At 40.0% G+C, this 144,179-nt stretch overlaps 1 protein-coding gene and 1 long non-coding RNA gene across 6 annotated transcripts; one reads left to right on the forward strand and one right to left on the reverse strand.

Annotated features, from left to right (window-relative positions):
* Positions 1-5,514: 5,514 nt before the first annotated feature.
* Positions 5,515-94,228, reverse strand: FLRT2 (fibronectin leucine rich transmembrane protein 2). Of its 2 annotated transcripts, none has more exons than XM_070753888.1 (2): positions 93,605-94,228; positions 5,515-8,097 (listed from the first exon to the last, which is right to left on the reverse strand). In XM_070753888.1, exon 2 carries the CDS (start codon positions 7,706-7,708, stop codon positions 5,717-5,719), a length of 1,992 nt encoding a protein of 663 aa, XP_070609989.1. In that variant the 5' UTR covers positions 7,709-8,097; positions 93,605-94,228; the 3' UTR covers positions 5,515-5,716. The 2 variants fall into 2 exon arrangements, with proteins under 2 accessions (XP_070609989.1, XP_070609996.1); XM_070753895.1 differs by lacking the exon at positions 93,605-94,228 and adding an exon at positions 89,110-89,715.
* Positions 94,229-94,478: 250 nt separating this feature from the next.
* Positions 94,479-103,473, forward strand: LOC139168320 (uncharacterized). 4 transcript variants are annotated; one of them, XR_011559270.1, is made up of 4 exons: positions 94,479-95,229; positions 95,974-96,128; positions 97,498-97,682; positions 101,819-103,473. It is a non-coding gene; the product is annotated as an uncharacterized lncRNA (long non-coding RNA). The 4 variants fall into 4 exon arrangements; XR_011559268.1 differs by lacking the exon at positions 101,819-103,473 and having other exon boundaries at positions 95,974-96,267; positions 97,498-97,846; XR_011559267.1 differs by lacking the exon at positions 101,819-103,473 and having other exon boundaries at positions 97,498-97,846.
* The last annotated feature ends 40,706 nt before the right edge of the window (positions 103,474-144,179 follow it).

Consider the following 144,179-nt stretch of genomic DNA (forward strand, 5'->3'; position numbering starts at 1 on the left):
AATTTAAAGTTTCAAAATTTGAGAAACACTACTGTAAACTGTTCCAGTATACATAGAAACATAGAAGTCTGACGGCAGAAAAAGACCTCATGGTCCATCTAGTCTGCCCTTATACTATTTTCTGTATTTTATCTTAGGATGGATATATGTTTATCCCAGGCATGTTTAAATTCAGTTACTGTGGATTTATCTACCACGTCTGCTGGAAGTTTGTTCCAAGGATCTACTACTCTTTCAGTAAAATAATATTTTCTCATGTTGCTTTTGATCTTTCCCCCAACTAACTTCAGATTGTGTCCCCTTGTTCTTGTGTTCACTTTCCTATTAAAAACACTTCCCTCCTGAACCTTATTTAACCCTTTAATATATTTAAATGTTTCGATCATGTCCCCCCAAACCTGAGGCTCTTAATATCACCTGCAAAGCATGCGCTTCACTTCCTCTGAGACTTTTTTCATTGACCTTTAGTACTAAAATGAATTCTTTTCCTATCTGTAAAGCAGGAAAGCACCAGGAGGCATAGTATGCTGATGTTGGAGGTGGAACCAACAGCACAGTCCTACTTTTCTTCCTGATATTTTCTGGCTGCCCAGAATACTTCTAAAGATACCTTTTATGGTGGGATACTACAGTAGATAGCTGAAACTTAAAAAGTTATACACCATTGGATTCACAATTTTTTAAAGTTTGGGTGGCAACATGCCTTAAAGCAGAAGTCTTTAAACTTGGCAACTTTAAGTATTATGGACTTCAATTCCCAGAATTCTCCATCTTGCTGGATTAGTGGAACTTGCTATAAACTTTTGGTACATACAAAGTAGTTTAACTTTTAATGGTAGATGGGACTCTCTCAATGATTTTGGAATTACTTATAGAGGGTGAATGGATTGATTAATTAATGAAAGGACTTTTTCTTTTTTGCATTATCCCAACTCCCAGAATTAATACCTACTTTTCAGCATTGTTCCACAAATATTAACTATCGTATATATGGAAAAACAGCCAGCTACATTGTCAGCAGAATCAAGTTCCTACTCTCCAGATTTTGTATGCATGATATTTACCTTGTTTTGCCCATTAGAAGTATCACAAAATGTTTAATATAAAAAAATAACCTTCCTGCTCAGTTCTCTACATAAAAACATTTTAATTTGGGGAAATTCTATATTACCCTTGAAAAATAATGAAGACACAAAATCACTATTTAGTGATGGTTTAACAAATGCATATTCCACTTGCATATCAAAGTTTTGTGAGATGCATATATTTGTCTGCAATCATTAGAGCTTTATTCATATTTTTATAAGATCTGAGCAACTTTTATCCAGGTCAAACAAACTCATGGGAACTGGGAGAAATCTTTAATGTTATCATTAACTATCTAGTCTCTTATTCGCTTGTGAAATTTTTATGTTTCATGAAATTAGTAATCTATCATAAACTGATATACTTTATGAAAAATAGAGTTAATGCTATATTTGGACTCAAATTCTAATAGTCTACTGCTTTTAGAAAGAGTATGTTTTCCTTTCATATACCTGTTCTTTTACAGAAAAAAAATCTAAGTAGATTTTTGATATATATTTGAAATTGGGCCAAGTCATTCTCCACCATCAACATTTCTATAATTCTATGACATTGGGCAACAGTTTTTCATAATTGTCTTTTATGCCTATCCTAATGTCCCCTCCTGCTGAAAAAGATGCAGTCAATTCTTTTTGCTTTTTGACAACGAAGCACCCTTTTTTCTATATAGTCAACCAAACTACCTTGGAATAGGCTATCTTTGAAATGATCCAATTAGATCAGGACAGTTTGGGGACTGGACTCTCAAACTACACTAAGTGGTATTGACACTACTACCAAAAGCATCAGATGACAGCTTTCCACCAAATATTTCAAATCTTATTGCTTGTAAATTTTCTGCATAGAATAGCTGTCTTTAAACAAAATATTAAATGCCTAAAGACATTAGGTCTTGAACCTAACTGGAAGATAAAACAGTAAATGCATCCAAGACAATTTTAAAAAATAATGGATAAAGTTAACCCTGGCAAGTTTAAACTGTTGTTTAAACTCTCCTTGATTAGGTTTATACAATATTTGATTAATCTAAAATAGGTAGATTGAAACTTGATTTCCATTTATAAAGTTGTAGGAAACTCAACTTTTGACTTAACATGTCTTAAGTTTTAGCCATCTTATTGTTTTGCTTGCAAATGTTGTATAAACAGCAATTGTCCTTTGTAATCTGGGTGTAAAGCATATTATAAAAGCCTTGAGGTGTGTGTATTCTGTCAAATCACCTGGTATACCCAAATATGGAAGGGAGTTTACTGTTTCCTTTTGCTTTTCAGCCCTAGTCCAGGGGCCAGGCAGTCGGTCATTTTCACCTTATCATAGATAGATAGATAGATAGATAGATAGATAGATAGATAGATAGATAGATAGATAGATAGATAGATAGATAGATAGATGATAGATAGATGATAGATAGATGATAGATAGATAGATAGATAGATAGATAGATAGATAGATAGATAGATAGATAGATAATGCTTACATATATCTTCAATCATCCATTGTATTGTGAAAAGTAGGAATAGAAAGAGTTCAAAGGCAAGGAACCAACTGAAAATTGCTTATAGAAGCACTAATAATTTTGCAACTTGAAAAGTGGTTTGGTTAAGAACACATTTTAAAATGTTCATTTGGAATAAGTCATTGCTTTCATGACTGATATTCTGCCTAATGCTGCTTATGCTTTCCCAAGGAATGAAACCAATTCTGTTTCAAAGATGGGACAGAGAATTTCTTTTCCAGTCATTGGGTGAAAAATCATAGTACTCCTTACAAGTCAGCAATCAGGAATGCAAAGGAAAAGGTAAAATCCTGACAAAGAGTACTAGAATGAAACAGGTTCAATCCTGATGGAATTGATGAACATTATATTTACTTTCTTTTCTTCATGTAAATGACTGCCATATATATTGCAACACAGATACAAGATCTACTATTTGGACTCTCCGTTTTATTATTGATAAGATAGTATGTGTGTGTGTGTTGCTTAGGTTAATGATATAGAAAAACATAACTAGAAACAACTAGATTAGACAAAAAAGCCTATTTAGTCTATCATAATTTTTTTCATCAAGTGCATGATTCTGATTAGGAGAAAGTAAGAATAACAGCTGTTACTCTCATCAACTGAAATTCAGAGGCATTCCTTCTGCTGGAAATAAGATTTAGCCTTACACTCTATAAAGGAATTCAGTTTGGAGGCCATCCCATTATCCAGCATGTGCAAATAATTAGTTTATTTTAACTACATGAAGTTATACTTGTTCCACTTAGATGGTATCCTGCTTGCAGGAAAGCCTTTTCTGTCTACATTTTTCATAGCTCTATGTGTTTCTTTTAAATGTTTAAACAGTATTTTCTGTCAACAAACAGCCAGTTCAGTCAAAAGGGAGGGTGGGGTGTAAAGCATAGTTTCCTAGCTAAAAATATACATTTCAAACCATATAGCAATCTTAGTTATCAACCTTCAGCAACTACACTGATACAGTACCAACACTGGTTGCCTAAAATACCAATGAAAATTCTTATGTTATTATTGAAGGATGATTGCAAAATGAACAAATCCCTTGGGAAATTATTGGACTCTGCTATCTTACAAAGTAGTGAATGTTGCTAAACATTAATATATCTGTCTCTGTGTGTTTGTGATTAATAACAAATTAGATAAACTGAAAAGGTATACAGATCATAATTCTTGTTTCCGGACCTTAAGTTCTCCTTTTTTCAAAGGTGATTTTTAGTTAGCCTTTAATTAAAGGATTTATTACTGAGATGACTAATTTTGTAGATACTTTCTGATTATTAGAAAATAGTTTTAAGCATCTGTTTCAAATCAATATAATTGTGGCAGACAAGATATAGTAGTTGTTGGTTTTAAAAATGAATGAGTTGATAATTGTGCTTTATTCTCAAGTATTCTGCATATGACTGCAGAGTAAATTTATTTAGATTAAAAAAATAGAGAAGAGTATAAGGGAAGGCCACACTAATTTATTGATTAAAATAAATAAAATTCAAATCAAATATGGGTGGTATAGTCTAGCCTTCTCCAACCTGGTACTATCTACATTTAGTAGACTACAGTTCTGTAATCTCAGTTAACATCTTATCCCTTGGCTAAGATCCCAGTCATGCCAGTATTTGAAGCCATCAATAGTCATGTCCTCAACTTCATGCAGAGACTACATATGGGGAGAGGGGAGCATTAACTAATCTACCATCAGTGAATCTTTGCCTAATACTAAGAACTGCATTAAGTTCTCCATGCATAACATATGATGTTCCATATGATGCCCTGGAGACTGTTCTTCTTCCATCACTTAAGGGGTAGGTATTCTTTTTAGTCATGTTCCCATATTAATAGAACTGTACAGCTTAGAATACCAGGAAGCCCTTTTGCAAAGGTACAAAACTGAACAAAATAATCTGGAAGGGAATCAGATAAAGTTGAGGACATTTCCTTAACTTGAAATAATGCAAGTTATGCATTTGGCAAAATCAGCTCAGCAAGTAATTGTAAATGGTTAATCAAGACTGCAAAGTCAATGGGGAAACCATATTTACTGAGTAATCATTGACTGATTTAATAACTGCAGTGATTCACTTAACCATGGTGGCAAGAAAGGTCGTAAAAGGGGCAAAATTCACTTAACAACTGACTCACTTAACAACAGAAATTTTGAGTTCAATTGAGTTGAGGACTACCTGTAGAATGAAAGTATCGATTGTATTCTGCCAAAGATCTGTTTGGATTGCTAATAGAATTTTGAAATTTATGATCTAATGTGATTTCACTGGCAATTCAAAAATGCATTTCTAGAAAAAAAAGTCTAGATGAAGTTTAATTTAAAAAAAAACCACATTCCCAATTTGCTGAGAATTTAATAACAAATGCTTTGATGCTCCATACAGCTTTTCTGAGAAGAAATGAACAAAGTGATATACCTTCTGAAAAAATAAAATAACAAAATGAAGGATACAGGTTTGTTAAGCCTGATACCCAGGGAGTTCCTAATTTTAGTCTAAAGGGAGCTAAAGGGACAGAGGCAGGCAAGGTGGCCAATCTAATTTTTACAAATGCTATTCCATTTTTTTAAAAGATCAGCAATGAAGATAAATTGTTTTCTTCTCATGTAATACTGCTTAGGCATTCCTAAAGTTTCCTCTTGTAATACAAACTTATCTTAAACTAATGGATATACAAGCCAAAATCCCCCAAACAGCTCCAAAATCAAATTATTGAATGTTTGAAGAATGAGGCATTATGTTTTGTATTTCCTTTGCCATGGCATTGGGTTCTTATTGTACAACCCTGTACAGTACTTCTTCAATATATATATATATATATATTTATTTATATATATATATTTATATACTTATATATATTTTAAAGATTTTAAAAAGCAAAAAGTTACAAAACTGTTTGCAATTAACTTGAAATAGAAAAGATAGCACTTTTTTTAAAATCCCATTATATAGTACACCATATAAATTACAGAGTATTCAAATGCGCAAATGCATTTGGGTAACATTTATCAAATGTAATTTTTGTTGATTTTTGTGTGAGTAGATTAATTTTGCTTTCTCCCTCTGGGTTCTTGCTTGTGGTAATATTGCCTCACCACATACCTCACTATCACGTATGACAGTGTTCCAGGTCTGAGACGCTGCTGTTGCAATATCGCATATTGTTGGGGATGTGGCAGTCTGTATAGTTAATGCCCCCATTTGGGGTATATATAGGCTGCAATCTGAAATCTCCTTTAAGGAGCTGATCATTATTTAAGGAGACTATCTGAAAGCTGGTTTCTGTCATCTCCAGGATGGAGTTGTCCTTCTTGGTTCCTGCCTCACAGTAGTCATCTTTCCGTCGCCCACGGTTGTATTTCCACTTCTGAGAGGTGGAGCGTCCTTTTTTGTGCATGTGCCAGCAAAAGATACTGAGAAGAACCACTAGCACAAATACAACAGCCCCCCCAATTAAGCCTGCTAACAGAAATGGAGAACCAAGGTTATGAGAAGTTGTCTGTTCATGGCTAGAAGCTGAGTTGCTTCCATTATTCAATAGGGAAGCCTTCGTTGTGCCTTCTGAGCACACAGTGTCCTCACCAATGCGGTAATTATTAAAATCATCCAAGGGAACCAAACAAATCCGATAGGTCGATTTGGGCTCTAAATTTGTCAAGCTGATGTTCTGCCTCTTATCAGTAACTATCCGTTCTTGAATAATGCCTCCTTCCAGACTATGACCCATTTTAACCCACGTAAGCTTGTAGGCCATCGCATTAAAAAGGGAATGCCAGCTCACTTGGATGCAAGTGCCATTTACAACGTAGATAAACAGCTGAAATCGTTCAATAGGGGAAAGGGTCATTTTTTCTTCATCATTCCTCTCAGGCACAATGGGGAGTGTGGTTATAGTAGGGGCAAGAAGAATGTTTGTTTGTTTATTACTTGGAGTTAAGGGTGATGAAGTAGGGGCCATCGTGGTTGGCAAAGTTGTTGTGGGAATATGGGTAACAAATGAGACATCTGGGGTAGTTGTGGGGCATGACAACATATTCATGTTGAGTTCCCTGACAGCCATACCTCGGACTTGTTCTGGTCCCTGACACATGAATCCTCGTACATTGATGGAGGAAGGAATTAATTTGAGCCATTCAGTAACCCATTTAATACTACAATCACATAGCCAGGGATTATTCCTTGCTGTCAATTGTTTCAGGCTCTGAAGATTGTCAAAAACACCTTTAGACAGCATCCGGAGTTGATTGTTGGAAATATCAAGTCGTTCCAGGCGATGAAGATTTGAAAAGGCTGAAAGTGGTATTTGTGATATCTGGTTGTCCTGTAAAGAAAGCCTAAGTAGATTTCTACCTGGAAGATCGGGAGGAGGGTATGTCAATGAATTCCTTATTATAGAGAATTCCTTAAGTTTGTATAAGTGGCTGAAGGTGCCATCTGCAATGCCTTTATTTGTAAGGAGATTACCATCCACTATGAGACGTTCCAAACTTGTGAGATTCTGAAAGGCCATGTCTGATATGATGGCAATTCGATTTTCATCTACTCGTAGTTCTTGTAAGTCCATTGGAAGGCCAACTGGTACACTGCTTAAGTGATTCTTGGATAAGAACAGAAGCTTGAGGCTAACAGCTTCACGGAATGCCCCATCTTCCACTCCAACAGTAGAGATAGAATTATCATCCAGATGAAGCTCTTCCAGTTTCAAGAGTTGTGCCAGAGCAGCCCGAGAAATGGTCTGGATGTTGTTTTCTTGCAGATGGAGAACCCTGACATTCTTGGGGAGATTCATAGGGAACTCATCTAGCTGGTTGCCATACAGGTAGACTGTGTGCACAGACTGGACATTATGAAGTTCTGCAGGAAATCCAGCATTATTAATTTGGTTATTGTGGAGGTAGAGTATGTTTACACCCTCCGGTATTCCAAGAGGCACTGAGGTCAAGCTTCGTTCATTACAGTAGACAAAGTTTCGGTCGCAGCGACATACACTTGGACAGGCCAACGCTTTGGAAAACTGCACATACAATCCCAGAAAAAAAACAAGCCAGGATTTCAAGAAAGCAAACCTGTCCATGGGCCACATTCTAGTCCACGGGCCCATGTCTAACTGAAGGAAGGAGGGAGAATTGAGCAAAAAGAAGAAATAAAACAAAGGTGTGTTTTGTCCTCTGTGCAGATGATTGTAATATTCCTAGAAACTAAATGCAAAATAACCCATGTACAATTGGACTGTACTCCAGTCTGCTTCTGAAAATCACTTGTTATTAGCCAGGTTTACACATTTTGATGCCTTCCTCCATGTATGCTAAATGGCAGAGTAACTATGTCCTATACAGAAGGCCAATCCTCAGTGAGTAGTTCCAAACGTCGATAGCAGACAGGGTGGTTGGATCAGCTTTTCTTTTCACTCTGGTATTAGTAGTGAAAGTGCACTCAGGTTCCTTCAGTCTAAAAGGCATTCATTTCAGCTTTCATCTGGGTTTGAGAAATCTGTTGAGAGAGAAGAAGGAAGAGGAAATAAAAAAGCTGCATTGTAAGTTGATAAACACCCTGTGAAGACAAATCCATTAAGGATGTGAATTGGTAACACAAATGAGCGAGACAACATTCATAAATAATTCAAATTAAATTGAAAAATCAGCTGGGAAAGGAGAATGATTAATGGGTTCATACAATGTGGACATGATTTCTACCAGGGTGCATGAGAAAATATTTGCTGCAAACTCCACATAAGCATTGGGGAGGGCATCCGACCAGTAAATGTTGGCTTCATTCAGTTGTCCCAACCCCATCTTGAAGCAATTGATTACAGAATCATAAAAAGAAAAACAAAGGTTATGTGAAGTTGAATGGAATGTAGGCAATTTCCTCCATTCATGACTTGGAGAGGTATAATTCAAGATATTAATATTATTCAGATAATTGTTGTCATTAAGACAATTGTTAAAATTTCAACACCCTCCTGAATTTCTCATGTCTGCGTTAGATTGTAGTCCTGTACATTGTCTCTTTACATCCATTTTATATAGAATCACTACATCAAAGGTCGTGTATCTTGAGATTCAGTCTTAAAGATATAAAGCTTCTTCATTGGATGAGTGGCAAAAGCGTCATTGCATCCTTTGAAACTATGGTAGTTTAAACTTTTATTAAAGAAGTAAAGATAACACCAGTAATTTTATATCACAAAAAAGCTTATGCTAGACTTCTTTGCAATAAAGTTTCTATGTGAATGCACAAAGCTAGAGGTCACAAAATTAAGGCACTGGGAATCAACATTACAATCTGCAGAGTTTGGGGAACATTTTCTTGCACTGTTAGGTTTTCCATTGCATGTCAAATATTCCTTAATTTTGCTTTCTCTTTCTGGATATATTCTTTATTTAAATTTTAAAGTGATTATTTTTTGCTTCCTCCAAACATGCTGATTGAAGATTTTCCCCCAAGATTATTTACCATTCAGTTATAACTAATAATTTCTATTCTTATATATATTTAATTGTTAATGTTGTAAATAATTTAATGATTAATTTATTTAAGTGAAATGTTGAGGAAACTGCTACACAAATTTAAGTCCCAGTTTCTTTCGTGTTTCATAAAGGCAATTAAAAACTGTCATAAACTATATTAGATAGGAAAAAAAATATCAGCATTATCTACCTATATCCCAAAGGTGCTTTTTTCAAGAGGCAACTGGAGTTTCCTCCTTTTCTTTGAAGACATTTTGCTTCTCATCCAAGAAGCTTCTTCAGAATAACTATGACCTGGATGGTTGAGAATTTCCATAGATATCTACCTATATATTTCTAGGTAGGCATGGTAGGAAAAGTACATGTACCAAAGAAAATCCTCTAGCCTGTATCTTTTTTTATTACAGCTGACAGTACTATATATATAACACTGCATTAATCTTATATAGATTAGAATATGTTACATATAGCAAATTATATGAAACTCTTTTAAACTCAAAGTTAAAACTGCTATGAAGACAATCTGGATACAAGAAAGAAAATCCACTCCTTTCTCCATTTTGCTATATTTGCACAAACCTAGCAGTCTGCCACTAGGAATAAGGTAATTTTGTTTCTGCCCCACATTGTGTACAATATAATGTAATGGTTGAAAAAGCTGATTTTCGCCATATGGTTTATGTAGTGATTTTTACCACATTTCAGGCAAACCTAACATTTTTGTTTGCTGGGTTGAGTGATGAAGAAAGAAGAGATATTTGTGTTGCTTTGAGGATCTAAATCAGGGGTAACAAACTCAAGGCCCGAGGGTCAGATTTGGCCCAAGGGTCAAATCTGGCCTCCATGGAAACAACAAAGGATTGGCTTGCAGTGTTTCTGCCAGTGAAAAAGGCCTCCCAGGCTCTGTTTTTTACTGCCCAAACTTTTGCAACCCTCTGCTAGTGAAAATTATCCCCAAGCAACATTATGCATATTCTGAGATCAGCAATATTCTGTCAGGAGTTTTCATTGGTAGAGGGTTGCAGGAGGCTGTGGCAGCAAGAAACAGAGCCCCGGGGAGCCTGTTTTCACTGGCAGAGTACTTAGGCTGCACCAAGCATCCCTGACACAAGTGAAATCAAAGTAGCCATGTATATCCTGGCCAGACCTACCTTCGTCCCCGCACACCAGGTCAAACACAACTCTGATGTGGCCCTCAATGAAATCGACACCCCTGATCTAGATCTATCAAATGAATATAATTCATGTAATGTTGTGACATATATGTGCCTACACATGAAGACACATAAATCGGTGAATACAGTGTTCGGAAACTTCAGATCGTGCAGAATGTGGCTGCGAGAGCTATCGTGGGGCTTCCTAGATTGTGCCCACATTTCTACAACACTCCATGGTTTCCGGTCACAATTCAAAGTGTTGGTAATGACCTTTAAAGCCCTTCATGGCATTGGACCAGAATACCTCTGGAACCACCTTCTACCACACGAATCCCAGCGGCCGATAAGGTCCCACAGAGTTGGTCTTCTCCGGGTCCCATCAACCAAACAGTGTCATTTGGCGGGCCCCAGGGGAAGAGCCTTCTCTGTGGTGGCCCTGGCCCTCTGTAATCAACCCCCCCCGGAGATTAGAACAGCCCCCACTCTCCTTGTCTTTCGCAAGTTACTCAAGATCCACCTATATCGTCAGGCATGGGGGAATTAAGACATCTCCCCCAGGCTTTCTTATATTTTATGTTTGGTATGTATGTGTTGTATGGTTTTTAAATTGTTGGGGCTTTTAATATAATTTTATTATTAGATTTGTTCCATTATTATACTGATTTTATTATTGTTGTGAGCCGCCCTGAGTCTTCGGAGAGGGGCGGCATACAAATCTAATAAATTGAATTGAATTGAATATGGACTAAGGAAATACATCAGATGCCCTCAATGCATTTCTGGTACACTGAAGCTCAATAAGAAAAAAAGTAGTGTCCTATATTTCAGTTTTCTCTCAAATGTCAGAAAGTGGGTAGGAAACAGTATGTTCACATACAAAACCCAGAGGAAGTGTTTCTCTTTTGTCTTCACATTTCAAAAAAATCTCACTGCGATCTGGAGTAGTTTAACCACGTGATCTTATGATATTAAAACTGACTTTATTGTATGATGCTAGGAGGCAGGACAATAAAAATGATTCACCTTCTCCTTGTTCATATCCCTCTTGACACTATTTTAATTACACCTGTCTTTCTGCCTCATTTACTAATGGAGTTCAGAATTAGAAATGGAACAAGCCAAAGCAGTAGGCATGAGATGGAAAAGGCAAATTGATGAATGAGAAAAGGGAGATGAGGGTTGAACACAGGGGAAATGTGCTAAGTGGAAGAAGGACTAATAACCAACACATTATAGCTTTACTGTGCATGTGTCCACTGTCAGCCTGATCAATGGCTGCATTGTTTCCATCTGCAATTTCCTTTGTCAACCGAGCATTCCTCAGGACAAAAGCTGCATCACCCACTACCTTTAGAAAGCAAGTCAGAGATATAATTCCACAGGAGAAAAAATAGTCATTCAATGCCAAGAGTAGAAAAGGTTAGCCAGTATAGAACAACAACAACAACAATAATAACAATAATGATGATGATGATGATGATGATGTTGATGATGATTATTATTATTAATTAGATTCCGTAGACTCGGAGCAGCTATAATAAGAATAAACCGCAAAATATAGCAGAGCTTCTTTGATTTCAGGCTAGCACAATATATGAATCCAGCCATTCTGAGTAGTAAATTCCCCAGTATAGGATTCAGTATTACATTTATATCTGGCCATTACACTTATTTAAAAGATATGGGTAAAACAAACCACGGCATTGCACAATATGTGAACTCAAACCTGTATCTTAAGCAAACAGCCAATATGGATATTTAGTATGGGAAAATCTCAATCAAAGAAAGGAAAGGTTCTATGTTAATTTTAACATTTTTCCTTTTAATTTTCTCTTTTCACCCACACCCCAGCAAAAAATGAAAATAAAAAATCAGTACATTGGAGAACAGATTCCAGCTCCTTCCAAATTTCATTGGTTCTCTCTCTCTTACTTATCCTGTCTCTCACTGTTTCCTTCTTTCATCAATAGTCGGATTATGCTGACCACTTGAGTTGGATCAGAGTTACAGTATTACTCGCAATTACCAGTTACTACAGTCTGCACTGTTAAAATCAGAATAGCTGACCCAGTTTCAGCTTATGGCAGCACTGGTTCCTGGATGAGCTGATCAAGTGCAAATGGAAATCGGTATAAGATGACTGAAAATGTATACGACATAAGCTCAAAAGATTGTTGAGAATTACCCTTTAGCAATATAATACATATTCTAAGATCAGCAGTATTCCGTCAGGAGTGCAGTGTTAAGCACTACAGTCTCATTCCCTGGAGCATAATTTCAGAGGTGAAACTAGAGGGGGATAGATCAGTAAGAGAAAACAGGAATCAAAATGAAGGGGAGGGGGGAGAGCATATTTTAAAGGCATTTGTTGCAGAAAACAAGATATATTTGTTCTTAAGGAACAATGTTCTCAGACACTAGGGATGTCTTTACGCTAGCCAAATGTATTTACCAGTTTTGTTCATTTTGGAAACAAAGAATCTTCAAGGATTTAGGACAGCAACGCTGGCAGCATAGCAAATGACCAAACTGTAGAGAAGAATTGCAATCTCTTTATCTTTCTCTACCCTACGTAGCTAATAGGAATGCCACTTAGGATTTACTAAGATACCACTCAAAACTAAGAAGTAGGTACAAACTGCTGATGGTTGCAGACATTATGGTGGAGTAAAGCTTTGAAGGGCTGCTTTGTTTTGAAAACAGAATGAAACACTTCCTTGAAGCTGCTTTGGAAAGCAATATACCCCCAACCCCTTATAGAAAGTCAAAGCCCTGCTTTGCTTTTGTTTTTCTTATTTTTGACATCTTCAATTGAAAGTCTCAATAGATTCTCCCCCCTGGAATCACCAGGGGTGGCTTTTCTTCAGTGTACTCACAACACCTTCTAGCTACTAAAAAGGCCAAAAGAAGCAGCAAGAAGAATGCAAAGTATTTTGAGATTAATTGAAACCTCCTCCCCCCCCCTTTTTTTTTTTTGCTTTATCAAGATGAAGCAGAGTTACAAAAAAAATGTAAATGTCTAACAGCAGTAGGTTTTTGGGTTACTTGCCTTTGCTTCCCCTCCTTCCCCACCTTGACCTTTCAGTGAGGGAGGGAGAGAGGGGAGGAAGGAAGGAAATATTTATTTGCTTCTCTATATTAGTGCAGCTTGCCCGAGAGAAAGAATTAATGATGTACACAGATGAGATAATTTTTTATGGGATGACTTTATTTAATGAATTAAAATGTCTCAAGTTGAGCTTGATTCTTGTCACAACTATGAAGTTGGATGGCAACAAAGCAGAAGTAATTGTTTTCCATGATGAAAATGTAGACGTGATTTGCTACTGCCTGTTTCAAATTTTCTTTTTCAGGGGTGGTGGTGGTGGATATAATGTTCCAATCTAGCCCAGGGATGTGAAACATAACAGCCCCAGGCCATTTCTGGCCCTGTGGGGCCATCCTGGAAAATGTAAGGGGCCATGCTGTGTCACTTTAGTTCAGTCTATTCAATGCAAAGAGAAAACATTGGGCCACCAAGGTTTTGGCTCAGTCTACCCAATGCAAACCCAGCAGTTTGGGGAGTGACGTCAAGCTGGCCACACCCACCCAGTCCGCCATGCCCAGTGAGTAGCATCAATTTGACCATGCCCACCTAGTTGGCCACACCTGGCTCTCCAAGGTTAACTACAGCCCTTGATATGGCCTTCAATGAAATTGAGTTGACACCCCTGGTCTGCCTAAAATACCACTTTTCCTGATAGTTTCCCATCCACATACAAAGCATGTGTGACCTTGCTTAGCTTTTAATGATTAGCCAAAATCTGTCTAGTTAGAATACATAAATTAGAAACATAGAAACATAGAAACATAGAAGTCTGACGGCAGAAAAAGACCTCATGGTCCATCTAGTCTGCCCTTATACTATTTTCTGTATTTTATCTTAGGATGGATATATGTTTATCCCAGGCATGTTTAAATTCAGTTACTGTGGATTTATCTACCACGTCTGCTGGAAGTTTGTTCCAAGGATCTACTACTCTTTCAGTAAAATAATATTTTCTCATGTTGCTTTTGATCTTTCCCCCAACTAACTTCAGATTGTGTCCCCTTGTTCTTGTGTTCACTTTCCTATTAAAAACACTTCCCTCCTGGACCTTATTTAACCCTTTAATATATTTAAATGTTTCGATCATGTCCCCCCTTTTCCTTCTGTCCTCCAGACTATACAGATTGAGTCCATTAAGTCTTTCCTGATACGTTTTATGCTTAAGACCTTCCACCATTCTTGTAGCCCGTCTTTGGACCCGTTCAATTTTGTCAATATCTTTTTGTAGGTGAGGTCTCCAGAACTGAACACCAGCATTCTATATAGCGGGATCATAATCTCCCTCTTCCTGCTTGTTATACCTCTAGCTATGCAGCCAAGCATCCTACTTGCTTTCCCTACCGCCTGACTGCACTGTTCACCCATTTTGAGACTGTCAGAAATCATTACCCCTAAATCCTTTTCTTTTGAAGTATTTGCCAACACTGAACTGCCAATACAATACTCAGATTGAGGATTCCTTTTCCCCAAGTGCATTATTTTACATTTGGAAACATTAAACTGCAGTTTCCATTGCTTAGACCATTTATCTAGTAAAGCTAAATCATTTACCATATTACAGACGCCTCCAGGAATATCAAATTGACAGAGAAAGAGGAGGGAGGAGGGAAGGGGAGGGAGGAAGAGAGAAAAAGATATGGAGAAATGTGTGTGTGTGTGTTTGGGTACATATTTGAATATATATGTACACAAATATATTTATGTGGAAAGATTTTTAGGCTTGGTTTCAATTGCAATCCCAGGTAGTCTTTTCTATGCAATTTTATTTATGTCAGACTGATTCTCCATTGTTGCTATAAAGCATTCACCTTGAATTTCAATTAGTCTTCCCCATGGTATGTACAGAGCTATTTTTTGGGGGTGAGGGATGAGCATTACCTAAGCAAGGTCAGCTGGTCACAAACTATGTCATTAAAAAGGAATGTATTGTGTTTCCATTTAAATAACTAATTTTATATTTGCAAGAATATATGTGAATTATAGAATATGGAAATCAATATATTTAGATAACCTTATCCTATTTTCTATCCTTGTGACGAAGCACAGGTAGTGAAGGTGAAAAGCAATCAGGTTATGGGTGGCTGATTCTTCTAAGTGGGCCATTTAAGGACCAAGCTGTTTTTGTCAGGGTTACGATTTAGAAGCTAAGCGTTTTTGTAAGGAATACTTTACTGGTTTTCTGAGATAAACAGGCAATATTGTACATTTTAAATAAGTAAAATAAATTAGGATAGATGGTACTTAGGGATATTTATAGAAACTTAAATCTACTTGTGCTTATATACCTATTCTCAAAGCAATCAAAAGTGTTATTAAGAACAGAAGAATCAACTGTCTTGGTTCTGGTGAAGAATGAGTTGGTGGCTCTGGGCTTCTCTAAAACAAGGAGAGTGTCGCTGTGCATTAAATTAGGCTTTTAGTTTGAAAAACAAAAAAGAAACAGTGCCTCTTTGTGTATTACACTCTTACAAGAAATGTCACTCTCACGGTTTCTTAACATGGATAGAGAAAGAAGGAAAGATAAGGCAAACTTTACATATTACTGCAGCCTAAAAGTAACTAACAATATTAATTGACACTCTGTTCAATGCTGTGATGATGAAACCTGAGAACCTGGGTGAATGTTTAACATTATAATAGTCAATAGCTTTAAGTATATTTTCTTATGCTTTCTTCATTCTCTCATAGTAGATCCTTGGAATAAACTTCCAGCAGCCCCGGTTGGTAAATCCACAGTAACTGAATTTAAACATGCCTGGGACAAACATATATCCATCCTAAGATAAAATACAGGAAATTGTATAATGGCAGACTAGATGGGTCATGAAGTCTTTTTCTGCCGTCAGTCTTTTATGTTTCTATGTTTCTATATACTCTTATCAATCAGAACGATTGTATAATTCTCTTTCTGTATGTGTCTATGTTTGTGTTAACCATTTTAAAGTCTGACCTTTGGTCATTTTCTTCCATTTTTGTACTCATTTTTTTTCTGGGAGGGAAGTGCTCTAGGTATATAATTATCTCATTATCTCTTTTAAATAAAACATGCTGCTAAAATGAAGAAAACTATTTTTTTAATGAATTCTCCCTTTCCATAGTTTAATAAGCATTTATTTCCTTGCCATGCACAATTTCCAAATTTTATAAATTACTTTAAAATTACTTTTAGTTTGTAGCTGAGAGACAGACACATCTTTAACCCAGAAGGTAGTTCTGATTTATGGCTGTTTCTACCATGAATCACAATAATCACTAGACCCCATTTACAATTTGAAACCTTAATTTAACTGCACACTTTTTCAGTGTTTATAACAACATCTGTTCAAAATAATTGATTCAAGTTGTCCTCTCTAGCAGAAAAAAAAATACCCACAATAAATCAAAGCAGTGAGACACACACCACACACAAATGCCACAGTTGCCTCGGGCTTGCCTTAGACTGTCTGTTGCAGGTAAGTAAATTTACATGATGCCATTGGGTGTATAAAATCATTGGTCCCCTTTCCTATCTCAGATCCCCATTTTAAAATAGGGAGAATGGAAACTATTTTAAGATTATTTTGAAGCATGTATTTGAACTCAGAATGTTTTTCCAGATATTCAAAGAACATAGAAAGATCAACATTATATCTGAAATCCCCACTTATTAGTGAGACAATCAGAACTGCAGATTTTTTGTTTAAAGAAAGCCCATGCATAAGCATAAAGAAATCTAGGAGAGAACTGCCTGATTCTAATCAGAATAAAAACTGTGAAAATTAAAACAACAAATGATATGCTGCATGAGAAAACTGCATAGCATTATATAAGGGGAAAACAAGGAGGAATTTTTAAAATATATTTTACTTAAGATCACCCATCTTAATCAAGGTAACTATTTGCATCAATAGTCATTGGTTTATGGAATTCATTGGTTTATAGAATTTACTTCCAGAAGAGGTCGTGACAGCTGTCAGCCTTGATAGCTTCAAGGCAGGATTAGACAGATTCATGGATGCCAAGTGTATCGGTGGTTATTGAAAGGGAGGTCCATGTGCCGCCTCTATGTTGGTTGAGGCAGGCAGGATTCCCTTGAGTACCATTTTTTGGGGGTCAAGGGAAAGGGAGGGTTTTGCCTTCTCTTTCTGCTCAAGATTATGTACAATTGGTGTGACACAGAATGCTGGACTTGATGGGCTTTGGCCTGATTCAGCATGGCTCTTCTTATGTTCTTTTGTTTTTAGTCTTATCAAGACTAACCAAACTATATCTATATGTATAACATACTGAATTTGATTTAACACTATTTCACATGATTTCATATCAAATAGTCGACATTTCTTAGATTTAATGGAGCGAAGTTCTTAAATTCCAATCTGAATTACTGGAGTTGAAAAAAACGTTTTGTAGTATGCAACCAAATTTTTGATATTCCCTTCTCTTGTAGCCTCCCTAATGGTCATTTTACTAATGTCCAATAATATTCAAACTAAGTGTTTTGGTAAAACTTTTCAATGGGTCTTTGCATTCCATGCCTGTTCTCTTGGATCTTTCAACCATTATGTCTTGCCTTGGATTGGTAACTCTAATTCTTATCATTTCTCCTCCTGGTATTTCCCTACTCACCCTTGCCCATTTTTATGGTGGGATGCCATTAAAGTGAAGAAAGGCTGAAATGTTTTTAATGCAGATCTGACACTGGGATCTATTATCTGAATTGTGCCCCAGTCTGACTGTTTTATCACCAGGAAAGAAGGAAGACCAGTATAGTCTAGAACAGTGTTTCCCAACCTTGGCTACTTGAAGCTATTTGGACTTCAACTTCCAGAATTCCCCAACCAGCGAACGCTGGCTGGGGAATTCTGGGAGTTGAAGTCCAGATACCTTCAAGTGGCCAAGGTTGGGAAACACTGGTCTAGAAGAACACAGTTATAAATTAAAATTTCACTAATCCCTTTCAAACAACTGTCTCCCAATGCAGAGTGATGATACAAAAAGGAAAAAAAATATCTTATGAAATTTGTTCCGGGTCTTTGAAGGAGAAATAGAATGCATGTGTGCTAAAAAATTATCTAAGGTAAACTATAACCGCCTTAATAGGACTCTTAATATTCTTCTCAAGAAACAAACTGCACATGAGTAGATAATGCTGTATTTATTATCTTAGGGAAGGTATATCATATAATTATTGTTAAATAAAAATGGATGAGGGAAAAAATTATTTTCCTTCTTGGCGCCTAAATGTTTTCCCATGTATTTCAACGATGAAGGTTTTGACCTATAGAGCTGTGGCAGGAGAAATGCTGTTCACAAGAAACGGAAACACTCTGCTTTCAGGTATCCCTCATTATTCATGAAATTAATTCTCCAAGTGCCAAATTTTCAGTAAGATATAAGTACCCAGTGCTCCTGGCCCTATTCCCTACCATATTTCTTATTTAATTTTCCTTGGCAAATACTTGCTTCAGGAATATAGCAGTACTAAACAGAGGAAGCAAACTACTGTGGCACTAAGGTCTTTTGAAAAGAAATTATTTAAATATTTAAATTTCACTTACTGTATTTTATGTGGTTAATTGTGATGCACATATGCAGAGCTGCATGGGAACAGAGAGAGGAGTGTCTCTGGAACTGTGACACTAAGAAAAGAGTGCCTATCTATAAAGCATTTAAACTTTCCAAAAGAAACTAAAGGCAATAGTGTTTCCTGAAACACTGTGATAAATATCTGTATATAATAGATTTAGCTAAATTCCCAACTGGAGGTTCTTCACTATCTGTGAGTACAAATCAAATGGTTGTCATCATATCTGGAGTAATAGTGTCAAGGCTACTCTGTTTTTATGGAATTTCCTTCTTCTCTTTGTTTATGCTGCAAGCTTCATTCTTGCAAATGTTAATACAAAGCAAATAAACCCACAATATCAATATATTGAGATAACCTCTCAAAATAAGTCCATCACAATTTTGTTTCTAACTAGCAGTAGAGGGAGCTCTTCCACAACTGCAAATGTCTCTTTTCTGCTCTTTCTCATACCCTGAAACCTTTAAGAATGTTTTTGATACAGTTGTAGCATTCCATGGGATATATAAGGTATATATATTATGCCTGTTAAAATAACTATTCCTTTTTTCTTGGCTGGAAAGCTAGGTCTCACTGTACAGGTAGATATTTATATATATGTGAATGATGAGGCAGCAGCCATCTCGATCACCGGAACATAGAAACTTTAATAAAACCACTTAGCTTTCGTTAGCGTGCTGCTAACTTCGTCAGAGTTTTAAAATGCCGTGGGAGACAAACATCTTTATAAAGCATTACTCAGTCTGCTCATTGCCCGCGTCACGGGGCCACACCCTTCCCTCCCCCCTGCGGTAAGCCTAATTGTGGGCTTAATCATGCTGGCTGAAGGGAGATCTACCTCTTTTGCTCGTGTTTGTTGCCTTTTTCCCTCCCCAAGGGAGGGGGTGGAATTGTGAGGCTTAATCCTGCTGGCTGTAGGGAGACCTGCCGCTTTTACTCGTGTCTGTTGCCTTTTTCCCTCCCCAAGGGAGGGGGTGGAGTTGTGAGGCAATGCTTCGGAGGTATTTGGTATTCCTTTCTTCCCCCCATTGTCGTTGTTACTTTTTATAATGGTACGTGTCTGCTCTTGCAATTTTTTTACCCATGTCCTCGTCCTAGGTCTACACTGTTCTAATCTATGTCTGCTGATCACCGGCTGCCAGCAGTTCAGCAGATCAAATCTCAGTATGCTCAAGGTTGACTCAGCCTTCTATCCTTCCAAGGTCGGTAAAATGAGGATCCAGATTGTTGGGGGCAATATGCTTACTCTCTGTAAACCGCTTAGAAAGGGCTGTAAAGCACTGTGAAGTGGTATATAAGTCAAAATGAAATGAATGAAAGAATTTATGAACTTCCGATAGGTCCATTGGACCATTTTTTTTCCATCCACAGGCTCCAGAAGGTGAAAAATGGCCCAATGGGCCTATCAGACATTCAGAGATTTCATTGAGGCCATATGCATGTGCAAGGGGGCAGAGCCAAGGGGTGTTGTGTGTGCATGCAGGGGGAGGGGATTTCATTATGGGTGTGTGCTATTGCGTGCATCCTTTTCACACCTGAGCAAAAAAAGGTTGGCCATCACTGGGCTATACATTTTCAAGAGCCAGTTTGGTGCAGTAGTTAAATGTAGGAGGTTAGTAACTAGGAGACCTGTTTCTGTTTCAATGAAAAAAAGCCAGATGGGTGACTTTGGGCCAGTCACTCAGAGACACTTAGGAAGCAAGCAGTGGCAAATCTTATTAAGAAAACTGGATGTTCTTCAAGACACTCTGCAGGAGTCAATACGGACTCAAACTCACAAAAAAAAAAATACAGTGGTACCTCTACCTAAGAATGCCTCTACTTACAAACCTTTCTAGATAAGAACTAGGTGTTCAAAAAAATTGCCTCTTTTCAAGAACCATTTTCCACTTACAAACCCGAGCCTCCAAAACTGTAACCGGGAAAGGCAGGGAGAAGCCTCGTGGGGTCTCTATAGGAATCTCCTGGGAGGAAACAGGGCCAGAAAAGGTGGGGAGAAGCCTCCATGGGCCCTCTCTAGGAATCTCCTGGAGGAAGCCTCCACCCTCCCTGTGGTTTCCCCAATTTGCTTTTACATTGATTCCTATGGGAAAAATTGCTTCTTATTACAAACTTTCTACTTAAGAACCTGGTCACAGAACGAATTAAGTTTGGAAGTAGAGGTATCACTGTACAATTAAATGTATTATAATAAAGTACTGTGAATCAGCCGTAATATCAAAAGTTTAGGATTGTATAATGTTATTGAAAATAAAGGGATAAAAGGATTAAGAAAGGGATGAAGAGATAAAGATAAAAGGTTAGGGAAAAATGAATTAATATTGGTATTGCAATTTAATGATACCAGTTTTATGAATGAAATAATAGTTAGGTTTTACTTATGCCCAGAGTAAATGAACAAACAAGTAAATTGCCTTATAAAAACTACACATTGCAATATTTTCACACAGTAAATATTTATCTTTAACATGTTAGCAAAATGAAAAGAAATTTGATTCAATTCATCTTCTGCAACCCAACAAGACAGACATACTTCAGAGGATAATAAGAACTGCAGAAAAAACAATTACTGCCAACCTGCCTTCCATTGAGGACCTGTATATTGCACAAGTCAAAAAGAGGGCGGGGAAATATTTACTGACCCCTCGCATCCTGGACACAAACTGTTTCAACTTCTACCCTCAAAACGTCACTGTAGTGCACTGCACACCAAGACAACTAGACACAAGAACAGTATTTTTCCAGGACACCATCACTCTGCTAAACAAATAATACCCTCACCACTGTCAAAATATTCACTGAGGCTGCATTACTTACAATATCTACAATAGACCTCTTCCCTTTTCTAAGAGGTATGTAAGGGGCTTGCATAAGTACACCTTTGTGCCTACCGTTCCTGTCCTAATGTCTTTTTTATCTTTTCTATCTCTACTTTATACTTATATTATGTTAAACATACTACAATACAATACTATATTTGTATGACAAATAAAATAAATAAATAAAAATAAATAAATAAACTATTACTATTGTCCCCATCACCCATCTCTCCCACTTACAACTGTATGACTGTAGCTTGTTGCTTGTATCCTTACGATTTATATTAGTATGGATTGTTTTCCTGATTGGCTTATTTATACCCTATGACAATCATTAAGTGTTTCTTCACTTCATGATTCTTGACAAATGTATCTTTTTTGTGTACACTGAGAGCATATGCACCAAAGACAAATTCCTTGTGTGTCCAATCACACTTGGCCAATAAAGAATGCTATTCTAGTCTGTTCTGTTATATTTTATTCTATTCTCATAATTGCAACAAAGTAATTTAAAATATGGAAAAGACAAGCATTCAAACCATCAGTCACAGAAAACTTGCTAGACAATTTAAAAATTGTGTTAATTGGCACTATTTCTTTTAAAAGTTTAATTAAATAATTTTAAAATGTAGGTTAATGGAATTTTCCTTTATGGACATACTAATAACCAAATCATCTTTTAATGTATATAATATAAGCTCTTTTTTGCACTGGATAACATATTTTTAAGACTATCCTACTAAAACTACAAAATTTAGCTTATATGCTTGAATCTGAAAAGAGATTTCAAGTGTACGGTCATTCTGTCGATCTGAAAATGTAATAACATATAAATATATTGAAAGTATATATTTTTATATACTGAAATATATAAAAGAAATATATATACTTTAAGAAAATTAGGATTTTGTACCCTTTGGACTATTTCCTAGAAAAACAACTTATCTTTTTTTTTCTCTTTGTGAATTAACTCATGTGCTTTGATTTTTGGCAAAATGTGGAAGTAATGTGTTGGATACAGGCCATCAAAGATTCTTTTCCAAAGTTAGTATTTTAGAGTACATTGAAAAGCAGATGCAGAACACACAATGCACAGGTACAATTTGTTCAGTTCCTCTAAATAAATGTACTTTGGTATCCTCCACTGACTTTCTGCTCATATTTTTTAGTGTCAGTCCTGAGTCAGTGACGATAAAGTGTTTGCCCATTGAGAAATGGAAAGATACAAAAAATTCTGAGCAATCTGTTCTGGCTAATTTTTCTCCATCACTATATTTTCAATCCAAAAGATCCAATTCAGGTCTAATTAAAGCAGGTTTCATATCAGGGGGGATACTAGAATAGGTCAGTTTGTACTTTAGTTCAGCTCCTTTCAGAGCCACAATGGTCAAAATAATTTCTGCCAAAATCTGATCAAAATAGGAAGTTTTACAAAGCAAGAGCTCCAAAGACACCTGATTTGCCACATAATTATGTTGCATGTCCCAAGGAAAGGGTTTTGGCATCATTTCCAACTAAAACCTGAAACTGTAACATGAAATTAAAATCCCTGCTCTACACGTGAACATGCTTTGAACAGTGAGGAACACATAATTCACTGCCCTTTACTGTGTGCATAATAGGGCAAAAAGATAGGAAGGCACTGATCAAAATGGTGGCATTAATAATGACATATAAATATGCATGATACCAGAAGAATTGAAAATGGTAATAACTTTTCAAGATCTTATAGAGTAGGGTATTGTTGCTGTTTTTTTTAAACTGCCTATTTCAAAGAAACTAGGTTTCTTTATCTTAAAAAAATGTCTGCTGCTTGGTAAGATAATGAGGCCAAATTCATTAAAATATATGTTCTTACCTTAATGCTTAGTTTTGTATGAGGCAAAGTGCATTTCTATTTAAAATAGGTGGAGAAAGAAACATCTTGCTGTGTTTTTGCAAGCAAATTGGCTTCTGCCTATAAATTATTCTACACAGTTTGCTTTTATCTAGGCAGCCTAGCAAAATGTTTAGAGATAATTTGAAAAAGCTGCTTTCTCTGGCCTGAGCAAGAGGTAGATCTTGACACTTCAATGCCACAATCCTGGTACTGCATTACTAATGGGGTGCACAGCACTATGAGAGGCAAAAAGATGAGTCTGTGTTCTCTTCTTTCTTGTCACCTTAATTAAGAAGAAAATTGGCAAGGGAGGCAGGTTCTCATGATGCTGTTGCTAATAGGAAGTAGATTCCATTATATTCTCTGGGACTTTCAATTCCCCTATCTTTGCACACTGAGTCTGAAGTGCATTGGGCATCCTGGCACATGAGCCCAAAGAAATTTATGCTGTTTTTCCAGAATTATTCAACAGCTGTGGAAGGCATCTGTGCAATCCCAAGGAAAAAAAGAAATCGCCTTGAAATTTTCCAGGCATGCATTATGTTCATGCTTTCCCCACCTTTTGGAGATCAAAGCACTGTACAGTGTTTTAAGAGCTTTTATGATTACACCAAATGTGATGCCTGTGGGACTGTTGCCTTCATGCTATGTGTGTGTGTGTGTGTGTGTGTGTGTGTGTGTCTGCCTACAGCTTGGTCTAAGTTGTCTGGAGGAAGAAATGCAAATACAGTGGTACCTCTGCTTACAAACTTAATTTGTTCCGTGACCAGGTTCTTAAGTAGAAAAGTTTGTAAGAAGAAGCAATTTTCCCCATAGGAATCAATGAAAAAAGAAATAATGTGTGCGATTGGGGAAACCACAGGGAGTGTGGAGGCCCTGTTTCCTCCCAGGAGATTCCTAGAGAGGCCCCACAGAGGCTTCTCTCCACCTTTCCAGGCCCTGTTTCCTCCCAGGAGATTCCTAGAGAGGCCCTACGGAAGCTTCTCCTTGCCTTTTCAGTTACAGTTTCGGAGGCTCAGGTTTGTAAGTGGAAAATTGTTCTTGAGAAGAGGCAAAATAATCTTGAACACCCGGTTCTTATTTAGAAAAGTTCATAAGTAGAAGCATTTGTAAGTAGATATACCACTGTATATTTATTTATTTGACATTTATTTATGCTAAGACAAGGTACATTATATATTAACAGAGTTGGAAGGGACTTTGCAGGTCATTTAGTTCAGTCCTTTGCCCAAGCAGGAGACTCTACACCTGCCTCTACCTAGGAAAGAACTCACAACCGCCTGATTGTGAGGCAAGAGCGCCACCTCTAGGCCACAGCAGCTGGGTACATGTGGTATTTTGAACACATGGAACAATGTTTAGCCATCACACAAGTGTTGCAACTAACATGGTGGAGTAACAGTGCAAAAATATGTTGTCTTTTGCAGGAAACCCAATAGGCATGAAAGATAGAATCCTCAGCCTTCAAGCTATCTATTGCTGTAGAATATGAATGGGAACCATGTTTTTGAAAGTTGTATCCATTTTCCCTTTATCTGGAAGCCTTCCAATTTGAGACATGACTGTGCACTGCTATTCCAAATGAAGAGAAATGTTTTCTGTTAATTTTATGAACTTCCTTGTGATTGAAAAGTCAAGACTTTCTCTTCTCAGATTTTTGGAGGTATCTTTAGCAATTCCAAAACTCTCATTCTGATGTCCCTTGTTTATGAAGCGTAAGAAGACTCATACAACATACAAAGTTTTATCATAGTCAGAGAACAAAACTTAGATTATATTAGTGTTGTTCCATATTGAGCTACTGTATAGAATCTGAACATCACTTGACCAAAAGTTGTTCCAGGGCAGGGCTTATTGTGAGCCGCCCCGAGTCTGCGGAGAGGGGCAGCATACAAATCTTCGCTGTTGTGGTAGCAGGGGCCCGCTGATGTCAAGCCCAGCAGCGCCGAGCAAAGCTGGTTGCCTGGGGAAGCAGCGCGTTTGAAAAGTGCACGTTTGAAAAGCGCGCTGCTTCCCTGGATATCCGGCTTTGCTGGCAGGCACAGGGCTTGATGTCAGCGGGCCCCTGATGCCCCAACAGCAATCTCCTGACTGCCGTGGTTCCCGCATCCCCAGCAAGGGACTGTTAACGGCACTGGAAGTCACCCGTGGGCCGGATAAATGGCCTCAGCGGGCCGCATCTGTCCCGCGGGCCATAGTTTGGAGACTGCTGCTGCAGAGGATGGTAGAGGATAGGAAGTCCTGAATGAACATTGTCCATAGGGCTGCAATGGGTTGGATATGACTTTGCAACTAACAACAACAAATTTACTACATTTTCTGTTATTCTGGTGTCCAGCAGATTGTCCTGTAATATAAAAACTAGATGATGATTACCATGAGCTAAGATCCAAAGAGGCTGGATAAATTCAGGAAAGGTTTACCATTATTAATTTTGAAGGCACATTGTTTTTTTGGATTGGAAGTGTGCTGTTCCCAACAAGTAGCTTCTGAGACCTTCTTAAAGTATTTGACAGACCATTGTGGGAAAGCAAAGTGCTGGAACAAGGTGATTTGTTCTTATTCTTATGCTCAAGTGTCGCTATTTCTCTTAAGAGTACGGAAACAGTGATTTTTCTCTGCACCCAGATTGCAAAAACAACAGTTAGAAATAAAGCCTTTCTTTCTTCAAGCTATTCTGAGAATGTATATCTGCTTTCAGGCCCACAAATCAGGAAGGGCAAAAGTGCCAAATTGGGTTTATTTTTTGGCTTAGTGCACTGTGAGTATCCATGCAGTATAATTTGTCAACAATGCTCAGTGTGTGGCTAGGGCACAGTCTCTCTTGATGAATAGATTTATGCATGCAATTTGTGTGTGTGTGTGTTTGTGTGTGACACTTGTTGCTTTATCTACCAGCATGTTGCAGCATCTAGCAGGTGAGTGGAAATAGCAAAAAGCTTTTCAACACTAAAAGATTCCTAACTGGGCTTCAGAGATAAAGCTTGCATATTCATTGCAATTTAGGATTATGTGTTTGGCACAATGAATCCAATCCATCTCTATCCGAGAAAATGTGACTTGTTATTTCCTCCCAGTGTCAGGGATGGAGCTATCTTCAGCCAATTTTATCTTTTGGGGGGAAAACTAAAATCACAAATGTCAGCCAATTCATTATCAATGGAAGTTGGTGCAGAATTACTGATCTATTTATTCAATATGAATTTTGCATATTTGATTAAAAAATAACAAAAAGGAAAAGAGCAGCAAATTCTTAGGCTTTTGCCACAGATTGTCCTTGGTCAGCTATTTCTGAGTTGAAATAGTTTTGAATTATTTATGTGTAGAGTTGAATCAAAATGAATGTTATTTCTTGCTTTTCTGCCTCCTTAGAGAAACTACCACATTGTCTGTTTGAAATGCAAGTTAATGCCAGCTCATATGTCTCCATAATTATTGCTAGCTCTTTCAACTAGATGGGAAAATTCTGCATCTTGTGTACAAGAACAGAGGGAAGAAAAGATCTATATAATGCATTTTGAATGTTTCACAAGATTCATATTGTTTGACACCTTCTGTAGCTGAGCAGAAAAATCTATTATCACCGATCATCAATTTTTAAATTGTTATTAGAGAGAATAGAATACAATACTATTACTGATAATAACATTCATCATTATCTAACCCTCTTGGTGTTCTCTTCTGCCTCCAATACTTTAAATTTCTGCCTCTTCTCTTGTCAGACATTGTCAGCTGATGCAGTTTTATTTTACTGATGTCAATAATCATTTCAGAAACTGAATTTCAATGTTTCAGGTTCGTGAACCATTAATATCAGATATATTTGCCCCCCTTTTGATGAAAATATTTTAATAAGTAATGACTAATATTGGGAGCTATATTCTTACAAAACCTGCAAGGCTAAATGCATACTGTAGTAAGTATTTGTACAACTGAATGCTACTTCATAATTATTCCCTATTCCTCTTATAGATGTTCCTGTCCATTGTATGTTGCTGATAGTGAGTCAGTGCTGTTGTGATATGAAAAGTTGAAGATTCTAGGTCTTTGCAAGTGCTTAAAAACCAGATCTGTTTTCTTCCTTTCTTAAGCCACAAGTGAAATGAATATGCCAGTAAATTCATCCTGTATTCGAATGCATTTTTTTTAATTGCACACACTGGCTGCCACTTCCTAGCTTGCATTTCACTCAGATCCTAGTGTCTGTTTTTTGCTTTGGAGAATACCTCAAATGCAATTTTGCTGACATGCAAAGGGTGTACTGACATGTTCTGTATTTGCTGAGATTATTTATTTGCTAATTTATTTATCAGTTCCAACACTGTCCAATTCCAGACAAACTGTGGTCAGCTCACAATATAATAAAACAAGGTTTTCAATAAATAATGAACAGGATAAGAGGTTGCATCAGACAACACAGAAATGCAATATATACTGTATACATAAAAACATAACAAACAAGGGTCCTCATTACCCTAGCCTAAGCCCTGGGAAAACAGCAAGGTCTTTAAAAGTTTCAGGATATCATCTAGGTGAAGCTGTATGGATTTCAGAGGAACTCATTCCAGAAGGCAGGTGACACAACAGACAATCTGCTGAAATGCCACCATAGTCTGTCTGTCTGTTTGTCTCATCACCACCACCCCACACCTCCTATGGCTTTTTCTGTGGAGGACATAACAGAAGCATTTTTATTTTATGAAGGAAGGTGGAATAACTTTTCATTCATGAAGCATAGGAACCTCTGATGGGAACAGTAAACTCTGTATTAAGCAAGCTTGATGCAGAGAAAGTGACAGCTATTTGGCTGGTGTTTGGGGTATTTAACTATTAGCTAGCAGAGACTGAATAAAAGATTAGTTGCAGTTTAAGACTAAGCTCCAGTCTCAGAAGTATATACAGTAATTAGTACTATGTCAAATGTGTTTCCAGTTTGCAAATGGGCACAACAGCATAGAGGAAATGTAAGTTGGCATTAAGGTTGCAGATAGCATCCAACTAAATCAGAGTCCTAGTCAAAGTACTCCTCAAAGTTACAATTTATTGCCGGAGCCATCCTGGCACCTACAGTGCAAAGCCTGAATCTATGTTTCCCACCCAGTTGAAAGTTCACATCCTTTGTCTCCCACCCACAAACTTGTCACATTGCCCATTCAGATTGTGTCAGCATGGCAAATCCTCCTTGCATTTCCACCCTGGTGGGTGGGCATAGGATGGCCTTGAACCACTTGAAAGAATGCTTTGTGGCTGCATCTGTTCCCTCTTGAAAATTACCCCTTCCAAGTTCCCATAAACATCAGGCCTTCTATAGATAACATGGCAAGACATTAATTTATCATCAACTTCTGCACTGGATTAACATTTGGTGTCAACAGGTGTTAGGAATGAAGAGAAAATGGAATGGCTAGTGGTTTGGCATTTTTCACTATTTGCCTATTTTACCTAAGCTATCACTTCTTCCTTCTCTTCTTCCTATTTGCAACTTGAATGAGGAAGAAGGGGAAGATACAGTAGCAGCAGCAGCCAGCAGCACCCAAAGGCAAAAATAATAATACATTTGAAAAAGAAAATGTTTTTTAAAAGTACCCATACTTCTGAAGTGCTAAATAAATATGACTGATGCTCTCCAGTAAAATGTTTACAGTAACAATATCCTTATTCATTGATCAGCAGAAATAAAACAAAATTAAGCACTTTAAAGACCACCTGTGGCCACGCAGAGCCATATTAAAGGAGTTGCCCTATATCAGCTCCAGTGAGCACGTGCATAGTACCCAGCTGATTTTTTGGCCTTGGTGAAGGCCTTTCCACCCTCCGGAGGCTTCATGGGAGCTTCCTTGAAACCCCAGAGTGTGAAAAACCGCCCAATGGGCAAACCGGAAGTTTGGAAAAACTGACTTCGGGTTTGTCTGTTTTTTGCACTTTGGAGGCTTCAGGAAAGCTTCCCGAACTCCTAGAATATGAAAAAGAGCCCAACAGGCAAACCAGAATTTTGGAAAAAAAAAATGGACTTCTGTTTTGCCCGTTGTGCTGTTTTTCACACTCCAGAGGCTTCAGGGAAGCTTCCTGAAGCCTCAGAGTGGGAATAAAAAAAAAAGCACAAAAAAAGCACAATAGAGTGCCTTCCGTCCCCTGTCCCATTGCTCTCCTATATCTCCTATACTTTTCTTCTATTCCTATATCTCTTCTTCTATTCTTTCATTGATATGTTCTGTTACTATACCTTCTTTTCTATTATTTCTTAGATATATTTTACTATGAGTATCTCCTCTATTAACCTTCATCATGTATTTTACTATGTGTATATAGATATATACCCACTAAAACCCTCATTGTGTATTGGACAAAACAAATAAACAAACAAACAAGCAAACTGGAAGTCCGTTTTTCCAAACTTCTGGTGTGCCCATTTGTTTACCATTCCAGGTTTCAGTGAGGCCTGTGCGCATGCGTGGGGATGGGGGTATTGTACACATGTGCAGGGAACAATGTGGGGGTGCACACGCATAAGGGGAGGGAGTGGGCAGATGTGCTAGCATATGCAAACACATCCTTTTGGCATGCGAGCCAAAAAAGGTTCCCCATCACTGAAATAGAGTATCCTTTGCTGACTCGCATTCAAATTAGTATTATTTTCTGCAGTTTATCTTCAGCATGCTCTTTTTTGCCAATCTTTGACCTCGATTGTTTAAAAGCCAAAATACTGTCTGTGAATATATATATATAAACCTGAATTAGCATAAGGTAGAGGAGAATGTATGTAGTTCAGGGTTGGACAGTGGAGTCTCTGGTGCTCTTTGATTAAATAACATCAATGTAAGGGAGGGTGAGATTTGATTCCAGTTTTCATACAAAAGCTTGCCCTGCCAAGTTTTGGAGGATGCAGTTTTATTTTTAGAAATTCCTTGATTGGGGTATCATTTTATGTTGGATTGTATGGTGTTAATCCCTGCTTTTCTGGGTGATATTTGCCTGCTGGAAAGGATATTCCCCAGTCTTTTTATTTTCTCAGGACAAACAATCGACTGATGTTACCCAGTTGGGTAATGGAACATCTGCAAGCATACAACCAAGTATCCTATTAGCATAAAAACCCTGCCACATCTCATTTTCAAATGGCCAGGCTTTAGAATATCATTATCAGACTTGCCTAAGTAAATAAAGTATCCATTTGCTTGGACAAGTTTGGGATTAGGACATGATAAACAGTCACCCATGTTGCCTACAGCATACTGTCTAACTAGCCAACTCTTATTGGGGAAACTCAGCCAATTTTCTAGTATGTTTACATTTGCACAATTAGCCAGATGGATAAGGAATTTCTCTTTGAAATGAACCAAAAGTGCCACCTTGTGTCATGTCTCCTGTTAGGGGACAGATGAATTTCTGAATTTCAGCCAGCTAATGGTTTGTAAGTAATCCTCAGGACCACATTTTCATACAGTTGGGTTTAATTGCTGCTGCAAAAGAGAGAGTGAAAGTAACACAGAGATAAGGTAGCATTTCCGCATGCTTCACAATGTATACACTGTTATTGCTATACAATTTACAGGAACTGCTGTTTGGCTAAATCTACTGTCATTCCAGGCAGAATTATATTGATTAGCCAGGCTGCTATTTTAAAAGAAAATTCAACTACGGTAATCAAAAATCTTGGACTCCAGAATGGAGTCCTTCCTCTTTGTCTCTTACTTTAAGGCATATGCTTTAGTTACACGAATTTCCCATCTCAGAATGGAAAGAACTGTCCCCTCTTGCTTTAATTTCATACACTTGTAGTCAGAGAAAATTCCAATCCTGTATGCTATACTGGTGACACATTTGGCTATTTTTGCCTAATGTATAAATGAGGCTTGGAGCATTTATCCAATGCCAATGTCATCCAGAGATCCTTCAAAGTGGGGGTAGCAGGGGAATTTCAAATGGAGAAATTAATGTACATATATATTTCAAATGAGTGCCTTCTTACTCTCTGATATCTCTGAAACTCAGATTTAACTTCCTATTTATTTTATAATGCAGATCCTTTTCATTGAGAATTATGCGGATATGTGAAAGCTTTGAGAGTCAATGATATTAAATGACTACTTAAAACCATGGGTTATCTCAGTGTTCAGCAAGCTGGTGCTCAGCCAACCTGTGACAGACCAAGCACAACTTCCTTAGGCTATATATTGTGAGTTATGTTCTGATGAGGCTCCATGCTGAGATCACAAAGGCAGACACTAAACCTCAAAGAATTGAAGCAGCAGCTTCTCGCCTACTTCTGCTCTGGGTGTGCAGTTGCCAGCAGAGCAAAGCTAGGGTAAAATAATTAACCCTCTTTTAAAGTGATATGATGTCTTCTTGCTCATTTCTTCAATATATATTAATTTCTCACTTCCAGTTAGCATAATGGATATGTTTAACAGGTTGTATATTAATTTACTGCCAACAGATCTAGGTGCTTCTCTATGCTTATGTGGCATGCTTCTGGCTCAGGAATTCTGGGAGTTGAAGTCATAAAGGGACCATAGTTCCCCACCTCTGGTATATAAAAACTATTTTTGGTTTGTTTTAAAAGTAGGTCAAGGATTCCCTTTCTTCCATGCTTCACCTAAAAGAAACAGGCACACCATGCTGGGCATGGCAGCATAAAAACCAGCCATGGAAATGATATACATTCATGTCATTTGCAGAAAGGAACCCCAGAGATATTTATATTTTAATTATGGTTGCCTACAACTGTATTATCTGTCAATGCTTCATTTCCACCTGTGACATAGAGCAGCTTTCCCCATCCTGATGTTCTCCAGATGTATTGGGACTGTGTGCAACTTGAGGATTATTGATAATGTGCCATCAAATCAGTGCTGACTCTTAGCAATAACACAGATTTTCTCCATGACAATTTGCCCCTATGGGAATTATTAAGAGTTGTAATTTAAATATATGTACAGAATTACTGTATACCTGGTTATGGGGGGCTCACCTATATATCTGTCTCAGAACATTCTTAAGCCTGTTACAATAAGGCTTTGTGTTAAAATCACTCGGCTCTGCATGCCTAAAAATCCACATTCTGGTCTGAGATGGTGATACATGGCTTATCTTGCCTACTAGGTTTCTTTTCTCCTTCCTTTATTTTTTTATGCCAATCTTATAGTAATTCAATGCAAGTGCAAAGCAGGGAATGGAAATCACAGTGGGGAATTGACTGTAATGAAAGCTCTTGCTGAAGTCCTTCTGTTTCCTGGAACAGCACAAATGGATGGTGTGATTTACAAGGTTATAATGAAACGAGAGTACCATTGCCCTGGATGCTGTACTATAGACATGCAGAGAAAGGCAACATTAGCAGTACAAATGATACGCTTGAAGGTAAAATCTCCTTCAAATTGAGTTTTCTCTTGGTGACTACATGGACTCATTGATGTGGGGTTTTTTTTTGGCAATGTAGCAGATGTGATTTGCCATTATATTCTCTTAAAATTCCATGAGACTCTCCCATGGAAGTAAAAACCAAGCCCAATTTTGCTTAGATTTGGAGTGCAGACAAGGTCAACTAAATCCTACCAACATAATGAATCACAAAACTCTTTTGTGTCTCACATTTTAAATTATTAATAATGGTTACTCTTATTACACTTTCTCCTTTCAAAGGGCAGATCACATAAAGACACTGCTTGACTGTCATCAGTCCATAGAGGAATATAAACATTAAGATGTTCTGGACCAGTTGCAAAAATAAGGTCACAGAAAACAGTCTTGCAAAATCAATCAGACATAGGATCAGAGCCATGGAGTAAAAAAAAGAGAAAGAAATGTAATTTTCAAATGATTTGCGATAAACAGTAATGTAAAAATATAGGAGTAATTTTTAAAAAGTGTAAGAATGCCTCATGCATACCAAACAGTGTATCTCATCTGAACATGATATGCTTTCACAACCCTGAATTATTAGCACCTATGTGTTGAGTATCTGCACAAGGAAAACATAGTCAAGAAGTTTTCCATCAATATCTTAAGTGTGTGCATCTTCAAAAAGGAAGCTTCAATGTGTATCATAAATTGATGACATTTTAACGTTCAGATTTTGAACAAGGATAAAGTGGCATAAATTAAGAGTAATGGTCAAGTTGTTCCTATTGCTCACAATCAATAATTATGTCTGATCCACTGCACTGAATCAGTTGCTTCTGTCTATTCCTGTCCTTTCTTCCTACTCCCCTCCTCCACGACCTGTTTTAAGTTCTTTTCTGACATAAATCTATTTTTAAATTTGGCTTTTGGAAACCCCATAAAATGCCATTTTCTCTGATGATATGCATACATTTGCTATGGTTTTTGCTAATGGTGAAAAGTATTTCTCAGAAAGGGATTCTAAAAGTTCAATAAGATACAGTTCAAAGGCAACTTTCTAGGAGTGTCTGAAATATGCATCTTCTACACTCCTTTAGGCAAATCTGTCTGAACAATAAAGATCAAAGAGATAGGAATGCCTCACAAGAAAAATTACATATAGTATCCAATAAACATCGCTATAGTTTCTTCAGAGGCAACTTGCAAGTTCTCCTGAAATACAAGCATTTATTGCAGGAATATAAGCATGAAAATGCAAAACAGATTTTTGAATCTTAGAAACCAGCATAAAGATAAAGATTGATAGCTGTAATCCTGAATATTTTTTTTTAAAAAAAATGAGTATAAATGGATTGGAGGCAGGCCGAGAAGATGCATAGTTACTGTACATACTTATCAATGCTTTATCATCTCAGAAAAGTTGATTTCAGATTTTATTCAAGATGAAATAACTAATTTCTGTTCATAAAGCAATAATAATCTATTTTTGTACAGAGTAACATAAAGAACAGACTGAAATACATTGCAGGGGCATACAATAATATCAGGGTAGTTCAGATTTTAATCACTTTACTGAAGCTACAGTTTCACTTGTTATCCCACAATCTGTTACCATCTAGATGAGCTGGATTATAATTTCCAGCCTTCCTATGTGAATTCAGTTATGACTGTATTAATGGGGTATTATCAGAGTTGAAATCTGAAAGATCTGAATGGCATAACAATAGGAAAAATATTATGATGATTTATCAAAGACATACATTTGTTTACTCCAACAGGAGACAAAAAATTTCACAAAGAAAAACATATGTTCATACAATTCTCCTTATTTCTAATTCTGAATGCCCGATATGTGGCAATTCCATCCTTTATTGTAAAGTTGAAGTATTGTTTTAGACTTATTAAGTATTCTTATTCCCAAGTCAGATGGTTCTGCTTATCTTTCATTTTGATTATTTACTTTTCTATTTCCTCAGAATATCATTTTAGTTATGCAAGTTTAATCGCAGGAAATAATTATTCCTTTGCTCTTATTCAACAACTTGCTGATTTGTGGTGATTCTTTGGTGGCCCTACTTACTGTAACTATTTGTATTGTTGCTGTAACTATTTGCACTGTTGCCATCATCACACTTAAGGCTTGAGTCTTTTGGACAATGGGGTAGTTTAGCTTTGGGAGAAGGGAATATTTAGCATCCATGGCAAGGCTGTCTGAAACATGATCAGAATCAACTGCATCAACAACGTCCCACAACTCAAAATTGGAAATAAACTTCTTGATAAATAAATCGTTTAGTCACCTGTACAAAATCAAGATATTGGATCTTATCCAAACTAACTGAAAATGTAAGAAAACGAAGATTGAAACCATCTCTTCTTCTGGATAAGACTCAGTTTGCATATTATGCATGTTCCTTACAAATGATAGATTCAGGAAAAAATATTTTTTAAAAAACCCATTTCAATTAAAAACAAGCAAATTGTTTTTAGATGTTAGAGGGATTTTTTTAAAGACTCAAATGATAAAACAAGATAATAGGTTCAGTCCCTTCTAATGGATAGTTTAGTATTTAATTTGCTGTTCAAAATGAACATTTAGCCCGAAGATTCAACTAGTGGAGCAATGCCCCATCACATAGTCTATAAAATCTAACAACTCTCATTTGATCTTGTTTGATGAAAGATAAAATATGACTACACAATAGAAAGAGCTTTCTTTCAAAAGGGATTGGCTGAAATCATGCCATAACATTATCCAGCCACTGTTTACAAAGTCAATAATTATATGGGTAAATATGATAACAGGTATAAATACATCTTTACTACTGATAATATGGCTCTTAAAGTCCCCTCTTTTTCCTTCTCCTAAGAAATAAATACCCTAACAGTCAAGGATGTCCTTGAAGGCAAAAATCCCACTTAACATAGGCAAACCACAGAATTGCTCAACATTGAATTCCCCACCTAAAACATACCGGCAATGTTGACTTGCTGTGCACACAGGAATTGCAAAATGTGTTTGAGATTAGAAGGTGCTGAAAAGATTCTTTTTGTTAATGGCCTGCAAAACCTTGGAGAGATAACCAATGATTCAGGATAATCCTAGCAATCATAAAATAAAGGGTTGTAAACTGAATAAACATTTAAAATAAACTACATTGTAATGGGTCCCCAGCAATTGGGTTCCAAACATGGCAACAGCACAATAACCTCTGAGTTTCTGATCATTTACTGGTGAAACTATAACAAAAACAAGCAGCCCAGACAGCCCCGATAAACAGCGGCTCTTTGATGGACTTTTTCTGATAATATTGACCTCCTCAGTGGTTATTTTCAATACATAATGCAATCCCAAAGCAGCATCTTTTGCCTATAATAAATTGGGCTTAGCGAAAACCACCATGCTGTCTTTGAATTGTGTTTCTCACAAATCAAAAGCTGCATCCCTTGCTGCAGAAGCCTGTTCATGATGTGTCATTTGGAAACAGAGGATTCCTTTGATTCATAATGGTTCAGGCCAGCGCTTCTAAAGTTTGTTGTTGTTGTTGTTTGTTTCCCTTGAACATTAAAGCAAATAACCTTAGCAGGGTCCCTTAGATTGCAAACTGTGCCTATGTTTTTGTTATTCTACTTATTTTGCTTTTCACAAAACCCAGCTATTTTTCCAAAATAATATCAAAAGTATTAGAAAACAGCCTCTTGTACCTTTCCATCTTTTCCTTCAAAGAGATGTTCTGATCAAAATGAATTTAAGGCAGAAAATTCCTTCCTGTCCAAGTTATTCGTAGTATTGCTGTCTAAGTTAACGATACTGTGTAATCATGGTACACCAAATATCTTTCCAAACAATTAGCAAAAATTATTAAAACAGGAAAAATTATCTCAGAAATGAAAGTAATACTGTACACAGTTAATGTTAAGAATATTCTTCACTGCTATTATGAGGATTTATAAAACCTGATAAAGTATAGTCCCTTCCATACAAACTCTCCACAACCCATCCCAATTCTATTCCTGTGGATCCATCAGATGAAAGAATCCTCAGCTATGGCCAATCATGTAGAAGTTGACACTATACAGTACCAAGTTAGAGAAATGCAACACTTTGATAATGCCCTTGCATTTCTAAGCAAAGTCATTATGGCAAATATGTCACAGCATTTGAAAAAAGAGAAAGCAATGGGTAATAATCATAGGCTGATGTCTTTTCTTCAGAACAAACTCTTAAGTTTCATCAGTATGAATGGGTACGTATATACAGTGGTACCTCTTCTTATGAACTTAATTCATTCCGTGACCAGGTTCGTAAGTAGAAAAGTTTGTAAGAAGAAGCAATTTTCCACATAGGAATCAATGTAAAAGCAAATAATGCCTGCAACCCCATCCCACAAGTTACCCCTTTTGCCTTGCGCTGCTGGGAATCCCCGCCTCCGGACTTCCATTACCAGCCGAAGCACCCGTTCTTGCATTGCTGGGATTTCCCTGAGCCTCCCCTCGCTGGGATTCAAAGCACCCTGGCAAAAATGAAGGGAATCCCAGAGAGGCGAGCCTCAGGGAAATCCCAGCAACACAAGAACGGGTGCATTGGTTGGCAACGGAAGTCCAGAGGCGCGGATTCCCAACGAGGGGAGGCTTAGGGGAATCCCAACTCTGCGACTGGCAATGGAAGTCCAGAGGCGGGGCATCCCAGCAGTGGCAGCTCGGTTTTGTAAGGTGAAAATAGTTTGGAAGAAGAGGGAAAAGTATCTTAAACACCGGGTTCGTATGTTGAAAAGTTCGTTAGTAGAAGCGTTCATAAGAAGAGGTACCACTGTATATATCACATATACAGTGTATATGTGATGCTCCTTCAATATACCAGGGTGATTTGACACACAACAAAACAAAACACACACACACACTTCTCCAAAGGACAAGGTCGCCTTTGCTATGGTGAAATGGCACTGGAGCTTTTTAAAAGGTCAGATTATTAACTCTGCCCTTTGGAAAATGAAATATTTTAAAGTCTTCCAGTGAATGCCAAAATTATCTTTACTGCCTTCTGAAAATCAGAAACAGAATGAGAAAAGTCATGGGTCTTCTAAAACTGCTTATTCTTCCTTTTAATTATTTTGTAAATCTGGAATTGATAATATAATTAAATCTTTAAAACACAGTTGATAGAAATAATAAAGAAAACCAGAACAATCTCGATAGTATTTAACATTAAAAGTTAGCTCTACAAAAAGCTCTGGGGGGAAAAATCAAACACAAGACAAAAGGCCAGTTGTGTCAAATCTTATGAGACAGAAACTCTTGTGCAAGCTGATTGTTTCAAGCCTTTTACACAATTCACTCCCAAAACAAATGTGTAGAGGACACTAATGTTAACAAAAACAGCTAAGAATGGAAAGAATGTTGACCCAACAATATCTTAAGAGCCTGTCATTTTGATCTGCCAGTCAATCCTGCTAATCCACAGTGGGGCATTCTAAGAAGCAAGATTTGGCACAGATTTTTCAAGTTTATTTTTGTCAAATGCCAATTAACACTTTACTAGAGAAAGAAGTCTATATTTTCATCTGAGAACATTTCCACTAGACAACCTCAGCCATGATAAAAGTATGTAGTAAAGGTGCCCCATATAACTTGCTTGTCATATTAAAACATCACATTGCAAAATACATGTCAAAAACATAATGTCGCTTTCTCTCTCTCCCCCCTCCCTCTCTCTCTCACACACATTTAGCCTAAAACTAGAGTTGTGATGGTTATCCAAAGGCCACAGTTTAATTGTACAGTTTTTATAATCAAATAAATTTCTGATTTCATGTTTAAGGTGACTTTTTAAAATTATTTCTATAGGTGATAAATTTCTTTCCCAAATAATTTACAAGCTTTAGAAGTGCTGTATCAACATACAGTACTTACATATTTTTAAAAAATTATTTCATATGCTGCCCATCTCACTGTTAGGTGACCCTGGGCAGCTCAGAGCATCATAAACAACAGTACAGACAATTAGAAGGTGAAAAATAATAGAACATTTGACATTAAAAATTAAAACATTAAAATTAATAGCAAAGTAATAAAAAGACCGAAAACAGAAATGGGATGAAGATGAAATCCTCATTATATCTATCTACTATCCATTTCCAGAAAGGGAGTTGAATTTACCTTCCTTCCTATCTTATGTCTGAACCAAATGTTCAATGGGGGCATCTATCTCTATTATTTTTCTGCTGTATCTAATTGCAAAACTATTCCCTGCATGGATGTCCTCTTCAAGTTTCCATGCCCTCAAATATATATTGGTTAAATGACTGTCATAGCTACATTATTTGCATTCTGGCATTGCCAGCTGTTACTATGCTGAGTGCATTCTTTTGTGACTACAGGAAGAAAATGTGAAGGATGAATGAAAACATTTAACTTCTCAACTGGATATGTGTCAGTGTTCTAATATGATAGGCATTTGTTTCTGCGCACTGGGCCAGCTTCTTTTCAGCTTCATGCTTTCCTAATTCATTCCACATCACTGTCTAGGAAAGAATGTTTAACTTGATAAAATTATGCACTGTCTTAACTTTAGAATATTAAAATGGGCAGGGAATAAATGGCTCACGTGTTTGGTAAAGTTTCATATTTCAGTGCACTGTTCATAATTTGTTTTCTAATAATCATTCAATCATTCTTGTAAACAATTCAATGTCTTCTGTGAGAAGAGTAACTGTGAAACTCATTAAAATTTAGCAGACAAAGAAGGAAAATGTGTCACAATCAACACTAAAGTCTAAAATATCATTGAATCTGGATGTAATTCTAAACTGAGAAGCAATAGAGATTTTTAAAAAAAATAAGAGGCAATTTGAAATCATTTATTTATTTGTTGCATTCACTTTATACATCACCTAATTGGAAGACTTAAAGTGACGTAGAGAAATTTAAAACTCCTACCCTCAAAACGTCGCTACAGAGCACTGCTCACCAAGACAACTAGACACAAGAACAGTTTTTTTCCGAACACCATCACTCTACTAAACAAATAATTCCCTCAACACTGTTAGACTTTCTACTAAATCTGAACTTCTATTCTACTAGTTTTTCTCATCATTCCTATCACCCATTTCCTCCCATGTTGACTGTATGACTGTAGCTTGTTGCTTATATCCTAAGATTTTTATTAATATTGCTTCTTCATTGCTTATTTGACCTCTATGACAATCATTAAGTGTCGTACCACATGATTCTTGACAAATGTATATTTTATTTTATGTACGCTGAGAGCATATGCACCAAGACAAATTCCTTGTGTGTCCAATCACACTTGGCCAATAAAATTCTATTGTATTCTATTCTAAAATGCATCATGTCCTTATTTGAAAAACCAAGACTGGGGAAAAAAAGGGTTAGAGACTTCAAAGGAATATGCTATTCTTGAGGGGAGAACTAGCAATATTTCTTCAATGACATATACCATGCACAAAGAACTTATTTTGGGATGGAGGCAACATTTTAAAGAGGTTATCTGACCTTTGCATATAGCAAACTGCATGTCTCTTGGTGTGATTTTGTGTCCTGATTCTGGGGGTGTGAGAGAAGTTAATGATTGAAGTGAATGTCATAATCTGTTTTGGCTCAGTCTACCAAAGGGTTACTAATGATGTCACTGGAAAAGGCAACCAGTTTTCGAAGACTGGAAAATTTGGGGAGAAGATGATTTCAATGCAAATGAGGTAAATGAGTTAAACCCAGTTGAAATTTATTCAATATAAATAATTTTGTTCCTATTCCCACAGTGGTAGAGGTGAGGGTGTCGGGACATGCCAGTAAAATAACAAACAAAACAAAAAACAGTATGAAGGAAAGAAAATAACACAGTTCTGATCTTGAACTGAACATTAGAAATGATGAATTCAAGTTACTATCATTCAGAAATCATCCCAGATTAGATGTTAGTGAAGCTGCATGAGAAAGCATTTTCACTTAGCCAAAGAATTATGTTTGCATTTCTCCTCAGTTTTCAAACTCATTCACAAGTTTTCCCACTACATATTTTTCCTACTATAATCAGAGCAAAATGTTTAAAATCACACAATAGTAAAAAAAAAATAAAATAAATGGGAAATGCCAATGTGATTGGGTGAATGTTCAGTAGAATAATATAAGGTATGAGCCGGGGTGGCGCAGCAGGTAGAGTGCTGTGAAAATATTTACTGACCCATCATATCCTGGACATAAATTCTTTCAACTCCTACCCTCAAAACGGACACTATAGGGCACTGCATACCAAGACAATTAGAAATAGGAACAGTTTTTCCCCGAATGCCATCACTTAGCTAAACAAATAATATCCTCACTACTGCCATACTATTCACTAAGGCTGCATTACTATTACTATTAGTCTTCTCATCGTTCCTATCACCCATCTTCTTCCACTTATGACTGTGTGCTAACTTGTTGCTTGTATCCTTATGATTTATATTTATATTGATTGTTTCCTGATTGCTTATTTGTACCCTATGACAATTATTAAGTGTTGTACCTCATGATTCTTGACAAATGTATCTTTTCTTTTATGTACACTGAGAACATATGCACTAAAGACAAATTTCTTGTGTGTCCAATCACACTTGGCCAATAAAAGAATTTTGTTCTGTTCGGTTATCTCTTGTCCTACCCCCAGATTGTTTTAAAAATAAGTCAACCTCCTCTCTATGGCAGCTCCTCAAATATTTGAAGATTGTATCAAGTCACCCCTAGTCCTACTCTTTGCTCAACTAGACAGACTTGAGTGTACCAAGGCAACAGGAGGCCAGACTATGAATAATGGATGGAAACTCACCAAGGAGAGATTCAACCTAGAAATAAGAATAAACTTTCTGACATTGAAAGCAATCAACCAGTGGAACAGCTTGCCTGGGGAGGCTATGAGAGCTCCACATTTGAGACTTTCAGGAGGAGATTGGACTGACATTTGTCTAAAATGACGTAGGAACTTCTGCTTGACCGGGGAGGGGGATTGGACTAGATGATCTACTAGGTCTCTTCCAACTCTAACAATCTAAATATTTATGACAGTTGCAGTGATTGAGGAATCATGTAGTCAGCTTTTGCAATCTTATGACAAGCAAAGTCTTTGGAGAAGCCAGAATCACTTAACTGTGTCACTAACATCTGCAGTGATTCACTTAACAAATGTGACCAGAAAGGACCTAAGATGGGGCAAAACTTATTTAACAAATTTCTCACTTAGCAACATAAATGCTGGACTCAATTGTGGTCATGAATCGAGAATTACCTGCATATGGATATGGATATGGATATGGATATACGTGTGTGTATACACGCACACAATTTTATCATTTTTATTTATTTATTTAAAAGATATATTTACAGTTGTCCATTTTAAATATCTCTGGGTAGCTGATATTTTGTCCCTAACAAACTACTTCTCAGAAAAAAAGATGCAATAAAATCATATTGCTAATGCGAATACCTGACAAGTAGAATATCCTTGAAAATAAGGACAAGAAAAATTGTCTCTGATTTCATTTCTAAAGAACCAGTTAATAACTAATATAACCTCTGCGAAAAAAAGACAATATTACTGCTAGCAGAACTGGGATTCAGCTCAGCAGTGATTGCTCTCAGTGCTTTACATTTCCTTTCTTTTACTAATATCTTTCCCTGCAATAAATGGACTGTTTAAAAAAAATGAATCCAATTCTGCAGTAAAGTCATTCTTTAACAGCCTGAGCAATTTAACATTCCCTTCTGACACCTTTGCCTTAATTCGGCTGTCATATTCCCTGGGTCAGTACAGCCTGGCCATTTGTAGTGAGACAGAAATTATGCAGCAAAGATGATTTGCAAGAAGATATAGCACCGCACAGCACCTTCATTTTTTATATTGGGGAGAAAAAACAACAACCTAGCCTACTTTTGATGGAAAGCTTGCATAACAGATGCAGGAAAAGGGCTGGTATAGTGAAGCGATTGGGCTAACATTTCAAGGGAGTTATGTAATGGGAATGTTTCCCTCCAGTGGATGTCTTCAAATACAAGGTGGATGGCTGGCTGTTGGTGATGCTAATTTGGGATTCCAGCACTGTGCATGGAGTCAGATTCATTCTCTCAATAGCCCCAAACAGTGGTGGGATTCAATTTTTTACTACCAATTCAGTGGGTGTGGGTTGGTGGGAATGATATGGTTTCGTGGGCATAGCTTGGTGGGTATGGCAGGGGAAGGATACTGTGCAATCTCTATTCCCAGCCCAATCCAGGAGAAATATACTGTAAAATCTCCTTTCCCACCCCATACACCAGGGAAAGGTTACTGCAAAATCCCCATTTCCTCCTGATAAGCTGGGACTCAGGAGGCAGAAAATAGATGGGGGCAGAGGCAATCAGAGGTGATATTTGCCAAACTACTCAAAATTTCCACTATCAGTTTCTCAAGAACTGATCAGAACTTACTGAAACCCACCTCTGCCTACCCAGCTCACTGATTTTGTTTTGTCAGTATTTTGCTAGCATTTATTTGCAATTCTTCAGGAAGTTGAATTGTAAGATCTTTTAGTGACACTGATTTCTTTGTGAATGAATGTGCACAGAAATACATCGTTGATTTCTGGTTCTTCTTCTGCCTTTCAGAAATCAGTACAGGTAGTCCTTGGCTAACAAACATTCGTTCAGTGACTGTCTAAAGTTATGAAAGAATAGAAGTTATGGCCATCGTAGTGCCCCGTAATCTGATAATCAAAATTTGGGTGCTTGGCAGTCTGCCCACTTTTGCAATTGCAGGGTGCCCCCCCAAAAAAATATTTCACACACACTAAAAAAAACCTCTTCCCTTTTGTCATTCTACAGTCCCTGCAGAGGCCTATACAAAGGATCAGCAATTGCCTTAGTGGGCATGCCTCAGCAATACAAAAGAAAGAAGAGGATGGTTAATGCGGGAAAGTGACAGAATGCAGGGTAACCTAAAAGATCAGAGATGGAGAGGAGCAGGGTGAATGAGGAAGGAGTTAAAGGAGAGCAAAATACAGCAGGATAGAAGAGTGAGATCCCCACCTAACAATGGCACTATTCTGGCCTAACAGGTAAACCAGAGCTAAGTGGTAAGCGGTCTGCTCACATGATTGTTTGTTTGTTTGTTTGTTTGTTTTTGTTTGTTTGTTTATTTATTTAGTCCAATACACAATGACGGTTTTAGTGGGTATATATCTATATACACATGATTCACTTAATGACTGCATCACTTAGCGATGGAAATTCTGATCTCAATTAGGCTCATTAAGACTACAGTTTGTGTCCATGAAAGTAGACATGAGGGCACACACATCCCCTCTGCAACCAATAGCCATATAATTTTAACATCATAAATTTACAGACTTTATGATCCTCTTTGAGGTAAGGATGGATGCTTGATTTTTATTTTTATTTAAAGGTCAGTTCATGTTCACTGCTCTTCCAACCAAGAAGCCTAGCTCCTTGATGATTATTTAGAATATGTTTCAGATTACTTCAGATTACCAGCAGAAAATATTCTTATAACAGTATAACCCTTTCTTTTCTTCACTATATTTCTTCACTACAATTCTTCACTATATTTCCCTCTTCAATTAAATGAGGAACAGTGTTCAATCAATATGGACGATGCAGTTTGAGATATCTGGAAAATTACTACATTGGACAAGCCACCTTACATATCATATTCTTGGAATATAAAACTCACCCCCCCCCCCCCAAGGAGGATGGAAATGTTGGTGCATCTTATACACTGAATACAGCCATTTTGGCTTCCCTGAAACCCTGCCCCCACATTCCATTTTTGTACAGAGGATCTGGGAAGCCTGCAGAGAGTTCCTGGTGCTGGGAGATGGCAAAAATGACCCAATCTTTGCAAAAAAATGAGCCATTTTTCTCCCATTTTTTTTTTTTTTTTTGCAAAAATGGGGTGGGGAAAGGGTCTGGGTGGCCTGCAGAGAGCTCCTGGAGACTGGGGGAAGGCAAAAATGCCTCCAAATGGGGGCATTTTTGCCATCCCCCAGCACCCAGGAGTTCTCTGCAGGCTACCCAGACCCTTTCCCCACCCCATTTTTGCAAAACAATGGGTGAAAAAACAGGCTGTTTTTCACAAACACGGGGCCATTTTTGCCTTCCCCCAGTAGTATTCATGAATGCTTAAGTGGGTACTATAAAGACTGCAGATATCATATTCTCAGATTTTTTTTTCCGGGTTATGAAAAGTCTTCCAATGCAGCAACTAAGCATTGGAGCATCCTGAAATCAAATGGCCCTTTCAATTCATGACTGAAATAGAAGTGATTTGGAGAATTATCTGACACCTGGACAATAAGGCAGTGAAGTCAAGTCCAAAAGGCATTTAAGATACCCAAGGAAATTACCATAATCTGTGTTAAATTTTCTATATGGAACAAGATAGCGAATACAATATTAGCCCTCTGACCAATTGTGCTAGTGTGTGTAGGGGGATGGGAACAGAAAACAACTTTCAAATGCTCCAGCTAGAAAGAAAATTAATGATTTTGCATGCAGCACCAAAATCACTTTGCATAGCTCAGTGATGGTGAACCATTTTTGGTTCACATGCCAAAAGGGTGTTTGTGTGGTTAAGAGGCAAACTGGAAGTTTGGAAAAGCAGACTTCCGGTTTTCCCCTTGTGTTATTTTTCGTCCTCCGGAGGCTTGAGGAAAGCTTCCTGAAGCCCTGTAGTGCAAAAAACAGTATGATGGGTAAATTGGAAGTCATTTCCGAATTTCCAGTTTGCCTGTTGGGCTGTTTTTTGCATTCCAGGGCTTCAGAGAAGCTTCCCTGAAGCCTCTAGAGGGTGAAATGGCCTTCCCCAAGGATAAAAAAATGGTTGGCTACTGCATGTGTGCAGCTGAAGCTAACATAGGGCAACTCCTCGCATGCCTTCCGATATGATTCCACCTGTCACCTATGGCACATGTGCCAAATGTTCGCCATCACAGGCATAGCTATTGGATCTCTAATCATCTTACCAAAACAATCAGCTTTTACTTTGTGTCTGGGCCACCTTCATTAACTGAAATACACATTTTGTATAAAAATGAGTTATCACCCATTCTCTCTTGCTTTATCAAAAACATGCGTATATACATAGTTCAATGTTATAATTCAAAATAGTTATCATTGTAGCCCTTTTAAATATTTAAAGCTATATAGGCACACAAATGAAGTAGGAAATTGATGAAAGTTTTTGATTTCACACATCAAGACATCAATGTTGAGTGTGGTCATCTACACAGTAGAAAAAAGGTCAGAATCAGCATCAGGATCATTTCACACACTTATAGAGCAGCAAACTCAGCACTGATACTAAGGGTCCTAAACTTGTCGTGGCCATGTCTATGTTTTGTCTCAACAACTGACTTCTCTAGTTTATAGTCATGAGGATTTCCTGGAAGTCTCCCCATCAAAGTACTAATCAACTATACTCGTCTTTTTAAAAAATAGTTAAATTCAGTAGGTGCTGCCACCTAGCTTTTCTAATTGGCTCAATATCCAGGCCTTTTTAATTTAAACCTTCTCTGATTGTTTTATTGGAGTATGTATAACTTTCTAAGAAAAAGTTTGAAGGATCGCAAGAGCTCAAGTTCTATCTTAGGAGGGTATGCATTATTAGCTAGAGTATAATCTGCCCCTAGGTTTAAACACAGCCTATAATTGCAGGGTAACTCTGGTAACTGCCAGCAGTTCGATCCTGAACAGCTCAAGCATGACTCAGCCTTCCATCCTTCTGAGGTCGGTAAATATGAGGACTGAATTTTTTGGGGGGGCAATATGCTGACTCTGTAAACTGCTTAGAGCAGGGGTAGGCAAAGTTGGCTCTTCTATGAAATGGGGACTTCAATTCCCAGAATTTCTGAGCTAGCAAGATTGGCTCAGGAATTCTGGGAATCGAAGTCCACAAGTCATAGAAGAGCCAACTTTGCCTACCCTTGGCTTAGAGGGTATTGTAAAGCAATTTGAAGTGGTATATAAGTCTAAGTGCTATTGATGAGTTTCAGCCTCACTAGCAGTCATTGCACACATCAAGAACAAACCAATCTCTGACATTACTTTTGCTGCTTTTAAAAAGGAGGAAACTTTGATGCAGTTTTATATTTGAGTATTGCCTTCCCTTAATGACAAAGTAATTTTGTTATGTGTGCTTCAGAGTCAATTTATGACACCTATTATCTCTCTGAATAATTCCCTATAGTTTTCTTGACAGGATATTTTGGAATGGCTTGCCATTGCCTCCTTCCTAGGACTGGGAGAAAGTGACTGGCCCAAGGTTAGACATTTGGCTTTGTGCCTAAAGCAGGACTAGAACTGATCTTGTGTTTTCTAATCTGATGCCTTAACCACTGCACCAAACTGACTCTCTTAATGATAGAACTCAAATATAAAACCATATCTGAACTTCCTGCTCTTCTAAGATTTTGAGCAGGGCAACAAGATAAATTGGCCTATTTCTTAACTTTTTGTTGTTGTTGTTGCAGTATCACATGTACAATCGGCTGTTGAAAGTGGGAAGTATAGTTGAAACTGTCGCTAAAGCAGCTAAATTTATTTTTTTTTGTCTGGCAGAATATACACTAATTGTTCAGCTGAAGCTAATTTATTATTATTATTATTATTATTATTATTATTATTATTATTATTATTATTATTTGGCTTCTAAAGTTCGGCAATTATTTTTCTAGGAACAAGGTCAAGTTTTTTTCTATACATATCACGTTGTATCAGCAGCAAAAGCTACTGGTTATCCTTTCAACATCCTTAGAATCAGATTACACGAAAATTTTATGTTGTGATGGGAATTTGCCAAGGAAGCAACTTTCAAAGGGGTTAAAGAAATAATATTAGCAACATAGACTGTTTATGACAGCAATTTTCAAATTCATGGTGCCTTCCAATGCCAGAAGCAATTGTATAGGGAGAGTGTTATTATAACAGCATGATTCTCTGTGAAAGCTTGTCACCTTCTGCTCTTGAGCTTGCTAATGCACAAAGGCAAGATGCCCAGTTTAGAAAAGGGATGTTTTTCAACAGTTACATGGTAGCTGCTAATTCAGATATTAATGCACAATAATTGTCTAAACTTGCTGCAACTAACACAGGAAGTGTTTACCTCTGAGGATACGAAATGTGAACTTTGAGCCTGAACACTTAAAACATTACTTATTTTTGAATAATTTTTGCCAAAATTCTATTTTGACATTTTTATGGAAAATGTCTAATCCTATAAGGATTAGCCAAGGCAGAGTAGTTCCTGCTTTTGTGTCTCAGAAAATTCCAAAAATCTTTATCAAGTTACCTACACAGGTGATTCTACTCCCCAAGGACAAAAGCAGGGGTGAGCTGCTGCCCGGACAGGATCCCCCTCCTGCAGGGGGGTAGCGAAAATGGAGGTCCAGCCCAGAGCACCCAATTTGCACTGAAAGGTGTTGAAAGAAAATGCAGGGTGTCCTGCATAAGCCACACCCACAATGTGGCTGATTATGTTGCTGACATACTTCCTGGCTCCAGTTTGAAATGAAGAAATGAAGCAGCAGACTCTATTGTTCTGTAGCCATTACGCTATACAAACTCAACCAGTCAACTTACTCACTCAGATAAGGGAAGGGCTGGCTGCTATATCCATCATCGTAGAAGGGGCGTATCAGGTAGGACCAACGTTTAACAATGTTAAAGGCTGATACCATCTTGCCTAACAGTTTAGCTAAATTCTTCAGTTTTATTAGCATGTTATAGGCTTGATGTCTGAATTGTTCAGTGGATGGTCTTTGACAGCTGAACGTGTAAAAACATAAGATAATGATTATCTTACTGCCAGAGGTCAAAAACACTTTTACTGCTAAGCAGGTTTTACCCCATAAATGTTTCCCGATGCATTAGCATGGGTGTATACCTATAGTAGCTTTGTGGTTTTACTGAGCTTTGATGCAGTTTCATTGGCTTTTCCTTTAATGAAATTCTTTGTTTTTATTTTGTTCACCACCCAAATGGCAGCCATATAAATTAGGTGAAAAATAATTAAAAATAAATGAAACTACCAAGATAGTAAGAAACTCAGAAACATGTCTACGTTGCATTGAGGTTATTTATGGAAGAACAAGATTCTGTCAAGGCTTTAAGTAAAGTTGCACCAAGGCTTTTCTTTTTAAAATTGATGACCTTTTTTGAGAGGCATAATGAATCAGAATCCAGTGGTTAAGAAGAGTTTTAAGACAAAACAAGTACTTTTTCCCCAGAAGGAAGCAGGCCAGTGGTAAAAGAAGCTAGACAACAATATGTGGTAAGTTAAATAAAGTACTCAACTGAAGTATTGTCAACTCACCCTTAAGGTAGCAGAAAACTAAAATAGCACCATTTAAGACCTGCTGTCTCTATTGCTGCTTTCTTTTTACTGTCTCAGTTCTCACTCAATTCCAATCACCTGGTTCCATCCAAAGTAATAGGTGACAAAGTCTCAGAGATTTTATACATGAGGTTGTTCATGAACAATGTTACAACACAGGTTAAAAAAATACTTGAATACTGTACCATTAACATTGACCTTTAAGCCTGATCTAGAGTCTGGGAACAAGAGGAAGACAATATCATGAGATGTAGTAGGGAAAAAAATGTTGCCAATATTCATTCAAACATCTGACTTAGTAGATGTTTAGTAGAACTGAAGCTTCTTTAAACAGGAAATATCTGATCCCTGTTCAAGATTCAACTGCAAATCATTTGAAAGACCATTAGAAAATTTTTAGTCATAATAAATGCTTCTTCATGAAGCCTTGGTCAAGCAATTCTCCACCTGTCAACTGACTTAAATGGCAACTTTTTTTTACACTTACATTCCTTTAAGATGAGATAATGCTTCTGTTTATTTTTTCAAAGAGGAGATTTTCTACTGTGGAAAGTCTAGTTTCCACATTTTTCAGAAGAAGATGGCTTATTGATGTCTCTTGTAGAACAGCAATTTTAAATCATTTTGGCCTCAAGACTCTTGGTTGGTTGGTGGGTTTATTTATTTATTTATTATATTTCTATGCCACCCTTCTCCACAGACTCAGGGAGGCTCACAACAGAGATAAATACAAAAAAATAGAATATATAATAAATCTAAATATGATCTAAAACCCCAGTTCATTTAGAAACAGTTATCCACATTCATCTCCTATACATTCTAATCATCGGCTGGAGCTACGTGTAACACTCAATAGCCCCAAGACTTCTGGCAAAAGTAAGTTTTCAGCACCTTGCCAGGTCGAGTGGGACTGGTACGAATCCCTGGAGGGAGTTGATTCCAAAGGGCCAAAGAATGTGGGTTATATCTATGAATATTTATTATATTAGAAATTAAAACGGAAAAAAACTAAAATATTTATTTCACATCACAGACCCAATGAAAGGGCATACCCAAGTCCCCTGACTTTGAGAAAGACTGTCTTAGGAAATTTCAATTTTCCCAGGTATATACTAATTCTGTTTAAAAGTATTTGATTTACAGAAATAACTTACAGCAATGTATGTATAATAAACAAAACAGCATAGAAACTACCAATCTCTCATACGGTAGTATCTGTCCAGCTGATATGGACTAATAAAGTTGGTGCATTCTGAGTCCCTTCTTAAACAGTGTCATTCTATCAGAGTCAGATGTGTGTCTTTGCTGTTCTGGTGCCTGTTCTCTTGAAATAAGTTTCCCTGAAATGCATATTGCTTTTACCCTAATAGCATTTCACAAAGCACTATATTCTTGGATGGTCTACCAGCCTTGGATAAGGATATGAGCATTGTTAGCTGGACTCATCATATATTCTTGTTCTTTCTCTCTCTCTTTCTTAGTCTTTAATTTTATAATAATTTTATTATATCAATTTTTTTGTTTGGTTTTACTGTACCCAAAGCCAGTTTGTAGTCGGGAAATGCTGATATTTTATTAATTTAATTTTAAAAGCATCTGTTTGCATTTTCTAATCATTGTCCATTGATATATTTTCTACTAAAATTCATAGGACTTTCAAGTCATCCTGTTTAAAATTGCAATTATTTTTTCTTCCATTTTTTGGTGCCGTAAATTCTAGCCCATTTTCTCTGCTGGATTCATGAATATATCTTGAATATGTGCTCAGGTCTAACTTGACAGCTGAGAAGGTGAAAGCAACTAGGATTCTTAATTGAATTCCAATCTTCCCAAAAGCCTTATGTCATCTTTAAATATAGAATGCTGGCCTCCAACCTATGTGATAGACTACTGAATGGGGGGGGGGGGAACAACCCCAAACCTCTAGTGTTATAGGAATATACAGAATAGAACCAAGGATGCCTAAAAATATAGACTACAGAAACTAAGATTACAGTGTATGAACAAGACCTCAAATAGAGAGCTCTGATAGTGTCAGATAACCATACAATATGTCTTCAGCTTTGCAACAAAAAACCTTGCCTATCCTAGAAATTCCTGTCATTTTTTAAAACAAGAATTGAGACCTACATGAAATTCCATAGAATGTCTCATAAAAGCAGTGCAAGAAACAATACTCTGATTTGGTCAGTATTGAACTACAGTATAGCACTATAGTTTACACCAATTGAGGTATCCTGATACTGTACTTTTAAAATTGGATACTATTTGGTTCTATGACTCCCTATGCAATCCTGATTTAAAGATACATGTTATCGATTGTGAAAATAATTGCAGAAGAATACTATGTTATTTTTCTGTTTAGCACTGTGAGTATTACCTTGGTAGACTGACACCAACTCATACTTATATTTTCCTGCTTCCCCCACCCCCACCCTGCAATTTCAAAAGATTTCACTTCTATCTGCATTTCAAACAAACCTGACAAACAGATTATTTATTCTCATGATTTGTTGAAAGAAGTGACCTTCAAAAAGATTAAATTTAAGAAAAGGCACTTAGAAATTGGGTGTAATTTTTATATTTAGTACAGTATAGCACAATTCAACTATGACATAATTGAAGATTAAAGTTTTAATTTTCTACATGTGGATAAATTAAGTGAAAGAGATAAAGGGAATAGATAAGCAAGCAAACATTGAATACCAGACCAAACTAAAGACCTATGTGTTTTAATATTCTGTTTGCTCTGAATTGGTTATGACTGGAGTGGCCAATAAACCTTGTAAAAGGACAAATAGGCGGATGAAAATCAAAACAACTGTCCAGCCACAATTGGACGTAGACATGGTAACATAATAATACATGCCCAGTAATGGATATTGAAATGTATATTGCCCCATATATCCGGACTGAAAAAAGGAAGATCCTTCCTGTCCAGATAAACTCCAAATGCACAATAGTTAAAATATAATTGCTGATAATAATAAAAAAATAAGGTTGAGTAAAATTTTAACAGCTGTTCTATTTAATGCTTTGAAGTTTGAGCATAATGACTCTCCAAACCTGTTTGGTGCAATGGCTAGCTGATGAGGCCAGAACAAGGCTGAAATAGATCTACCCTAGTTTTCAAATTCAGCAAAACATGTTACACATACAGAATATGGTGTGTTGGCTATGAATAAATTATTTAACTGTCTTGGAAATGGCCCTGGGTTGGCCCAAGAGGCAAAAGGAAGCATTAAGCTCCTCCCATAATTGGGTATACCAGGGTTATTCGACAGAAAAAACATATAACACTTCCCTGGTACAAATTGAAGGGATGAAATACTGTAGTCTAGAGTTAATTCTCTGCCTTACAAGGCAAAGGCTGCAAGTTCAAATCCCAGTGAGGGTATGGCTAGCTGATAAGGCCAGAACAAGGGTGAAATAGATCTATTCTAGTCTCCCTTAATTTTCAAATTCAGCAAAACATGTTACATAAGGGCAGAACAAAACTGATACTTTGATTCACATCACTTCTCAGACTACATCTTTTTGAGGATAGTGTAGTGTAGGGCAATATAGTATAGCCAGAATTTGAGGATATTGTAGTGTAGGATAGTATAATGCATACTGTATCTCAAAGAAGTGAATAGTGCTGCATCTGTAATATAAAGCAAAGATATTTTGTCTAATGGATAACGCCTGCAGCTCATTCCCATAACGCTGAACCAGTATATGTAAATCGTTTATAGGATTGCCAACATGATCACCAATATCTGATGATGGATATGGCACAAGAAGAAGAAGAGGGCAATCAGTAGCCTACAATACTGCATTATAATCACTCTGCACTACCACAGCCCTTAAAATAGATAAATAAGTAATGTAATAAGTGAAGTTGAAGTTATACAGTTTTCATGTCAGACACATGTATAGAAGAAACACGTGCTGCTTCATTTTTAATTCCATGCAGAAACCACTATCAAAAGTGTCAGGAGGTCAGAATTTTTAAAATAAGGATTTTAAAGAATCAGAAAGTAACTTATTCTATCTATTTTATAAATCACACAAAACTCACAACTGCCATTTTTAAAACTAGTTGTTTCAATTCAAAGCCATTTTTACTGAAGAAATATTGGCCTTAACCAACTATGTAAAGCTGATCAAGATGACATGTCAGGGAGAAAATAGAACTATATATGTGTTTAATTACAGGGATAGTCTACCCATGGCTTATGGGCCCCTCGGGCAACTACCTGTTAGCAGAGGTCAGGTTACCCATTTATAATAACAACAGTATTCAGAATTTTTTTCAGTTCTTCTTTAACTTAAGGGCAGGATGGGAAGAAAAGGACATTCATGGAATGCAAGTTGCTCCAAAATTCATCTTGACAACTCCGCTCCTTTATTTCCATCCTTTAAATACTAAACATTCAGACCAAACAACGATGATGACAATAATAAATAACAGCACACTTAGAGCCCTTTCTGCGGTATTTCTAGTGGTAGCACACATGGCTTTCTCCAGCTATTTCATCTATGATCGAACTCACAGATTCAGACATGTATGAGGAGACAGAAAACTAAAAAAAATACAGTGATACCTCGTCATACGAACCCAGGGTTTATGATTTGTTTGCCTTGTCTTAAGAACTATTTTCATTTTACGAGCCCAAGCCCGGGAGCATGGGCTCTCTTACTGCGCGTGCACTATTGTACTGCACGTATGCTCTCTGACTGCCGCAGGGATTTCCCTGCCTTGTGATGTCACCACCGGGATTTCCCATTTGATTACAGCCACTTTGCTGGGAGCACTTTCTCTGAGCGCTTCCGGAACGCCCGCCCCGCCCCTCTTGCAGCTCCTTTGCTGGGAGCACTTTTGTCCAGGGCTGTCAGCGAAGGGTCTGCAGGAGAGGCGGGGTGGGTGTTCCAGAAGCACTTGGACAAAGTGCTCCCAGTGAAGCGGCTACGAGAGCGCTTTTTCCGAGCGCTTTGGGAATGCCTGCCCCACCTCTCATGTCAGCAAGCCCCTTTGCTGACAGCCCTGGACAAAAGTGCTCTATATCAGCAATAAAATCTAAAATTCCCAACTTGCAAATGGGTGTAGTTGTGATTATATAAGTTGGAGAAAATTGCTTTAACCAAAGGGTGGGGGGCAAGCTTGAACAAAAAAACATGGAGTTCAAATTCAATTATTTTCTATCCATTCTGGCATAGCATGACAATGTAATTTATCCTTGAACATTACTTTTATTTCCAAGAGAGTCAATGCTGCTAAACAATTGTGGGATTCATCAAAATGAAAATCAAATTGAGCTGTAATTTGTTTCCAACTTCACTATGATTCCCACTATGATTCCTATCTATGCAACTTATTATTGAAGGAACCTATGAATGGTGCTAAGAGCAGTGTTTCTTTTGCTGAAAAGTCACTGTGTCTAAATACCACTCCTAATCCTATGATACCTAGAGGAACACACATTTGACAATAATATCCTGCTTGTCAGCATACGATACTTGGAGTACTCTACTTCTCTAGTTCTAGATATCTTAGCTTCTGGACTTTGAGGTTCTTTATTTAAAATGATGAGAACCAGTTTTGTGTAGTGATTAAGGCATCAGTCCAGAAACAAGAAGCCACATGGTCTCACCTTAGGAACAAGGCGAGCTGGATAACTTTGGACTAATCACTTTCTCTCAAACCATAGGACACTGACAATTGGAAACCAGTTCTGAAAAACCTTTCAAAGAAAACTGTAGGGACTTCTCTACATATCTGAGAATCTGACACAATTGAATGGAAGGGAGAAAAATTGCAATGATAGCTGTCTTGGGATTCACTTATATTCTTAATAAATGAATTTATATACTAGTGATTGGCTTCCACACAGGTTTTAGAAAAACAAAATCTCCAGCTTTAGGAAAAAACACTAATGGATTAACATGGGAACCTTCTCTCAAATTAATCACTGGTGGTGACATAAAAATCCTTAGCACAAAGGCAAGGGAGGATGGATGCCAAAGCATATGCATTGATACCTTGTCTTACGAACTTAATTGGTTCCAGGATGAGGTTCATAAGGTGAAAAGTTGGTAAGATGAAACGTTTCCCATAGGAATCAATGGAAAAGCGATTAAACCATGCAAGCCCAAAATTCACCCCTTTTGCCAGCCAAAGCACCCATTTTTGCACTGCTGGGATTCCCCTGAGGCTCCCCTCCATGGAAAACCCCACATTCTTGCCTCCTGAATTTTTGCAATGCTGCAGGGGAATCCCAGCAGCGCAACAGAAGGTCTGGAGGTGGGGTTTCCCAACGAGGGGAGCCTTTGCCTGGCAATGGAAGTCTGGGGCACCCCAGCAGTGGTGGCGGGTTCATAAGGTGAAAATAGTTCAGAACAAGAGGCCAAAAAATCTTAAACCCCGGGTTCATATCTTGAAAAGTTTGTATGATGTGGGGTTCATAAGACGACGTATTACTGTACTGCATATTTGGAGAGAAATTCAGCCTTTCTATCAGAAAAGCTGAATTTGTTCTCAGACTAACAGCCAATAGGAAGAACTTTCAAGGTCACATGAATAAAAACAACTAAAATCTAGCAAAAGAATCATAGCCTGGATTGAACTGTATATTAATTCCTGCTGTTACATTTCTTCTTTGTATTTGCAATGAAGAATTTATCTTCTTTTTCTATCCTCTTCCGCAACTCTATTTTTTTAAAGCTGATATAAATTTCCATAGAAGACAGAAATTGCCTTAAACATGGAATTTTTAAAAAGACTGTAAATAGAGGCCAACTATAGTTTGGCATTAGATTTGAAATTGCCCTTCACACCTTCTCTTTTAAATTAAATTCCTATTCCCACCAGAGTAATCAGAGGGAAATGAGCTGCAGCCTAGATGGTCATTTATTTTTATCTTTTACTTATTAAATTCCACTTGCTTTTTCTTCCAAACAGAGAATTATGTTCCACCTTTTATCTTCCAAAAATAAGATACACAATTTAAGAAAATGAGCAGCAATCCTCTCTTCTAAGACAATGAATTAATTTCTAAACTAATTTAGCACTTTTACAGTACAAGTAAAAAGCTGCAGCATAGAAGAGGAGGATTGATCATGCAATGTTATTCCCTTTGAATATTTAGCTTCAGGTGAACATTTTATATTGATAAAACAACTGAACAAGATGCAACATTAGCCCTGATTTGAAGGCCAAAATTCTTCTAATAAACATTTCATGAAATTATTTTATTTATGTCTTGATTAAATTGCAATAATCAATCCCTGAATTGCACAGTGCAATTCCAAAATGTCTGGAGCACTGCCTGAATACTATCCACATTGACAAAATCGCCATTCATCAATTGCAAAAGATACTTTTATTTTGGAACAGCTTCTATCCAGCAGTTACATTTAATATAATCAAACACCAATATCTGCCTATTCCATATTCTTAGGAAGATATGTGGATAAAAATGCCAAATTCAGTCTAAACATCTATCTAACTGTGCAACCATAATAATGAGAATAAATTGCACTATCCAACATTAACAGGTTTAAAATAAATAACTAAGCTACACCACTCTAAATTTAGCCAATGATCTGTAGCAGAAAGAGATGGGGATAAATTTTCCATTGTTATAGTACACTTTGGCTGCTAACTGATGTTATGAACTAGGGGCTTTCATTTCAGCCCTGAGTTCACGGGATCCCACGGAAGATGTTTCCAAATGTAAAATAATGCACTTGGGGAAAAGGAATCCTCAATCTGAGTATTGCATTGGCAGTTCTGTGTTAGCAAAAACTTCAGAAGAGAAGGATTTAGGGGTAGTGATTTTTGACAGTCTCAAAATGGGTGAGCAGTGTGGTCGGGCAGTAGGAAAAGCTAGTAGGATGCTTGGCTGCATAGCTAGAGGTATAACAAGCAGGAAGAGGGAGATTGTGATCCCCTTATATAGAGTGCTGGTGAGACCACATTTGGAATACTGTGTTCAGTTCTGGAGACCCCACCTACAAAAAGTTATTGACAAAATTGAACGGGTCCAAAGACGGGCTACAAGAATGGTGGAAGGTCTTAAGCATAAAATGTATCAGGAAAGACTTAATGAACTCAATCTGTATAGTCTGGAAGACAGAAGGAAAAGGGGGGACATGATCGAAACATTTAAATATGTTAAAGGGTTAAATAAGGTTCAGGAAGGAAGTGTTTTTAATAGGAAAGTGAACACAAGAACAAGGGGACACAATCTGAAGTTAGTTGGGGGAAAGATCAAAAGCAACGTGAGAAAATATTATTTCACTGAAAGAGTAGTAGATCCTTGGAACAAACTTCCAGCAGACATTGTTGGTAAATCCACAGTAACTGAATTTAAACATGCCTGGGATAAACATATATCCATTGTAAGATAAAATACAGGAAATAGTATAAGGGCAGACTAGATGGACCATGAGGTCTTTTTCTGCCGTCAGTCTTCTATGTTTCTATGTTTCTATGTTTCTAAGATACCTTCGAGGTGAGGGGGGGAAATAGCTGCATGAGCAAACACTATTCACAAGAGAGCCCAGAAGAATCTATTTTAATTCCTTCATTTCAACAGATGTCCTCAGTGACCCTTCCTCCAGCACTGGGTCCTGAAATCTCTCTGGATTTTAATTATACGGCAAGAATGATTCCCATCTGTGTCAAGCAGGCATTATCAGATAATGAACAAGGTGCTTAATCCACATCACTGCATAAAGAGTGTTTCAGTGTCTATATCAAGGGGAAATCAACAACCATTTTGTGCTAAGCTGGCAATTGCGTATGCATGCAACACATGGTACATGCAAAGTGAAGTGCGACCCGCACTCTTAAATTTACTGAAAAACCAATGTACTGTGAATTTAGTTTATAAAGAAAGAAAATATGCACATGGCATTAACTATAGTTGTTTAAATTCGCCAGATACAGTATATTCCCAGTGTTGTCTTTATTATTCCCCAGATTCTATAATTGGCAGACTGGCTTCAATATATTGTAATCAGATTTTATTTATTTATTTATTTATTTATTTATTTATTAATCAGATTTGTATGCCGCCCCTCTCCACAGCTAACAGCAATAATAATACAATGTAAACAAATCTAATATTTAAGTTAATTTAAAACCCCAATTTAGAAACCAATCATACATACTGATATACCATGCATAAATTTTATAAGCCTAGGGGGAGGGAAAGTCTCAATTCCCCCATGTCTGACGACAGAGGTGGGTTTTAAGGAGCTTACGAAAGGCAAGGAGGGTGGAGGCAACTCTGATATCTGGGGGGAGTTGGTTCCAAAGGGCCGGGGCCGCCACAGAGAAGGCTCTTCCCCTGGCTCCCACCAACTGACATTGTTTAGTTGATGGGACCCGGAGAAGGCCAACTCTGTGGGACCTAACTGGTCCCTGGGATTCGTGCGGCAGAAGGCGGTCCCGGAGATATTCTGATTCGGTGCCATGAAGGGCTTTATAGGTCATAACCAACACTTTGAATTGTGACCGGAAACTGATCGGCAACCAATGCAGACTGCGGAGTGTTGGTGTGACATGGGCATATTTAGGAAAACCCATGATAGCTCTCGCAGCTGCATTCTGCACGATCTGAAGTTTCCGAACACTTTTCAAAGGTAGCCCCATGTAGAGAGCATTACAGTAGTCGAGCCTCGAGTTGATGAGGGCATGAGTGACTGTGAGCAGTGACGCCCGGTCGAAATAGGGCCACAAATGAACGTGGTAGATGGCAGATTCTATGGATTCATCACCATTATTATTCCATAGAATGTGTGGTTAATGTGATAGGATTATAGAAATCCAGATTCAAGTACAGCTTCAGCTATAAAAATTAACTGGGTGGCTATGGGTGAGTTAGTAACTTTCAGACCAATCCACTCAGTGGAAATCAGGAGAAAAAAATCGAAAAGACATGCTATGCAGGGCATCTGAATATCCTAAAGACATAGTTTTTGTATAACCTAGTACATTGATAGCGAACCTATAGCATGGGTGCCACAGGTGGCAAATGGAGCCATATCACCTGGCACACAAGCTGTTGCCCCAGCTCAGCTCCAATGTGCATGTGTGTGTCAACCAGCTGATTTTTGGCTCACACAGAGGCTCTGGGAGGATGTTTTTAGCTTCCAGAGAGCCTCCAGAGGGATGGGGGAGGGCATTTTTACCCTTCCCCGGCTCCAGGGAAGCCTTTGGAGCTTGGAGAGGGTGAAAATGAGCCTACTGGACCCCTCAGAAGTTGGGAAATAACCATTTCCAGCCTCCAGGGGGTGGGGGAAGCTGTTTTTGCCCTCCTCAGACAATGAATTATGGATGTGGGTACTCATGCATGCGCGACAGCGTGCACACACATGCTTTTTTGGCACCCAAGGAAAAAAAGGTTTGCCATCACTGACCTAGTATGTTAAGTACTATTTCCTACTTAATTACTTTAATTTTATGTATTACAAGTAAAAATAACATATGAATAAATATTAGATAATTCTATAACATAAAAGATAGGTAGGTAGGTAGGTAGGTAGGTAGGTAGGAAGGAAGGAAGGAAGGAAGGAAGGAAGGAAGGAAGGAAGGAAGGAAGGTAGGAAGGAAGGAAAAGTCAAAATCAAGAAAATACAGGAGCAATATTAGATGTTACATTTGATTGAATAGTAATGGATGTTCAAAAATCCCAAGTATGAATGGTAGAACCTTGTTTTTTAGAAATAGAAATTTAAGTTCCAAACAACAACTAAGCAGTTAAAGAGCAACTGTACCCCAAAAGAGCATGAAAGCAAAATTGAAATTATTTAATGTTAGTGCAGCTCATTCAGCAGATTCTTTCTAAGATATATTGTTGGTCTACAGCTAGTATCTAGTATGTGTCTTTTTTTTTTTAAGGTACAAAAATAAAGACTTCCAAGTTAATACAAGGTCAGGTATGATTATTGAAACAAAGCCATTCTAAATTCATTCCACAAAATTATCTACTTCTTCGTTAGTTGTTAAAGAGGCAAGGCCAGAATTTTAATTTATCATTAGTAGATTAAGACACTGTGCGGTGGCAACGATGCTGCCAATATGAGGAATTCTAAAAATCCCTACAGAAAGTCCCTACAAAAACAGGAGGAGCTTTATCATATATGCAACCTTATACTTTACTTGGAACCAGAAACCCAGAACTATAACATCTTTGTCAGATGATTCTGCAAATTCTGATTGATAGTATAAATGATAGTATTATTTCTACAGTTGATTGGAGGCATAGTTAAACTATTGTCAAAACATTTATTTTAATATTCTTCCACATATAACTTTCTGTAATTTAAACTCACTAAATCTAATTCTAGCTTTCTGAAGGGGGAAAAAGTCATTGCCATTCTTTTGTGTGAAAGTCCTTGAGGGTGTCAACCTTAGCTTAATGCTGCATTCTTTCGCTTGGTTGTCAATAATTACGGGGTGGGTTAGAGATAAGGGGTGTGGGTGGGAAGCATACAGGAGGAGATATAGGTTTCATTTTCCTAGGTACCAGGAGGAGGCCGTTAGAGGAAAATTCCAGAAGAGTGACGTGAGGGCCAAGATGTCCCACCTGATGATTATGGACAATTTTTTAAAGGTACAAGGTCAGGTATGGTTAATACAAGGTCAGGTATGATTATTGAAACAAAGCCATTCTAAAGGGGGGGTTGAAAAAGGGGGTTGATATACGTCTGTATCACGCCATTTTCTCAGACTTTTCTTTCTATGCTTCTAGTTCTGATTTTGATAAATTCGCTTTAGAACTTTTATAAAAAGGACTCTGAGTTTTATTTGTCTGAATTCTGACTGGCAGCTTGACAGAGGGTTTGTCAGCAGAAATAACAGAAATAAGTATATGATTAAATGTTTTTACATTTTTAAAATCCCATCATTGTATATTCAGCTAAAATATTTCACATAGCTGTGCTAGGAAATGATTCTTGCTGAGTTCTCAGATACTGCTTCCAGCAGTTTCTATTAACGCCTGCCTGCCATACAGTTAGACCCTTCTTAAATATGAATTTAAGCTGTGCAACAGCTAATTACAATGGCTCTAGAAACAGGTACCATATTTTTCAGAATATAATACACACTTTTTTACCTCCCAAAAGAGGGTGAAAACTTGGGTGCATATTATACACTGAATGTAGCCCCACCCAGCCACCCTCAAAAAATAATTTACTTCCTTGTAGCAAACAGCAGCAGAACCTGATTAGCACAAGCCACTGATCTGCCTACCAACACTCAGCTGATTGATTGAAGTTGCCCCAAGCCCGGCTAAAATGAAAGTGAAACTAAAATGATCAAAACTGATCGGAGACAAATTGCTACAGTGAGTGGCAAAAGCTGAAACTGGCTGTTTGATTTTTGCTACAAGGTGGGTAAGTCAGTAACTACAAATGCCTATAGAATGTTCAAATGAGTAGACTTATTTTTAAAGACTGCTTTATTATTGTTTTAGGTAAAATTAATATACTTTAATAATGCACATTTCTCCAATTCTTTGCTATTTCTGTGGGTCAGTTTCACATGCACAGAATTACACAGCAAACAGTGTATATGTGCTGTTTGCTGTTTGACAAATTGCTAGGTGGTACAGGCTTTTTTCCCTTGTTTTCCGCCCCCCAAATTAAAGTGTGTCTTATACTCTGGTGCATCTTATACTCCAAAAAATATCGTAATTTGTATCTCATAATCCTAATTTGACAGAATGATATTGAAAGTGGCATCTTAAAATTTGCCACCCTGTCTATCAGCAAAGGATCTGGAGAAATATTTCATGGGGTGGTTTTCGCCCTTAATTTTTCTTCCCTTTCCCCTCTTTTTCTTTTTTTTTTTAGAATGTCGTTCTTGTAACAATCACAAGCCTCTAAAAACTGCTTTGGACCCTGCACAATGTCCTTGCTCCAGGGTCCTTTCAAGGTACTATGGGGGAAATGAAAGTTCCCACAAAATAGAAAAATGAAAAAATCAATTGCCACAAAATGTTCATGATAGAGTAGAAAGTAAAAAAGGAAGAGTTACTTCTTTACAAAGAAGAAGTACTTTCAGAAGATAACTGAGAAATGTGGATTTAGTTCTAGCTGTTCCTTTCCATTACTTCCAGCAAGATTCTTTCTACCATATCAAAAGTGTCTTAGTCATTCTGGTGTTATTCAGCAATCACAGCAGGAGAAGAGAAATGCCTTCCCAAGAGAAGCTAGAATATTAAAACCAGAGAGAACCTGACTGCTCTTCATTTTCCAAGCCATGGTGTGCTTCTTACAAGAGAAGACATTTAACTCACTAATCCCAAACAGTTAAAATTTAATGCAAAGTGGCATATGTCTACAGGAGTATCTGTAAAAGCCATTATACCTGCAATCTTCTGACTCACAGACAGATGAAAGCCTGATAAATTTTACAGAGCCTTGTTAAATGCCCATAATGATCATATGCATATGAGAAAGCAGTAAAAAAAAAAAGGTGGGATTTTTTTCAGTGTGATCAGGAGACAAAATTATTATATTAACAGGAGCTAAAATATACATTGGTTTCATTTTAGTGGATCAATCAGCTATAGGAAGCACCAGTTTATTTCACTGCAATGTGAATCTGCAGTTCTTGAGGCAAAAAGCATATTTTTTTCACACGTTATTCCTATCCTGAACATACCCAAACTTAGATTTGTTAAACTTTAAATGGCTGAATTTAAATGGCTTCAAATTAAGAACAGGAAAATATGAACACAACAGTGCAAGAGACTTTGAATTGCTATACTTTTCCATTTTTGTGTAAGATCTAGCTTCAATTGCGATAATGTGATATATGGATTATTATTTTTTTGAAGATTGTTTGAAATCTTTGATTAATTTAATATACAATAGCCAAGCTGAGAGTTGGAACTTTTTAAATCAAATGCATTTTGACCGTTTAAAAATTATTCCCAGATCAGCACTTTTCTTTTAAATGAATTTTTAACAGTTCATTTTGACCTAAGGAATCATTACTTTCAAACAAACCAATGCAGCTGCTGACATCCTATTCAAATTATTTATCCCAAATTATTTATCCCAACTTTTAATTGTTGTCCTAGCTGCGGCAATCACTCAAAAGGATTGAATTTTGAGATTGGAGTCATCTGGGAAGGAAAAACTAAAGCCAGGTGCTTGGCAGGTGAAGAAACGGAGTTGGGTGAGTGACATTGCCAAAAGAAAAGTTAAAAGAAATATTTTAATGTGAACAAAGGGACCAGAAATAAAGGAGTGGTTGCCTATCATGTGGATTCAAGGGAGTAACAAGATTTAAAATTGATATTACACATGAGAGGGATAAATTGATAATGGTGGTAGGCTCCGGGAGTTGAAACGCCAAAAGAGACGTCTAGAGAAGCGATGGAGGAAGAGTAGGTCCGAATCCGATTGAACACTTGTAAGAGCTTTTATTAAGACTTACAAAGTGGCGCTCAAGGTGGCAAGATGCGCGTACCATGCCGCCTTGATTGCATCAGCGGAATCCCGCCCGGCCGCTCTGTTTAGGGTGACCCGCTCCCTTCTTAACCAGGGGGGAGCTGGGGAGCCCTTGCAGAGCAGTGCCGAGGATTTTAACACATTTTTCGCTGATAAAGTCGCTCGGATCCGGGCTGATCTCGACTCCAATTGTAATACAGAGTCGACTGACAACGAGTCAGTTGAGGTGACTGGGGCACGTACTTGTCCACCTGTCTGGGAAGAGTTTGATCTGGTGACACCTGATGAAGTGGACAAGGCCATTGGAGCTGTGAGTTCCGCCACCTGTTTACTGGATCCGTGTCCCTCCTGGTTGGTTTCGGCCAGCAGGGAGGTGACACGGAGCTGGGCCCAGGAGATTACCAACGCTTCCTTGGGGAGGGGAGACTTTCCATCTCTCTATAAAGAAGCGCTTGTGCGCCCCCTCCTCAAGAAGCCCTCCCTGGACCCAGCCGTACTCAATAACTATCGTCCAGTCTCCAACCTTCCCTTTATGGGGAAGGTTGTCGAGAAGGTGGTGGCACTCCAGCTCCAGCGGTCCTTGGAAGAAGCCGATTATCTAGGTCCCCAGCAGTAAGGCTTCAGGCCCGGTTACAGCACTGAAACCGCTTTGGTCGCGTTGATGGATGATCTCTGGCAGGCCCGGGACAGGGGTTTATTCTCTGTCCTGGTGCTTCTTGACCTCTCAGCGGCTTTCGATACCATCGACCATGGTATCCTTCTGCACCGGCTGGAGGGGTTGGGAGTGGGAGGCACTGTTCTTCAGTGGTTCTCCTCCTACCTCTCTGGCCGGTCGCAGTCAGTGTTAGTGGGGGGTCAGAGGTCGGCTCCGAGGTTGCTCCCTTGTGGGGTACCTCAGGGGTCGGTCCTCTCTCCCCTGCTATTCAACATCTACATGAAACCGCTGGGTGAGATCATCCAAGGACATGGGGTGAGGTATCATCAATATGCCGATGATACCCAGCTTTACATCTCCACCCCATGCCCAGTCAACGAAGCAGTGGAAGTGATGTGCCAGTGCCTGGAGGCTGTTGGGGCCTGGATGGGTGTCAACAGACTCAAACTCAACCCGGATAAGACGGAGTGGCTGTGGGTTCTGCCTCCCAAGGACAATCCCATCTGTCCATCCATCACCCTGGGGGGGGGGGAAAGCGCACGTGTTTTAAAAGGTTGCAGCCGGCCTGGGGGGCTCGGGGGGAGCCCCCGAGCCCCCAAGGCCGGCTGTGACGTTTTAAAACACGCGCGCTGCTTCACAGCTGTCTGCTGAATCCGGAACGCTAACTTCCGCGTTCGGATTCAGCAGACAGCTGCGAAGCAGCGCGCGTGTTTTAAAAGGTTGCAGCCGGCCTGGGGGGCTCGGGGGGAAGCCCCCGAGCCCCCCAGGCCGGCTGTGACGTTCTAAAACACGCGCGCTGCTTCGCAGCTCTCTGCTGAATCCGGAACGCTAACTTCCGCGTTTGGATTCAGCAGACAGCTGCGAAGCAGAGCGCGTGTTTTAAAACGTCACAGCCGGCCTGGGGGGCTCAGGGGCTTCCCCCCGAGCCCCCCAGGCCGGCTGCAACCTTTTAAAACACGCGCGCTGCTTCGCAGCTGTCTGCTGAATCCGAACGCGGAAGTTAGCGTTCCGGATTCAGCAGAGAGCTGCGAAGCGGCGCGCGTGTTTTAAAAGGTTGCAGCCGGCCTGGGGGGCTCGGGGGCTTCCCCCCGAGCCCCCCAGGCCGGCTGCCACCTTTTAAAACACGCGCGCTGCTTCGCAGCTGTCTGCTGAATCTGAACGCGGAAGTTAGCGTTCCGGATTCAGCAGAGAGCTGCGAAGCGTCGCGCGTGTTTTAAAAGGTTGCAGCCAGCCTGGGGGGCTTGCCAGCACCCCCCCGAGCCCTCCAGGCCGGCTGCAACCTTTTAAAACACGCGGGATACGAGCGTCAAGGAGCTGTCTCCTGAAGCCGAAAGCGGAAGTTAGTGTTCGGCTTCAGAAGACAGCTCCTTGGCGCTCGTATCCCGAATGTGAGCTCGGGAGGCGAACAAAAATGTCGCTCCCCTCCCAGCTCTTATCTCGAGTAGCTCGTAAGTAGAGCTGCTCGTATGTCGAGGTTCCACTGTATTATGATTGTTTATGCTGAGACTTCAAGAATTAAATGACTTGGAATAACGTAGATAAAATAATGAAGACTAATATGAGAAGCATAATGATAGTTCAAGAAAATTATACAAATGAGTGTTGTTTCCTATGAGGCATTTGGTCATGACAAAACAGGGAGAAAAATGAATGACAAATAAGAAGAACAAGAAAGGTGAAGAAGCAATGTGGCTTAAAATTAAAAGGCAAGTGAAAGAATAACTATCTTGGTAAATTAAGCTAATAGCAGTCAATTTGGGGGAAAAACTTTTTGAAATTAATTGATAGAAATCCCAGAGGACAAAATTAGATGGGTTTTTTTCCCTTTCTTTTAGAAGCAATAGAATTTCAGTAAAATAAACCAGGAATAAAATATCATATATAAAAAGATTTTATGAATGGTTGATTAAAATGTATTATCTTGTATTATTGTAATATTGTAATATCTGAAGGTATATGGACATGTATGGATTGATGGAGAAAAAATAAATATAACGTTTTGCAAAAAAGTATAAAAATATAAAAGAGGTACAATATAGAAAGGAAATCTTGTATACAAATGTATACTTTATTAAAATCCAGTTACAATGCTGGAATTAATTAACAGTTGAATAGATGTTAAGAACATAAACAGAGGTTAAGATGAACTATACATTTTACTATCACTACAGTGGTACCTCGAGATACGAGTTTAATTCGTTCCGGACCTGGGCTCTTAAGTCGAGCAGCTCTTATCTCGAACGACTTTTCCCCATAGGAATTAATGTAAATAATTTTAATTGGTTCCAGCCCTCAAAAAACTCACAAAGTTAGTCTAAATTATGCAGAAAGACATGTTTTTAATGAAGAAATGTACATGTACATATAAATGAATAATGAAGTTTCTTTCACTTAACTTGTAAACTTTCTTAAACTTTTAAATTTACATATGTTCAACTTCTCTGCCACCCAATCCTGTAGGACAGAGGTCCCCAACCCTTTTTGCACCAGGGACCGGCTTTAAGCGATCAAGAGAGGAATGGGTGAATGAATGGACGGAGGATGGGAAGGAAGGAAGGAAAGAGGGAAGGGACAGAAACAGAGGAAGGAAGCAAGGAAACTTATGAAAGGGGAGAGTAAGAGAGGAATGAGTGAAGGGAGGGAGGGAGGGAAGAAGGTGGGAAGGAGAAAGAAAAGAAGAAATAGAGGAAGGGAAGGTAAAAGAGAGAAAGAAAAAGAGCAAGAAAGAAAGCTGCAAGCACCCCCCCGAGCCCCCCAGGCCGGCTGCAACCTTTTAAAACATGTGCGCCGCTTCGCAGCTGTCTCCTGAAGCCGAACGCGGAAGTTAGCGTTTGGCTTCAGGAGACAGCTCCTTGGCGCTTGTATCTCGAATTTGGGCTTGTAAGTAGAACAAAAATATCTCTCCCCTCCCAGCTCTTATCTCGAGTTGCTCTTAAGTAGAGCAGCTCTTATGTCGGGGTTCCACTGTATAACATCCACAATTTTACAATTATAGTCTAGATTTGCAATTTGCAGCTATCCAGTTCTGGAAGATTTCCTGGGTACTTTTGACATATTTCAATCATATCAGACAGTTAAAAGTTTCCAAGGCTGAAATAATTTAAAAGGAGTTTATGATATCACTCTTGAATTTTTGTGGTGTTTTTGTGTGTGTACGCCTTTTATTCATTGCTGATTCCTGATAACTGCCTGAAATAGTTTCTGCAGTTTTCTTGGCAAGATTTTTGGAAGTGGCTTGCCACTGCCTTTCTATTCCCAATGCTTAAAGAATATGATTGGTTCAAGGTCATTCAAGTTGGCTTTGTGCCTAAAACACAACCAGAACTCATAGAAACATAGAAACATAGAAGTCTGACGGCAGAAAAAGACCTCATGGTCCATCTAGTCTGCCCTTATACTATTTTCTGTATTTTATCTTAGGATGGATATATGTTTATCCCAGGCATGTTTAAATTCAGTTACTGTGGATTTATCTACCACATCTGCTGGAAGTTTGTTCCAAGGATCTACTACTCTTTCAGTAAAATAATATTTTCTCATGTTGCTTTTGATCTTTCCCCCAACTAACTTCAGATTGTGTCCCCTTGTTCTTGTGTTCACTTTCCTATTAAAAACACTTCCCTCCTGGACCTTATTTAACCCTTTAATATATTTAAATGTTTCGATCATGTCCCCCCTTTTCCTTCTGTCCTCCAGACTATACAGATTGAGTTCATTAAGTCTTTCCTGATACATTTTATGCTTAAGACCTTCCACCATTCTTGCAGCCCGTCTTTGGACCCGTTCAATTTTGTCAATATCTTTTTGTAGGTGAGGTCTCCAGAACTGAACACAGTATTCCAAATGTGGTCTCACCAGCATTCTATATAGTGGGATCATAATCTCCCTCTTCCTGCTTGTTATACCTCTAGCTATGCAGCCAAGCATCCTACTTGCTTTCCCTACCGCCTGACTGCACTGTTCACCCATTTTGAGACTGTCAGAAATCACTACCCCTAAATCCTTTTCTTTTGAAGTATTTGCCAACACTGAACTGCCAATACAATACTCAGATTGAGGATTCCTTTTCCCCAAGTGCATTATTTTACATTTGGAAACATTAAACTGCAGTTTCCATTGCTTAGACCATTTATCTAGCTCATACTGTGATTTAACCAGTAAATCAAACTGGCTTTGCAGAGGAAGTGGAGTAACAACGCGGACACAGAGCTGGATTTAAACTGGGTCATTTTTATTAATTAAATAAACTTATTTAATTCAAAACTAAAATGGGACCCGCAGAGGTCAACTAAGAACATTTGGGGCGGAAGTGACGTAACAAAAACTTCCTGGGCAACTCAGGGCATAGCTCCATGCTGATCCAGGTGAAGGAGACCACACCCTCACCTGGATCCCAGCCATGCAACACATGTGGGAGGTGTCGCCGTCCAATCCCTGAAAGGCAATTGAAATGGGCGAGACCCAGAGGCAACTTCTCCCCAATTGCTCAGGCCAGTTTAAAAGCCACCATGAGCCCTTGGAGAGAGTCTGCCAATCATCCCCAAGGATGCCCAATGGAGAACACGCAGTTGCTAGCACCTCCCAATTTCCGCCCCTAACCTGCCAAGGAGGGGGACCAGATCTCTATCTTGGCCCCCTGATTTCCCCCCCCCCCTACCTGGGCCAGCTCACGCAAGGACCTCTGCAGGTCCTGTAAAAAGATGCCGTTCCACTGTTCTGACAGGTGAACGCCGTTGGCACAATAAAGCCATGGCTGATCAATTGTAATATTGGGGTGGGAAATAACTACCCCACCCAACTCTCTAACCAACTTGCCAATGGCCTTATTGACCTTTCTCCTGACCTTGTGAATGGCCCTAGAAGAGATGGCATCCCTCCAGAGAATCCAGGGAAGGATTTCGGACCAGACCACTTGCGTGGCTGGCCAAGCTAGATGAAGAGCCTGCAGGTCCTGGTGGGCCTGACAAATCAATGCCAGCCCACCTAACTCACACAGGTCATTGCCCCCAAGGTGCAAGACCAACCACCTGTATGCAACTACATTGTAGTGCCCGCCCAGGAGCAATGGGAGGAGCTCCTCCCACCACAGGCCTCTTCGTCTGAGACAAGCGATGTTGATCCAATGGCCCAAAGATAGCTGGGTCCCCATAGAGGATCTTGCTGCAGAGTGGCCAGCCCAAAACATCATACTGCGGCTGCACAGCAATGCCGTCGGTTTCTCCCCATGAAGGCTATATAGAAGAGGGCAGAGAAATGTTAACCTGTGTGGAGTCCTGCTCATCAGAACCAGCAGGCCGAACATAAGTCAAATAGGCCGCGGACCTCCAGCAACCAATCTCCAGAATTCAAGAACCCGGGAAGCCAAAAACTGCTGCGCTAGTGGCAGCCCCTATACGGAATGAGTGCGTCCCATAACAGGCAGAGTCAAGGTCAATTGCAACTAACACCATCATAATTGCAACTAACATCATAATCAGCCAAAATTGATACCGAGTGAGTGGGGGGCTATCCTGATGGCTAAAAAGATACCCGTCCCATTCCTCGCAGATTACAAAATGAGGAAAGGGCGGCCATTGGACAGACAGATGTGTCAGCAGGAGCTGTTAAGACTATCCTAGATCCCTTACCTAACTGATCTGTTTTAGACTGCCTTACCAAAAGAAAGACACTGGTGCCTTCAAACCGAAGGTCTGAAAACTGTAAGGCACGAAGTGACCCGTCTCCACAGGAGGAGGCCAAAGCCTCACTGACCTGGAGTCCCAAATAACATCATATTAGCCACTGCCGGAAAAAGGCGGGCTTCATAGAGAGAGGCACACAGCCTACTCCACATACTGTTAATGTCAGAGAGCTGTTGTAAAGTCAGTGCCTGTCTGCAGTCTACAGAGGGCCCGGGTTGCTCCCTAACCCACCCTTTTAGCATTTTACGAATGCAGAAATCCCTGGAGGAATCATAAAATCCACGGGACTTGGAAAGAAATGCCAGGCCCGCAAGTCTAGTCCTAACAGTTTTGACCAATAGGCCGCGCTGCCTAAGCAGGATGCAGAACTCTATCAGGTGATTGACAGGGATGGGCCAGATGTGTAAATAGCCCTTAGATTGGCGAAATTCCCAAAACTCCTTACCTGAGTTTTTGTATGACCTCAGGGTACTGGGCACTAGCGAGAGGGCCATGGCCCTGCCTGCCTCGATCCTCCACTGCTCTGGAGCCCGCCCAGGCTCCATAGATGGCAAGATGGCAAGTCTTCTTCAGGTGCTGCGTGAGCCCACGGAGCCAGCGTCCGGAACCTAGACAACTGACCATGGGACAAGGCATCGGCCATCTCGTTTTTGAGCCCAGGAACATGGCGGGCCAAAAACAAGGCATTCAGGGACAAAGACCTGAGCACAAAATGGCAGACAAGTCACATAACCCTGTCATTCTCTGAAGACAGGGCATTCACAACATGGACAACAGCAAGGTTGTCACACCAAAATTGCACAGTCTTGTCCCGAAATTGTTCCCCCCAGAACTCTAAAGTCACTATTAGGGGGAAGAGTTCCAAAAATGTAAGATCCTTGACAATAGAAGAGGCCCTCCATTCCAGAGGCCACATAGAATAGCACCACTGGTCACCCAAAATAACTCTGAACCCGCGGGTCCCCACAGCGTCCGAACACAATTGCAACTCAGCTTCCAAAAGAAGCTCGTGCCTCCATTAAAGTGGGCTAAAAAGCCTTGCCATATGCTCAGGTAATTCCTGACCCCAGCACACAAGCACGTCCGATGGTGGGGCAAGCGAAGCCCCCTCATCGCTGTATACAAACGATGCGAAAAAACCTTGCCGGGGGCCACCACCCAGCAGGCAAAATTAAGTAACCCGGCCATCTCCTGAAGTTGGCGAAGCCGTAAAGTTGGTGACTTTACGGCTCGCTAGAACCAAACAATATGTGTGGATATTATGGTCTTTATAAATGTCTATCTTCATGGTAAACACAATTATTTTAAAGAAACACATCTCTTCAACAATATTGTTAAGAAACAAAATGTGCATGAATGCCAGAAGTCATAATAAGGTTTGGGTCTGCTACAATTATACTTGTTTCAGTTTAAACATAATATATCCATAAAGTTAGCATGCAACCACAAAAATGCATTGCTTAGAGTATGGATTACAATTGTGAGCAGAATCCGTTTTACCATGGTTTTTTACCATGATAGTGTATAATTGTTTTTTCCTGTGTATCAGAGAACTTGGCCAACCTTGGGTGCAGGAGTTATGGAAAAAGGTACAAAATAATATCTGAGATTCAATTCTGGAAACAAAACAACAGGAATCAGCTCAGTTTAGTTAAGTAATTTATAGAAAATGGGAATGAATTTTGGTCTCAATATTAAAATAGTGTTGATAAATGAGGGAATGTGTAAATCCTGTGTAAATTTGAAGAAAAAATAGAAACACACAGCACAAACAAAATCTTCAATTCACATTCAATGGTGTAGGAATTAAGAATACTGTAATCCTATTTCAATATCTACTTAATCATGTTCTTTGAGAATGCAATGAATTCTACATGTTGTTAGAATTATATATTGCCTAGAATATAACCAAGTCTGAAAATATTTATCTAAATTAGACTGAATTATTAGGCAATTCTTGCTTTCAGTTATTATAATAACAGCACAAAAGTGCTAATGAATTTATGGATACAAAAATGTATTTTCTATAATAGCACTGTGGGGGCGATCACTTTTTCATAACTTTCATTTACAAAACAGAAGGCATCGTTACAAATTATGAAGTGCTAAATTGATTATGACTGCACCCTGCCATCAAGGATTCTTAAGAAATCTCAATATTTTGTTCTCAAATTGCTGTAAAGAAATTACTCAGAAAATTACTAAAACAAATCCATCTCTGTAACAGCTACTATATTGTCATCTTCTATAGTGTTTATTTTTTCTTTTTCTTTACTTTTTATTAATAAAATTCATATCCCATCCAATTCCCAAAAGACTCTAAGCAACTAACAATGCAAAGATGAAATAACAAGAAAAAGGAACAACATTCCAAAACACACACACAGTAGATATAAGGATCATGTAATCAATCATGAAATGCTTTCTAAAACAGCCAAATTTAGGTCCTAGTTTTCCTGAATACAGCTACTATTAAACTGGACAGAGGTAGAACATTGGCTCTTATCAGCATCATAGGATGAAATTTGAAAGTTACCCTCTCCCTAGAGTATTTTTACCCTATCTTGCCTCCAGATGTTCATGGTGGCACAGATAGCACTCCTTTTTCCAACATTTTTTCTCCCAAACAACTATTTTCAGAAGTCAGGTGGAGAAAGAAAAACAGTGGTCCAGTGAACTTTCATGGCTGAAGTTTTTGCGGATTTTGTTGGATAGCAGTCCATTCTGCCTTCCTTTAGATGGCTTTGAAAGTTATCAATGTACGTACTAAATGGTCAAGTTCCATATGTTTTCCTTTAGAAGAGTAAAATATTGGCAAAGGCAAACAAAAGTGTAAATTTACAACCACTAAGTATGAATGTCATGTTTTATGGTTTTTGGAACGAAGTGCACTTAGTGTTTCAAAATTTCTTTGGCATCGCCACTGCCCCATCCTGTATTTATAAAATGTCTCATTGACTTGATCATTGCCATGAACTTTTGCACCCTTCTATATCAGGATACAGGATTACTTTTAAATATCAATGGTCTATTCATTTTCAATGTAAGTTACGTGTGGTTCTTGGCAGTACATTTGGTCTGCTTGCAAAACATGTTCATTTCCCTCACTCCTCAATTCAATTCAGGTGTTTCTGGACCAAATCAGGACCAAATTGATTTCTCTGATAACAGCAAGTTAAAATGATGGCTATTTGGGTGGTATCTGTCAAAAGAATGTTTTTGTATCAGGACTCTACAAAGCAGACTTAATTTTTAAAAAGCTTTTTAGTTACAACATCAGCTCACAAGAATAGCTGACAGGTAGCTTGTCAAATCAGTAGACCCGAAACAGCATGTGCTATACGCATGTAAGCATGCCTTTTCGTTAATGAAAATGCAAGTTGTTGCCCACCAATGTAGAGAAATGATGCAAAGATTAAAGAAATGCACTATAGCAAATTTAAAAATGGAATGTAAACAAAAACAAAAGTTTATATAAAAAACATCTTAAAAGAAGTTAGCAGTACTACAATTTATATGTGTGATAATTCATTCAATTTCTATAGCTGCCCATCTCGACCAATAGATCTGGATGGCTTACAGTTCAAAATATAAATACTACAATTAAAACAAGAAAGCAAGCAAGCAAAGAAAGATTTTAAAACAATAACACCTAGAATTAACTTACCAAGGAGATGAGCAGCATATAGATTAAATAAATTTATTACTTATTTAGATTAGATTAGATTTATTGGATTTATATGCCGCCCCGAGTTTGCGGAGAGGGGCGGCATATAAATCCAATAAATCTAACCTAAATAAGTAATAAAACACATCCAAGATAAATATACACAGCAGTCCAGATACTTGGTCAGTTAACATTGAAGGCAGAAAGCAGGGGCTTAATGCATTCAGTGCCCAGGCTCAAAACACAGCCCAGTTTTTAAAGCCTTATGAAAGGCCAATAGGCATTGGAATCATTCTAATTCCTGAAGGGAAGATATTTCACAGAGTAGGCGCTACTGCAGAAAAGACCTGTCTATTTGTCCCCACCAGTCAACATTCTTTGGGTGATAGAATCTGCCACATGTCCAGTCTGCTAAATAGAATTAGGCAGGTAGACTGCCTAAATCTAAGCTTATTCTTCAGCTAAACTGGTCCCAAACTATATTGTTTTAAAGGGGAAACTAGCACCTGGGATCACACCCAGAAACATACCGTTTACTGACATAGCTTACACAATACAGGTAGTCCTTAACTCAAAGTAGTTCATTTAGTTCAAAGTTACAATGGCACCAAAAAAAAACAACTTTGGAATTTTTCTCATTTACAAGCACTGAAGTGGTCACATGATCAAAATTCAGATCCTTGGCAAAATAAATCCAAATAAATCATATTTAAGACTGTTGCAGCTTTTGTAACCCTCTGACAAGCAAAGTCAATGGGGAAACCAGATTCACTTAACAACCATGTTATTAACTTAACAAATGCAATGATTCACTTAACAACGGTGGCAAAAAAAGTTGGGGAAAACACAATTAACAAACGTTTCACTTAACAACATAAATATTTGGCTTAATTGCGGTTGTAACTCGAGGACTACCTGCAGTGGCATTACGTGTACTTTACATCTGGCACCATTTTTTACCAACACAGCCGCATTCCACCCAAGTTGAAGTTTCCCAGTGCTCTTTAGGAACAACCCCTATGCAGAGTGTATTGCAGTAGTCTAAGCAAGAGGCTTCAATAATACTTTGCAGAAAAAGTTTAAACAATTATTTAATGTGAGTCACGTGGTATACTACTTTGAAAAGCATAGGAAGATTTAAAGATATATTTTGTTTGAAACCTGAGAAGAATAGCTAAAGAACTCTGCAAAATTGATCCAACTGATATGGATCTAAAAACTAGCCAAGAACTCTTACCATCACATCATAAATTTAAAATGTATGGTCAGTTCCTGGCCAAATAGGTCCTCCTTAGCGATTATAGTGCCCATCACATCTTAAGAGCTAATATTCTTGTTTGATGTTTAGTCCCTGACACAGCTTGTCATTTTAGCTGTTTCACAGAATTACTAATTTTGATTTCTCTCCATTTTAGGGCATGCAGTGAATATTTGGGGAGGATATAAGCAAATGATCAGAGTTTATAAAATGGTTTCAAGGGAAAAGGGATAGGTTTTTCTTAGCTTCTAGTTCCTTTCTTTGGAAACTTTGCCTTCAGTTTTGAACTTGGGAGAAGTTTAAAATTCGTGCTGTCATTTACATAATGACTTTGTTAGACAATTATTCAAAACCCTAATTTGGGCTGTCCCCTTTCATATTGCTAAAAGGTAGGAAGATTATGGTGTAGGGTACTCAAAGGGGGGGGGAGTAGACAAAAATGGAAATGAAAAATGGGTATACAAGTAGGAAAAAATGCTGTAACGAGAGGCAGATATATAAGGAAATGGCTACTCTTCCACCACAGTTCTGAAAGTCACTTACATTTATCCAAATTCAGCATTTTCTAAAGCAAGTTCTGTTGCTTTCAAAGGAATACAGTGATCCCCCGTTTATTGCGTCCCCAACCATTGCGAACAGGGTACTTCACGATTTTTCAACCCGGAAGTCAAAATACCATCTACGCATGCGTGCGTTTTTTCTATGGGCACGCATGCGTAGATGGCAACCGGGAGATCAGCTGCTGGGTGGCTTTCCTGGGTCTTCCCCCTCTTGCTGGCGTCAGCGAGGAGTTTCCCCACCGCCCACGCAAACTCCTCGCTGCCGCCCGCCCTTCGCCCGCCCACGCCGTTCATTCTCGCCGCTTTCGAGCTGAGTCCTGAAGCGAATTCGCTCCCGGACTCAGCTCGAAAGCGCCGAGAGACAGCGCCAAGGAACGGCCTGTCCACGCTGTCTCTCTAACGGGCCTGTCCACGCTGTCTCTCGGCGCTTTCGAGCTGAGTCCGGGAGCGAGTTCGCTCCCGGACTCAGCTCGAAAGCGGCGAGAGACAGTGCCAAGGAACGGGCCTGTCCACGCTGTCTCTCGGCGCTTTCGAGCTGAGTCCGGGAGCGAGTTCGCTCCCGGACTCAGCTCGAAAGCGGCGAGAGACAGCGCCAAGGAACGGGCCTGTCCACGCTGTCTCTCGGCGCTTTCGAGCTGAGTCCGGGAGCGAGTTCGCTCCCGGACTCAGCTCGAAAGCGGCGAGAGACAGCGCCAAGGAACGGGCCTGTCCACGCTGTCTCTCGGCGCTTTCGAGCTGAGTCCGGGAGCGAGTTCGCTCCCGGACTCAGCTCGAAAGCACCGAGAGACAGCGCCAAGGAACGGGCCTGTCCACGCTGTCTCTCGGCGCTTTCGAGCTGAGTCCGGGAGCGAGTTCGCTCCCGGACTCAGCTCGAAAGCGCCGAGAGACAGCGCCAAGGAACGGGCCTGTCCACGCTGTCTCTCGGCGCTTTCGAGCTGAGTCCGGGAGCGAGTTCGCTCCCGGACTCAGCTCAAAAGCGCCGAGAGACAGCGCCAAGGAACGGGCCTGTCCACGCTGTCTCTCGGCGCTTTCGAGCTGAGTCCGGGAGCGAGTTCGCTCCCGGACTCAGCTCGAAAGCGCCGAGAGACAGCGCCAAGGAACGGGCCTGTCCACGCTGTCTCTCGGCGCTTTCGAGCTGAGTCCGGGAGCGAGTTCGCTCCCGGACTCAGCTCGAAAGCGGCGAGAGACAGCGCCAAGGAACGGGCCTGTCCACGCTGTCTCTCGGCGCTTTCGAGCTGAGTCCGGGAGCGAGTTCGCTCCCGGACTCAGCTCGAAAGCGGCGAGAGACAGCGCCAAGGAACGGGCCTGTCCACGCTGTCTCTCGGCGCTTTCGAGCTGAGTCCGGGAGCGAGTTCGCTCCCGGACTCAGCTCGAAAGCACCGAGAGACAGCGCCAAGGAACGGGCCTGTCCACGCTGTCTCTCGGCGCTTTCGAGCTGAGTCCGGGAGTGAGTTCGCTCCCGGACTCAGCTCGAAAGCGGCGAGAGACAGCGCCAAGGAACGGGCCTGTCCACGCTGTCTCTCGGCGCTTTCGAGCTGAGTCCGGGAGCGAGTTCGCTCCCGGACTCAGCTCAAAAGCGACGAGAGACAGCGCCCCCCGGACCCCCAACCCGGGTTTGGGGGGCTGCTAGGAAGCCCCCCATGCCGGCGGCAAACAGCCGCGCCGCCCCAATCTTCGACTCCTCGCTAGCGCTGTGGGAATAAAAACACCATCTGCACATGCGCAGAAGGTGTTTTTACTTCCGCATCGCTACTTCGCGAAAACCCGCTCGTTGCGGGGGCTCCTGGAACAGAACCCTCGCAACGAGCGGGGGATCACTGTAATACATATTACTCCAAATATTTCACAGTATTTCAGTACTGCTTGTCTCAAGAGTTTTATAAAAATGGAGGCATACGGCAGAAAATTGCTATGAGTTTTTCCTTGCTTCTTCCATACCAAGTATGTGTAGGGTTAAACTCTTAGCCTTGTTATAAATTTGTTGTGTGATTTCTTGCAAGCTGCCGAGAACCCAGCAGGAGCCAAATCATCATAATCATCATCTATTTAAACTGAACACAGTATTTTTTTCAGTAGGGATTCAACCTCAGTGTAAATTCAGAAACCGCATATGGCAATGAAAATTCCTACTGCACATTCCATAGATCACAGTTGGGGACACAATTGTTAAATGTCTATACTGTCCTGCAGTCTAGAGTAAATCGGTGAACACTTGTCTATGTTTCTAAGGTAGTGTATGGAATAAATACATAAGCTTTTCCAGGCAAATATCCACACATGGCTTTTCTGTGTTAAAGATCATATTCCCCAAGATATGGGGTGGGCAGGAGAAATGAATGGGTGAGGCCAAGACAAAAAAGCGACTTTAATTTCATTAAGGAATTAAAATGTTATTTGCTAACCTGGAAGAGAATCTATCAAAGACTGTTTTTTTAATGGAATCTTGAGTGGTATTAGTTTTCTTTCCTTAGCTCAGTTAAGCTAATATCTTCTCATAATGCCAAACTTATCATTATTTTTACTTGTAGACTGCCTAGAATCACTTAGTGAGATAGGCAGTGTATACATTTGACAAATAGTGGTGCAGTTATACAAATGTTTAACACATCTGCAGTAATGGGCTGCTGCCCCCACAGGGGGGGGGGAACACAGGGGGGATAGTATGTTTATGCACTATATTTATTGAATACTTAATAGGGGTTTTTTTGTCCTTCCTTCTCTAATACCTTAGTATGATCCTTCATTACTTTAAAAATAGGAAATAATTAAATAGTAAGTTTTTACCCATAAACACTGTAATCATTTTAATCATTATCTAGAACTGAACTTTTATAGCAATAATTGAGCTACTTGCCTAATCTGTTACCATACTGAACCCTTGTGGGTTCAGAACAAAACTTAAAATGTTACTGTGCTCCTTAACAAATAATGTTGTCTATCATTTGTCTTTTTTTAGCTATTCAAATAATGTGACTTAATCAACTGAAAAAGAGTTCAAGCACCTCTTTAAAACTTATTTTGGTTGGTAAACCACTCCCAACCAGTCGCATGACATTTAAACCACCACGGACATATGATTGTCAAGCCACTCCCACCTGGTCACATGACCAGCAAGCCACTCTTACCTGGTCACATGACCAACAAGCCACACCTACACAATAAGCCATGCCCACCATGGTAATAAATTTTTTGCAGCCATTCACTGCACATCTGGCAAATGCCAGGTTGAAGACAACTACCTTACTGCATCATAGCTTAAGAAATCTAATGTTATTGGCTGAGTGGCTGGATGGACAAAGTAAAACAAAAGATTCCCCCACAAACATTAAAAGTATGGAAAATATTATGAAGATTATGAACTATGACATATGCCAGAGTTCAGATTTGGCAATAATTTTATGAATGCGTATTGTTCATCTATTTGCCTTTTTCCTGATGCTTGGATAGGATGAGGACTGAAACATCTCCCTAAACTATCATTCTGCAACTTGTAAAATACAATATGATTGTTTATGAGATATTGCTGGCTAGAAGGAAACATTAAAGAACTGAGCATCATAATTAGAAATCCACTGTATATCATCAAATACAGATTTCATAAAGATCTCATCAAAGGAAACACTAAAGAACTGAGTGTCGTACAGTGATGAGAAACCCACTGCATTTGATCCAATAAAGATTTCATCAAAGTCACTGAGCGATGAGTGGTTGTGAATCCTGATGTCATCATGGCAAAACTGATTTATACACGTACAAACATTGATTAGTTCAAAACAAATCAATGGCAAAAAAACCTATGTCAAATATTTTGAACAAATATCCTTTTTTATCTTTTGGCTGATTGCTGAGAATTTTAAATTGTAGCCCTTTGTACTTCAAGTCCAATCCACTACATTTAGTGAAATCATTTCTTTATTTGCAGATCTAGAATTACATCCTGTAGAATTGTGCTAGGGATTAAAAAAAAAACCTGTAAGAAAACAAAGTCAGGATAAATCAACAACCCCCCCCCCCCCCCGGCATCCTCCCCACCCCTCTTGCCAGGGGGCTGCAGGCAATAAAAAGTTTTTTAGACTTTTTTAAATGTATTATTGTTATTTTAGATTCCAACTATTAGATTTGTTATTATATATTGTTTTTATCATTGCTGTAAGCTGCCCCGAGCAGTGTTCCCTCTAATTTTTTTGGGGGGTGGGCAGAAAAGTATAGTCTCTGAGCGGCAGTCCCTTTGGGACTGGGCGGCACAGAAATAATAAACAAACAAACAAACAAACAAACAAATAAATAAATAAATAAACAAACAAACAAATAAAAAACCCACCCTGTTTTGCCTCAGAGAATTTCAAAATAAAATACTGTACTGTGTGTCTATAACAGTGAGCTCATAATAGGGCAACTCTATCAATATCAAAATGCCACTTAAATAGTTGAGCTAGTTTCAAACTAGATTTTGATTTTCTTTCTCTCTTCCTTACTCCCATTCTTTTTCTTTTTCTTTTCCTTCCTCTCTTTTTTCTATGTGTTTCTCTCTCTTCCTCTCTCTCTCCTTCCCTCTCACTCTTTCCCTCTCGGCTTCTGGGCAGGTTTGGAAAACTCTGAGTTGATGATGATTTTTAAGTGAGCGATTGCTCACTGCTCAGCTTAGAGGGAACTATGGCCCCGAGTCTTCGGAGAGGGGCGGCATACAAATCTAATTAATAATAATAATAATAATAATAATAATAATAATAATAATAATAATAATAATAATAATAATTCTAAACACCTCATTTATTTAAAATTGATAGCAATTTTCTGTATAGAGTGCAGGCCTTAGGCTTTTGGCATTTATATATTCCTTCTATAGATATATTAGTATATATGTACAATATTTTTGTTAAATAGCTGCATGCACAGCAATTAAGTTCAATACTTTTATCTAAAATAGTAGTGCACAGTGAGGGAAATTCCAAAAAAGTTGCTCCAAAGTGCTAAGAAGACAATATCTATCTTATCCTTTATTGCTATTTTTCAAACTGAATTTATTCCAGTGTAAAGACTGTTACTGTGTAACATGACATTCCTACAATGAAAAGGCACTGAAATTTCAATAGATGGCAGAAGTAATTTATCAATAACAACAACAATCCAGACTATTTCAGTCAAACATGTGTTTTACAATATATTGAACAGCAGTTTATTTTAAAAATGAGAAAAAAAGAAAAACAAGAGATTTTCACTTAGCACACTGACATCAAGCCAAAGACAGTCCAAGCATTGCCCCTGAGACTCACTGGACTGATGCAAAGGAATTGCAGGATGTTTTCATTCCTCTATCTGCATTAAACTTTGTGTTTCAGCTATTCTATACAATTTTGATTTGGTGAAAATACATTGAAACAGATGCACATCAAAAAATATCCTTGCACGCTATAGAAAGAAAAGTACTTTTGGCATAATATAAAATAAGGATCGCTAAAAATAACTGCATATTATAATTAACATGATCCTTCAGGGTATGTGCAATGTCAGAAGGCCAATAAATTATATAAGCAAATAAAATTAATATATATTATTGGAAAGATATGTCAATTATTACTTCTATATCCAACATTTAGCTGTAGTACCTCAAAAAATGTTTCTATCTAGGTAAGTATGTTCAGATTCATTAAATAGTACAGCGAGAAAGAAGTATAAAATTAGTACCAAGCAATATCCAACATAGATATTGAACACCAATATCCTTCACTGGTGTCTTAATGATCTAGAAGAGTAGGTACTAAAAAAGAAACAGGATTTTATTTGTTTTCAATCATTACCTACTACAAAGAGGGCAGAAGTTTAAGTTCATGTGGAAATGTGGTTTTTTCAAACTGAAATCTTCAGTGCCAGCAATTGGAATAGTTTGAATACATACATACATAAATACATACATGTCAACTTCAGAAAGAAGAATGAAAAAAACTTAACTAGAAAGTGTGTGTGTGTGTGTGTGTGTGTGTGCGTGTGTATGTATGTACGTATGTATGTATGTATGTATGTATGTATGTACGTATGTATGTATGTATGCCTTTGTTGAATAATTGTACACAGAAAAATTTTGTTTATAGCCTTCAAATCACTCAGATTCACTTGTAGATCCCCCTCTGTCCAGCACTGATGTAGTAGAAATTAATAGCAAACAATGGAACCAATTATTTTTAAGATGTTTAGATTATAAGATCCTGTAATCCTTTTTATTACAAAAAGTGAGATAAGAAGATATGATTAATGATTAACACAGGGTACAAGACTTTGATTATATAGAGTTCATTTTCCAATGGGCCAACTTTCAACATCAATACAAAGACCAGTTCCATGTGAATAAACTTGGCTATTGTGCATTGCCAAGAGTCCCTGTAGAACTAGATGAAATGAAATGAAATGAAATAAACCATGGGCATCCATTCTGTATCCTGTAATGCAGTTTAACAATGTCTGGCTCCTCACAGCATCTAGCGGGGGGGGGGGAAGAAAGAAAGAAAAAGGAGGACATTTCTGATTGATCTTGATGGGCCAGGATGCCCATGGTTCTGTCTTGAAGGAAAAAAGTTTTCCAAAACAAACTAACGTGTTTCCCTCTAGAATTAAAATTGGTATGCAGATTTTAGTCCTTATGCCTGTGCAAGCTTACATAAAATGTATCCATAATTCACAGCGAGTTTGTGTATGTTTAAAAACGTGTTTGCCCTGAGCTCTTTGTAGTAGACTGATAAGCAAGGTTTCCTGAGTGAAAGTTGTGCTTGGTGCTCTGTCTTTGAATAACAGGACAATATCCAAAAAGATGCAAAGGTGTTCTGTATATCCTGTTTAGGCATCTAGCTTATGCAGTTCACTGTAAGCAAGCTGTTCAGACATCATTTCAAGTATTAGTCAGAAATGTAAAAAAAAAGTTCCATCTCCTCCTGTTTCAAAACACTCAGAGTGATCTCATTTTCTCCTGTTTTAGCTAAAGCTATAAAAAAAAGTCCTTGCACTTTCAGTTGTACAATTTGATCATTCATTTGCTCACAGCTGGCCAACCATAATGGTATACAGAAGTAGAAGGTGTTTCAGGATTAAATATATCAATAAACACAACCAATCAAGCAACCAATCTACAATTTCAAGATGTTTTTAATGAAACATAAAGCACTTTAAATATGATCTGGGTCGCAAACTTGATATTAATTACTTTGCCCTTTAAAAGACAAATTTTCTTTCAAATTTTGTTGGGCCAGAAGGAAAGATTCATGTGTTGCTTTGACAAATCTTTCTCAAGGTAGCATTTAATTGTTTGTGGTTTGTGTCGGTTCAAATACATAATGCTCAATAAACTTAAATGTTGAATGGCATAATGTAGGAACCATTTTTAAGGCATCTATATAGTGCTGTGTATGCTGTTTGCATGATCCTTCCCTCACAAGGCAACCTATGCTTTCCCATTTGCTTCTGTTTAAGAGACTGACATGTTCCACCAGCTGCAGTTGAGAGTCATGTTTGGCATCATTAACCCATTTCTATCCTGATAAGGTCCTGGATTTTGTTTCCATTCTGGGCATTGACCTTTTACATCTGTGGATATTGAACTGGCTTTTCAGAAAATTTACAGCAGCTACCTTCAAAGATAAGTACTGTATGTGTGCATTGATTCAGATGGCACAAAAATATCAAAAGAAAAAGAAAAAATCTGGGAAGTACAGCTTGACACATTTATAAGCAATTACTTTGGAAAAAGGAAAAGATTGATTTGGGGTCTTGTCTTAAGCAGTTTAGCCTGCGGCTTTTATATATTTTATACTTTGGCCCTTCATCACTGCCTACCACACTTTAAAGTAGCTACAATTTTAAATCAAGCTTGCAGTAACTCAATGAAATATGCCTGTATCTAAAAAACAAAACAAAACAAAAACAGAAGACATTATATGCTTCTAGTGGTGGAAGAGAAAAGTTATATACATTTTCACACAAACTAATACAAATCAATTTTCATTCTATTGAAGTGGTTAGAAATTATTTTTTAAAAATCAGAATTTTTCAGTGCAATTGTTTTATCAAAAATATGCTTTATAAATGCACGTATCAGTGAAAGGAACATCAAAGTAACTGCTTGCAAAAATTCTTATCAAAGTAAATAGATTTTTATAGGGATTTTTCAATGCTTAAAATTAAATTGAACAGGGTGAAAGGAATTTTTTAAAAGGAACAAAAACTATAATCAAATTTGTTTTTAACCTGTCCACCTTTAGGACATTATTCTGCCATTATATTAAGAATTCTAATGGTTCCAATACATTCATACAAAGAATGGAAGCATATAGAATAAGTACTTTATTCAGCCAATCTTAATAGGATTTCAAGAAAATAGTTGATGCACTCTTAAACATGAAAAAAATATAACCAATTGAGTAACACAATATAAATTGTATGCCTGTTCATACAATTCATATGTATGTTCATAGCTGCAGTATGTTCCATCGGATTCATTTCAAGATAACTTTATTTCTAAACTGGGCACTTTGTCCTTAACTTTGAAAAGTTATTTTAGTCTTTGAATGAGTAAATTGATTCTATGCTGAGCTGAGCAAAATCAGAGAATAAATTAATTCCATAACCATTTATTTAAAAGAATCAGAAATAAAACACTCTGCAGTTTCTGATACAATATGAATAAAAGTTTATCAAGAACTGACTGAAATTATAAAATTTAATTAAATATTACTTTCAGGACTTTTGGGGAAACTTTTAATTTCTGTGAGAGTAATCATTACTCTATAAACTTTCAGAGAAAAACACACTATTAATTTATCAGTTGATTAGCTACCCATAATAATTATGGACTCAAAACTCCATATGTATTATAACATCTCCAATTAGAGTTTAAAAAAGACTAATCTTGTAAGAAGTTAAGCAGCTCCCTATTCAAAGAATGAACAAAATATGGTGATAGGTATTCAGAAATATTGGGAGTACAGAATCCAGGTTTGCATCAATAGTTTTGACAATTGGAAGACTGAAATCTAAAGTGTATTGTCATAATGAAATTTTATTTGAAATGAAAAGAAATGGGTTCAGCAGTCATAGAAGAAATAGCACAACTGACATTTTCAGGATTCTATACTTCAGCCCCTATGGATTAATACCATGTAATCATTAGGTCTGTTCTGAATAAAGTTTTCGGTCAAAATCTATGTGGAGAATAAAGTAGATTATTTCTTTTAAACTTCTCCTTATCCCCATTTATATGCAGAGGAAAAGTATCCCATTAAACTAAATTAATGGGTTAATTTTAAACTAAGAAAGCAATGCAGGTCTGATCCCACTGAAAGCAAAAGAAAAGGCTTTTAAGAAGCTGATTGGAAAGCAGGCAATTATTCTTTATAATATTTTAAATTAAGCATAGTTTTCAAATTGCTTGAGAAACACCTTCCAATAATGCTAACTACGGTACAACAAAGAATTTTCTTTTAAAAGATCTCACTACTGCTGACTTGGATTTGTTCAAAGAACTATGTCAGGAGAAGGAGTCAAAGAGAAATAAAGCCAGTTAATTGTGTAAATCACCAGCCATAGACCAAAGAACAGGAAGATCACAACAACTTGGGCCACTGACTGAAAATAATAAAGTGCATTGTACTAACTAAGCATTTTACGGGTTGACTGAACTTGAAAAAATTCTGGCAAGACTGGATTATTTCCCTTCAGGGTGCTAGTCTTTTCTAGGAAGCCAAAAGGTTTTGTTTTGTTTTTAATTTATGTTCAAAAGGAATCAAGCATTAGTTCTTTATATTTTTAAAAATAAAAATGAATATACAGCTTATTTCTTGCTTTAAATAAATAACATCATCAGTCTGGAGTACCATTATTTAGAACCAAAAGTTCTTATATTCCCCCCCCCCTCTCTTTCTCACATAAACATATGAAAAAAGGCGGCAATTATTAATCTTGAACATTTTTAAGCTTTTCCAATGTGAAGTAAAGGAAATGTGTTAAAGAATAAACCCTTAAACATATAAAAAGAATATGGTCTTTTGACAGATTTAATGCCACTATATTATTCAGCAGTAAACCCAAAACATCATTTCCTAAATGTATTCAATTTTCAATTCTCATTAATTATCTCCATCATGAAATATGAATCTGGATGTAGGCAAGAGACAAATTAGTACTGGAAAGCTGGATTTAATAATGCTTTAAAAGGGAACATCTGTTAATGGCAATGCATTCCCTTGATCACCCGCTTGTATTCACAGCACAGGGAAATTTGTTTTAAAGCTATTACCTAAGATCATCTTCTCCTTTATTCAGATGCTGATTATTGTACCTCTTTGCTAAGTAATTTTCCATGGATATGTTCCTATATGGAAATTAATCTTTTCTTTTATGTATACTGAGAGCATAGGCACCAAGACAAATTCCATGTGTGTCCAATCACACACTTGGCCTATTCTATTCTATTCTATTCTATTCTATTCTATCCTATCCTATTCTATTAATAAAATCATTTAATCAGCTGAACCTTTGGAACAAACAAAGATTGCCAGATAGCTCAAACTCTATATGACTGTAACAAGACAACCTTCCCTACAGACCATTGTCCCACTGGCTGATCTTCTTCACATATCAACCAGATTAAAGTTAGCTTTTTAATAGACAATACCGATGATGTTCTGGTAATATACTTGAAAATAACAAGCAAGGGAATCACCTTAAATTATCAAGACCCCAAGCAGTTCAACTTTCTTTCAATCTACTGCAGAGAAGAAAATGTGAGGAGAACATGCATTGATTCTGTATACTTCTCACAGATAGAGGTCACTAATGGACTGAATTTGAATCACTGTGGCAGAAACCACAAAGTTATATGAAGGTAATCCAATGAAAAAATGAATTCATTCTCACATTAAGAGCAGAGAGTACATTGGTAACTAGGAATCTGCCCTTCTTAAAACCAAAACTTTATTTTTAGAGGAACAGTTTCCTTTATTTGGACTGTACAGCAGAGGAAAACTCCACTAGTGCTCTTGAATGTTGGCTTCTTTCTTTCCTAAATTCCTATGCTTTCTGACAATTGTAAATATATCTGTATTCCTGATTCTTGCCTGAAACTGTAGTCCATGGCATGCATTTTCATGGTGAGTATAGATGAAATTGTCTGCTGCAGATAATAGTACTTCTGTATCAAACACTTCTATTGACCAGGATATGATCATGTGCTACAGAAAGCGTTCAGATTAAAATTACAGAGTGAAAGCCAAAAGTAGATAAAAATAACATTTCACAATCATTCTGCCTCTCCCACTTGTGTACATTCCAACAAATTCTTTAAATACTGGATTTCCATAAACTGTCCTCAGTATTTTGACTGGAGACCAGATTGGAACCAAAATATTATATAAACTAGACAGACAGACACTATAGTCTTCTAGGATGTAGCTTCCTCTCTTTCGTAACCACATTTATTATTTTAAAAATCACACTTTTTTGGTTTATATAAAATACATAAAAGTACAGTGCTAGGCCTCATTAAGGTATCACAGGAAATTTGGGACGTTGGTGGACTCAAAATAGGCATTATGGCATTGCTTGAGATGGAGAAATTAAAATAAAAAACCCTGATCACAAAAGGAAGGTATAAAAGATCTAATAAGTAAGAAGAAATAAGAGCTTTAGGAGCCAGAGATGGAATCTTACATTTAGCCAAATGTACATTAATATAATGGCTTCACATCTGAACATTTAAAAAAAATAGTTACACAAAATAATATTTTGGATTTTTAAAAATAAAATCCAGTAAGTTACAATTCTAAAAGAAAGGCCAAAAGAAAGGATTGCCATTTACGTTTTATTTCTGCTGAACCTAAGAAGATCTGCTACTGAATTGTCTTCTAAATTAGCAGAAACCATCATGTTCTTTTGCTGTAAATATGGGATAGATTGCATTAAAAGAAAAATTTAATACCCAGTATAGTCAGGCATGCTTGACAAAATACACATAATTTGACCAAGGACCTGTTTTTTCTCCAAATGGATTCCCAAATAACTCTGCAGAGAGGGATTCCCAATACACAACTTTCAGGGAATAAATCTATGAATGAACTGAGAGGTCTTTCTTTTATCAAGGCATTTTTGAAGCCTGTCAGGGTCTTTTTGCCTGCAAAAGATTAAGTTTCTGCTCTAAATTGGTTTGATTAGTTTGTAAGCACAGGGGAGCTAAAAGGCAGTAAATAAACTTCTAGAATATGATTGTATGCAAGAAGGGAAAAACCCAACCTATGTGTCCCCCCCCCACATACATTAAAATGCTCTCTTTCAAGCCCAAGCCAAAGCAAAACCACCATTTAAAAAGTGAGTGCTGTGTGAATAAGAGATGGGGAGAATCAGCCACTACAGAAATCTAATCAGCACTTTCTATATGCAAGCAAAGGATTTTGCATGGATTTGTGCTTTGGAGTTCATTAGCTTATTGTGAGCCTTAAAACACATTTCCTCCATTAAAATTAATTAAAAGCTCCTGTTGACTGATTCTCTATTCCAAAGAAGAAAGTTGATAGCTTCTCCCTTAGTTTTCAGCTGGCATTTTATTTAATGTATGTTTTCACATTCTGCAGATCTTTTTTCCCCCAGCTGTTTCCTTCAAATGTCCCTTTGCCTCTTAAGCTTGATCAAAGTGATCAGCTCTGATCACTTACATAAAATTACTCTGCTGTGCATTTGATAGACCTCAAATGCCATTCCTGCTTCCTCCTTCTCCAAGCCACCAAGTCTGTCTTTATTAATGAGAATATGAAGAATACCAAGGCAATTTACAAATCAATCCTGCATCCTTTTCATTGGAATCTCATAAAGCCTGTCTGTTTTGACACCTAGATCTCCTCTTATAGGCTTAAAACTACTCCAATTATTCCTTCCTTGCAACTTCTCCTTCTTCCTCTCCTCCCACCCCCCACCCCCCAAATTCTGGGAAATATTCCCATTCATTCAAGAGGCACAACCTTGGAGCCTGGTATTACAAGTTGTGGGGTGCTAAATGGTTCTGGGAAATAAAAAAAAGAGAGAGATAAATTTGCATGCATGCTTCTACCTATATCCACCTGGGTTCACACACTTCGGTTAAGAAAAACAGGGAACTACCTCTAAGCTTCCAATGGCCGCTAGTTCCTCCAGTTGCCAGACAACTGGTTCTGCCTTCGTGTAGGTCACTCTTTCACACACACACACAACACAAAACCGCCTCTTTTGATAATACAGTAATCCTGTGCCACCTTGATCTCCAGCCATTCCTTTACTAGGGGATGGGATTGGGGAGTGTGGTGGTGCCTCTGTTGTAATAGTCTGGCAAAGGAATAAATCTGCCTGAAGTGGGGAAAAATTGCTGAAGAGAGAAGAGACGCTCAACACTACCTGGCAGGTCTGAGTTAAGTGCCCCCCCCCCACCTCCGAATCCGATGCTTATATAATCCCCCGGTCGCTTGTGGCCGTGCAGCACAGAGCAAACTTTGGCAGCAGCCGCGGGTTTCTCTCGGGCTACCTTGTGCAGGAAGGAGGGTCGTCCGCAGCTTAGCAAAACAAGCCGGATCCCGACCTCGGCGCCCTAATGTCCTCCTCTTCCTCTGGTTCTCCCCTGAAGGCTGGTGGCGCTTGCCTCCGGTGCCGCTGCGGCCAGCTCGGCGGAGCGCTTCCTTCCCTTTTCTTCGCCTCGCTCTCTTACGAGGCAGCGACCACATCCTCCCCCTTTCTCCTCCAACGCGAAGCCTGGGACTCCAGCATCCCCAAGAACGCCCGGCTAGGCGCAAGCACACGCGCGCGCACACGCCTTTTTGCCCTCCTCCCGGTTGGTGGGAAAGGGAAGGGAGGAGGGAAGCAGCGGGGCGCGCGAGAAAGAGGCGTCCGGTCTCCCCACCGCCACCACCAAGTCCAGGCAAAAGCAAAAGATTCGCCGAGAGGAGGAGGCACGAAGCTGCCGCGGAGCTTTTCCTCCGGGTCTCCGGAGATCAGATCACCCCGGGAAGGAGAAAGCCCCAAAGTAAAGCGGGGACCTGGAACAAATCGCGAGAAGCGCCGGCCACTTCGCGAAGGCGTCCACCTGGGGAGCGGGAAGCGCGTCCGAGGACACCCCCCAGGTCCCTCTTTCTCCAAAAGAGCGCCTCCTACGCAGGTTGAACTTCGGCGTAATGAAGATCCCGGATCCGAATATTCCCAGCTAATGGAAGCTGTGCGCTCCCCCCCCCCTTTTTTTTTTATCTCGCTTGATACCCCGGGGAGATGTTTACAGTAATGAATTCAGCTGATAACCATCTCGCGCTCTCCGCCTCTCGCGTACTCCTGGAGTCCCTCCCATGCTTCTAGTTTAAAGAATGCTTGGAAGGAGGGCCGTAACCTGAAAGCTTTCCAAGAGGCTTAAGATCCTTTAAAAAAAAGAACAAAAATACCTATAACCCACCCTTCGCCAAAGAAATCTCCTGCATTCCATAGCGGCGTTTCTGGCCGGATTAGTTTCTCTCCGCCCCATTTTATTCATTTTTTTTAAAAAAAATTGTTGTGGGCTCATCTTTCAGATAGAATACGGGAGGCAGTATTGAGTAGTATCTCAGAGCTTCTGCCTTTAACTTCTCCGGCTTTGCCCCTTATAAGTCCAATAAATAAATTTGCAGACAGGCGCTCCAGCGAGTGCGCCGTTGACTATATTAAGGACTTTAATTGACCCAACCGCGATTCCTTGGCCAAAGAACAGTGGAAATCAAAGGCTTTCCACCTGCTCTGAAAATATAGGCTGAAGAGAATCTAAAGTTTCCTGATGTTAACGTTTTAAAATTCCCCCACCCCCCCAAAATGCAACAGTCACTACCTGTTAATTTTACCATAAGGTAAGAGACCAAGTAGAAATTGAAACTTCATTTCTTTAAGACTGTCCTTCGAAAGGATTGGCAGCCAAGTAGGCTAAACCACATTGGAGTAATTATGATAGAGAAACTGGGGAAAAGAATTATCACCAAAGGGGATTTGTACACTAAGGAGCCTCTTCTCACCACTTATCTGGATGAAATCAGGGAATAGACTGATAGGCCCTTAGAGGGGCAGAAATCTCTCTTGTATTATCACCAGAAAACCATATATATATGTATATGTATGTGTGTGTGTGTGTGTGTGTGTGTGTGTGTGTGTGTGTGTGTGTGTATATATATATATATATATATATATATATATATATATATATATATATATATATATATATATATATATTATCTCTGCATATCACTCTGAGCCTAACAATAGCAAAAAACATATTAACAAAGCCTTATCCTACATGATACTGTTTTGAGTAAATCAATAAACCAGGGGGGGGGGGAGAGACAGGTTTTCAATCATCAACTACTCTCCAAATAGGAAAATGAGTACATTCTCACAATTTTAAAGGTATAGTGCTAATGCAGGTGACAAGACAGGAGAGAGGTGTACTTGCTAGATCTTGCTGTTCAAAATATATATTATCCAGATTATACACTTTACAATATTTTTAGTGCCAGGAGTAGTAGAATATCAAACTGTGAAAATTAATGGATGCCATGTGTTTGAACTTTTGGAGAGATTTTATTTAAGTATTGGAAGGCCCACACTATTTTTCTATTCATTTTGTCTTCATTTAAATTTCTAATGTGGAAAGGTTATATTAATAGGGAAGTTTGGGATATATTAGGTGCATTTTTTCATAATTTGGCAACTGCAATATCAAACTAATAAACAGAACAAGTGAAAGGTCTATACTGTAATAGAAACAACCCTACTGCAATTCTCCAATATTAGGTGTTAGCTAACATAAGAATTCCATGGTAGAGAATTCTGTTAAGTACCCTAGAACTTATTTTGAGTGTGTGCAAGCAACTCAAACCAAGTTGTGCAAGCAACTCAAACCATCACTGCTGCAGGCCCTAGAGCTTTCAAACATCTTTATTGTGAAAAGCCATTTCTTCCCTGCTGATTTATAGCATCATCCTAACATCATTGTAGCTGAATAACTGTGTATTCATTATTCTTAGATCAGTGCAGCAATGGTTGAATGACACCATATATCATTAGTGAGGAAATGGCCAAGGCTGTCTAAACAGAAATCTTATACTGAGTCTAAGAGATGGTTAGCAATATTTTACTTGTCTTTCTCCTTGTAGGTGTTCATACATTCTTCTCAGTGCCTCCCCGTCACCCAGAACAAACACAGCAAACTAAGTCAGAGGATACTTTCAATCTGTTAGTAATGTAGCCTAAGAAAAAATGTATAGATAGAGGCTAAGAGAAGACGGTTGACCAACTCACTGATATCCATTTGCACATAGCGGGCCAGGCAGTTAAAATGACAGTATCTCCACCCTTAGGCCAGAGGATTTCAAACTTGGCAACTTTAAGATTTAAGCATAGTTGGCTGGAGAATTCTGTGAGTTGAAGTCCACAAGTCTTAAAAGTTGCCAAGTTTGGAGACCCTTGCCCTAGGTTAAGAAAGTGTGGTCATCGTGTAGTTAGTATTTTAGTGGGCCTAAGCCAGGAGCTTGATACAGACCCAATTTGCTTCAGGATTTATATGGACTATCAGTTCAAGCCTCTGACCTGCACTAGATTGGAAACGCTAATAGTATAACACAATAATGATGATGATGATGATGATGATGATGATGATGATGATGATCCCACATCCAAACTTAGAACGGCGTCTGGGGCGAGACACGGCCTTCAGCCCCAACAAGCAGTTGGAGTACCAGAGCGGCTCTGTTGCCTTCGCCAGTGTAGAGCAATCCCCGCCCCCCTCGAGGGTCCAACCCACCTCTTGGAAACACGAAATAGCTGGTGCGCTGCCGAGTCCCTGAGAAGGAGGTTCGGCAAGCTGCTACACCCAGCTCTGTCTCTGGGAGAGAGCCTTGGAGTTTGACGAACGGAGCCGCCTCCGGCTCCGTTCTACACACGAGCTTGCTTTGTTATAAAAAGCTGCCACCGAACCAAACTCGAACTGTGCTTTGCTAGCTGGCAGGACTCGGAAAGCTGGGAGCAATTAATCGCCGCCCTAGAGCACGGCACCTCTCTTTTGCGGAGCCGAACAAGATAATTCGCGAGGCAGGAGAGTGACTGGTGGGAAGAATTGGGGGAGGGGGTATTTTGTTCAGCAGTGTATTGGGATGAAAAAAGGGGGAGAGCTAACTAGGAAAAAGGGTCCCAGAAGGACTGAAGCACGCTGCTTCCAATTGATTTATTCTGCCCCCTTGTTTTTAAGGTCTTTGTTTCTTTACGCATGGGATAAGGGAGGGGGAGAAAAGGAAAGAGGGAGGGTCCCCCCCCCCAGTAGTCACCCTCCCGACTGAATCAATGCCTTTTGCTTGCCTGTAATAATCCTTTTAAACTCATCCAAGCTGCTTCGCCACTGGATACAGCCAAGGTTTCAGCGACGCAACCACCAAGCCTACAACAGATACACTCCCCCTCCCTTTCTTCGCTAAAAAGCGCGGCGGCTTAGGAATGGGAAAACACAGTTCAGCTAGCGACGCATGCCAGGATCCAACTTGTCGGGGATCATTTTGAGGGAAGAAAACAGAATGTTGGGGGTGAGAAAAATCGATCCTCTCCATGGCGGTGCGTGGCGTGTTTCAATGTGCCCAACCGCCCCTTACCGAACTGAACCTACCATGCGGATAATCAAAATTGGCAGTGATGTAAAAAAGAAAAGAAAAAGAACCGGAGAACGAGTGGTTTCAAGCACCACCACTCCGCTGATTACTACTGGATTACTGAATGGAGACTACTACTAGATTTTGCTAGATTTCCCAAGAACCTATTACTCGATTTTGCTAGACTTCCCAAGAACCCAACCTCCTTTCCCGCTGTCCCTTCCTCCAAACGCAACTTTAAACTTTGGCGAAACGCGTCCCACTAAGTCCTTGGCTTATTCATTTCTGGATCGCTCGCTCCATCGTTTACTTCTAGCGGCTGGGGGGCGGGGGGATAATAAAATATTTTATTTATTTATTTTAAGGACGCCGTTTTACCTGTGGAGACGACGGTCGCGCGGTTGGTCTGCAGCTGGATCTCACCCAAACCCCACTGGGTCAGGAAGGTGGAGAGCGAAGCAGCTCAGTCCCGGCATTGTACTGGTTTAAGGATCACCGCCAAGGTCTGGCTTGGTTCCATAGCTGGCCAGAGCCAAGATCGTCCTCATAATCGCAGCGCTCCGCGCGAAAAGCGTGAAAAGACGACCTCCCCGGAGATGGCTCGCTCAACCCGGGCGGTTCAATCGCAGCCGCCCCGCGACGCCACGTCCGGCCGGTACGCTTCGAAAATCTGCTGCTCCCTCTTCCTTAAGCCCCCAACAGCAGATTTCTCCGGAGTGGATGATGGAGGTCCGGGGTCTAAAGAGCAAAACGCGGTTGAACGTCTTTCCCAAACGAGCCGGAAAAGGGCTTCTAAGCGAGTGTTAGCTGCCGCGCGCCGCGCCGCCTCGCCTCGCCCGCTCAGCGCCTTCTTCGAAACTCCGCCGTCTAAAAGCAAAGAGCGAGAGGCAGCGCCGGCCGCTTAACCCTTTGCGGGCGCGGCGCTTTAAAAGGAAGAGCGGAGCCGCGTTCCAACGTTCCTCCTGGCGGGGGGACGGGTTTTTTGTTATGACTGGTCCCGCCGCGTCTGGAGACAGGTTTGCTCGAGGAAGCGGCACACGCAGGCACGCAACACGCTAAGGGCGGGGGGGGGGGGGGTGGAGGGAAGGAAAGCCCCACCCCGGGCAGAATTGCTTTGCGGATTAGCCGTCCCTTCTTCGAAAGGAAGGAAAGGAAGGAATGAGCGGCGGAGGCGAAGTGTGTCTTAACTCGGGAGAAACGGGAGGTGGGGGGGGGGAGGAGGGGAGATCGAGTGACATCACGGTTGGATGAACCTTCCCACCTGCTCAATTTTTCACCCCGCCAATTTTCACCCGGGCGGTTTTGGCGCACCCCAGGGAAAGAAAACAGGTCCGACCATTTTCCGAGACAAGTTTGCTCGCCCCCCGCCCCCCAAGAAATCATTGCAGTGCGCGCCAAAAGATTTTTGCGAAGGAGTTTTAGCTCTTCTAATAGACTTAAGAGGAAACAAAGTTTTATTTGAACCTCCTCGGTCCGCTTCGCTGTTCGGAGATGGGATGGGAATTAAAAATGAATCGTCGGGTCGAGTGCACCAAGTTGGAATCCCTTTTTGGTGGCGTTGCCTCGCTCCTACTCCACATTTCCTACAGCCTCGTACCTTACCCCTTCCATTTATAGAGAAACTATTGTTTTCCTGCTTAATCCAGCGCCAAGCCACCATTGTTTAAGCTTCTTGCATCCCTTTTCACCCATCTCCACCCACTCCATTTCTGATCGGTCTGCACATACTGTAAGGCCACGTTAGCTTTGACGTGCCAATAGTTTGGAGGGGGAGACTAAACGCATGTACATCACTATGCTCCAAATTACAATACACTTCATTGGCCATCCTGGACGTCAAGGAGATTCTGAAAAAAAGCTTTCTCCAATTCAGCCCCAACTGAATACAGAGACTGGAGGAATTTCCAAGCTGTTAGACGCCCGCAGCACGCATCTTGTTCCTTTCGATGTCTTTCTTCCCAGCCTAATTCGAACCGAAGACGAGAAGGTGGCTTGCCTCTCGGGTACGTTGGTGTGTGTGTGTGCGTGTGTGTCCGCGCGTTGTGTGTACATTTGCTGGTGTGGGAGCGCTCGATTTCCTCAACATAAATTCGTCTCTGGGGAAAAAAAACCCAGGAGAGGCAATTGGCGAAGGACGCGATTTCTTCGGGACGCAAGGAAGAGGCTGTTTGCAATAAGGGGCCTTGGGAAAGGAGGGGAGGACCACAGACCAGCCAGGAGATCGGAACTTTCCTTGTGGAAGAGCGGGAAGGAATCGTCCACGTCGCCCTCGAGAGTTTTGGGTTTTGGTGTGTTTTTTTTACCCTTCTAGCAAGACCGTGGAAACAACGGCAGGATTGGTACGCGCGGCCGCTTGCGCGAAAAAGAACAAGGGAAGAAGAGCCGAGCGGGAGGAGCGAGGGGTTTGAACTGCCGCGCTGCAAACCCTTCGACTTAGCCAAGGTGGCAGTAGAGCATCAGAGGCTGAGAGGAACGCGAGCGTTCGCTTTGCTGCTCGCAGCGCCGGGGCGAGCCGACAAGCGAGGACATGTTCGCCTTAGCCCCCCTAAGCCCGCGCTTCTTCCTTATCCCTCTATTGCTTTCATGTGGCATGATTTATCTCTCTCAATTCCTCCCCCCCACCCGCTTTTCTGTCTGTCTTTCTATTATTTATCTTGGCTGTGGCTCGATCACTTAACTTTTTAAACCCTGCTTGAACACAAGTGCTGTTTTGTACCGTAAATTCTTGTTCGGATTCTTTTCCCTAGTTTGGAAAAAAGAAATCACACAGGAAAGGTCGAAGTGGATCAGTGTGACAAGAACGGGAGATGTGTGGCCTTCTCGATGACGCTGAGCTCCTCTAGGCTCTTGCCATTATCCATAAGAAAATCAACCAAGCTGCATGCAGAAATGGACCGAACAGGTGCTCTTTGTTGACCGATTAATCAAGTCATTCATTGAGGCTGCAATCGTCTCTATACAAGCTCTCTTGGGTTTAATCCAGCCCAGCTTTCTCAGAGCCATCCAGTCTCTTCAGCTCAAGGGGAGGAGGAAAAATGAAAGTCAGTTCTACTTTTTTTTTAATGGGGAGGAAGAATTAACCCAAACTGAATGTAAAACAATAATGTGAAATTCAGTCAGTATATAAAGCAGAGAAAGAAACTGGTGTTTTTACAGCTGTGGGAGAAACTAAACTACCCTTTCTGACAATTCACAATGATGGCTAGGCTGCTAGAGATACAGCTCAGCCCCTCTGTCTCTACCCCTGATCTGATGATGAGGAAAATATAGTTACCATGGAAATGGAGCATGTGTGTCACTGTGTGGGGAAGGGGGGGGACTATCACTAAAGATTTCCTTCTATTAAAATAAAATAAATAAAGGAAAATGGCTGCTCTGGTAGAAAATAAGCCATCTTCAAAAGACTACCAACCTAGTGATATCAACTGAATTAAAACCTGGTGCAGCCTTCCAATTACGGCTGTTTTCACACTCAATGAAAACAGATTGCTTTTATAAAGAAATAATTTATATTTTTATTAATAGCTCTGCTGTTGAGCAGTATGAACTAGCGGTTATTTTCCTTTCTATTTCTGTATTTGGCAAACATGTTAAAGAAAACCTATATTATTTGTATGAACAAATAATCTAGAAATTGGAGGAAAATCAGGATTAATACTGCATTTGAATCAGAACTCAGAACCCTAATAATGACTTGATACATCACTGGAGTTTGGACAGCCATTTGTCATGAAGGGCCTCCTGGCTGAGCAGGCAACTAGACTAGAAGACTTCCAATTTCTTTCCAACTCTGTTATTCTGTTAAAATAAATTTCTAAGCTCAGCCTCTTCTGTATTCCAGACTCTATACTGTCTTTGCTTCCATTTTAAAGATCAGTTACAAAAGTAATGCTTGGTTAGCATTAAGCTTGGTTATTTTTCCTCCTTAATGACTTACAATGTGTTTTTTTAAATCTAGAGTCAATGATGATTTAGTACACTGCAGATCCATAGTATAGACTATGAATTAAATAATCCATGCCAAGCTTGTTGTTCCTCACAGAACTGTTTACTGACAGAGGTTCTCGGGATTTTAAACAAAAATCTATTTAAACCTCTGTAGAAACTTAATGTAGTCCCCTTTTCACACTTGGCAAGATGCTCTTAGAAATGCTTCCTAATACTTCCTTATCTCACTACCACTTGGGCTTTCCTAATTGCTGTTCCTTTCTCATATATCCCCAACAGTAGTACTGTACTACCTCTTTTCCTTTATTTTCTATCACTTTCAGGCATTTTAGATGCATTGCAAGAACATAGCTGGGCATTCAGGAGAGTAAACAGGTGAAGGACAGAACCAGACCCCTCTGGCTCTCAAAAGATATATGTGACCATGAACTTGGATTCATCATGCAGCAGCATTTCATGTAAGCAGTCCAATGGGGAAGACTTGGGCTGCTGGCATATGGAAAAATGGGTAAGAACTGTGCATCTATTGAACTCAAAACTGAGAAACGGAACCCAGGAAACATGGGAGGAAAAATCAAGTCTTGCCCTGCCAGCAAAATCTGTCCATGTTGTGGAACCATGTTTCTTTCTTTAACAAGGATAATTAATTACACTTATCTTGGAGATATCAATAATGACCATTCCAAATCAGGGAATCTTGGCATTTACTTGAATGATTTGAAATTAATAATAGCAATGCTTTTAAAAAAGCCATATTTTAAAATGTTGCAAAATGCCTTAAAAAAACTCATTTTTTGAACAAAACTCCTGTTGTTTTTATTACATATAATGCAATTCTTCTTGCAGTTTTATTTCAAAGGAAGACAGGGAACACAATGGCACAGCCTCCTGAGAAATCACTTCTAGGTTTGGGTTATTATCTCTTATACAATGACTTGAGATATACTGTAAGTCCATAGTAAAAAGGCAGAAGATTGTCTTGTTGCAAATCAGGCAGTTCACTTAGACTTCACAGGTACTTCACTGGAAACTTATCTTTTTATTTAGTCAAACAAACCATTCCTTAAATGGACTCATCTTTGAATTTTGGCATGGGAAATAAAAAATATGCACATTACTGAATACAACTTAAAAAGAGAAAATAAGGAAAAAAAAGAGAGATAAAGAGAAATCTGATAGGAATATAAAGAAAGTACTGTATATACAAAATAAATTTTCCAACCCTTTGAGGATTAGCTACTGCATTGTTCTAAAGCTATGCAGGGCCCTCTCTGGGAACTGAATAGCCACCCACACTCACCATTTTAAAGCAAAGAGCCTCTTGGCCAGGCTTTTTCAGAGGAGTTCAAGAAGATTCTAATTGGATTAAAGATAATTGTAGCTGTCTTTTAATGAGTTAACAGTTACTTTTATTTTGCCTCTAGCTGCCTTGAACATTCTAGGAATAGAAAGATGGGTAAAGATTTAAATAATAAGGCAAAGGAATGTCTTCTGTAAATCAAGCTGAAATTTTAGCAATTTCATAGACAAATCTATTTAGCTTTCTTAGTAAAAGAAAATGCAGATATGGTTTACTAATGCCTTCTTCCAGGATTAGTTCATAGCTACAGCTACATGGTAATCTCTCCTCTAAGTACTAATCAAATATATTCCTTCTTATCTTTTTAAAATAATCTAGTGCTGTTGCTAAAAGTAATTAGCTATAGGTTTCAGTCCTAATCTGAAGGGGGGAAAACTCTAAGGGAGGAGAGCTTAGAACACTAGAGGAAAATGAAGACAAATATAAGAATATTAAGATATGTTTTGCTTAATAATGTTCTGCAGAAGCTTCCTGACCTGTTTCTGATGCTCTAGAGCAGTGGTCTTCAAACCTGGCAACTTTAAGACTTGTGGACTTCAACTTCCAGAATTCTCCAGCTAGCATAGCATCGTTGGCTGGAGAATTCTGGGAGTTAAGTCCCCAAGTCTTAAAGTTGCCAAGTTTGAAGACCACTGCTCTAAACGTAGCCATCATGCTCTACTTTAATTTCTATGTAGCTTTCCTCTGCATTTTCTGACCTTGGAGATTCTGATCTTCTTCAATTTTGCCTATAAAATCTAAACCATGCAATGGTTCTTAAAGTTTATTTTAAAAAATAAAACATTCATTCATTCATTCATTCATTCATTCATTCATTCATTCAACTTCCATGCTGCCCTTCTCCTGAGACTTAGGGCGTGAGGAAATTAGCAGAAAACCTAAACCATTATAAACAAATCAAATATCCAGATTTTTGCAGAAAACAGTGCAGGTTATTTTTAGTTCTTTAAAATGTGGTTACTAAGGAACCATAATTTTGTTTAGATTTTCACTAAAAGAAAAATAAAATGTATAGAATTTATACATTGTAGAATTTGTACAATTTAATATTGTACAATTTTGCTAGAATTTTCAAGTCATAGTAGTTTAAAATCTGATTTAAAATGTTAATGAAAATTAGCCATAATTTGTGTTGTAGAAACAATGTCTTAAAAATTATAAATACAAAGAGCTATTGATGATTAATTGCAGAAAGGCAAGAAGTGAGATGCAAGCAGATGAGATAAAGTCAAGGTCTTCTGCCTGTTTCCTCCCAGGAGATTCCTAGAGAGGCCCCACGGAGGCTTTTCCCTGCCTTTTCCGGTTACAGTTTCGGAAGCTCGGTTTGTAAGTGGAAAATGGTTGTTGAAAAGAGGCAAAAAATCTTGAACACCCGGTTCTTATATAGAAAAGTTCATAAGTAGAGGCATTTGTAGGTAGAGGTACCACTGTAGCTCCCTTAATACAGTGGGTTGCAATACTTTTATTGCTGGGAAATAATCCATGGAATGAATGATAAAACTAGCATTTCTGGGCCAAGACTTCTCCTTACTCCCAAGATATTGCATTGGGAACAATTGGTGGTGATCTGATTAAAAGAGCTATTCTGGTTTTCAAATGGGTCTCTCAGTCTCTGAATCTACTAGACTTCCTACTTCCTGAACAGTAAAGAATAACTACCAGGTTTGGTGAAGGTTTTTGAATCAGTTCAGGATAGCTTGGAACCATTTACCCTACCTCAAGAGAATTCAAGTCTGTCCAAAATTGGCCAAGGTTGCTTTAGTTTAGGATTTGCCAGATGCTGAAGTCTAGTCCTAGCAGTTGATTGATATTTCACATGTCCCTATTCTTTCTCATGGGAAACTCTTATATAGTACATCAGCTGCTGATTCTTATACAGTCTGAATGTGACTATATCAAGCTTGGTTTCTCTTAATTCTTCAGTTTGCAAATATGAATACTGGGGGAGAAATATAATCTCTATATAACCTAAATGCTGATGAGAAATGTACAGTGTTCAATAGCTATTTATTCACCTAGTTACTTATTCACCTATCTACCTATCCATCTGTTGGGGATCAAACTTCCTCACTTCACACAGATGGATATCAATAGCCAATTACAAGGATGCTATTAAAAAGCAGTTTCCAGAGCATTCTCAGAGAGAAGAATTAAGTGCTATATTTGGTCATTTATTACTGAGAAAATTAACTTGCAATCTTCTGGTGGTCTATACAATATACTGGAACTCTAATACCTATTTTTATTGGGAGAATTGTCTCTTTTCTTCCATTCATCTTCATCTTTCATACTATTTGTCAATATTTTTAGTAAGAAAGTTACAAAGATACTATCCAGTTACCACTCTATGTTTTCAGGTGTAGCTCTTCACTTGGCAGATTTTCTTTTAAAAAATTAGCTTTTGATAGAAACATGACCACACATATATGAGAATTGTTTCTCGAAATTCCTCAGTATCTCTTCCTATGGAATACAGACTCACAAGATGCTCACTCATTTCATCTCCAAAACATCACAGGGGTGTGCTAATAGTTTTTCAGCTTGCAGAATTCTTTTTTTCTTCTTTAAGCAAATTCAATCACAGGTATATCTCCAAAAATAAATCCAACAAGGATTACACTCTGATGATAAGAGCAGCAAAGCATAGGTTTTTTTATTACTCTTATTGCATCTGTGAATTGTCATCTGCCAATCCTGTTATTATTATTATTATTTGTTTGACTTGTATGCCACCCCTGTCCGAGGACCCGGAGCAGCTGTGATGATCTTGTCATTTTGGAGAGGGATGGTTCAGAAAGTCACCTGAAAGGCCACTGTGAGAATTATGAAAGTCCCTTCTATTTGTTCTGAGTTGGGGGTGGTCAGGGCGTGTAAGTCTTGTTGAGTTCATTGAAGCAAGTTGATCAAGTGATTGTTTGACTTTGTTAACCCAGAAAAGAAGATACTGGTACATTAGATCAGGGGTACCAAACTTATGTCACAGTGGTGTCATGTGATGTATCAGGATTGGTTCCATTTGCTAAACTGGGCATGGGCATGGCCAGGGCATGTTACATCCACCCACGGGCTAAGAGTTTGACAGCCCTGCATTAGATCCATATTTTCCTATTTGGTTAAGGTCTTCCAAGAAGTGAAAGATAGAAGAAGGCCCAAGTGTCAGAGAACTCATATTTGAGAGATATATTGGTTCCATTTGTAATTAAGCAGGTGGTAGCCATCCCTTCTTCATCAAACACTGTAGTGTTAATTATTTTTTTCTTCTTCTCTTTCCTTTTTGTGCAAAGGTTACCTCACCTGGCCTGCAGCTTCAGCAGGCTCTGGAACCAAATTGTCTCAAAACCTTCTATTGGATTTCAACTTTGGCCACCAAAACAACATTAATCATTCATGGCTCATTTCTCTCTCTGATCCTATTTCGCATACTGTATTCCTGAAGCCATTGGGTGACGTTACACAAAATTAGATACCTTAAATAAGTAGTCATAGCTTTCAGTTTTTGATATCCAATGCATGGTACTGAAGTTCTGCTTTGTGTGGAGATCTGGGAAGTTTTTAAAAAGGCTCTGGCTCAACAATAAGAATCGTGGCTTCACCTAAAGTCAAGAAATGTCCAACTTTGATTCTAAATGGGATTGATTTAGCTAGACTTGGACTTCTCCTGAACTCATAGATTCTTCTTGAAAATCATGTAGGAACCAAGAAAGATTTGTACCATTTTACAAATCCCTATTTTGCACCAATTGCAACCATTCCTGGACTGGAGGTCTTACAATCATTCATGCTTTATTCACAACTCAAAATAAATTACTGAAAGGCTCTCTTCTGAAGACCATTCAGAAACTACAGCTGATTCAGAATGTGAAAGAGTAAATAATTACCAACGTACTTTGATGTGGCTGTGTAGTATCTCTGTTCTATGAGATGTACCAGTAACCTTTTGATATAGTTCAGGGAATATAATGCACAGGGCCTGTTCACTTGTGGAATAGTCTGTCTACAATTACTTCTGCCCAAAACATTTTCTCAAGGTAGATTTGCTCCTGTTCCAATCATCTGGCAGGAACTAGGAGTCAAAGCTTCTTTGTCACAGTATCTGCCCTACAGAAGAGCATTTGTAGTTACTAATAAGTTAACATGGTTGTTAATAAGTAAATCTGGCTTCCCCATCGACTTTGCTTGTCAGAAGGTCACAAAAAGGGATCACATATCTCTGGGAATCTGCACAACCATTATAAATATATGTGTTGTGGCCCACCAGTGGCTAGTTGAGCTGGCAGCAAATTTGGACAGTGAGGAATTGGGGAGGACCATGGGCCAGTCCTGGAGTCTGGGGAAAGCTCTGATGAGTGCTCTGTATTGGAGGCAGAGACGGGCCAGGGTAGTCAGCTGCCTTTGGAGTCATATATCAGTGAGGAAGACAAACAGCTGGAGCCTATTCCTAGTGCACACATGCACAGAGCTGCCAGATGAAGGGAACAGCTAAGGAACATGGTTCGACTTGGAGTAAGGCTACAGGTTGAATGGTCCCTCCCATAGGGTATAAAAGAGAAACAAATGGCGAGGGGAGTTTGCAGGAGACAATTAGTTTGCTGAATTGGTTCATGACTCTCAGAGACTTCTTGCCAAGTTTTGAAGTTATCGCCCTGGCAGCTCTCTTAGCCAGATAAGGTTTTTGCTGTTAATTTATGTGTGTGTGTGTGTGTGTGTGTGTGTGTATACTTGGGTTTTTTACACAAGTACATACATGCACACACAGACACACTTTTGTTGATCATATAAACTTATTCAATTAGATATTATATTAAACCCTCTAATTTTAACTCAGTAGGGAGCTACATTTCTGCTTTTCAAATTCCGCTGCTGGATCATTTTCATTTTAATGGAAAGCTTTTTTTGGTTTTCATTTTGTTTGCCTTGTATTTTATGTAATAAACACCTAGTTCCTAATGAAGTTTCAACAAGATGTAGTCGTAAGAAAATGAACTTGCATGTTTCTAGCTACATTCCTATTGAAATCCAGAAAGAAACTTTTCTAATTAAAAGAGAAGGCATATTATTTCTGCCAAAGTCTATTAGCTTCCACAATGGGTAATTGTAAGTTAGATGTTTAAATACTCTGAACAATTCCTTAAGATGATGACGACTTTCAAATTGGTTCATTAGGGTAGCACTCATAGTCTTTAAGACTGATAACTAGTTAATTTAAAGTATTATTGATATTTACATGGATAATCCAAAAAGTTTTGCTTTCTTTTAGCCAATTTCAGACATTTGCTTGGAAATCAGAAACAATACAAAATAGCTTCAGTTGAAATTAAGGAAAACAAACAAATTTGGAATACAGTAGATAAAAAGCTGCAATCTGTACAGAGTAGCAGTAAGAATAGCTAACCAGTGTTTTCTGTGGCACGTTGCCTCTGGTGCTTCTTTGAAAGTCACTTTTATTCTAAATATAATAATACGTTTCTGACAGTTAAAAAACTACTCTGATAGAATGATAGGATTTCCTAGGAGAGTTCAAAATCCAGCAATTTCATCTGGGGAAAAATAGTTTTTTATCCAAACAGCCTCCCTCCCTCCATCCATCCCTTCCTTCCTTCTGGAATTATAATTTCAACAATTAAAGGGAATTTACAGAAATTCGAATTCCTAGAATAAGAATGTAGAATCCTTAATAAAATGTTGTAGGTGAAGCAATGTTTTCCATGACATCCCAATTTTTTTTCATTTCTTTCATCCCACTCAGCGGTGAAATATACTTACCCTCCCTACCAGTTTGGACGTGCGCACCATCATCTTGTGCACTTTTTCACCCTTTCTGCATGCACAGAAAGCATTGTGCATGTGCAGAGGTTTTTAAAAAGAAAATGGTCACGGGTGGGTGGGTGGGCGGAGCCTCATGCTGCGGTCACTACTGGTTCTCCAAATCACTAGCAGCTGCTGCTAACTGTAGGCCTAAACTGGGCCAAACCGGTAGTATTTCATCCCTGGTTCTACCCTCAAGAACTCTTCACAGAAGTCACCATTTCAACTTTCATTAAAGTTTTGGAGATCATTTCAAATGTTTTCAAGGTAGATGATCTGCACTTCTTACATCTATACACATCCGTACACACATATGATGGAGAAGGGAAGGGAGAAAGAAATTTCCTTGTCCTTTTTCTCTCTGTATCTCTCATTCTCCCTCTCTCCCTCCTTTCTCTCTCTCTCTCTCCAGTCACAAAAGGAACGTACACACTGTGCACTCTTGCTATCTTATTATTCTCTCTTAATGACACAATACCAACTTCATTCTGAAGTTATTTTTACTACTGTCATACCATTTTTTTTGCATGCTGGGAAATATTAAATAAGTTGTCAGGGATCCAGTACAGCAACAAAGTTTTAAAGCCTATTATTAAGGCAGCACATTTGTCACTCCAATCTATGAGCTGCAAGGCTTTCTAAATCACCTTTTAATATAGTAACTCACTTTGAGTGATCAAGCACCTGTGCTAGAATAAACTCTATAGCAAAACTCAGACACATTTCAAAAATCAAGATGGCTTCTACAGGTAGTTTTCAAATTCATTCATTGAGCAACCATTCAAAGTTACAATGGACACTTGGCAACCTGGACACTTGGCAAATTGGACATTTGGCAACCAGTATGTGTTTACAAAGGTTGCAGAATTCATAATGTGACATTCCCAGCTGGCTATCAACAAATCGAGTCAATGCAAAATTCTGGATTTGCTGAACATGTCATTTATGTTAACTGCTGTTTACTTACTAGATAAATCACAAACACAACATATTAAACCACAAACTGCGATAACTGTTCCCATCAAAATAAAACTAAATATACTATATTATAATTGAATGTATTGCTCAACAGTTGTATCTAGCAGTGGCTTTATCTTTGGGAAGAGTTCTTCTGTTCATTGCAATCATTGTAAAAGCCTTATGTTCTTAGTTATGCAATCATAACTATGAGTACAAGGGAATAAGGTTTAATACACTGGAAAAGCCATAATGTAATGGTTCTTGAATAACTTTTATGTTGGCATTGTTCAGCTGTAACTGCACCAGTCTAAATAATGTGATTATTTTATGAAAAGGTCAATTATTATATATATACACACATATTCTCTGGCTCGCTCGCTGTGCAAAATATTTACAGAGCAGATGGTATCTATTTTGTGTATGGATATGGTTTTTTCCCCAAAATATTCAGGACATGAGTATAATGATATGATTATGTAACTGCTGGATTGAATGCTATGAATTCTTGACTCTGCAGCATACGAATAAATCTAATCCCTACAATTCCAGCTTTTTAGTAAAAACAATAAAACCTGTAAGGTTTGTGATTAACGTGATATTTATATTTTGCAAATTTCACACTTGGGATATTTAGAACTGAGCTAAATTCACTCAAAGCCTTCCATGTTTCTCCATTAATAAAATGGTAACATATGACTTAGGTAATACAAGTGCTAGAAAATTGACTGAACACCATTCCAAGAGTACTTGTAACTAGTTTCATAGCAGATTGGATTTGAATGAAGTGTCCCAGTGCCTGATCCTGTTCAACATTTTTATCAAAACAAATTTGAAGAAGACACAATGAGGATTGTGTAATACTTTAGAGAAGAAAGAAAAGATAAGAAAAGAGTCAGGGAGGCTTGAGTGATAGGCCAAAATGAACAGGTTTAAATTTAACAAGAGGAAATGTAAAATCCTGTATTTAAGCACAAGAATAATGTAAGATAAAAGTAAAGAATGGGTGAGATTTGATTTGTCAGTACCACATGTGAAAATAATCTGGGTGTCCTTGTTAATCACAAATTGAACAAGAGCCAACAGTGTAATGCCAGATGCTGAAAAAACCTTTGTTATTTTAGGATATGTTAACAGAATAATAAGGTCCAGATCAAAGGGAGTAATTGTATAATTTCTAATCTGCCTTGGTCATGTTCTACTTGTATCCAGTTCTGGGTACTGAAAACTTAAAAAGGCATTGATCAACTAGAGGATTTCTAGATGTTGGCTACTAAAATGGTGAGAGGAATGGAAACAAGCTCTATGAAGTATGAATAAATCAACCATATATATTAGGTTATCCTGCAGACATTAAAAAGCAGGGTAGCAGTCACAGGTTCTACTGGTTTGTGCTCACAACACTGCATGTGCAAATGTCCCAGTGCTACCAATTTTAAGAACTGGGCCAAATCAGGAGCAACCCACCACTGGATGTTAGATACCATAGCATCTTCTGATTTTTAAAGAGAATGAAGCATCCTTGTTCCCTGTTACTCTGCAAGGCAGGCACACAATCAGTGGACTGCAACAAAGAAAACAGGATATAAGTTAGATATTAGGAAGAATCTCCTGGGTATATGAAATATCAACCAGTGGTATAAGCTGTCTTGTCAAGTGGTACACTCCCTTTACTGGAGGGCTTCAAACTGAGGCTAAATAATCATCTGTTCAAAATATTTTAATGGGTTCTGCATGGAACAAGGAGTTGAACTAGATGATTTTTGAAGACAATGCCAACTCCACAAGTTATTTAGTTTTTTTGCTTGGTCAGCTGGCAATATTGGTAGTCCATATTGGGAATGGTACCAATTGAATTGAACACAATTTTTAAGAAAAAAACTTTACACCAACTTTCAATCTAGATCAGTCCTTGGCATTTGGAGCACAGATTACATATTTTGGCAATCTTCGGGACCATCTTCTGCCTCATGTATCCCAGTGGCCAGTTAGGTCCCACAGAGTCGGCCTTCTCCAGGTCCCATCGGCCAGACAATGTGGACTGGTGGGGCCTAGGGGGAAAAGCCTTCTCTGTGATGACCCCAGCCCTCTGGAACGAACTCCCTCCAGAGACACGTACCGCCCCCTCCCTCCTGTCTTCCGTAAAGCTTTAAAAACCTATCTTTGCAGGCGGGCATGGGGGCAGTGAGTGATGAGACTATCTCTGGCCGATATGAGATATGATTGAATTGGATGAATGTACATGGGGTCTTTTAAAATGTCTTAGTAAATTTTCATATTTTTATAGTTATTAGATTTTTTTTATACAGTGATCCCCCGCTCGTTGCGAGGGTTCCGTTCCAGGACCCCCCGCAACGAGCGGGTTTTCGCGAAGTAGCGCTGCGGAAGTAAAAACACCATCTGCGCATATGCAGATGGTGTTTTTAACTTCCGCAGTGCTAGCGAGGAGCCGAAGATTGGGGGCGGCGCGGCTGTTTTAAAACATCGCCGTCGACATGGGGGGCTCGCTAGCACCCCCCCGAACCCCTAACCTGGGTTTGGGGGGGTGCTAGCGAGCCCCCCATGTTGGCGGGGACGTTTTAAAACACCCGTGCGGCTTTCCAATGAGTCCCGAAGACAAACGCGGAAGTTTGACGTTTGTCTTCGGGACTCATTGGAAAGCTCCGATCGTTTTAAAACAGGCGCGCCATTCTCCGCTGACTCCTGGCGAACTTCCCCGCTTTAGGAGTCAGCGGAGAACGGCGCACGTGCTTTAAAACGATCGGAGCCGGCCGGCTCCGATCGTTTTAAAACAGGCGCGCCGTTCTCCGCTGACTCCTGGCAAACTTCCCAGGCGAAGGGCGAAGGGCAGGCGAGCGGGTGCTGGGGGGGCTTCGCCCTCCCGCCAGCAAGAGGGGGAAGACCCAGGGAAGCCGCCCAGCAGCTGATCTGCCGGGCGCCATCTACGCATGCGTGCCCATAGAAAAAAGGGCACGCATGCGCAGATGGTGTTTTGACTTCCGGGTTCAAAAATCGCAAATTACCCTGTTCGCAATGGTCGGGGACGCAATAACCGGGGGATCACTGTATATTGTTATATTTAACGTTGTATGCCACCCTGAGTTGTCTCGAGAAGGGTGGCATAGAATTTAAATAAATAAATAGATGATAGATAGATAGATAGATAGATAGATAGATAGATAGATAGATAGATAGATAGATAGATAGATATGTTCTGCCGCACGAATCCCAGCGACCAGTTAGGTCCCACAGAGTTGGCCTTCTCCAGGTCCCGTCGACTAAACAATGTCGTTTGGCGGGACCCAGGGGAACAGCCTTCTCTGTGGTGGCCCCGACCCTATGGAACCAACTCCCCCCAGATATCAGAGTTGCCCCCACCCTCCTTGCCTTTCGTAAGCTCTTAAAAATCCACCTCTGTCGTCAGGCATGGGGGAATTGAAATATTCCCTTCCCCTAGGCTTATAAAATTTATGTATGGTATGACTGTATGTATGACTGATCTCTTAAATTGGGTTTTTTAGATTTTTTAATATTAGATTTGTTTACGTTGTCTTTTTATTACGTTGTCTTTTGTTAGCCGCCCCGAGTCTGCGGAGAGGGGCGGCATACAAATAAACAAACAAACAAACAAACAAACAAACAAATAAATAAATAAATGAATAAAGATTCAGGCACTGGAGGCTAAAACATATGACAGGAACAGTTGCAGGAAATGGGTATGTCTAGTTTAATGAAAAGAAGGACTACGGGAGTCATGATAGTAGTATTCCAATGTCTCAGGGGTTGCCACAAAGAAGAGGAGGTCAAACTATTCTCCAAAGCACCTGTGGTTAGAACAAGAAGCAATAAGTGGAAACTAATCGAGGAGAGAAGCAACTTAGAACTAAGGGGGAATTTCCTGACAGTTAGAACAATTAATCAGTGGAACAGCTTGCTTCCAAAAGTTGTGAATGCTACAACACAGGGCATTTTTAAGAAGATGTTGGATAACCATTTGTCTGAAGTGATGTAAGGTCTCCTGCCTAAGCAGGGGGTTGGACTAGAAGATCTCCAAGGTCCCTTCCAACTCTGTTATTCTATTTTGCTACTGTGAATAAATATAAGAGTTTTATGTGGGGGGGGCAGTAAGCAGTGACATACCAATTGTCCCCAATTATTTTGCAAAGAGAGTAGATTAATTTATTGTTTTGTTTTAGTTTTCAGGGTTAAATTAATACAAACAAGTACCGTTATTTCATTATTTTTAGACAACAGTTGATCATACTGAAGAAATAAACAGAAATTGGATGAGTCATTGAAATATTCATCAACCATACAGAAAACAGAAAGATGAGAAAAAGTTAATTTAACGACATGTGAACTATATATGGCAACAGGAAAGCACAACTGAAAGGTTAAAAAACACCCTAGCTTTCTTGTTGATGTTATTGGAGAATATTTCGACATAGAAATGAATCAATTTTTTTCATGCTGTCATTCCCCAGTTTTTACGAGGATTGTGAAAGACTGTGGATTTTATTAGCTTTTTGAGAGGGTGAAAAGAGGCATCTGACGCATAAGCACACTTGCAAAATCTTCTTAAAAGCTTGCAAGCTTAGGGTTAGCTTAAACAAGATCAGGATAGACTAAAACAAATTACATTCTCCATTTTTTTCTTTTTACTCAAGTTTGTCTTTATTGGCCCAAGAAAAGTGCTGGCAGAATGGAATGTAGCTAAGTAGCTATGTCTTGTTCATCTAAGATGGTGTAGGCCACAAGACTGCATATGTTGTGATGTGATGAATCATTGGAAAATACCTAAAACAGACTCTAATTCAGGTCAACAAGTACAAGGTATGTATCAAAGCCCATTTGTTTCAGTCTGAATCCTGGAGCACTCGGAGGAATCTGTTTTCAGCTAAATCAGAACATATACCAGTACCTATAAGCTAGAGTAAATGTTTTCTAAATGTCACAAGGACAAATCTATTTCCATAGGCTGTATTTATAGATATGCCTGATCCACAAATCCCACCACTCCAGTCAGGAAGAATAATGTAGAGGGACATTAAAAACCATAGTTCAGCAATATCTGAAGGGGCACAGATTTCCCATCGCTGGTGTATGTGAACTGGCAGTGAATGTTTCAGGTAGAGACTTTTCAGCTTTTGTTTACTAATCTTTTTTTTTAACACTGGCAGATCACAGAAAAAAAACACATAAAATAATAAAATGGTACAATGATGAAAGCAAAGATCAAGAAAATGGCAAAAGATGGTACAAATAACAAACCAAAACAATCAACATAACCCGGAAGGAATTACCAAGTGTGTTGCTTTGCTTGCTTTTCCTACCCTGTCCCAAATCTGCAGGATTCTCAGTTGTTTTAGAAGAATACCCTAAAACATCCACAGTCAGATTAATGAAAGTCTTACAAAACATAAAAAAACCCAACATCCAAAAACAGGAATCAGGACCAAGTGATGTCAATGAGAGCTCCATTTTGAGTTCCGGTCAGGAAGGTTCCAAAACGCAATAAGGCTGGAACTAACCTAAGTTCGAAAAGATGGAGGCTATTCCAGGTGGCCAGCAACACTACAGAAAGACAGTAATCAGAGCTTCACCGTCTCTTCCCAAGACTAGGGAACCATCAACTACTTCTTTCAACAAGATCAAGTTGGTTGGGCTGATTCTACTTGGCAAAATACAGTCCTCCAGATAACTTGGTACCCAAACTGAACTGAGCATTTATTATTTATTAGCATTTACTATTGAGACAAATGATATAGTCATGCACAGTGTGTCTCTGTCTCTGTGTCTGCACACAACCAGGCAAACACATAAATACTGTCATCTTAGACAGTTTGCCATCAAAATAACGCCGGCTGACTTACCGGCCCCACGGCGATGTTGCTGAAGGGCCGGGCAGACTCGGACCCTTCAGATGGCGGCCGCCATCTTGTTTTCGGCCGAAATCTCGCGAGACGAGATTTCGGCCGGGAATGCCCTGCCCACGTGGCTGGGCATGTCGCCAGGTCTGGGCGGGGCCTGCTGGCCCTATTTAAGGGGCAGCAGGCCGGGAAACAGCCTTTTCGCCCGGACCTGGTTGCCTGAGCAGACACTCCTTGGTGCTGCTCGGCCGCCATTTTGTGTCTCCCTCGTGTTGCGGCCGCCATTTTGTGGCCTACCGAGGGGGCGAAAAGTGCTTGGAAGACTTCTTGCTTTTACTACTTCACCGGAGCTGTTTGCAGCGATCCCCCTCGGGCCCGAGGGGGACTGGTAACCTCCTCCCGGCTGGGAGGAGGGCGCGGTGGGGGTGTTGGGTTTGGGCCCCCGGTCTTGGGCGGGGGGGTGTTCCTGGATTGCAGGCCTCTAAGGCCTGCCTGTGCAGGGAGGTTTTCCATCTTAATAATACATTATTAATAAATACTGTGCAATATATAGATATATCATTGTACTGTTATACCCAATACAGGGGTTAATAGGGGTAGCAGGGGCTCCCAGGCCCTAGGTAGGGCCCTGTGGGGGGAGTTGGGCCTGCCATTCGGCTGTGGGTTTCGGCCTAGGTGGTTTTTAGTGGCTTATTGCTTACCTAAGGGGAAAGTGTGATGGCTCCTAAGAAGAGGCCTGCCACCGCTCCTATGGCTCCGCCAGCAGCGCGCCCCAGGAGGGCCCTTAGGCCTTCTGCCCGGGCCCGGGCCAGCAGGGAGGGGACTGCTGGGGTGGTCCCTGAACAGGGGGGGGTGGTCTCGGTGCCTCCTGCCCCTCAACCTGATTTTTCTCCTGCTATGTCTTGGGCCAGGGTGTTGGAGAGGCTCGATGAGCTCGAGCAGTGGAGGAGCGGTGCGGTCCCCGGAGTGTCCAGCGATCAAGTGCCTGCGGCGTTGGGGAGGGATCCGGCGGCGGCCCAGGCTGGGCAGCCGGCTCCGTTCGGACGGCAGGCCCCTGCAGGGCCGATGGCGGCTTTCCCGGGCCCCACACCATTGGGCCCCCCGTGGATGTCTTCAACCCCGTACGGGGCAGGTGAGGCTGCACCACACACCACATCTCTGTCTTTTCTTCCTCCCCCCGCCCCGGGTTTTCCCCCGGCGGGGGTCGGGAGTGGGTCCAGCTTTTTGGGGTCCCCCGCGGGCACCTGCGGGCAGGTGTGGGCTCCGCCGGTTCCTCCTCCGGGGCCGCCGGCGGCCAGCGCTGCTCCGTTGTCTGGGACGGGTCCTGCGGGGACACCAGCGGTGCCAGGGGCAGGGGGGTGGGTTCCTCCGGCCCCTCCTGTCATGCCCCCGCTCCCGGTTTTCCCCTACCCCCACGGGGCGGGTGTTTTTGGTGTGGCGGCCAACTCGGTGTGGGACCCCTTCGCTTGTATTAAAGCGGGGGCCATACCGTGCGGGCTGCCGTCCACCCCTCTAGGATGCCACCTTCACCCGTCGGTCAAGGAGGCTATTTGGCGGGGCGAATACGTCGATCTTTTTTCGCTTTTGAACCGCGAGGTTCCCAAGCAGGAGAAAGAGATTGTCCCGGGGGAGAAAACGAAGAAGACCAAGGTAACGAAATGCTTCAGCTCCTGGCTGTATGCCTTTCTTACCTATGGGTCGGTAGTGATCCAACGGCAGCCGGCTATGGCCTCTGCCATGTTTAAGTATATAGACTTAATTGCCAGGGCCCATTTTGAATATAAGGGCACCATCTGGCGCCATTATGATAAGGGTTTCCGCATGAGGATGTCTGTGGAGCCCAACTTGCCGTGGGATATGGTGGTCCCGGACCTGTGGTTCCGGGCCACGCATATGTCCGGGAAGGAAGGGTGTGAGCGCACGGATAGTGGGCACTTTATGGAGGAGGAGCCCGGCGCGGCTTCGCCGGCCAAGGCGACTCCTGGAGTGGCTGGCAAGGGGGCCTCGCCCGCTTGTCATGAGTTTGCTGCAAAAGGGGCGTGTTTTCGTCCCTTTTGTAAATACAAGCATGCCTGCGGGAATTGTGGGGGGTCCCATGCAGCTTCAGTCTGTCCCCGCCCCAAGAAAGGGGCGGAGAAGAAGGGCGGGGGTCCAGGAAAACCTCCCCCACCAGCTGGGGGAAAAGGGGCCCAGCCCAATTAATGTTTCTGTACTTGAGGGTTGGTTGATCGACTACCACCCTCGCCCGAGAGCCGAGTTGCTCTTGAGGGGCTTCTCCGAGGGATTTAGGATCCCTTATGTGGGTATTAGGAGGGCCTTCATGTCCGACAACCTCAGGTCGGTTGTCGGACATGAAGACATTGTACGGGCTAAGATTCGAAAGGAGGTGGCTGAGGGCAGGGTCCTTGGGCCCTTCCCGGAGCCGCCCTTTCCGAATCTTCGTGTGTCCCCCTTAGGTGTGGTCCCCAAAAAGGCGAGTGGTGAATTTAGGTTGATTCACCATTTGTCTTTTCCAAAAGGGGAGTCAGTGAATGACTTCATTCCTGACGAGCTTTGTTCCGTCCGGTACGCATCCTTTGATGCGGCCGTGGCTATGGTTAGGGAGTGTGGGGTGGGAGCCCTTATGGGTAAATGCGACATTAAGTCGGCATTTCGGCTCCTCCCCATTCACCCAGGCGACTTCGAGCTGCTGGGCTTCCATTTCGAAGGTGGGTTTTATGTGGATAGGGCATTGCCGATGGGCTGCTCTATTTCCTGCTCCCTCTTTGAGAGCTTTAGTACCTTCCTCGAGTGGGTGCTCAGGAGGCGGAGTGGCCTGGGGTCTGTCGTTCATTACCTTGATGATTTCTTGGTGGCCGGGCCTGCGCAATCAGAGCAATGCTTTGCTTTGATGCGGGACTTCGAAGCCCTTTGTGCTCAATTGGGGGTGCCTTTAGCCTCCGAGAAGACCGAAGGCCCTGCCACCAGGATTACCTTCCTGGGTATTGAATTGGATTCAGTGGAGCAATCTTCCAGATTGCCCCTGGATAAGTTGATTAAGATCAGGTCCAAACTTGAGGCGGTCCTGGGCTGCAGGAAGGTTACTCTTCGGCAGCTCCAGGAGTTGGCTGGGATTCTTAATTTTGCCTGTCGGGTAGTGGTGCCTGGTAGGGCTTTTTCTCGCCGGTTGTATGATGCGATGAAGGGGCTGAGTTTGCCCCACCATCGTACCCGCTTATGTGCAGGGGTCAGGGCTGACCTCTGCGTGTGGCGGGAGTTTTTGGAACGTTTTAATGGGTTGTCGTTTTGGCGGCAGGAGCTTCTTTTGGAAGCGGAGCTGCAGCTGTGTTCCGACGCCGCAGGGACTTGCGGTTTTGGGGTAGTGTTAGGTGACCAGTGGTGCTGGTCGGCATGGCCTCCGGAATGGAGTGCCTGTTCGTTGGTTAAGGACCTAACCTTTTTGGAGCTTTTCCCCTTAATAGTGGCCTTAGAGCTCTGGGGGGAGCAGTTCAGGGATAAGACTGTGCACTTTTGGTGTGACAATCTAGCGGTTGTCCATGTTGTGAACGCCCTGTCCTCTAAGAGTGACAGGGTGATGCGGCTTGTCCGCCATTTTGTGCACAGGTCCTTGTCTTTGAACGCCTTGTTTTTGGCTAGGCACGTCCCTGGTTTAGATAACGGGGTGGCTGACGCCTTGTCCCGTGGTCAGTTGTCCAGGTTTCGGACCCTGGCCCCGTGGGCCCGAGAGTCGCCGGAGGTGTTTCCAGCCCACCTGTGGAGCCTGGGCGGGCTCTCGAGAGCTGGAGAGACGAGGCCTCCAGGGCGATCGCCTTATCGGTAGCTCCTAGTACCCTGCGAGCTTATCAGCGTGCAGGTAAGGAGTTTGGGGATTTCAGGCGGGGTAAGGGTTACCCCCATTGCTGGCCTGCCCCGGTTGAGCACCTAGCTGAATTCTGTGTCCTGCTGAAGGGGCGTGGCCTTTCAGTGAGGACTATCAGGGCTAGGTTAGCCGGCCTCGCCTTTCTGTCCAAGGCGGGGGGGTTTGGTGATTTTACGGGTGATTTTCGCATCCGGAGGATGCTGGAAGGTTGGGTGAGGGAGCGACAGGGGTTTCCCTCTGACACTCGTCGGGCCCTGACGGTTCAGCAGCTGTCTCTGATTAATCAGACATTTGGCAGTCTGTGTGCCTCTCCTTACGAGGCTCGGCTGTTCAGGGCAGCGACTTGCGTTATGTTTTTCGGGGCCCTCAGGGTCAGCGAGGCAATGGCCTCCTCGCAGTCTGACTTGTCGCTCCGCGCCTTCCAGCTCGCTGATCTGACCTTTAGACAGGGGGGTGTCTCTCTTTTGGTGAGACACTCCAAGACAGATCAGTTGCACAGAGGGGTTAGACTTGAACTTAGCGCAGCCACCGATAAGTCTGTTTGCCCGGTGGCTGCTTTGCAGCAATTTTGTGTCTTGCGTGGGTCAGGGCGTGGGTACCTTTTTATACACCAGGATGGTTCCCCCCTGACCCGGTATCAATTCTGGGCGATAGTGTCTAAGGCTATGTCTCAGGTAGGCATGGATCCCGCCGGCTATGGAACGCATTCGTTCCGTATCGGCGCCGCCACTAGCGCGGCACTTTCTGGTCTCCCGGCCCAACGGATTCAGGAGATCGGCCGCTGGCGGTCAGCGGCATATTTGGGTTATGTTAGGCCCGCTGAGGATCCGGGGCAGGGTTTAGGCTAGGTAACCTCTCTGTGTGTGTCCTCTTCCAGGTTCCCAGTCCAGGCAGAAACCGACGGCGCTGCTGTGTGGCCACAGCATGGTCTTCTGGGCCGGCCGCTCGGCAGCCAGAAGTGCCATCGGGACCCAGCTGTCGTTGGGACGGTGGGTCAATGTTGTTTGGATGGGCCGGAGGGGTATGCGGTGGGAGGGCCTCCTACCAACGCTGCTGGGTACGCAGCATCTCAGGGCGGTACCCGGCGCTGCTGGGCGGGCGGCTACCCAGGGTCGCGCCCAGATGGGACTGGGTGGTCGGCAGCCCATAGCCGCACCCAGATGGCTGGTCTTGCACCTCGGTGGCAATGACCTATGCCTGCTTGGCGGTCTACCGTTGATCGTCCAGGCGCGCGAAGACCTGCGGCGGCTTCGCACGTTATGGCCCACCACGCAAGTGGTGTGGTCAGAGATCCTCCCAAGGATCGTTTGGAGGGACGCCATTTCCCTTAGGGCCATCCACCGGGTTAGACGCAGGGTGAATAAGGCCGTGGGAAAAACTGTCAAAGAATTAGGGGGGATTGTAGTGGCCCATCCCCTCATCACTGTAGATCGGCCGTGGCTTTACCGGGCCGATGGCGTTCACCTGTCAGAACAGGGGAACGCCATTTTCTTACAGGACCTGCAGAGGTCTCTGCGTGAGCTGGCGCAGATAGAGGGGGGAGTCGGGGGGCCAAGATAGAGATCTGACCCCCGCTCCGTGGCAGGTTAGGGGCGGAAATCTGGGTGGTTTCAGCAACTGCGCGTTCTCCCTTGGGCATCTTTGGGGATGATTGACAGGTTCTCTCCAAGACCATGGTGGGTGCTACCTGCGCTCTTGGGGGGAACCTGTCTTTGGGTCCCGCTATTGAAGTCCCAGGGTAGGGGTGAGCCGGCGGGACCCCCCTCATGCGAGTGTATGGCAGGGTCTCAGGTGAGGGAGAGGTCCCTCACCTGGACCAGCATCGATTACGCCCATAGTTGCCCAGGAATGTTGACCTTTTACGTCATTTCCGCCCCGGAAGTGTTTGTTTGACCCTGCAGGTCCATTTGGTTCCGGGTCATAGTTAAGTATGTTGATTATGCAAATTTATGCTAATTTATGCTAATTTAATTAATAAATTATGCAAATTTATTATAATAAAAATGACCCAAGTTTAAATCCAGCTCTTGTGTCCGAGTCGTTACTCCGTCTCTTCTGCAATAACGCCGGCTGACTTACCGGCCCCACGGCGATGTTGCTGAAGGGCCGGGCAGACTCGGACCCTTCAGATGGCGGCCGCCATCTTGTTTTCGGCCGAAATCTCGCGAGACGAGATTTCGGCCGGGAATGCCCTGCCCACGTGGCTGGGCATGTCGCCAGGTCTGGGCGGGGCCTGCTGGCCCTATTTAAGGGGCAGCAGGCCGGGAAACAGCCTTTTCGCCCGGACCTGGTTGCCTGAGCAGACACCCACCCGCCCTTCCCTATTTTGCAGTGTGCCTAGGGGTCGCCTGCGGGGGCCGAATGGGAATTTTTTGCAGCTTCGCCCATTAGGCCAGGCTGTTTTTTCACCCATTCCACACTGGGGAGATGGATGTGCGGTTAGGGGGTGTTTGCATTTAATTAGGTTAATTGGCTTACCTCTGGTCATTGGGTAGGCAGGTTAGGGGCGGAAATCTGGGTGGTTTCAGCAACTGCGCGTTCTCCCTTGGGCATCTTTGGGGATGATTGACAGGTTCTCTCCAAGACCATGGTGGGTGCTACCTGCGCTCTTGGGGGGAACCTGTCTTTGGGTCCCGCTATTGAAGTCCCAGGGTAGGGGTGAGCCGGCGGGACCCCCCTCATGCGAGTGTATGGCAGGGTCTCAGGTGAGGGAGAGGTCCCTCACCTGGACCAGCATCGATTACGCCCATAGTTGCCCAGGAATGTTGACCTTTTACGTCATTTCGCCCCGGAAGTGTTTGTTTGACCCTGCAGGTCCATTTGGTTCCGGGTCATAGTTAAGTATGTTGATTATGCAAATTTATGCTAATTTATGCTAATTTAATTAATAAATTATGCAAATTTATTATAATAAAAATGACCCAAGTTTAAATCCAGCTCTTGTGTCCGAGTCGTTACTCCGTCTCTTCTGCAATATTTGGTCCTGTTGAATCTATTATAGTGATGGCGAACCAATGGCACACATACCGCAGGTGGCATGCAGAGCCATATCTGGAGTCATGCGAGGCACCCTATGTCAGCTCCAACATGCATGTGTGTGCTAGCCAGCAGATTTTCAGCCTTCTTTTCAGCTGTTTTTGTTCTCCCCAGGCTTCAGGAAAGCCCCCTGAAGCCTGGGGATGATGAAAAATCGCCCAATGAGCCTACCAAAGTTTGTTTCCAAACTTCCACTTGGCTCAGTAGGCTGTTTTTGCCATCCCCAAGCTTTAGGAGGCTTTCCTGAAGCCTGGGGATGGTGAAAAATAACCCACTGGAAGGCTTCAATGAGGCCTGCCGCATGCATTGGGGGATGCAGCATGGGATTTGTGTACACAGGGGGAGGGCTTTGCATTATGGGTGTGGGCATGAGCACACACTCTGTTTCACACGCACGCACCCTTTGGCACCTGAGCCAAAAAAAATTCACCATCACTGGTCTATTATTTCAGAACTCATTCCTTCCTTTGTGTGCTTTAGGCAGAGAAACAGCTACTAAGATATTTCAGCAGGGTTTTTTTCTGGGAACCTGGAAGAGGCTCTTGACATAGATCTCTAAACATCCAAAACATTTACACCTTTAATGTACAATGTTGAATCAGACAACAATGTTTCTTTTGAATCCTCTGGTTAGTATTAAGAAGCAACTAACTCAGGGATATTATCTCTAGTATCAAGAGCTCACACAAGTTTTTTTCTTCTTCTTCCCAACCCCACCCCTGACTCCAGGTGATATGTGTGGCTGTTTAATCAGGCTTTTAAACTAAACTATGTAGATCAGATCCCTCACTGATCATCTGGACTGATGCTGTGCTCATTGTTGCACAATTTCTGCAGCAATCTATCAGTAAATAGTAAAAAACCCATGATTGGATAAAGATATCTATTATCGCTAATTCTTTATGATGTTTAAACTTTGGCAGTTGAGTAAGCCCTTTACAAGCACAAATCTACACCTTTAGCCTTTGTTTTGCCCAGTAATTGTTATTCTTGAAAATCTCAACTTTGATGTTTTCCATTCAACATTGTGTAGTGACACAACACTAAATAGGTTTGGGGGGGGGGGGGAGGATTCTGTGAGCAAAGTTTACCATGAATTTCATACTATACTCATTATACAATTATCACTCAATTTTAGAGGTGTATGTAAATATATATACATGTACATGTACATATATATGTATATGTATATGTTTTTTTTCCTGTCAAATCACCCTGGTATACCCAAATATGGAAGGAGTTTAATGCTTCCTTTTGCCTCTCGGCCCAATCCAGGGCCATTTCCAAGGCAGTTAATTAATTTATTCACAGCCGACAAACTATATTCTGTATGTGTCACATGGTTTTGGTGAATTTGAAAATTAAGGGACACTAGGAGAGATCTATTTTGGCCTTGTTAATAAAAAATTAATAAATTAATTTACTGCCTTGGAAATGACCCTGGGTTAGGCCAAGAGGCAAAGGGAAGCATTAAGCTCCTCCCATATTTGGGTATACCAGGGTGATTTGACAGGGAAAAAAACATATAACACTTCCCTGGTACAAAGCTGAAAGGATATACACATACACACACACACACACACACACATACATATGATTGATTTTCTGTCAAAATCACCCTAGTATTCCCAAATATGGCAGAAAGCAACTTTGCTTTCCTTCCACCTCTCGGCCACATGCAGAAGCCATTCCAAGGCAGATATTTTTTTTTATAGTCGACAACTATAATCTTACATGGTTACATATATTTGCTGATAAGTAAAAAAGAAGGGAGCCTGATCTAGATCTATTTTGACCTTGTTATGGTCTCATCAGTCAAACATACCCTTACTGGGATTTGAACCTGTACCATGCTGCATGCAAGGCAGGATATTAACCACTGCGAGAGGCAGAAGGAAAGGAAAGTTGCTTCCTCCCATATTTGGGAATACCAGGGTGATTTTTACCTGAAAACCACCATATGGCTCTTCCCTGGTAAAAGCTGATTCAGATATGAGCCTGTAGCACAGAGGTTAATGTCCTGCCTTGCATGCAGCATGCTACAGGTTCAAATCCTAGTTAGGGTATGCCTGACTGACAAGATCATAACAAGATTGAAATAGATCTATATCAGGCTCCCCCCTTTTTCACTTACCAGCAAAAATATGTAACCATGTGTGTGTGTGTGTGTGTGTTTGTGCATGTATGTATATGTAGCATATTTTTTAAAAAATTATTTATTTATTCAATTTTTATGCCGCCCTTCTCCTTAGACTCAGGGCAGCTTACAACATGTTAGCAATAGCACTTTTTAACAGAGCCAACATATTGCCCCCACAATCCGGGTCCTCATTTTACCCACCTCAGAAGGATGGAAGGCTGAGTCAACCTTGAGCCGGTGATGAGATTTGAACCTCTGACCTTCAGATCTACAGTCAGCTTCAGTGGCCTGCAGTATAGCACTCTACCTGCTGCACCACCCTGGCTCTTTTGCTGATAATGAAAAGGAAGGGAGACTAGTATAGATCTATTTTGAGCTTATTATGCTTTCATCAGCTAGCCATACCCTTACAAGACAGACTCTGCGGGTTCAAATCCCAGTAAGGATATGGCTAGTGGATAAGAATATAATAAGCTTGAAATAGATCTATACTAATCTCCCTTTTCATTATCAGCAAAAAAATGCTACACATATAGATATAGTTAGTCATAAAAGTTTAACTTGCCTTGGATATGGCCCCTGGAGGGGCTAAGAGGCAAAATGGAAACAGTGTACCAGGGTGATTCAACAGAAACACACACACGTATGTGTGTGTGTGTGTGTGTGTGTGTGTGTGTGTGTGTGTGTGTGTTTAAGGTTTTTGATAGGTCAGATTTTCTTTACTCCAAAGTCCAGCAAGGGACTTTGCAAAAAACTTTGGCAAGGTTTTTCAGAAATGGTTTGCAAAAAACTTTGGCAAGGTTTTTCAGAAATGGTTTGCCATTTGGTTCCTTCATAGAGCTGAGAGTGTTTAGCCCAAGCCAGCTCACTTTGTGCCTAAGATGGGACTAGAATTCATAATGTCCTGGTTTCTAACATGATGCCTTCACCAGTACATTAAACTGACTCTCTAATAAGTGGTTAAAATTATTTATTGAAAAGGTAAATGATCTTATGTAAGAAATCATCTGGGCAACACTATTTGAAATTGCTAAACTGACAGTCTTTGATAAATCAAGAATTCATCATATTTCTGCTATAAAAACTTAAATTAACATGCACAGCTCCAGCTGACCGGCGGCAGTAACTTCCTGGATTACTGGTCTCAGCTCGGCTCTCCTTTTCTTCCCTGATGCTGCTGCTGCGTGCTCCTTGCTTTTTTCCTCTTTCCTCCTTCCTGGCTTTGGATGAGCTTCCCTCTCTCCTGCCTGGCTCCCCTGCAGCCTCATGCAGCCACCTCTCAAGGCCAGGAGAGCCATGTTGCACCGAAGCAGTCTGGGCTGTGGTCTTTTTCCCCTCATGAAGCCCTCACTCTGCCCACAGCTGAGATGAAAAGGCATTGTGTGGCAATAACAGTTCACTTGAATGGTGATGATCACATGGCACATGACCATAAAGCTGCACATACGAAATAAGCTACACCCACAGTGTGGCAATAAAAATTTTGGTTGCCCATTATTGCCTGGTGTATATCTATTTGAATTTACTCTAATTTTTTGTCATCGATCGTGCTGTAAAGCTTCAGAAAAGTGGGATTTTTCTAAAAAGAACAAAAATATCTAGTTGAACAATATTCCTTTGTTATCATTCTATCAATATTCACATTTCCTGAAGCTTACTACTCCTTACAACTGGTCTATTGTTAAATATACTAGTTCGTCTTGTTTTAAATCCCATTCTATTCACATCATTCATTAGTGGTTCAAAATAGCTTACCTTCTGACTTTTATATATTTTTTTTAAAAAAACTTAATGTCTTATCGGGAACAAAGAGTAAGTCATATGCCGTAAGATCTTGTCAAAGTCATAATTACAATTCATTTGTCTGTGTTCAGCTGTCTGTCATCTGTTAGCAGTTTGAATGCTTTGTATGTCTTTCTGAATTTGTTGAAATTCTCTTTATTTACTGCTCCATGATAATCCATTACTGATTGCTAACTGCTTTTGGCTCTCTCAGCTCCTGGTTTCCCTGGCCTTGTATCAACATTGCTTGCAACCTTCAAGCCGTTCCAAACACGTAAAGCTGCTGATGCTTATTAGCATTTCTACAAATTTATGAAAATATCCTTGTTTACACAAGTAACAAGAATGGCTGTGTAGATAAACAATCTGCTCGCACAGTGTGCCAAAACACAAGAGGAAGTCTAGTCAAGCCACAAGAATGGGATTTCATGAATTCTGGTTTCTTTCTTTCCTTTTTGTCTGTTTCCTCCATAGTTTTGGTATTAGGTGGAGTCAAGGATTAATTTTTAAAACAGAAGACACACTACAGCTCATACTTGATGAGAAATAACATTTCTCCATTAAACATGGGAAACTCCATTCCCCATTCTCACCTTTGACTCTTCTCACTGCCAAAAAAATAGATAGAAATGAACTGAAATGAAATAGTTGTAGCAGTCTAAGCCTTTGTCTGATGGCGTGATCAACCATAATGACAACTCCTGAAAGTATCCCAAAGGATCCTGCTGCCTGTTCAAGGGTATAGTTGCACTGCAAAGGGCCAAGCCAGGTGTACTTCATCAGCAGTGGGAGGAATAAGATGATAAAAGTCAGCAGGGACACCAGAGTGCAAGATGGAGAGATACAGAATGGAGTGCAGGGCCCCCGGAATGGCTGCAGAGGGCTGAAAAGCTAGGGCTATTCAGATTGGTGCTAAGTCAACCTGTGACTGTAGCAGCTTGGGCTTTGCACTGTGATGCTGGGGAGGCTGGTTATGGTGTGAGGTTTGAAATGGCATTCGTCAGCTGTGATGGTGTCATGTGTGAGTACTGGGCTGAAACAGAGGCCTACAGGTGGGGATAGGCTGAGACGACTAAAGGTCCTGGGGTTCTATTTCAGCCCTGGTGCCACTGGCAACATCAAAGAAGATTGATACTGTGTAGTACAGCCAAAAGAGGTGAGATGGGGGAAAATAGACAGGTGGGGAGAAGGCAATTAAAGAAGAAGCAATCCCTTTAATTGGAAGAAACAAGACTGATTGCTGGGAGGAAGAAGTTTGGGAACGGTTTGGATATGAGTAGGTCTTACCTAATGACTAAGGGGGATTCACTTTATGATGGCAACAGGGATATCAGTTAACAGAATTATAAAGCAATGTATCACTTAACAACCACATCACTTAGTGACAGAGTTGCTAGTCCAAATTGTGAAGGTTAAGCAGCATCTATCTATAGACTAAAGTATTTCCAATGAAAACATCTTCCTCTTTGTAGGTACTTTAATCTAATGATGAAGACCACAGGTTCTTTTCTTTGATAAGCAAAGTAGACTGGGCTATTTTGTGCTCAGTTGGTTCTAAAGAGTGGTTGATTGGTTTTGATATACATTTAATTAAAAGGCATGTGATTGCTCCCCTCCTTCATCCCATTTCATAACTTATAAATAAATCTGTTGAATACTGGTAATTTGACAAAAGCTATTTCACCACCCACACTCCCCAGCTGTGGCATGGTATTTCCCATCCGTAGTTCTCAAAGAAGAATAACCAGAGGGATTTCAATGCTACCTGTAATTTCATTAGCAAATTTAAGCAACTGGAAGTACTTATTAACACAGGTAACCTGTCAATTAGATTATTGCTGTCGGATTTTGTATGAAAAGTTCACATAATTAATTGCGATATTTTACAGACAGGCTGGTGTGTGTGTGTGTGTGTATGTATGTATATATAACCAATGTTATAATCAGGAACTAGAAATGGATACAATTACACCTGGAAATTGAAACATTGATGAAGCATGAACTGTTTTTAGCATTGTTAGGAATCTAAATATCCATTCCACAAATAAACACTAAATCATGGGAAGTGATATTTTTTCTTTACTCTATGCTGTTCAGAACCATAGTTCAAATAGCATGCCTTTTATGGGCTCCACATTTCAGGAAATATTGAGACAATTTGAAACCGTTTCAGACAACACAACAAAAATGATTAGAGGGCTTGAGATAAATAGCACTTTTTATGAATTTCAAAAAATGACATGCACAAAAGAGATACTGTCTAAAACATAAAACAAGCGTGACATTTTTTGCATTAACAGGTAAGCTAATTTCATTCAAACGTTAGGAATTTTTAAAATTAATATGAACAGGAGAGATGATTACCTAAGACAATTGTAGTCCTCTTTCATTATTTATTTATTTATTTATTTATTCATTCATTCATTCAATTTTTATGCTGCCCTTCTCCTTAGACTCAGGGCAGCTTACAACATGTTAGCAATAGCACTTTTTAACAGAGCCAGCATATTGCCCCCACAATCCGGGTTCTCCTTTTACCCACCTCGGAAGGATGGAAGGCTGAGTCAACCTTGAGCCGGTGATGAGATTTGAACCACTGACCTACAGATCTACAGTCAACTTCAGTGACCTGCAGTACAGCACTCTACCTGCTGCGCCACCCCGGCTCTCTATATGTTCAACTAGATCTGTATGGTATCTGATAAGATGTATTAATCTGAATTTCTGTGTTGAACAAAGCTTTAAATACTCTAGGAATATGTATGAGATAGTTTTAACTTCACAATCCTGCTAAATAATAATAATAATAATAATAATAATAATAATAATAATTATTATTATTATTATTATTATTATTATTATTATTATTATTATTATTATTAATTGGATTTGTATGCCGCCCCACTCCGTAGACTCATGTAGCCAAGTAACAACCTTCAGCTCTCACTACCAATCCATATTTTTCACTGACTATTGTATTCTACTTACTTGAAATGAGTAACCAGGCTGTGTGTGTGTGTGTGGGAAGTCCTATAGGGGTGCTGGGTTTCATGGAATGTGGCTCTGTGATTATCCAAAGAAGGAAAGATGGTAGGAAAGTTTAATTAAGTTACTTTCCAGCTTCCCCGCATGGAAGAAAAATAGCATTCACACTAAGATTGCTAGTGCCTTTTACTGTCTTTTAAAATAGATATTTAAGAATATTGGAATATATCTTTCAGCCCTTATGCAATCCTCTCATAAATATTGTGATCCATGTATGGCTATTTTCTTGCAAAGTGTGAGACATCTATGAGTTTTATATTAGCAGAAGGAACCCCTATTAAGCTCCACAATGGAATGCTATTTGGTAATTCCACCAATAAAAACTTATATTCCATTTCTTTACTTTCCTCTGTTAGAACATCCCGTCTAGATATACTATCTTAAGAACCAGTAATAAATGCCTTAGATTGTTGAAACCTTGAAAATTTCCCCATTCTCCTGCTATGTCTTGAGACATCAGCTTGTAAAATGACAACCCTGATAACTACTCTGTTTTTTTGTCTGCTTAGTCCCAATACAAATAGCACACCCTGTTGCTTAATGATACCAATTGCTTTGAACATTGGAAATGCAGTATAATCACATTTTATTTTGAAAAGACTTAACATTTCATTGGTTTTCAGCTGACCAATTTTAAACCAGATACGAACCTTCATTGTAAATTGTCCAACTTTTCTTCCTGCTCATTGTAGATTATGTCTAGTCTCTTTGTTTCAATTATGAAATAGCAAAATTTTGTCTCTTGGAAGAAGGAAAAATTGGATAAGCTATACCTTGTTCAGATTTCAATAAAGTCCTATTCGGTTGTTGAAAGTTTCACCCAAGGTAGGGAAGGAGAGCCCATTTCATTCTTCTCACTATTTTTCTATTTTATACCACCTTCTCTGAAACTAATCATTCTAACAGGAAATTTCTTGAAGAGGTTTAAATCCGAATTGCAAAACATTTGCAACCACTCTTTTCAGCCAGAATAATTTAACCAGATTAATTAATAAATCGTGTACTAAAATCAACAGGATTTAAATAGTGAACTTTGGATGGCCAATGCCCATGAGTTTGGAAACATATGTCAAAGATATATCCTTTTAAGGAGTTGCAATTGGCAACAATTCCATGTTGACGATAAACCTGAGTTTACCTTTCAGTAACTGGAAATAGATTATAGCAGATAACTAGAGTTTCAGGAATTCATCTCTGCTCAGTACCAGTAACATATAAACTAAAAGGCATTCACATTTTTCTTTCAAGAGAGGGTGTCTTAATTCCTATGACCCTTGTTACTGCAAACATACAGTTCCCAAAGAGGAAGCAGTAATCCACACTTGTGGTTGCCATGACATTTTTTGACAAAATAGTTAGACCACAAAGAGCAATGACAGAGATTGAGAGAGAGAGAAAGAGGGAGGGAGGGAGAGGGAGAGGAGGATTTTGTTTCTTCACCAAATTCCACAATGAAAAAAGTTCATTAGATAATTAAAATTTGTCAAATTTAATTAATGTATTGCTAATAAAAATGATAAAGATAATTGTTCAGCAGTTTCTGGGGAAAGGTCTGAGCTTTGAAAAAAGTGTCATATTTAAATACTAAGAAGAAACAACAGAAGCATACAAAAGTAAGAAAGAAACATCAGCATTTGATTTCTCTTAATTTGTTTCCTAAATTAAGAATGACGTCAGTAGCACTATAATTCTCCATTACCATCAAAAAGTGTTTTTAGCAATATTTGGGTCCTTTAAATTAAAACTCATTCAGTGTACAATAAAGTCCCAAGATGAATTTTCCAAGGTAGGCTTTCTCATCTTGATTCTGCCTCATTTTTCATGGAAAAAATATTTTCTTTCTTTCTTCTGCCCTGAAGGATGGAAGAAGATAAACCCTGGTCATAACTCAAATTGGCTTGTCTTATGGTAGCCTGAGAAATAATTCTCATGAGATTGAGCTCCACCTACTCTGCAAATCCAGCAATTTAATATGAAAAAATAGATTCTTCTCTTTTTGATGTTATCACTAAATGATACACCAAAGAATGGAAGAAACACAGACCACTTAACAGCCATATTGATTTGATGATTAATAATTCATTTAGAAATAATAATAATAATGAAAAACAACCTAGATGGTCCTAAGTTTTTATATATAAAACCATCAAGTAATTTTATCTTCATTCACATAACATACTTTTATAAAATCAATATTATCCTGATAATATTTACATTTTAAACAATATTATAATTTCAGTACATTTGCTTTCAATGTAAAAGCAAATAATGCATGTAAACCCATTAGGAAAACAATAAAAGCTCGGAATTTGGGTGGTAGGAGGAGGAAGAAGAAGAGGAGGAGGACAGTCGCTGCCGAAGGAAGAAAGTGAGGTGAGGGGAATCAAAAAATCCAAAACTTTAAGGCTTTTTTTTAAAAAAAGAGGGACTCTGAGGCAGCGAGGAAGAGCACGCGCCTCTCATACCCCTGGCACAAGGCTGTCTCCCATACACTGCACCAGAGCGAGAAACCCATGGGGAATGGCAGGAAACTGGCCAGGCCTTTGTGCCGCTCTCAAATTTCCTGGGAAATTTTTCTGGGCTCGGGTTCTTAAGTAGAAAATGGTTCTTAAGAAGAGGCAAAAAAAAATCTTGAACACCCGGTTCTTATCTAGAAAAGTTCTTAAGTAGAGGTGTTCTTAGGTAGAGGTACCATCCCCCCCAATGCTTAAATATTATTTTTTTGTTAAAAAAAGATAATCATTGCATTAAACAAAATGCCTCTGATATATATCTTTGATATATTTATGTTTGCATGTTAATAATCAGGTTCTTTTACTTTATTACAACTTTTCCAAATCTTTAACTATGTAACAGCTGAATATTCTAAGATTAAGAATGGAAAAGTCAAATCAACTAGTTTTCTTTTGTTGGCTATTAGTTGGATCATTTGTGGTTAACCAACTGAATGAAGTTTAGTTAATTTATGTTATTCAGTCAGTTTTGTAAAATATGTTATGAATGAGTAGTGCATGCACTTTAATTTATAGAACACCAATTTATATAACAACATGGATCCCTCCCCCCCTCTTGGGTAACCTTGGTTTGGCAATGTAGTATGTATATGCTTTGTTTGCAAATCTGTGTAACTTTGGTAATAGCTCTTCCCTGCCTGATATGAGAGCTCAGTAAATAAATAAAGGGAAGGCCACAATGCTATGCTAATAGGCTAAATATGGGAGTTAAGGCTAGAACTAAAAGCTGTCAGTATTCTCTATGCTATAACAATGATATCCAAGGTTACCTTGCACTTTGTGTGGATCATTTAATGCCATTAGAGTCATTAGAACCTGAACAAAGGCACATAATTTGTACTACATTAAAAAGACTTGATTTGATTTCTTTGTATTTGGTCCTAAACATCTGGCCAATAGTTGTAATATGTCTTTCCATTTGCAAGATCTGGATGAATGGTTTAGCAATGTGAGGTTATCTCTGGCAGGTCTAGAATATTGTCATTATTAGATGCCTGGATATTCATGAATGGTTTGACTTCATGAGGTGACTTTAAGCTGGAGATATGTCCTTGAAAGCTGATTTTATTTTCAGAATTAAACTCTGATATGTTAGCTTCTCATGTCATAGATTTTACCAATTCCTCCCTTTACAGTAAATATCTCTTACTACTATATTATTGTGCTAATTTTTTCCTCCATCATCTTCATAACATTTTTTCTGTGAAACAAAAGAGTTTTTTTTACACGTTCAACTTCTTTTGCCCTCAGCATCTTCTAAAGAACAAAGAAACAAATGCAGAAAATCATAATGGAACCTTTATTTGCCTGTACCATATTTAAATCACACTTTCTTTTCTTTTTGTTTTGCTACCCATATGCCAAACTGTATGAATATATTACTCAACACTTTTTATAATAAATTAATAGCTAATATATGTGTGTATTGTATGTATGTAGTTATTTATTTAGATAGTATTGCAGATATTTGAAGCTGGCAAAAACTGAGAATCATGTCTCTAATCTAAAAGGGTTAGAGGAGAGTTGTTTCAGTTAAGATTCATTGTAACACATCTGTTTCTTAGGATTTCTCTGTGTGAAAGAGATTTTGTTTTTACAGAGCTCATCAAATTTGCACAGCTCTTTAATGAGAATAATTGACCTTAGAAATAAGTCACCTGGCCATAAAATAAATTCTATTGTTTCAAGGCAGCTGTTTACTTGCTTCAAAGATCTATTTAGTCCTGAAGCCCTAAGGTAATAACCTTATTGACAGTCTGCTTAATACCAAATGCAACAGCTTTTCAAAGTGGCAGTAGCATGCTATGCTTATTCCTCTCTTAATAGGACAGGTGAGAAGAGCAGGAAGCATTTGCAATCATCCTTGAACTGAGCCAGGATCATCCATGTGTGTTGGATTCATCTGGAGTAAGAACAGAAGTTGGTGTAGAAGATGACCAGGCTGAGTCCATGGGAGGGGTCAAATGCATCATCAGTGATGAATCCTTTCACACCCACAAATCTATAGCCATTTGTCTTGGACCATTAGTAGTTCAGATTCTTGTAGAGAGCATAGAGTTGCAATAAATCTTTATATTCATTTGAACTGCCTAGATCTTGACAGTTTGTAAGCTTGTTTACCATGGACCAGCATAGCTAAATTCCTAAGAGAAAAATTTGGAATGGAATGGTTTGTATTATTGAATTACTAAGGAAATATTGTAAAAAATGTTCCATCCTCTCCTTAAGAGAAACATTGTGATCCAGAGAAAAGCAGTTGTAAAAGCTTATACTTTGCTGCTTTAGGCTGGTTCTAGATATAGGTCTAATACTCTTCTTCCTACTTTGTCCCATACCATTCCTATGTTTGGACACAGGGTTAGCACTCTTTGAAAGCAGCAGACCCAACTTGGGTGCTGTGGAAAAATCTGGCAAAAGAAACTTGGCCTGTGAAGAAATCTGTTTCAGAAAAAAATGTCTCCTTATACAATCTTCTGGGTGAAGTAATTGGGCAGTGGTTTGAAGTATTGCTGAATGTTCTGTTCTACAGGGTCCTAGTTACATGACTAAAAACCTTGTTTATACATTTCCTCTGTTTTCTTACAGCATACTCTCATAAACAGATAGACATTGTGAAGAGAGGGCAGAACAGAGCTGGTTCTGCTCCCGGTTCGGATCGGTTCACCCGAACTAGTAGCAACCCACTTGTAATGTCCTGATGCATCCTTCCTCATTACTTCATTCTACACCTTCAGGCAACACGTATGTACTTATTCTGAGTAGGCTTCCTCTCTCCAATATAGGATAATCACTGAAACAAAATGATTAAGGATAAAACAAATCAAAAGTATTAAAAAAGCTCCCCAAAATAGGGTAGAGTTGAATGGTTTAGCAGGGGCTTGGAACAGAGTCTGCCTGTCACAATCAGATTTGGCCATCAATGTTGTATTATGCATCTCTCATAATAGAGAAACAAGGAAAAATAGGTGCAATTAGGTATTCCTTGCTTCTCAAAAAGTCATATACTCTGATTTAGAGATGATGGTCATGCATTTCTACATGACTTCCATTTAAAGGTTATTATGATATTCCGACTTCTATTTAAAGGTTATTATGTTACTCTGGTGATGAATGTATGCTTTCATATTAGCTGAGTCATGATACATACCTTAAAAAAACAGTACAATTTTAAGTTCATATATGTGTGTAAGAAAAAGAATATATATACCTACGCACATACACACACACACCATTTATATAACTGTACTTATAATTACAAAAATAAAATACTACTAATAAAAAGTAGACATAATGAATGTTAGGAAGCTAGAGATCACTTGCCTAACCCACTATTATTAGTATCTGAGGATAGTCCTTGTCATCAAACATTCTAAAAGTCAATAATCTGTTATTCACATTAGCAAATTAATGACTCTACAAGAGGCATCACCTATGGGAAAAGTCATGGCAGAAAGAATAGTACACCTTTTGGAAAGTGCAGTCTCAGCCTCACTAATGTCATCTTCAGAAATACTAAGAAAGGTCATCTATTTAGAGTCATTCATTCAATGCTAATACTTTGTAATGTCTATGATTCACTGAAAGAGGAAGAATTCTGATGCCTCAAAATCCTTAGAGGAGGCTCTTTTATGATCATAGTCTGAAGGGCACCAATAAACCAAAATTAGCAAGCAATGTCTTTCTTAGTAGAAATCCCAAATATTAACTTATTAATTGCTGAGTCATTTACAACGTATCCTTTAACAGAATAATAATTCACCTGCCTTGTAGAATGAGCAGGCACAAAGGTCATCTAGTTACAGTTTTCTCTACTCTGGTTAAATGTATTGCACTTCTGTTTCAATTACATTAATTAATCTATATTATCATCTATGGAAATATTATGAAAGCTTTTGTTTTGTATTTGCAGGAGTAATATATTATCATCGTACTCTACTTCCATTCAACTTCTTGTTGACTCCTGTACTTACAAAAGCCAATCTGGATCAAGGTAGAGTTGAAGGCAGATCAAAATTCAAGTCAAGTATTTTTCTTGTATAAAATAATTTAATTAATTTAATTCCATTCAAAAGAATTGAATTTCAATAAAATTTAAAATTGAACATAGAAAAAAGTTGGGCTTCATATAGCATGAGTCCTTGTTACTGATGGGGGGGATAGAAAATATTTCCTTTTACCAGCATCAATAGCTTTCTTTCAAGTTTTTAATGAGAGGAGAAGGATATTAACTCAATTTCTTGCTTACAACCCTTTTCCACCTAATATCACATATTTATTTAAAATCTCCACACGCTTCCATTTTCAGTTATATAATACTCTATGTTCCTATGTGCTTATATTTGACTTTAAAAGCCTGACATTTCAAAGAACAACTCCTGACAGGCATCAGAAATTAAATATAGAATGCAGAGGTATTTAACCTAAAATAAAAATCAGATATAAATGGTACACACAGATGTATCGCTGAGTAACTCTGAGTCACAAATAGTTTATCTCCTCTTAATTCTTGCATTGAATACAGTTAGTGCTTGATATAGTTCATGATTTTTTTAGACAGTTGCTGACATTATTTCTAATGGATTAGGCCAGGAGTGTCAAACTTGCCTCAACATCATGTCATTGTCATGTATCGTGACTTTTCATCCCTTCACTAAACTGGGGATGAGCATGGCCAGTGCATAACGCATCCGGCCTGTGAGCCACGAATTGGACAGCCATGGATTAGATTGTTTTTTATTTATTTATTTTATTTATTATTAGAGTTGAAATCCTACATCACCCCAGTCAAATGGCAGTCCAATCTCCTCTTGAAAGTGTCCAAAGTTGGGGAGTCCACAACCTCCGCTGGCAGGCCGTTCCACTGGTTGATTGCTTTCACTGTCAGGAAATTCTTTTTTATCTCTAGGTTGAATCTTTCCTTGGTCAGTTTCCAACAGTTGTTCCTCATCCGGCCCTCTGGTGCCCTGGAAAACAGTGTGTCCCCGTCCTCTCTGTGGCAACCCCTCAAGTACCTGTATACAGCTTTCTCTATCGGCCATAGATTTTTATTTAATCATATAAAATCAACAAAACATTCACTACTTACGAGAACTGGTTTTATTAAGAAAAGAAGTGATAACGAGAAGTTTCGTTATCCACCTATTTATTCAGACTGAGTCTTATCCATTATTTATTTATTAATTAGAGCTCTGTATCCCTTTTTCCTAAAACCCAAGTCATACACAGTGCTTCCTCCTTCCATTATCCCCTCCAGCAACAATACTGGAAAGTGTGTGGGGAAGAGAAAGAGTGACTTACACAAATAACCCATTGAGTTGCTGAGGGTCAATCTGAACCTGATTTTTTTTAATGCCAAACAGAGTCACTAAAAGTACAATCCTATAAACTTGTTGAAATTTATGCACAGCTGTATGAGCAGAGGGTTGCTGCTTCAGAATGAGCTGTGAACTAAGAAGCCTTACCTCTAACCTTACCTTACCTCTAACCTTACCTTACCTCTTACCTCTTACCTGTATACTGCACGAGTCAAAAAGAGGGCGGGTAAAATATTTTCTGACCCCTCACATCCTGGACACAAATTGTTTCAACTCCTACCCTCAAAACGTCGCTACAGAGCACTGCACACCAAGACAACTAGACGCAAGAACAGTTTTTTCCCGAACGCCATCACTCTACTAAACAAATAATTCCCTCAACACTGTCAGACTTTCTACTAAATCTGCACTTCTATTCTACTAGTTTTTCTCATAATTCCTATCACACATTTCCTCCCATGTTGACTGTATGACTGTAACTTGTTGCGTATACCCTAAGATTTTTTATTAATATTGCTTCTTCATTGCTTATTTGACTTCTATGATAATCATTAAGTGTTGTACCACATGATTCTTGACAAATGTATATTTTATTTTATGTACGTTGAGAGCATATGCACCAAGACAAATTCCTTGTGTGTCCAATCACACTTGGCCAATAAAAATTCTATTCTATTCTATTCTAATATTAAATGATCTTAATACAAGCATGTCTCTTTATTCACAATCTTTGCAATTGAAATATAGGGTAACAGGAATATTTTATTGAAATTTAATAATGAAATCACAGTGAAATCTTCATGACATCATCTCAGCAGCAGCCATAATAAGCATGATGACATCAAAATAAAGATAAATATCTCATGATATCTTCATGCAAAAAAATGCAACTTAGTATATGAGATGCATCAGACTAAGGTGACACAGCTGGCAGAGATGGAACACGCTGAAGAAGCTTCCCACAGAGGTTGCTGTACGGCTCAGGAATTTGGGCTCTATCCAGAGACAGAAAATCTCCTGAGAGGATCTGGACCCTACCTGCATGGGGAGCATTGGAGAGTGCAGGCTGTATGTTACTGGCCTGTTTCTGTTTTTTTCACACACCCACCCCCACCATTTTTATCTTGTATACGCATTCTATATTTTATCTTAACGGTCTTTCCTATTTGATTGCAAAGACATGTCTCATGAGATTATTACATAACTAGACTTTAAAAATTATTTATTTATTTATATTTTATTTATATATATATAACTGCAAAAAAATGAACTAAAAATAGCAAGGTAAATGGACCAATAATGACCAAGTCAGGATTGTAGATTTTATATATTATTTGGGGCATCTCTCCAAAGTAGAAAAATCTCTTTGCTGCTGGTACTGGAAAAGTTATCTCAGCTGCATCAGCGCTTAGCAAAAGATAATAGGAGTATCTATGAAGGAATTTATGCATGCATCTTGGTTAAACAGAACTTTGGACCTTTTGGAGCCCTGAAATTAAAACAAAGAGACTCGCTGATTATTAACAAGAAGATAAAAAAAAGTGTCTCATAGTTTAAGAGGGGAATATCATAAGAAAACTCAGCAATTTCTTTATGGCTCTCTGTGCAATTCTTTGAATAAATTTACATCCATGAAATCAAGCAAGGGCTGTATAATGCTAAGTAATGTAAAATATGTCCAGTTAAGCCTGTGGGACACATTTCAATGTGCTATTTTGGTGATCTCACTTTCTTATCAGTCTTTCAGATTTATACATTTTTCCTGAAGCATTTATTAACATATTTTTTTGTTTTTGGGGGCATTATAAAGATCATCATTCTGTAAAAAGCAGAGTAAAAGTAAAAATACATTCCTTTGTTATATTACTGTGGGTTATTTTGGGTGCAGTATAGTGAAATTGATGACATCTGTGCCCATTTTATTGTTGATCAGCTAGAAAAGAATAGGATCTATGATTTTGAAAAAAATGCTCTATCATCATTAAATCTTTTGAATGTCAGCTTTATTTAAGGAAAATTCTTCAGGATCTTCCAATCTGGAAAGCTTTGGAAAGCTTATAGGCTACTTGCAAAATGCTCAGAGTTCATTTTTATACCATGAACAACCGTGATAGCATTGCGGCGCAGGCGGAGTAACAGTCGGACACAAAGGTGTGGGTATAAATAGGGTCACTTTTATTAAACAAAATTCAAATTAACTATTTAACCAATTAAACCACGTGACCTGCAAAGGTGCATAAATCAAATGGGGGCGGAGTTAACTTTCCAACAAACTCAACCCTAGAGCAACTCTAGGGCGAAAACTCCTTGCCTGGGTGCAGGGTCAGGTAAAATTACACCTGCCCCCTGCCCAATGCCACGCCCCCACGGCGTGTGGGATGGCTCGCCACTGGTCTCTGATACGCCCCAGGCAGCGAGCCACAGGAGCGACCCCCTCCCCGAACCCAAGCCGGTCGAGCCCTGTAATCCGAGAAGGAGATCGCCCCTCACCTCAGTAGAGGTGCCCCTAAAGGAGATCACACAGTTGCTGCTTATGCCCATTTCCGCCCCCTTTCGGCCACAGCAGGGGGTGAAATTATAAATTTATTCCCCCTGCTCCCCCCTTGCACATGAATGTGCAGGCACCTCTGCAGGTCCGCTATGAATTTGTCATTCCCCTCGTCTGTCAAATGTACCCCGTCCCCTCTGAATAAAGCTAACTGGGATGCTCTGATGTTGGGGTGATCTATCACTCCACCCCTCGTCTGGAGTACCCATTCCTTCACTACTCTGTTGACTCTCTAACTGGCATCCTCCACCGCCCTGGGTTCCTGGCATGCCTCTAGCACCTCCGTGGTAAAATATGGTACCACAACACGCGTGTGTCAGGCCACCTTTCCCACTTCACCAGCAACAGGTGGTTGCCACCAGTGTGCCACACCAAACAATCTGGGTCCGGCCCCTCACTGCTCCCAACTTTCCCAACGGGAGTGGTCCATCTCAAACGGAGACCTCTGAGCTCAAGCCCTTTCCACTGAAGCCCCAGTGACTCAGCAACCTCCACATTCCTGAAGATAATGTTGCAGCTGTACATCCAGCCGACATGCCACGCTGTGGCTGCAGTTCGCTACTGTGGGCAAAGGAAGGGCAGCTCCTTCGCACTTTGCGCGTAATAAGGTGGAGCAGGGCCAGGACCTAGAGAAACGATAAGAATAACAAGACAGTGTTAGCCACCCGCTCCCAAAAACGCTTGTACTCAGGTGCTCGAATCAACGCCATGAAAACCCACTGACTTCGATCCGTCACCGTATTCATTACTTTGCGGAGAACTTGCTGAAAACCGCAATCAGTATTGCTGAGGGAATACCACCCGATATCCTGCCAATGCTCCTGTAACGGCCCCTAACTGTTATTTGCTCAGTGGAGGCCTGTCTTATGGTACAAAGGGCACCATTCCCTGGCTTCCTCGCTGTACCTGGACTAAGTCCATCACACCCAGGCCTATGTCCTGTTTGATACGCCTGGCCGGTGATCAATCCACCATCTGCATTACTGGAGACTCCGAGCACAACCAACGCGGCTGCCGCAGACCCCAAGTTAACATCGGTTTCCTGGCCCAGGGAACCGTACATGATCCACTACTATGCGACCATGACAGCACCTTGCATATCTACCATGTCCCAACGGCCATATTTTTGGCTGTCGAGTGAAACGGCATTGCCTCATTGGGTGAGAAGCTGGGTCCCATCCCATGCCCGCTGCCCCTGAAACTGGGTAAGGTATAGCGGCTTACTAATTTCTCCCCCATCTGCGTCCTTTCCTTGGACCATCCCTTGATCATTCCCCCTGTCCTCAAATAGTTAGCCCCCGGGGTCTTTTGTTAGGAGAGCTAAGCCCCCCCTGTTGCCCCTATACGAGGGCATGTAACCGTGTGGTCACACCTGCACTCCTTTGCTTGAGCGATGGCGCCGCCCACCATTCTGGGTACCCTGCGCCCCCGCCTATGCCATGTGGCTGCCGACCACCTACCCATGCGCCCATACTCCCTGGTAACAGACTGGGCCTCCTGTTGCTGTCTCGCTTCCCCGCCGCTGAACCAGCCATGCCACAGTCACAGCCCCATGTTCCTGTATTCCTCTCAGGCAGTCACAATACTCTTCTTCCAGCCTCAAAATGCCTGGGAGACGAGCCAATATGCTCCATGGCCCTGCTTGCTCCCCCAGGGAGTAGAATAGTTGCGAGAAATTTATGCAGATAAGCAAAGGCCCCTGCAAATGTCTTCTTTACCGTTAGCGCATGAATTAGCTTGACCAACATGACTTAATCAATATAACCATAATATTAATGGCAACCTCCTGACACCCCCACTTCGATATAGCTGATGACAATAACATTTTATAAATTATTCTTCCCTGAAACAATTAATATAATGCTTAATAACTCATCTTAAGGTAAAATCAACTTAAGCACGAATTTGATTCAGATGAGCGGAAAACCTAGCGTTCGTGCAAGCCCCCCATTCCAGGAAATGACTACACCATTTCACTGAACAACTAAAGGGGCTGCGATAAACTGACTAATTCATTCATTTATTCATTTATGCAATTATCATGCCGCCCTTTTCCCTAGACCCATGGCAGCTCACAACATGTCAGCCGCAGCACTTTTCACACAGCGCCAGGCTATTGCCCCCACAATCTGGTTCCTCCTTGCTTACTTCTGAGTGGATTAACCAGAGATTAGGAGATTTCCAAACTTCAGCATGGTAATGACCTGGGGATCTGCAGGCTGTAGTTATGATATTAATAGCATCTCTCAGTTTTGTTGGTATAGAAAAAGGCCTGCTACCAACTGCACCTGTACTGTTATAGCCCCCAGTACAAAATGACATTTAGAAATGTGGCAAAACTCAGAACATTAGTAGTGAGGAGCAACCAACAGTCATGCCTATAATGATAGAGCCCTACCCCCCAGTGTCGAGGGCAGTATTAGTGCTTTAACCCCTAAAACATCCTATAAAGGCAGAAATGCTTCCCTGGTGTAATGTCCCTCTTACCAATGTCTGGTTCTCCTTATGGTTCTTGTCCCGAATGGAACTGCCATAGCATACAACAGGTTCAGAGTATCCTGAATTATTTGCCCCCATCGCCTAAACGGCCATTGCCAATTTTACTACCTCCCCATGTAATAAGGTCGACAGGTACCTCGTATGGACCATGTGCCCTGGCCGAAGTGGCCAATGAGAGAAACATAGAAGATCGATGGCAGGAAAAAGACCCCATGGTCCATCCAGTCTGCCCCCACACTCTTTCCCGTACATTATCGTACAATGGATATGTTTATCCCAGGCATGTTTAAATTCAGCTACTGCAGATCCACTGCCCATGTCTGCTGTACGTTTGTCCCAAGGATCAACCACTCCTTCAATAAAACCATAAAATAATAAATAACAATGACAACGACAACACACGAGGCACCCAAGCGGACAGTGCTCACAGATACCCTCCAATCTGCTAGAGACGTAATCCTTTACAGTGAGCGACTGCGCCTGGCCTGCTTACCGCCAGGGTGTGTATGTGTGTGTTCCAGGTTTTGCCCTAACTGGGGAAAGGTAGGAACCGCCATGTGGGCAATCCCCCTCCTTGCAATGAGGGCATAGTAATGCTGCTGTCCAGCTAAATTACTGGTGTCTAGCTCATAAATCATAAAATAAAAATAAAATATACCCTTTATAATAACAGTAATAATAATCATAATAACAATTCATTAATTTTGCATGTCGCCCCCCTCTACCGACAATATATATATCCTTGTAGCATTGATTAACTCTTTATGCATCCAGCAAGCTGAAAAACCCAGCATTTGGCCTATCCCAGACCATTAGCTTGCAGACACGAGCCTTGTTTCTCTCAGTTTGTATACCCTAAACCCACCATTAGTATTAAACTAATATAATGAATTAATAGTATATTAAATAAAACTGAACCCAGTGGTTCAATTAATCCAACCACTTAATCAGCTAAAGCTCCGTAAAAGGGGAGGAATTAGATCCCTCAACCACTGCATTCATCCATATCTCCAGTGTAAGTTCCCCCTGATTCTAGTGGATTAATAATTATTATTACCTTAATTATTCGTGTTTATAATTCGTTGTGCAATAAATCAGTCAAGAATGAAATGCATCTTATCTAATAACTGGGTTGCCCAATTATCTATATGCAAAATTAGATCGGGGAATAAATAGGTCAATATTGGCATTGTAATCGATAAATTACCCCTTTGTCAGGAAATGGGAGGAGGGGGGGACAAACCAATTGTAATTTTATGACCAATTAATAAATCCCCCTCCTTCAATCCAGGCTGCCGTGACTCTACCAAATTAATCCTGTGGATTTCAGTGAACCAAACAACTTCTGCCCACAGCTGGAAATATTCTCCTAACCGATCACTATCATTATGAACTGATTCATATGCAATAATAATGATAATAATAATAATAATAATAATAATAATAATAATAATAATAATAACAACAACAACAACAACAATAATAATTTATTAGATTTGTATGCCGCCCCTCTCCAAGACTCGGGGCGGCTCACAGCAAACGCTGTGCACTAATGTATACTAGCAAGGGGCAACAACCATGTAAATCTCTCTTCCACCAGGGGAAACGGGGGCCCCAAGCTGTGTCAGCCTGGCTAGTGCTAATGGGGGATGGGCTGCCGGGAGGCAAGAAACCCCCCCCGCGCCACGCAGAGTCCTGACCCCGAAATCAGCGGCAAAAAAGGAAAACAACCACGTGGAGGAAGGGCGAACGGCCTCTCCGCTGCCGTCGCCCCACTCCCTAGCACTTGCCCGGGCCTCCCCGAACCGCTCCAGGCGCGTAGCCGGCAGGGCCGTAAGAGCCCTGAATCAACCGCACGGCGGAATACTGGCCCGGAAACCACAACCCGGCCGGCAAGCCGTCGAAGCCCCGCACGCCCTGCCGCCATATACACGAGGCTGCGGTGGGGGGGAGGAGCGCCGGCACGGCAGCCATCTGACCCCCTCCTCCCTCTCCCCAGCAAGCAACCAGGCGAATCCCACAATTTTCCCGCCGGTGCCGTCCTGCGCGCTGCCGGCAACGAAGAAGGAGAAGCGACCTCGCCATCCAGACGGGCGCCCGGCGAACAGCCTGAGCACGGGCGCTGGATGCCGCCACCCCCCACCCCCATAAACCAGAGCTGCCCCCGGCTATCGCCATCGATCCCAGGGGCTTCGCAGAAGCCGTACTCCTCAATCCTCCCGTCGGGGAGAAAGGCGCGCTGGTCCCCCCCTCGCCGTTCCGTCCTGCGGCGAGATCGGGGGGCAAGAGATGTCCCGCGCCAGCGGGCAAGAGGCACTACGCCACGAGGCAGCCCCTTTTGTGGGGCTGCCTCCCTCCTGCCCGGTCCAGTGGGTGACCACGCACCCAAACGCCACGCTGCGGCCCCCGAGGATGACGTGGGGGCCGCAGGCTCCGCCCCAACATGGAGTCCTCCTTCCCCGTCCCACGCCGCAACCCTCGCCAGCGGTAAGTCGCCAGCGGCATTGTAAGTTTTATTCTTCAGTGAGTGATAGTGCTTCTCCCTCCTCAACTTGTATTAAGATATTTAAGCAGTTGGAAACCAATATCTTTCTCTAAATTTCCCCACTTTGTTATTGGGTTGCTCACAATGATGTGTTTGGTAGCTGTTCTTTTTTTTTTTTTTTTTGTTCCTTATGGCAATTATCCATCTTTTTTACAGCATATTTATTTTGGCTACCCATGAAGTGACAACAGGCCTGACAGCTTATACAACTGGTGGCAATCCACAGGACTGAGGTGTAAGAACAAGAACATGGGGCAAAGTGACCTTCATCTGTGACCCAAACATCATTAATACTTGGTATTTATGGTAAGGCTCCAAAAATACTTTTTATAGATGCTAGTTGATAAAAAGGATTGGCGTTAGTGGAAAGAGTTCTGTAGTTAATGCCATCTTAGAAACCATATGTAATAAATATGCTTGTGTGTGGCAAAGATGGTGTGTAACATTTATATGGCCACTTTAACGTAAGAACTAATAGCCTTATGATGCCATTACCTCTGCAATTCTGAAGGACAAAAAGTGTATAAATCCTATCTTGATTGTCCTATCTTGACAAACATTGATGGATTAATATAATGGATCCAACTAGGCTTTGATTTATAAAATCATTAAGAATTGTAGTTCATGATGGTTAGTTTTTAATATTATTAATGCTTTAAATAATCTATTAGCCACCTAAAGTTGTTAGGACTCAGGCAACATATACATTCAACTTACAATTATACTTGGTCAGACAGTCAGCCAGATGTTTGGACTAATAAAGGATAATATTTGTAACTTAGAGTTGAAATAAGGGGTCTTTGGTGCTCTCTGACCTTAGTTGTTTTCTTGCGGTTATCTCATTACCCAAACTAGGTGGCACCATCAGTGTATTAATTCACTGGTACTTCTTTGATTTTGGGTTTGAATTTTAGGAATTTAGTTTGTAGTTTCATTTTTATTTTTCTGGTATGTCTCTGAGAACTGCTCATAATGGTAGCAACCAGTCTGTCCATATGTTCTGATATGATGGTCTGTTCCAGTTGTTCCTTGAGATTTGCTATGGCATGGTGATATCTGATGTGAAGACAGTAGAGGTGAGATGTTTAGATTGGATTTGGCATTTTATCTATCTAGAGAGTCCTTCCCAAAGACCTGGGATAGGCATATGTTGGTGTTTGATTGTGTTAAAGATATCATATTTTTGTTAATATACTTATATCTGAAAAATATAGTTATCAGTATTGTAGGCATGGTTGAAAATTTGTTTGTCTAAAGCAGTGGTTCTCAACCTTTCTAATGCCACGACCCTTTAATACAGTTCCTCATGTTGTGGTGACCCCCAACCATAAGTCTAACACAAATTCTCCCAACAGAGATTTAAGCTGATTGGCAGGAAGGTCAGAGGGACACCCCCGCTGTAAATGCATGTTTGATTGGATTGTAAAAATATGTTCCAAGGTGCCAGACTAGAAGCTTTAGTTCCTAACACTTAAATTTGTCTTTTCCCATGGTCTTAGGTGACCCCTGTGAAATGGCCATTTGACCCCCAAAGGGGTCCTGACCCCCAGGTTGAGAACCACTAGTCTAAAGGAAGGACAAGACATCTTTAATCTAAATGTAAGTAGTTGAGGTCATTGGACATCTGCTGGCATCTAAACGCTGTCATCTCAACTAATTGTGAATGGCTTTTATTATCTTTATACTTTCCCCTCTTACTTAGACTCATAGTAAGATAGAATCCTGGAGGACTTCTAGCCTAAAACTCACTTTATGAGACAGACTATTTCATTAGTGAGTAGTTTTCATGATCAGGAAATTCCTCATTATTTCAAATGCAGATGTCCCTCTCTAAAACCTATGCTTCTCTTGTTCTAACCTGAGGATCTATGTCAAATGGATCCATACTCTTCTCTCTGATGACCGTTCAAGTTTTGGAAGAGGACTATTCTCCTCTTAGCCTTTTCTTTAAGCTAAACATATGCAGTTTCCTTAACTGTTCTTCAAGTATTAACTTTCAAACTCCTTACCAACTGTCGATCTTCTCTTTGCTCTTCCCACTTTCCCAGTATCCTTGTAGAGTGGCAATCTTAGGAGCAGAATTAAACAAATATTGCAGGTGTGCTTTGTGCAGTACAGTATAGAATGAAACTACAGTATGTCTTCTGTTTATCTTGATACCATACTTCTGTTGTTGCAGCCCAAAGCTGATTTAGCCTTTTGGCAGTTTCAGGATACTGCTGACTCATGCTTAATCCATAGTCTACCAAGATGCCAAATCCATCTCACAGGTACTACTGCCAAGCCTGGTATCACTTATCTTGTATCTGTTTATCTGATCTTTCTCATCTAAGTGCAGAACATTATATTTGTCACAAATGACCAGCATTGAAGTTGTTTCCATAAAGTGCAAATAAGCCAACCGAGTAAGTTTTATTGAAAAATCAAACATTCATTTCATAATCATGAAGAAATTCAGTTTAAAACTATATAATCTCCAGATATCAAGAGATGCTTGTAGGAAAAGAAATGAGACAGCAGAGATGGGAGGAAGTAAACTGTATTTGATTATTTTCGGAGCAGTTACTTGCTCCAGTCACTGGTCACTGGTGAAACAGAGAAGCCACCCTCCTTCTCTTTATACATATAATTCATACAAGATTGGGGAGGAGGAGTTAAGAAGACCTATTTCTGTAATTGCTGCACTATTTATGAATGTTTTAGATAGGAAAGTAAATTCTTTATGAGGTGAGAGATCATGACAAGAACTTTAGAGCCCACAAAACAATACTTGGAGCCAGAACTATTTCAGTAACTCATAAATCACTCTGTATGTATGAATGGTGAAACTGTGTTTCATCTTTTAATAAGGAGAAATAACAGTAATTCAAGATCTATACTCAGCTTTATGAGCCAGACTTCTTTTACAGTCATGACAAATAATACAATGACAATGTTCCTTGGAATTTGGTTTTTCAGAACAAATATTTAAGTTTCTTCAGGTCATCAAAGGTCTACAGCAGGGGTCCCCAAACTTTTTACACAGGGGGCCAGTTCACTGTCCCTCAGACTGTTGGAGGGCCGGACTATAAAAAAAAACCCTGCGGTTTTCTTAATGCCACCCTGGGAGAGGAGGAGGAGGCGAAGTGGAGCAAATCCCCACCTCCTTGCTGAGTTTTCTCTTTCTCTCTCTCTTCCTTCCTCTCCTTTATTCTCTCTCTCTTTCTCTCTCCCTCACACTCTCTTTCCTTCTCTCTCTCTCTCACTCTCTTTCTATGCCACCCTCTTCCTTTCTCTCTCCCTCTTTCTCTCTCTCTCTGTCCCCCCCTTCTCTCTCTCTCTCTCTTTCTCTCTCTCTCTTGTATTCTCTCTCTCACTCACCCTCTTTCTATCTCTCCTTCTTCCTTTCTCTTTCCCTTTCTATCTCTCGCTCTTTCTCTCTCTCTTGCTTTCTTTCTCTCTGTCCCTCTCTTTCTCTCTCTCTCTCTTTCTCTCCCTCTTGCTTTCTTTCTCTCTCACTATCACTCACTCACTCTCTTTCTATCTCTCCCTCTTCCTTTCTCTCTCCCTCTCTATCTCTCCCTCCCCTCCCCCTCTCTCTTTCTACCTCTCCCTCTCTCTTTCTTTCTCTCTCTCTCACTCTTTCTCTTCTTTTCATTCTCTCTCTCTCTTTCTTTCTCTCTCTTGTTCTCTATCTCTCTCTTGTTATCTCTCTTTCTCTCTCTCTCTCACTCTTTCTCTTCGTTTTTTTC

Source organism: Erythrolamprus reginae, chromosome 1 (genome assembly GCF_031021105.1).
Source record: "Erythrolamprus reginae isolate rEryReg1 chromosome 1, rEryReg1.hap1, whole genome shotgun sequence".
Lineage (NCBI taxonomy): Eukaryota > Metazoa > Chordata > Lepidosauria > Squamata > Dipsadidae > Erythrolamprus > Erythrolamprus reginae.

Coding starts and splice junctions, on each gene's coding strand:
- FLRT2 (XM_070753888.1), bottom strand. CDS start 7,708: ATGGGCCCGTGGACTAGAATGTGGCCCATGGACAGGTTTGCTTTCTTG.